This window comes from Centrocercus urophasianus, unplaced genomic scaffold, assembly GCF_019232065.1.
Source record: "Centrocercus urophasianus isolate 14NV4802_14NV808 unplaced genomic scaffold, USGS_Curo_1.0 seq_17, whole genome shotgun sequence".
In the NCBI taxonomy this organism is placed as follows: domain Eukaryota; kingdom Metazoa; phylum Chordata; class Aves; order Galliformes; family Phasianidae; genus Centrocercus; species Centrocercus urophasianus.
Genome location: NW_024884722.1, coordinates 22,264,489 through 22,408,667, shown reverse-complemented (window position 1 = coordinate 22,408,667; position 144,179 = coordinate 22,264,489). Strand labels below are relative to the sequence as shown.

The 144,179-nt window shown below is 38.3% G+C and overlaps 3 protein-coding genes across 5 annotated transcripts in view; 2 read left to right on the top strand and 1 right to left on the bottom strand.

Moving 5' to 3' along the window:
• Positions 1-82,337: 82,337 nt before the first annotated feature.
• RPS24 (ribosomal protein S24) lies at positions 82,338-96,317 on the bottom strand. 2 transcript variants are annotated; one of them, XM_042818916.1, is made up of 6 exons: positions 96,274-96,317; positions 86,957-87,022; positions 86,417-86,626; positions 85,796-85,906; positions 83,223-83,260; positions 82,338-82,429 (listed from the first exon to the last, which is right to left on the bottom strand). In XM_042818916.1, exons 1-5 carry the CDS (start codon positions 96,274-96,276, stop codon positions 83,258-83,260), a joined length of 393 nt encoding a protein of 130 aa, XP_042674850.1. In that variant the 5' UTR covers positions 96,277-96,317; the 3' UTR covers positions 82,338-82,429; positions 83,223-83,257. The 2 variants fall into 2 exon arrangements, with proteins under 2 accessions (XP_042674850.1, XP_042674852.1); XM_042818918.1 differs by lacking the exon at positions 96,274-96,317 and adding an exon at positions 91,063-91,115.
• Positions 96,318-96,640: 323 nt separating this feature from the next.
• Positions 96,641-129,806, top strand: POLR3A (RNA polymerase III subunit A). Of its 2 annotated transcripts, XM_042818914.1 has the most exons (31): positions 96,643-96,785; positions 96,927-97,062; positions 98,062-98,199; positions 98,785-98,956; positions 99,784-99,938; positions 100,899-101,138; positions 102,058-102,220; positions 102,398-102,534; positions 102,969-103,072; positions 103,809-103,950; positions 104,418-104,558; positions 105,501-105,570; positions 106,516-106,643; positions 107,318-107,456; positions 107,617-107,781; positions 108,066-108,238; positions 109,421-109,532; positions 110,183-110,301; positions 111,585-111,722; positions 112,683-112,853; positions 113,592-113,705; positions 118,154-118,240; positions 118,326-118,408; positions 120,887-121,057; positions 121,639-121,732; positions 121,835-121,927; positions 122,441-122,605; positions 122,921-123,085; positions 123,393-123,524; positions 124,853-124,985; positions 127,465-129,806. In XM_042818914.1, the coding sequence occupies exons 1-31, from the start codon at positions 96,742-96,744 to the stop codon at positions 127,611-127,613; spliced, it is 4,173 nt and encodes a 1,390-aa protein (XP_042674848.1). In that variant the 5' UTR covers positions 96,643-96,741; the 3' UTR covers positions 127,614-129,806. The 2 variants fall into 2 exon arrangements, with proteins under 2 accessions (XP_042674849.1, XP_042674848.1); XM_042818915.1 differs by lacking the exons at positions 122,921-123,085; positions 123,393-123,524; positions 124,853-124,985; positions 127,465-129,806 and having other exon boundaries at positions 96,641-96,785; positions 121,869-121,927; positions 122,441-122,527.
• A 13,382-nt stretch (positions 129,807-143,188) lies between these two features.
• Positions 143,189-144,179, top strand: part of DLG5 (discs large MAGUK scaffold protein 5) — a 99,160-nt gene continuing 98,169 nt past the window's right edge. The window contains exon 1 of the mRNA XM_042817957.1: positions 143,189-143,492. Coding sequence (XP_042673891.1) covers positions 143,189-143,492 — 304 coding nt within the window. The remainder of the gene's footprint in view (positions 143,493-144,179) is intronic.

Sequence of the window (144,179 nt, the reverse complement as noted above, 5' to 3'; positions counted from 1 at the left end):
GCATCCCTCTTGTGGGCTACTGCAACTATTTTTCCCACGTTATTGCTCTATAGTTATCTCAGTACCTAATGCATAGCCCCTTAAGTGTTCGCTCTTAAGCCTGAACAGCTCCAAAATCTCATGTTTACCACTAGCAACTCCTCTTTACTTCTCAAAGCAAACTTTACTGCAATTTACAATTTACTTAATATTCAACCTTATTATGCTTAAAGGAGCTCATATCTGTGTATCCATAATTTTCATGTGGAAATTAAAAACAGATGATTATTAGGAAAAGATGCAACCAGAGCATCATCCCAGAAACCATACTGAGAAAGTCTCTACCAAGAAATTTCTCCTCCTCAGCTAACTTTATCAAAATCATAGAATCATAATATCTTTAAGGTTGGAAAAACCTCTTAGATCATCTAGTTCAACTGTCAATCCATTCCTATCATGCTTACAAATCCATGTTCTTCTGCCACATCTCCATGTTTCTTGACCACCTCCAGAGGCAGTTACACCACCACCTCCCTGGGCAGTCTGTTCTAATTCATTACTACCATTTCTGAGAATAAGTTTTTCCTAACATGCAAATTGAACCTCCCTTAGTTCAAATTGAGGCCATTATCTCTCATGCTAAAAAGTGTAAATAAATGTTTTACCACAGATATTTCTTCGTGGTTAAATATGTGTCTTTATACATCTTTAAATCTTATTTAAAATAAAAAGTAGTAAGTTCAATACAGCAAAAAATGAAAATGCATCACATAAATGACACTAATAGTATCAATTTTATACAAATTAAATATACAATATAATTAACAGTTTAAAAAACACTGCTTTGGCCTCTGAATCTCTAATACTGCAGAAAACAAACAAAACATTACTTGTAAGGTGTCAGTAAAGTTTTGATTTAACAGGAAAAGGAGCAATGCAATTTTGTACAACCCTTGCTATTTCAAACTACTGAAACCCTATAAAAGCAACTCAGTTACAATTCTGTCCCATCTCCACCTACTTTTAGGGCTTCAAAACAGTGAATAACAAAAAATATTTTTGTAGCTCTCTGTAACTCTCCATTTAAAGCCATAGGTGATACTATTAGCTTGTAAATGAACATACAGTTATGGAGTCAAAGACAGAAAGATCATGCATCTGTTGGCATGATGGGCAAAACAGATGGCTTATGGAAAACTAATTTAATTATTACCAATTGAAATATGAATACTGTCAAACAGTGACAAAGGCAAACAAACTAAAACAAAACAGCTTTCCCTCACCCTACCCGTCCTTCTCCCCAGGCTCCACTTTGCTCCTGACTCTTCACTCCTTTCCAAACAGGGAGTGGATGGATAATTTGAATAACATTGTTTCACCTTCATCTTTAATTATTTTGTCATTGCTCAGGATTTAAAAAATAAAAACTAAAAAAAAAATAAAAAAAATAAAAAAAATAAAAAATAATAAAAAAATAAAGAAAAAGGGAAAAAAAAAGGAGAAAAATTGATGCATCGTATTGCTACTCAATTCTATTCACAATCACTGCATCTGCTGGAGGCCAACTAACAGGCTAATGTGATAGTCAGTAGTGTGTCTCTTTGAAGTAAATCAAGCCAATACCTACACCCTTAGAAATCATGGTTTGGACTTCAAAAGATTGCAGACAGAATCAAGAGGTCCTGAGGGGAAAGAATGATGGATGACAAAGAGTTACCCGTTTAGATAATTATGTAAATGGTCACAAAACGAAATCTGTGACACTTCAAGACAGTAAAGGGAGAGGAGTTCATAGGAATGAATTAGATTGATCTGAAATAGAAAAAAAAAAAAAAAAAAAAAAAAAAAAAGTCATGAAATTCGTACAGAGACCACATCTATCATAATTTTATCAAAAGTTTCCTTTCTGAGTATAACAGTATTTAAAACCTAGCCAGAACATCTATAAGTTAGTGTTACCCTTAGTTGTTATTTTACCTTTGCTTACATACTAAATGACAGTTGGTGTTACTACAGTTAGTGTTAAAATAGTAAAAAGATAAATATTCAGGCTATCACCAGGGCATTTGCCAGAAAGCTCACTTGATAAAAGCTGTAGCAGCTCATCACAGAAAAATGAAAAGTGACTAAGGATAAGGAAAGCTGTAACAGATCTTTAGATCCTTTTCATCCTTGGTTACCTGAGCTAGGAAATAACATAATTCTCCAATAGTAACTTTTCAAAGTCCCTGACTTTGAAAAACCTAAAGAGTTTAGAACACAGTCCCATCTGCATTTGGACTGGCTGTTGGCCCAGGCACATTTCACGTTCACACAGCATTCCTCTGTATCAGTCCTCATTTCTACTTACCATGAAGATTACAGGGGAGATGGAAGAGATACTACTATTTCTTCAGCTTTTTGTTGTTGTTGTTAATACTGTTCCTAGGGTAATAAAGCTCTGGTTTTATTTTTACTATTTGCAAGCCTCAAGGCAATGAGTATCCTCTAAATATTTTATTACAGTAGGCATTATCATATCCACATTATCTTGCATTTTTCTTGTCTCACATTTACCTATGGCCTCAGTGTGTAATGGAATACGAGAGTTACTCTTTCCTTAAAGATGCACAGTGCCTAGCACAACAGTGCTAACACATGCACACAAGTTATAAGCTGTTACAAGGCAAATTGAAAGTTTAGCGTTATTAATCATCTAGGCTCTATGTGTTTCCAGTGCACAGCTTGCTCCACGGTGCAAAACTAGGGGGGAAAACTATGAGTTATAAGAAAGCTATTTGAGTTGTAAGAAAGCAATGCTATACCTTGTCAAAAAGCCCTCTCAAAAAGTCTCACATACAAAATAAAAACCTTTGAAACAAAGCTAAGTTGCCAGAGCAAGGTCAGTGACAGGATAAATCACAGCTCAGTGACTAATCCTTCTTTTCTGTAAACCGTAAATCAGGAAGAGAGATGAGCAGGTTCTCAGGTTGGTCATAGCACAAATGGTAAATCACAGTTTTTCACCAGCTAATAGAAAAGAAAATAATAAATAGTAGGTGTTGAATATACTTTGTAATGAATATTAATGAAATTACTTTAAAGGAATTTTAGTTTATACACTTTCTTTTCAGAAATAACTGAAATCAGTTCAGGCTTCAGAAACTGTTCATTATTTGCACAGCTTAGAAAATTGTAATAGTTCAAGTGAAACCACCAACTACATAGAGAAGTCACAGAGCAGGAGCTTGTCAACATCCCAGTTCTCTAATGGGATTCAAGATCAGACCAATTAGAACTTCAGCCATCTTATTCTTCTCTCTCTTTCTGTAAGTAGGACCCACATAGGTACAGATTTGACTCTCCAACAGGTTCAGTAATATTGTATTCATTGACAACTTAAGGCGTTATAGACAAGATGTTCAACACAGGGAAAAAGCAGCACATCACTGTCTTTCGTGTGGAACCACCTAGGGCAGATTCACTAATTCCTCTTTGGACTGGGAAGGAAAAGTTTTTGTCACCACTTTGCAAGATGCTTCTCAGTATCTTCAGTTTCCTCATCAGAACCCTTCCCATTCTCCATCTTCTTCCCTTACTCCACTGCAACATTCTTAAAGGAGAGTAGCACAGACTAGCTTGTGGTTTGGCCTTATGGTGAGATGATCCTTCCTTCTCATTGTTGCACTCAACAATTATATTTTTCTTAAAAAGTAGCATAGCAACATACCTTCATTGAGTCTGAACTGAAACATCAAGGAGAACATTTTATCACTGACTTCAAAGTATGCAGAATCAAGCTTTTATAACTCTTACTCCATCCATTTACTCTACATGTACTGAAAACTGAGCTCCTTCAGTGACAGCAGTTTAGCTAGTTGCACTTGCTTACAGGGTCAGGAATATAGTTATAGGGACCATATTCATGCCGTTCAGTTTGATACCTCAACTAACTGGCAAAGCGTCAGACATTACCAAACCAACATGTGGTTTGAAATGATCCAAAGATCAAAACTGAGAGCAGCCAGGGAATTCATATGGCCACCTAAATTCATTAACTCATTACAACTTTTTGTATCGTAGTACTTCTCTCACTCACACCACACTGTTGTCTTCACAATTTTCACCTAAATGCAACAGTGAGCTGCAGGGATTTGTGAAGACATACAATCTCTGCAAATTCTGCAGGAAAGACTTCAGCATATTGAAAGAAGTTGTAGAATCTGGGATGCTTTGTGATTTTGCTACTGGTTAACTTAGGGCTTTTCCTGTTAAGATCATTTTGTAACTGCATCTTCTGTCACGAATTCGAGCTTCAGTCCCTGCACTTGTGAGATTTTTCCCAAGAAGCCTTTACAATTCCTTCTTACTATTGATTTTCATCGCATCTTGGAACTGTAAGATGACTTTCTGTGCTACGCTTTACCTCCTACTACACACTATTTTGTTTTGGATTTCACTGCATAATGTTTTACAAACAAATCTACAGAAATAATTTGGTTATTGTAACGTAAAGCATGGCATAAGAAACTGAAAGAAGATGTTACTAGTAGAAAATAGGAGTGAGATTTTCAGGAAGCAGAAAGCAAGTGAGGTGCTGTTTAAGAATGCATAATTTCCAGGAACTGTGAGACCAGAAGAGGAAAGTTGAACACCAGTGAAATGCAGGAGCAAAACATGCAGTGCCAAAGAGGCTGAAAATTCAGGTTTATCTAAATAATAGAACAGCAACAACAGCATTCTAGAGGAGGCCACCTTAGAAGTTTAATATTTAGTATTACTTTTCAGAAAGGGTGGTCAGGCACTGGAATGGACTGCCCAGGGAGGTGGTGGAATCACCGACCCTGGGGGTGTTCAAGGAACGGCTGGATGTTGTGTTGAGGGACATGGTTTAGTAAGAGCTATTGGGAATAGGTGAACGGTTGGTGATTCTATGATTCTATGAATATGGGAGAAAACAGAGAAAATAGTTGGTGAACACACGAGTCACGAAAGGAAGCAGCTATGTATGACTACACAGCTTTACGCAGGTTTAGGTATTTAGCAACTGTTGTTTTTTGTTTTTTTAAGTCTTAATCTGCGATTTAGAATGCAAAAAGATGACAAAAAAAAAATTATATCTAAAGGATACAAAGATCTAGCTCAGAATGAAGTATTTTCCACCATTTTGTCTAGCTCTGCTGATAAACAGAGACTACTGCCATTGATGACACGTACACTTCCAAGGCTTGAAAACTGCTGTCCTACTATAGCTATCGCATAACAGACCCACAAAAAAAATAAAATAAAATAAAATAAAAAAATCATAAAAGTTCAAAGAGACCCTTAAAAGTCATCTGGTTCAACTCCCCAACTCCCCTGCAATGAACAGTGATGTGTAGTTAGATCAGGTTACTCAAACCTGGTCCAGTCTGACCTTGAGTGTCTCCAGAGACAGGATAATCAGGAAGTACACATTAACACAACGTGCTTTCATCACACATTTAGCCATCCCACAGAAGGTAATAGTTTTATGCTGCGCTGTTACACTTTTACATAGTACTTTTACATGAAACCTGCTTCAAACAGTGCTTGCTGGTCCATGGAATTAAAGTTAATTGCCAGTAGTACCAGAGAGTCCAGGATAACACAATACAGCTCTAACCAGCCTAGTAACTATAAGACACTAAATGCCAAGCCAAAAGATGTGTCAGAGAGCAAAGAGACAGCATGCACATTTACCTTACCAAGATTGTTAGAAGTGTATTAAAAGAAAAATTGCAAGAGATAAACCATCACTAAGACTTCCAAACAACTTCAAGTCTTACTGAAGTGCAGCGAGAATTAGGTATCCAAAATCCTTAGTATCCTTTTAAATAATCAGAGTAAAGTTGAAATTATATAAATCTTGAATATTGGGATCAGCAATGCAGTACAATGTTTCAAAGAGAAACATCCATTCCATGGATATGCTAGTGCCTGAAAGTGTCACTGTTTCCTCTTACAGTACTTGTCTCCATTGTTGTTTGGAGCTTTAGTTCTTTTGGATCTTCCAGCTTCATTTTATTATTTTGATAGTGTTATGAATTCAAAGTCAGGCATGACAGTGATGCAAATGATATTGAGTTGAAGTATCTCCTATTCATTTTGTTAGATAGATGCTGTATTTTTTTTCAACATTTATCTTGATAGTAAATACTTTCACTTAGGTGTTGCAAGCACTTTCCAACTCTACTAAGGATCACTTTTTCACATTTCAAAAATAGAAATATGAATAACACGGTTCAGAATCCACACAACCTCAGAACAATTTTTTTCACGGGGCTAAAGCTAAGTAAAGACATTCACATGCTTTAAAACATAGATGGTTCATCAGAGAATTTTAAAAACACAAGTACACAGTTTTGAAAATCCTCTACAATACATATTCGTATTTAGATTGGCAAATCTCTAGAAGTCAGACATAATGATTTACATTTAAAAAAAAAAAAAGCATATAGATGTGATTAGGAATTTTACCCAGTCTTTAGAACTACAATACAGCTTGCTGCTCTCAATTAACTGGGATTGTAGACTTTTTCAGATAATAAAATATGGCCAAAGGAATTGAAAAGTAAAATTATTTTCTTTTGAAGAACTTGTCTAGCTTATGAGGGAAGGTGAGTGACTAAATGTCTTCAAAGTACTGTATAATGCTAAGCCACCTATCCACATAGAACAGAACAACTCCCATTTTCTGTAGCTAACTGGCTAAGATCATGTTTTATATGCTTAGGTAGGCTAAAGACACTAAATGAATCCAGAAAATAATAACTGAGAGGCCTCATCAGTCTCTGAAGCAATAATGGAGATAAAACAGTCAGAGAAAGCCAGCATGGCCTTGGGCTTAGTCCCCCACACACCACTTAAAGCCGTGTACATGTATGCTTAGAAAGACCCAAAACTTAAATAAATTAGTAAGGAAGAATGGAAGTATTCAGTAAATACTTCAAATTATCTCCCTGGCTGATTTCTTCAGCACGCTTAATCCCATTCTCGGATATTTTGCTTACACTTGGCGTGCAAAGCGACACAAGGTTACTGCTAACAGAGCAGCAAAAGCTTCTCTGAAGATTTGAGTAAATGCTCTGACACAGAGAACTGCACTGATTTCCAGACAACGATTTGACATCCGCTCCATCATGTAAAAATGAGTCTTTACGAAGACCGTCAATTCATTTTAAAGACTCAATTCAAGATCCCATTCCAGGCCTTCTTGCTGTAGATTTCACTTCCCCAACTGCTTAGCATGCACATTGGAGCCTCCAACACTGAGCCATATAGATTTGTCTTTGTCTTTTGTGTTAATTATTAGCTGCTGCAGAGCTGTCTCTGTGGGTGAACACACACAGAAACAAAGGCGGCAAGGTTGTAAAACCTTTTATCTCTATCAGGGCACATTATTTGATAAGGTGCTAAGCTAATAGCAACGCATGTCAAATTGTGTTTAGACAGATCAGTGTGCTGGGAATTGGAGGTTATATTTGTCTCTGTAAACTAGCACCTGCAGAAGCAGAGAGAGATTCATACCAATATTCGCAACACTATGTAAACTGTAAATCGTCTCACAGTGGTTATTTTACAAATGACTCTAAGAAAATGAACCTCTCATTTCATTTGCCTCATGCCTATCCTTCCGAGTATCATCCTTATTCTCATGAAAGAAGTGGAAATAGAAAACAGAACACCAGACAATGAGCAATGACATATTATGCCAAAATTACATAGCCTGCACTTTTAAAAGGTCTTACAGGCACTCAAATGGAGATACTGGCTTTGTGGAAAGTCCTAAATACTTCCCCACAAGATACAGGGAAAGGTATTTAAAGCATTCAAAAGCTAATAAAATAAAAAGCTGAGGAAAAAAAATAGATACATACAAGTGTGTGATAAATCATTCTGTACAGAAAATCATTTATGATTTGAAGGTTTTGGAGAATTTTGTACTCCTACACAGATGTTTCTCTTCTGTTTTTCAGATGCTTATCTGTACCATGGGTAAAGTGGTCTGAATAGGACTAATTAATGGAAAGACAACAAAAATACTGCTTGTCCATTAATGTTAACAGCTGATAATGGCTCAGTGTCAACCTGCAAAATGTTCTGCTGTCCATCCTACTGAAGTCTTCAGGTCTTCAGACAGCCTTGTCCACTTCCACATTCAAAATCATTCTTGCTCCTAAATACTATATATGCTGATTGCCACTGTTTCTATCAACACCTTGAACAATTTCTGTGGTGAAGACCTCAAGATGTCACAAGGAATTAGTCCAAATGTTAAGTGTCTAATTTCCATGAACATTATAAATTGATAACCATAAAGTCATTGGGATCAATGAACATATTTAGATAATCAGGATTTCTGGTAAGCAGGGGTGGTTTCAACATTGCTAATAGGTTTGGCTTTGTAAATTAAGCTCAGGATAATGGAGGCTCAAATAATCTGAATTATCCTGTACACAAAAAGTTTAAAATTATTCCCCTTTTCTCTACAGCCTCTGTGGTAATACTAAACTTAAACACTAATGCTTCTATACTAAAAGTTATGTTTGCAGATATGTAACAGACTTCATACAGCTATACGAGACTTTATATGTGGTAGAATACATACTCATTTTAATATTTGCATCAGTTAACAAACTAGACACCAAAAATGCTACATAAGCTAAAATGTCAATAAAATAGATATTTCTTCTTGATTCCTTTTGAAGGAAAAGAACTGTTTATAATACATCTTTTACATACGTGGTGGTTCCTAACACTCCTGCTATACAACTGACAAAAACCCAGCACATGCAAAACCAGGGCACTTCATCTGTTGTTGCAGTAATGGGGTCAGACATGAACAAAGGTTACAGAGGTATGCCATACCTTCCATTTCTATTTCCCATTACCTTCCCATTCTTTTCTAGAGTGATGTTTTTCACAGCTAAGAATCTTCTGAGATGGAGGGGACCCATAAAAGCCATATAGTCCAATTCCCCTGCGATGACCAGGGATACCTACAGCTCAAAGCCCAATTCAGATTTAACTTGAACGTCTCCAGAAACGGAGCATCCACATCTCAGGACATCCTGTTCCAGTCAATCATTATGCTCATTGTAAAAAAAAAAACAAAAAACAAAAAACAAAAACAACAAAAAGACACAACCACCCACACACCTCATATCTAATCTAGATTTCTCTTTTTAGTTTGAAACCATTTCCCCTTTTCCTATTGCTACAGACCCAGATAAAGTGTCTGTACCCTTCTTTCTTATAACTGCTCTCCAGATATTGAAAGGCTGCTCTCAGGTCTCCCCAGAACCTTGTCTTCTCCTGGATGAATGGCCCCAGCTCTCCCAGCCTGCCCTCATAAGGAAGGTGTTCCATCCCTTGGGTTGTTTTTGTGGCCCTCCTCTGGACACATTCCCCATAAATCCATCTTTCTCCTGAGTACTGAGGACTCCACACCTGGATGCAGTACTCCAGGTGAGGTCTCACTAGTGCAGCATAGAGGGTCAGGATCACCTCCCTCCCCCTGCTGGCCACTCCTTTGTTGCAGCCTAGAATACAGTTGGCTTTCAGAGCTGTGAAGACATTGGTGGCTCATGTTCAGCTTGCCATCCACCAGTTCTATCCCTTAATTCTCCAGCTTGTACCTGTAATGGGGTTTGCTACAGTCCACACACAAGAACATTTCACTTGTCTTTGCTGAACTTCATAAGGAACTCTTTATCCCTCTGTTTGTATCTGTCTTGGTCTTTCTGGATGACATTCTGTCACTCAGACACAATCATCGCATCACACAGCTTGATGTTATCCATAATCATACTGAGGGTACATCTGATCCTACTGCTGATGTCACTGATGAAAATTATTAAAGAGTAACAATTTCAGTATAGACCCCTGAGGGAGCACCAGTCATCACTGGCCTCCATCCAAACACTGGGCTGTTGGTCAACATCCTCTGCACATCATCTTGCTACCAGTTCCTGATCTATTGAACAGTCTACTCATCAAACCTGTGTTTTTCCAATTTAGAGAGAAGGATGTTACATACAACCATGTAATGTTGAGGGAAGCAATAACGCTTGCAACAAGTCAAGTTATCCCTTTCTGGCTAAAAGAACAGGGGAGCTGAAGATTGCTGTACACACACAAAAAAAGTAGTTTTTCTTCTCAATTATCCATCATATGACTAGTGAAACATAGCCTTCCTTGTGCTCTCCCTCTTCAAACCAAAGTGATGTGTACTTCTCAGAGACACTACTTGCTTAAATATCAAGTTATCCAACTGCCAATTATTTGTGCATCACCCATACTCTCCATTTTGAGTACATCAAAGAGAAAAGGAAAACACTTCAGGGTGTAGCATGATTCCTTTCCTTAGAGTAAGTGGGCCAGCAAACGGGCAGATGGCAGAAGCAAAACATGTGAGATTTACTACACCATTAGGAAATGCTTTTCATCCAAAGGTATTTAAGTGCTTGAACAAGAAATTCAGAATCACTATGTTCATTTCAAAGGCTAAGAGGAGCAACGCATAAATCCAAAGACTCGTCCCATGTAGCAGGACTAAGGATAGGGGAAGCCAAAAAATACAAACTGCAGGTCCCCCTCCCCAGTCCTACCTGGAAGCATGTTAGTCATCCTTTAAAACAACTAAGAAGTACTTGTTTATTCCCTGCTCCTGCAAAATACTGCTTTTACTTTAAGATTGATAAAAACAAAGTACAAATACTGAATCAAAATATTAGCAATCATTTCTTCTAAAAATTGATTATAACAACAACACTAGTGTGTGTTAGATCATTTGAATATATTTTCCAGTCATGTAGTGATATGCTTGGATAGGGTTTCTAAGCCACAAAACACATCTGTAATTCAAAGGAGCAGAGTACTCAGCGGTAGGATGCAAATGAAACCACGCAAAGCAACCCTGACAGAGAAACCTCATCCACCCACAAAGATGGGTTATGCATGTCGCATTTTCCAGTCTATTTCTCTTAAACATGTTTTGCACTTTCTACTGCTAAAAATAACTCTGTGGTACTTTAAAAAAGGAACAGTGGCAGAAACCAGTGCATGCTGGCTAACCACTTACTCTCTCCACATCACTGCTTTTTTTCTCTCTCTTTTTTTTTTTTTTTTTTTAAAAAAAAAAGAAGTATACCATTCATCTGTAGAATTTCAGACATTTTTAGGTTTACTACAGTTGTTGAACTGCCACAGCAAGCATAAAATTAGCTGAGAGTAATATATGGTGGATTATATATTTTATTTTGTATAAGTATTTACCAATACTGTCTGGACTGCCTCAGAGAATTCTCCCCACTACAGAAGTACTGTTAGAACATAATATGACATAAGAGCACTTGTACTTCTGTGCATGCTTCTAGACATGTTTGCTCATCATTGTTCAGTGGAATGTATTTAGCATACAAGTTAGTATGCTGAAAAAGCAACGTGACAAGTCTTCCCGTCATGAGCAGAGGCATAATCTAAGGAGGACCAGATTTGGCTTTGCCTTTTGTGACATGGTAACAGAATAAAGAGGGCATTAAAAGAAAGCTGTATGTTTAAAGACAATCTTCTTGGTCTAGGCCACCTTTAAGTCACTTGAAAATAACTGCTATATGGCAGTTAAACACTATTACTCCTCCAGAATGTCCCACAGAAGTCAGTCATGCCTATTATAAGTGCCACTCAAAATAATTAGCAAGATCTAATTTTTATTTTTATTTTTTACTAACTACACAACATAGAACAGCTTAGCAAAGTACAATGTAGTTATTAATCATTACAAGGGAGGACACACGTATATATACCACTACATATTATGTACCTTATTTAATGCTTCCTTTAAAAGCCAGAAGAATCATGAATTTATCAATATATTCATATATAATGAGATAATAAACGCTGCTCTAAGCAAAAGTCACCAAATAGTGCCACCTGGTGTGCACTGTTTAGCACTGTCAGCCAACCACCATTCCCTGCTCTGCATTACCTGCAATTCACAGAATAAAATATTACACAGCCAACCCCTTCATTCAGATTAGAGACTGAAGAGCTATACAGAGAAGAAAGGAACAAAGGAACAAACAAACATCAGGCATTCCTGCAGGAGTTGATGGAGATATAAACAGCACATCGCTCCAGTGTGTCTTCTCTCGGTGCCTCCGTGATCTGGAAACAGTGTATCTGCATAAGAAAATCATCATACAAATACTGGGGCATGCATGCTGGCGTGAATATCTTTGAAAATGCCATTTATGACCGACTCACCAACAAAGGTGAAACATTATTACTTGATCTCTAGCAAGAACATCTCCTGTTTCCAAATCAAATATTTTACTATTGAAGAATAGGAATAAATTGCACAACCACAAACCTCAAAACCTAAATTTTCAAGATGCTTCTATAGGATTCCAAAACTGGTAAGATAAAATACCACTGCAAACTCTAAAGTAGGCAGGTTGATATAGAGCCTTGACGTGAGTGCTCACACTTTGTGGTGATGAGTAAGACAAATAATTAGTTGAAGCATTTTAAGATACATACACAGTACATTCAACATCAGTGCTTCGCTACTTGAAGCAGCCACAGCTCAGATGATAGCAAAATATTTTCAGAGCAGCTGCGATGTTTAAAATTGCAAATTTTAAAATTTTTTCTGGTATTTTGTATTTCATGCTTCTTTCATATTGCAACAAACAAAACTGTCCATTTGCCAAAATGTGATCCAAAGTTTTTTTTTTTGTTTGTTTATTTATTTATTTTTTTTTTTGGTCACACACCATCCCAAAGACAAAGAAATGTTTCTTCACTCTCTATGGTATAATTCATTTTACCATAATGACATAACTGAAATTAGCTAAACATATTGAAATTATGCATTGATCTCCCACCTGAATAGAATTTCCATAATTCACTTAACTCTCACAGGCTGACCAAACAGATAAGGCTGAAATCCTCCCTGTTCACAACAGCAGAACCCTCGGCACTATTTTGTTCTACAGATCCTTCTGCCAGGGACAGAAGTTTTACCACTGTGAAACTTTGCACTGTGTGCTGCACACCATTTTATCACATGTATCTCAGACATAATCATAACCTCATAGAATTATGTCAGTCTGGTAGCTAACAGCATGCCTTGTGAATGAAACAACTGAAAAATGTGATATGTGTGTGCATGTAAATTATTGTTATTAACAGGATTGATTCTATTTTTATGGTACTTCAACAATAAATTCTTCAATTTTGATTTTGTATAAACAGTTTAATTGCTGATTGATTTGTCTTTACTGAATTATGAAACTACAGGTTAAAGTGTTATGTCAAACTTTAAATTGTATAAAGCTGTGGAAGAAAACCAGTAATAAAGAAGTACCTGTATTAATTACTTGCTTGTTTATTACATAGCATTTTAAGAAAAATATTTAAACCAAGTCACTGCTCTTCTTTACTGAAGACAACATACAGATGAACATTCTGGAAGGCAAGATTCTCATATAAGCCAAAGGATCTCTTTTTCTGCACCAAGCCAAACCTCAACTAAATACTCAATTGAAGGCTGTTTTAACCTGCCCTGCATAGATCTTCATATTCTGAATAGCTAATCTCTAAGATCTTACATAAAATCCAATAGATGAGATTTAAGCCTTCAATCTTTCCATGTCTTTTGAATCTTTCAATGACTCTTTCAAACTTTCCTCCTATGACCAAGCATAAAACATAACGTTGTTATGTAAAAGGCTTGCTTTTATTCAGAACTTAAGTTTTCCACCAACAATCAAAATCCCAAATCGCTGTAATTCCCTCCATGAATATCCCTGGAAATCCACGTGAAGAGCAGGCAGAACTGCTCATGCTCAGAGGCATACCAGGCAGAGCCTCAGAGCACTCATGGGCTTTGGAGTTCAGTAGCTGACTAAAGTCTCTAAATCCACTCTTAGGATTTAAAGCATTTGAATATTCTGTTAGAGACCTCAACAGAAAATAAATACAAGGGCTGCTCTGAAAGTAATGCGTTCTACTTTATATTAGTCAAAACCATCAAAAGGTGTACACTGGTGATCTGGCAGTAGAGTTTTAAGATTTCTGCCAACATTATTATATTTTGTTGTAACCAAATTTCCCCATGTGGAAAAAATTGCACCCACTAACATTCATCAACACTCTCTGAACATTTATGGAGGTCAAACAGTAGATGCAAGCAGAGCTAGATGGTAGTTGGTACATTTCAGAGGTAGCTACATTGGTCACCTCTGCTGGTGCAGACTGTCACTAGTAATGGCATGCAGACCCTTGCTCACTACTGGCAAAAATGAACAGCTAATGGTGGTGATTATGCTGAAAAGTAGCATTTGGTAGCTAAGAATTTCCCCTACCTACTAAACAGTGTTATTTGTGCTCATTATTGTAGATCCCATGAGAATAAATAAGAGGCACTATTTCTGAAGCAACCTACATAGACACAGCCACACAGCTCCAAAACTTTAGCTTCACGACCATCTTGTAAAGGCAGAGACTGCAAGTTGTTTTTACTTTTGAATTCATTGGTGAGCCATTAATCACAGCATCTCTGGAGCCAAAGGGTCCTCTCTTGACAGTTATCACTGCCTGTCACAGTCTAAAGAATGCTAAAGGATAATATAACAGTTAATAAAAAAAAAAGGCTCAAGATAAAACACTTGCTGTATACAAGTATACATATATATATTTGTGTGCGTGTATAAAATCATGTACACACAGGGTTGACAAAAGTGCTTAACCCTTTCTCAATGCTATGAACCCAGAAGCATGCACCTTAAAGCTCTGTTCAGTTTCTCACTCCCTGGCCTGCAACACTTTGGTACCCTCAGTTTGACAATGAGGTCACTCTTTGTCCACCCACCTTGGAAGCTGCAGTAATAAAATTGAGTATTTACAGACAAGAAGGCTTTCTGCAGCACGTATGATGGAGTGAAATTGTATGGGCTTATTAAACAGTGCTACTTAGATGGAAAAGCTAAGTGAGCAGAATCAGCAGGTTGCACTGAATCTAAACATGCTTTCACTGTGCTGGGCAATTGGACTTCAGAGAAGCATCTCCATATGAGAGTAAACGTGGCAAATTCCATTCAAACAAAATGTTATTAACTGAAGTAAATCAGCAGGGGTCTCTCCTCACTATTACATGCCCCCAAAGACATTCTCACTATAGAGTGATCCAGAAAAATTGACACTAACCCCCCTTTATAAAAGCATGTCAAATATCTCAGAGCCAGAATAGGACTTTGTCTGCTAAAATTCGTTCATGTTTTCACTAATTCACCATCCATCATAGCATAAATTCTTAAATTAATCAGCAGAGATAACAGAAGACTGGAAGTCCTACAGCTGCATGTTATCCATATTGCCACTTCTAAGAATATACATTCACTCTCAAAAAGCAGATGCAGACTAATGGATGCTGCCCAGTGAAAACTTTAGGAAAACTCTCCTTTTATTTGCAGCATAACAATAAGGTTGGTTGAGATAACCAAGTAGAAATAAGACTTTAGACTCTATCAAATGAGGTGTATTTAGCTGATACAGAAAAGTCCAAGCATTAATTCACAAGTCTTAAGTGAAGTGTCATTTAGAATACTATATACAGTTCTGGTCTTGTGTGCGCAAGAACTATGAATTTAAATTAGAATTAATTTGTAGAGGACCTATTGCAGCGATTAGAGAACTTGAGTGTCTGCAGAGATATTAAGAGGACAGCTTATTCTGGTAGAAAATAAATGCTGAGAGAGAATATCTGACTTCAGAAATATGTTTAGGAATAAATATATCAAGGAGGGATAAAAACTGCTAAAGACAGATTAAGGATCAAACAGCTATGCTTTAGTCATGAATATTATTCTGACTAATCCTGTAAAAGGACACTTTCAGAGTAACTGGTATAAGGAACCTGAGGTTGATTTGAGCTCAAGCTCAATAAACACATTAAAAAGACTGAAAGGCAGCTCAGGAGAGCTTAAAAAGACAAAAATCATCTTGATATTTGAATCCATGTGTCCAGTGTGGTCTTTTGTACAGAGAACTATGAGAGATTGTGGGTTTTTTTCATTATATTTGCATTCAGATCCTGTTCTCCAGGACTTTCTTCACTGGCTACCTACAGAAACCTGGTAAGGATGGACTTTTCCCATCAATGCATAATTTTATTTCTGATTAAAATTATCAAAACAGGAAGAAAGCATCTTTTTCCTATCAACAAATGGACATTCTGCGCATTTAGAGAAAGAATTCGTGTGTTCTTTTTTTTTTTTTTTGACATTAGCATTCTGAAGATATATATTCCTCTTCTGTTCACAGTTGAGTGGATCAACACTTTTTGGCCAAAATACTCTTCTTCGTGTCTGATACTCACTGACTCCTGCAGAGCTGGTTTGTGAGAGGTTTTTGCTTGCTTATTTTTATCTTCTTTCATAATGCTATCTTCCAGAGAATCATTTAAAAGCTTAGCAAATCCACTTACACCACAGGTCACTGCTATAATCTGCTGTCCTATATTGAGAGAAATATGGAGCACCTCCCCCATGAAGACAGGCTGACGGAGCTGGGCTTGTTCAGCCTGGAGAAGAGAAGGCTGCAGTGTGACCTCACTGCATACCTAAAGGGAGCCTACAAACAGGAGGGGAATCAACTCTTTGAAACAGTAGATAACAGCAGGGCAAGGGGAAACGGTTTTAAGTTGAGGGAGGGGAGATTAAGGTTGGATGTCAGGGGGAAATTATTTACAGAGAGAGTGGTGAGGTGCTGGAACAGGCTGCCCAGAGGGATTTTGGATGCCCTGTCCCTGAAGGTGTTCAAGGCCAGGTTGAATGGGGCCTTGGGCAACCTGGCCCGGTATCAAACGGAGAGGTTGATGGCCCTGCCTGTTGCATGGGAGTTGGAGATTCGTTTAAACCCTGGCCATTCTGTTGTTCTGCATGATTTTGTATTAAAGTTTACAAATACTTGAAATACTTACTTTCAGAGCAACCAACCAACATACCTGAATGCAAAAAACTCTTCCGTGGAGTCCTCTCAACTAATAGTCCACTGCATTGAAACTAATAGGCAGTTGGTGGGGCAATCAGATAAGCCTTCCCCATACAGTGCTCTTACTCACTGTTTATGGAATCACAACATAGCCATAATGGAGCATGTGCTCCTTCTTGGAGTGCTCACTGCTATAAGGTATACAAAGTCAACTAAGGAAATCACTCAGCTTGTAACAAAAGAAACTGGCATTGAATTTCAGTGATTCTGAAGGCTTCAGGATCATGGAAACCTCCAATTAGTCAGCTGCCTCTAAGTTTCCCACAGCAGAAAACTCCAGGTCTGTGTCCCAAGTTCCACCCCTCTGATTTGTTTGTGCTAAGCTTCTTTCTCTCTCAGACAAGTTGCTACATGAGACTTAGTTTTGAAATCCTGTAAATCTACAGTTAGTAACTGACAGAAGAAATGCACAATCAACTGCAGTAAGTTAACCATTTAAGCCATAAATCACATTTATGATTTACACTGTAAATGTAATTCTTACAAACGTTTATCTTAATAGTAAACAGCAATTCAAAGAAATTGATTTAGTGACAGATTTTTTCCAGATAGAAAGAGTGCCAGAAGAGTTGATTATAATAGCAAACTCCTGTTCAATTACTATACATACATATCCCAGTAAAATAAGATTTGTTTTCACTTTTCCAAAGGCAATGTATACAACTGATTTGTATATGGCTACGTATGTAAAAAGAGCTTTGTTCTGATTCCTGAAACTTTAGAAAGCAGCTTGATAAGCTACACTCAGAACCACTGCTTCTCTGAAAAGTCAAAATATGATGAGAAAGAACGATGTAGAAGTCAGTTTTCTTAAAAAAAAAATAAATGCTATAAACATGAAGAACTGTGAATGGTTTGCACAGCTTTGTGCTTCTCAAAACAGTGAAACAAGCATTCTGACAGACATATATAAACAAGTGAGTCAGAAGCTGGGTATCCTCTTGAGCTCCTCTAGAATTCAGTATTATTAAAACATCTAAACATTCAAATGTATTCCTATATCCAAAACTCTAAACTGCAAGGAATTCCTATCCTCAGACAAGGCTTCACAGCCCATATTCCCAAAGACAAGTAGTATTTTTTGTTTTTAAATCATTCCTCTCCTCCCCCCCACAATCTTTACTAGAAGCATTAGTAGAGACAGATCGATCCAAGGACTTTGTTTAACATAGTAATGTGAAGTTAAACAGCCAAGCAAGCATAACTAGTATCCACTAGTATCTTTGGCAGCTATGCAGCCAAATTTATCTCCGCTGTCTTGAAACATGAACAACCTAAAACTTTACAGGAAGCTGGAATCGGTCCTTCAGCCTCATGAAGAGGCTGTTTTAGTAAAAAGCCAGAACTACTCAAGATACTATAAACAGAAATCCATCTAATCAGTAGTTATTATTTGAGATAGTGTAATGCTATAATGCCACAGAACATACAGCGACAATAGTAGGGTGGCAATGTCTTTGGCTGCAGCAAATGAGGACAAGTCCAAATGCAGCAGCTGTAGATGTAGAAATGAAGGAAATAAAACTGCCTAACCTTTAGAAGGCCTCAGGTAAGCACAGATCTCCAACAAGGTACCCTCCTCCCCACTGCCAACACTTATGTGAGCTCTGACAAGGAGAGATCCTGGCTCTACCCCTCCCAGTTCTCTCAGGAATATTGCATGCACCTGAGCTCCCTGGATTGGCCCTGCCTTCTCACCAGGTGCTCAGTCACTGGTTCAAGCCATGACTTAGCATTTCCACTATACAGAGATACTAAACTGGGGCTTGCTTGCTGCAGTAAAACTAGTAGTCTTTTTCAATTTTACCTCCTCTCTTCAGAAAATACTGACAACTGGCTGCCTGTAGCTACAATTAGAGAAGACACGCTGTATGAATAAATCTAAATTATCAAATGGGGAGGAAGCGTGTGGGGTTGTTTGGTTGGTTTTGAGAGGTGTAGGCTTCTTTGCCATTCTCTTTTTAAAATGTGCAGCAGTAACTTAAACAGTATCTGGGAAAATATACTTATAAAAATAATTCCCACCAAAATCCAAGGACATATTTTTCAACTTCTAAGAAATGAATATTCAGAAAGCATGTTCATTTATTTTGATGCCATCTTTCACATATGTATGTTTGATTCATTCCTAGAAGAAGAAGGCCGTGGATTCAAGGTATTACTAGTTTGCTTACTACCTCCTCCCCATCTTGAGACTAAGACATCCAACTGGATAATGCTAATAGGAAATTAAGTACACAGAGAAACGTATGGTTCCAGACATTAGAAGAACTTTAGAAGAGAAGGAGTAATGATTAAAACAATAACCATACAATATATAGATTTCTGTTCAAGAAAGGCATAGCTGTAAGGAGACTACCACTAGAAATCACATGACTTGACAGCTTGGACATTTCCCCCTTTTTCAGTCAGCAGGTTTGTCAAGGCCCTTAATGGGAACGCATGCCTCATCTCCTCTGGAGTATCTGGCAGCAATGCAGTGTGCCTTCTTCAGAAGCAAGTGATACATCAGCTAGACTGCTCCAAACCTTCTACACAGCTTGCATTGCTGGACACACCAAATGGATTCCCAGTGGGCTACAGTGCACAAATTCACAGCTAAACTTTCAATGAGGTTTAAATCGCTTCCATAGGAACATGCAAAATAATGCATTCAATAATTCACTTGTGATGGAGCTACATCTTGACTGTGAAACCTTCACTACCCATTCAATGAGTAGTTTCAGGAGAACATTCTCACCAGTACTTTATACAGAGAAATTTCAGGGAAACACACACACACACACACACACAAAAAAAAAAAAAAAAAAAAAAAAAAAAAAGGACTTTTGACAGCTCAGCACAGTTTCATCTCCCAGAACAACAGTTCAGGTTTCTTTGCCCATGGTATTTTGCCTTATAGAAACCAAAATCACAACATCTAAGCATATTACTTTCCCAGACGACATTTCTTAAGCTAATGTTTTAGATATTACAGGACCCTCCTCATTCCATATGGATATTTAAGTGCTAGGTCTGATCCATAAAGCTTAGACATATTTTAACACAGACTTCATTTTAATATCCTTCAAGGTCCCCTTTATTACAGTAATCCTAATTACTGTCAGTTTGAGGCGCAGAATGCTGACTAAAGAAGTGGCACCTTTTGGCAAGAACTTTGTGAATTGTAAGTATAAAATTCTATCTACTTTTATCATGTTTTCTTTGGTTTATAATACCTCCTCAGAAAAAGATTGAATGTTTCATCTTCCAGCACAAAAATTACAACCTCACTAATAACCCTTGTATTTTATTTCATAAAATGTTAATAGAGATAAAAACAGGCATCTAGCAAAAGATCTGTCTCTTCAGGATAATGTGTTCACGTAAAACAGCACATGAACGAAACACGGGAAGAGTATACAGTCCCCAGATAAGCACTGAGAAATGAAGGATTAGAATATATTATAATACGATTACTACTAATTTTTTACAAAAAGCATAAAGCATAGCTGAACAAGAACATTTTGGAGATGCTCTAACTCACTTTTGGACTATGTAGCAATTGGGCAGATGAATACAATGGGATGATCAGCACAATAGAAAGGTGCTATGAAGGAAGGGAAGAAGATTGCTCACCTGTATCAGAAGATTCCAAGTTTGCAGGAGAAAGCTCCACCAAGGAGGGATCTCCAGAAAGAGATCCTTTCCTCGTGGCAGTCAGCCCTTAAATCAGGTGCAGCCAGGCTCCACCCCTTACGGTCACACAGCTGAATTGCCTTCACATGTGCTCCCAGGGCTGACCCAGTCCTTTCCCCGGGTGTTCAGTCAGTGGTTCAGGCCATGACTCAACAGTTCCCACACAGACTGTCTTCCACTTCTTAATACACGAGGACATCAGTAAGCCCTAGCAGGAAGGACTTGGCTCACCACAGTTTGAAGTTGTATATACCGAGCTACCCCAAAGACACAAGACTTTCATTTTAACAGCCCAGGTATGCATGAATGCCTTGGCTTCCAGGTTAACAATTGAAACATCCCATAGCAACAGCAAGATGACTAAAGCAGTGTCTGCTTGTTAAAATTACACTACAGGCCTAGTACTGGAGCAAAAATACTGGGGACTGGTTGTGACTACACAGGTTTTTCACTTCATAATATTTTCCTGATTCCATTCCAAAATCGCATACTAGTTATATAGTTTTAAAAGATTTTTGAGAGATTACTAATTCCATCTGTAGATACTCAGAATGTTTTCTTTTCCATAGAACATCTCTAGTTTAAGACAGGAGAATAGAAATATTTGAGTAGTGGGACAAGATTCCACATGTGGATGGATATATGAAATATCAATCCTGACAGCGTTCTGAAATTAAAAGAGCCTAATGCATGGGGAGTGATATGCTTTACAAGAAGGGAAATGTCAAGCCTTGGAAAAAATATTCCAGAAAGCAGCTACGAGTTAAGTACAGAGTTCACTTGTCACTTGATTCTCTGCTTAGAATAAGGACTGAAACACGTAGTGTAGCAGCTATAAAAACCCAGTACAAGATCACCCATACAAGGATATTTTCTGCCTTTATACAAGTTTAAGAGGTCCAAGAAAATTGAATATCCCCTGCTGAGTCACTTGTATGAAATGCATGCTGTGGAATGGTATAGGTGTCCTTGCTCTTCACGGCTATTGAGACAGGACAAAAAAAGAATGGGGCAATAGGACAGAAGACTAGCTCAATGTTGATTCTTGGTGGGCCTCAGTAATGGGGACAAATATTAATTTCTGAACAAAAAAAACAAGTATTTCTTGCTTTTATGAGAAACTAACTGTGCTCAAAGATCTTTTCAATTTCACCCACAAGATTAATTAAGAAAATCAGGATAAACCAGATAACAATATGTTGCTTACTACTCAGCCCAATATTTCAGAAAAGAAAAGGATATTTGCATTCATGAAATTGGGAATATAGACACTTGCACATCTCCAAATACCCTTTAATGAAAATAAAATAAAAGAGCTAGTTCTTGGCATTCGCAGAGTGACAGATACAACACTCTCCGCCCCAACTATTTATTACTGCTTCTCCATTTCCAGAGGTGAAGACTGCCTTCCCAGGATGCAGCCAGTATACCACTATACCACTATACCAATTTCCTGGCAAGAGGCAAGCTAATGATTCAGAGTAGGAACATTCACTCACATTTGAATGTGAGATTGGACTGAACACCTTCCAACCTACTCAGCATGCAGTGTTCTTGTTTAGGAGATTAACAGCAGTTACTCTAAACCAGATTTTATATTCTGTAACTACTATTGTAAGAAAAAATATCTTACATTTGGAATACATTAAGCAAAGACCTATCATTGCATCAATGACATCCCAGTGTAAAGCAGCATTTTGATTAATTGATTCCATTTTAAAAGTACCCTCTTACCTCCCTGCAGTGCATTTGTATCAGGGCTTGGTGCTGTAAGGAAAAGAACTATTGAATTACGTTCACATACATTTCCCTACTACACAGTCTCCTGTATTTTAAAGGCAGCCGCCTCCTGGTCTTTCCTTTAGAAAAAGGTTTATATGCCACCACTGAAAACTATCTTTGTGGTGAAGTATCAGCCCCCTTGAATGTTTACAAAACACAAGTGTATGAGTACTGGTTTCCAGAACAGAGATCAACTCCAACATGTAGGTGTTATCAAGTTATCAAATTCCCACAGCTCCACACTACATAGGGTATGCTGTTACTTGTCACTGGCCCATGAATTTTCTGCAGTTATTTTTACTTTCAGTATTTATTTGGCATAAAACTTTGGACCATACAGCTCATCCCTCATCTATACAGGAGATCACAATAACTAATCACAATTGCATTTCACATTTAGTGGGGAAAAAAAAAAAAAAAGTCTGCTTGTGTAGGATTGCTGTAAGATCCATGCCACGTTTTTTCTGCACATATTCTATTAAAAACCTAGTAAGAATCAGGTAATTAAACAGTCCTTGATGGCATTCCATCAGTGTTTGCAACAACAACAAAAATACTTCATAGCAATATTAAAAAAGAAAAAAAAAAAGTTGCTCTGGAAGTAATGCCTCCTATTTTATTAGGTTGGCCCACAGCATCAGAGGCAGATGTTGATGTTATGGCAGTAGAGACTGAAACTTCCTAACAATATTTAATTACATGTTGTTGCCATGTGACAGATAGCAGCAGAGGGGTAGTCTGACAGAATGAAGCAAAGGTGAGGAATTGAATACTTCTATGAAGAAAAAATGGTACCACTCACATTCATCAATGGTTACTGAATGTTTATGGAGACTAAACAGTGGCTGTGAGCACAATGACGTAGTAGGTGGTGAATTTCAGCAATGACACCTTCATAGCAGATATGAAACAGTGAGTTATTGTTCATGGCTGGTGAAAACGTATTGCTAATCATGGTGGCTACGTTGAAAAAAAAGTTTTGTAGCTGAGAACTTGCTTTATCAAATAACATTATTGAGCTCTTATTATCAGTTGTAGTTTCCATGGAAATAAATAGGAGGCATCATTTTTGAAGTCCGATATGTAGAAAGGTTTGATCATCCATAGGGTGAAAATGATTAGGTTTTTCTGTTACTAGTCGAGGTCAATGACCCCTGAAACATGAAACCCCTGAAATTAGACAAAGAAGACGCACACAGATCTTCCCCAGAAAACAAAGCAAAGTTAGTAACAAAGATTTTAAGGCATCTGAATCAAAACACTGTAGAAGAGGGACTCATATAAGCCGAGAATAAAGAAACAGCAGAGTGAGTGGAGAATTCTTCTAGTGGAGTATGCAGCATTATTAGCAATAATTATAGCACTATAGAATCTAAGAATGGCTGTTTCCAGGCAGCAAAGATCATTATTGCCTTTAATAGCAAACTGTAATGTGTTATTTTAAAATTGCATAATAGTGTCACGTAATGCCTAGAGGAAACCTTTAAGACAATCTGTAGAAAACTGTATTATCAGTAAAGTTAAGAACCCATGTCCCTGCCTTCAGATTTAGATCAGTTTGTGAGGGCACTGCAACACAGTGTTGCTCTTTTAAGTTGTTGCTGGAGCACACCATTTTTCCACTTGTTGCGTGGAAGTCTGGGGCTGGAGTTCACTCTGAGGTTACAAGCTTTTTTCAGCCTGGTTGGAGACAGGTAATTACATGGGCTGCAAGCACATGCCTGCTAAGACAATGAGTCACATTTCATTTATCTTTTGCTGCCATGTACACCCATTGTACGGGCAAAATTTAGACTGCACACTGTATAGATGTGGGCACACTGCACTGGTTATATATATGTTTAGACCATGCTTGTAACAGTGCAGAAAGACAACCCAGTATAGTGACTCACAGGGTTTCTGCTATGAGTGATTACACAATCTATATCCAGTTTATAAGATGTTTAAAGCCATATTTGTAATTAAGTAACTGCTGCCTGGAGAGGCAAGAAGTAAAAAAATTAAAAAAAAAAAAAAAAAAAAAAATCCAGATCCAAGAACCACACTAAAGCTGAAATGGTTCTAGTAATTCTACCTCTGAGCAAGCTTTTAAAATTAAAATTAAATGAATTTACATCGTGTCATTATTCCTAGAACTTATGTAGTGCATACTTTATTGCCTATGGAGACAGCTTCAATCATGCTCAAGCATTAAGTTGAATTAGAGTCCCAGAGTGCCTACCCCCCTCCTCCTTTTAGCGGGTCTCTGTTTAGGCACAAGGTCACAAATGGAGATGAGCTGCATGCTACCTGCAAGTCCCTCATCTGCCTATTAAGGGTGGATCACAAGTTTTATGGCTGCAAGGCTTATGTCAGCAAAACCATCATTAATTTAATTTATTAGGGGGAACAGTGAATGATATGAAATAATGTATAGCCAAGCTACTCTGACAATACACTATCTGCTTATTACAGGCAAACCTGTTCTATTCTGTACCTCCTTACTGAAGCAAGTCTTCCCCTCTGGAATCACTTAAGATGTGATTTTTTTTATTTTATTTTTTTTTTTTTTAAATCTGTTTGATACCTACCCTGTGATCAAAACTTGCCATTCTCTTCTCCTAGAAAATCTCCTTCTGCATTGCGTTCCAAAGCGCTTCCCCTCAATCTTTTCTTTTCTTTTCTTTTCCTCTCTGCATCCTTAGGGGAATTCTGTACTTTTCCAGTCTTTAAGTTTATTTCATTTGCTTGCATGAGATCTGGAAGAACATTGGGGAGGACTTGAAAAAAGAAAGAATGTGACCCTAATGCAAGATCTGAATTAGAGGGTGTCTTCTCCTACACTACAGAGGGTGGTACTGCAACAGCTGTTTTTCTGTCTATATCATGCAACTGATTTTAAGAATTAGTTTTATCAATAGTCAACTTGAATACTATTTTTGGAGCTTTTCAAGACAGTTCATCAACATGGACAATGCACTTTTTGTAGTATTGTTACCTTGCTCATTTTAAGATGTTTTAACTCGATTATGTTTATCGGAGAATCAGCAATTCAGCCTATGCATTACAAATGTGTTCTTGAAGTAATTCACACTCTAGTTACACATTTCCAACATAAAGGAATCAGAAGAGCAGACCTCTCCCAAACAATATCAAGCAAACCACAAAAAAAACTAATATTCATCACCTCTCCAGTTACCTACGTCAGTGCTTCCCTTTAAGTCTTGCATTGAGTCTAGTTGGTTTGGACTCTGAATTTATGACGCAAAAGTATCTGAAACAGGCTACTGGAATGAAAATGCTAAACAAACTTAGGACTAAATACTAACTGGTGACCATAGGCACTTACAAGTATACAGTGTTTCCTCATTAGCTATAATGTTCTTTCACTCCAAGTTTGTTTTCCAGTCGTCCTATCCAGCTACTTCAAATAGTTCGTAATTTCAGACATCTTCGTTAAAGGGCTCTGGAATGAGAATTCAGTAATTACTTTTCTGATCTAGATGCCTCTCTGAATCTAAAGTCATTCACCATCAAGTTGCAATCAACACTAAGAAGAAAGAGGTTTTTTTTGTTTGGTGGGTTTTTTTTTAATACAGAATAAGTATTTCAGTACGTGGATATTACCTATGTACTCATTTTGATGGTTCTCCAGAGCACAGATGTCATTAACTTAGATAGTTGCTGGATTTAAGTCGTTATTTATTCCAGACAACTTTAGAGTTTTATTGATATGGTTGATTTTTAGAGTAGCATGTAGTTACATCTCTTCTAGAGTTGGCTTAGTTTAATATTCTGCGTAGAAAATCTCAAGAATTTGAGGTAAATTTCTACTACTGGTAACAAACAAGTAGCTAACAAGTATATTCTTTAAAACTATATTGTATATAAGTATTTAGAGCAAAGGAATGCTGAAAAATGAAATGACTTTTACAGCTTGAACAGGCATTCAAAAATCCTCTCATACAACCTTTTGCATGTGCATGGACAACACGTGGAAGATGTTTTAATTTTCTTTAAGTTGTTGGTTCCTAGGAGAATCCAAGTATCTTCTATATTCATTAGATTAGCATTAATCACAATAACAACAGCAAATTCCCCTGCAGGATAAACTTCAAAAAACATCATTCACTGTAACCTACATGAAACCACACATGCTCAACCTCTGTATTTTTTAATAGAAAAACTTCCTGTGTCTGTACTAGGTTTATGAACTTTCCAGATACAGCAATTAGGTAACGCACATTAGCAAAGAGAATTCCAGTGCCATACTGAAACTTGAAGATAAATATCTGAAACACAGTAGTGTAAGAAACCAAAGCAAAACTTCAGCAGCTACTGCTCTGTTCAAGTTGTCACCCTGATCCAATCACCAGCAGAGCTATTGCAATTGTAACAGATATTCTTAACATTTTCAACATTAGCTTGACCTCATGGTGTCAATCCTTCTGATACATACACACAAGTAAAAATGGAATCACCTGTCCAAATCATGTTCTATCAGACAGCAAGTTATATGCTTTCCACTGTGCACTCATTTTAGTGGAACACTTAAAGTCTGCATTCTTTGCACCAAACAAAAAATCACCAGAATATAAACCATCGATCTGGTATTGCTATGGTTCAGTAATGATTCCTCAGCGATCAAGTACATTTTTCTCCCCACTGAGAATCATTTGACGTCTTTATTTCTAAACCACAGTTTTACATTTCTGAATTGCAAAACACCAATGCTTAGATAGCATTAAGAGCTGAATTCCTAAAAAGAGCCTAGGAGCACTGAAGATTTATAGTTAAGTGCTGAATAGATATTTTTTAATGATGGGAAGACCTTGATGTCATTTCTATCCATTTGTCATTAAAGATTATTCTCACCTCTATCCTGAACCTTTATTCTTGGAAATAAATTGCAAGAGCAAAAACATTTTAATAATAATTTAATTTTTAAACTGCACTCTGCTTTTCAAGTCTGGGAAGACTTACTGTAAAATAACACATAGGAGGTGAAAGCAAAGAGATTATATTTCTGCCACTAATAGTTAAAGACTGTCACTTTCATCTCCCCAGAAAACAACTGCTATGCTCACCCTCTTGTCACAACATCCCTGAAGACCAGTAACAGATCAGTCAGTGACTGCTGTGTGGTTGGATCAGCCAGATTTCACCCTGGCTTCATCTTTCCTTGGTATCCCTGGCCAGCTGGACTCTCAAATAATGTTTAAGTGGCAACAGTAATATTGCTGGAATCTGAGTGAATGGGGTCTTTGTCTCATTTCAACAGTTGAATGCAGACAAGTGAGTTAAACAAATTTTACTAGCATAGCAGCTTTGCCATTAAATGTTATGATTTTCCTGTAGTAATTGGACTGCAGATATATAGGAAAACAGTCATTTATCAGTGAAGCAAAAATATATAGCTCATTAACTAGAACATAGGAAAACTTCTTGCCTGAGCAGGAGCCTCTGCTAAGCATGCATTCCAAAGTCTTGTTGTGTTAATTGAAAAAAATCTCTTAGAAGACATTTTGTACCCCATCCCTTATTGTTCTGTCTGCTCATTACTTCTGTATGTTTTTTGCTGGTGGTGGGTTGTTTTTGTTTTTGTTTTTGTTTTTTTTTTGAGTAGTGAGATTGTGTGGACCTGAGAATCATGAGGGGTTCTCATATGATTTAGCAGAAAGAGCAAAGCATGCTCAACATAAAGGGGTGTGAAACAGCAAGTTGCTCCAAGCTGTGGAACCTATAGTGTGCTGAATCAGACTTGTAAGTCACCGGTCACAGCAGACTGGAGGAGTTTCTGCAGATTCACTTTCTCCCTGAAGTCTTCTTTCTCCAAGCTACTCTCTTTTCTGGCAAATCTTTCAGTTCTTCTCTGTTTCCTCATTATATGTATTAGCAAATGACCAAAAAGCAAAAAGGAAATCTTTAAATAAGGCTGTGGCAAATCTATTAGATTATTATATGCTTTTAAGTCAATTAAGTCAACTGAATTGTGGATGGGACAACTAGCTTCATTGGCAAATTTTCTCATCTATTTTGAGAATTAACACAACTCATTAAGACTTAAGATCTCAGTATTATCACAGGCACACTAAAGCTCTATGCATTACAAACCACGCACTTAAGTTTACCTCCTAGTCTCACCAGCCTAAAACACAAATACGGCTTTTAAAACCACTTCTTTGTGATGTGCTTACTTGGACAGCTGATTAATGACATCAGCTCCAGGAGCTGGAAGCCTAGTTACCAAAGCTAGAAAATTCATTCTTCCTTATGCAGAGAAAAAGGGGGATAATTGAACAGAACCATTAATAAAACCCATGAAAATGTGGGTTTTCTTAGCATCATAATTAGATTCTGTGCATATTTTAATTCCTCCACTGTTCATCTTTTCCAAAATTATTTTCAAATGTAAGAGAATATACAAGGTATCTCTGATTCTCCATCTGGTAGTGGCAGAAGGTACTCTTGTGCTCTAAGCGAACAATGAAAACAAATATAATTCAGACGTAAAAAGATATGAGGTTACACAGTGCATTGGAAATCAATAAGAAAGCAACTTACACGCTGCTGAAAATCTTCCTGAAATACTTCAATTGAAGGAAAGCGTATTTTGAAAAGAATAATATTTTTCTCTAAACAAAGAGAAATGGAAAGAAGCCATTCAAAAGACAGAAAAACTCTATCCCAGATTTCATGAGGAATTAATAGCTATTAAAAAGAGGAGAACAGTCAAAGCTGTGAGACATTTCTCCTTCTAGCATAGAAGTGCTTCTCAAATTTATACAGCTTTTTATTTTGAATTCCTCAGTATCCCATAACCTTCCAACAACGAACAAAGACTCTACTCAGTTTTTGCTAGCATTTCTGTCAGACACAGCAACTGGGGAGAAGGAGACAGCAGATAAATAAGGACTTGAACACACTGAGGCATTTAAACTATTTTCCAACTTTCAGAAGGATCTGAAATGTAATAGGTTTATCCTGTTGTCTGTACACACACAATAGTGTTATTTCTTAATAAAGAGCAAAAAAGTGTCAGACACATTGCCTTTGTGGCTGGATTTCAGTCATAAGTTTTGCTCTCAGACTTTTCCATTACTGAAGATGTGTACTTTAGAAACTCATAAATAATATATATAAATGTATTTTTATATATTTAGATGTACACAAGTATATACCATAAACGTTGCAAGTGTGAAGAACACAACACACATGTATTAATTTGAATGTTATGACTCTGCTCTATTTGATCTGACTGTTCCTTCAGAGCCTCAGTTATCCCAACCAGGACTTTGCACTATTTCTCAGCAAGTTGTTAGCATTTAGGCCCAGCACCTAGTCACTATCCCAACCAGCCAGTGAGTAACCTCACCAAGAGAAACACCTACACTATTATAATTTAGCTCCAGAGCTGTTTTTGAGAGCTCCAACAGTCTTCCTCTTGGAAGAAAGGCACCTTGGGAATCACGAGGCGAGCTACGGGCATAGATCCCACCCTGTGCATACAATTGAAAACACACCCTGGGAAGGCATATGACAGCAGGAAACCATCCATGTCATTGCATTCCTGGGAATGAGAGCCCTACGTGCCTCTGGAGAGCTGCAATTGCTGGCCACAGCACAGAAGGGAGTGTGCTGCAAACCCTGAGCACACAGAGACAGCACATGCATAGCTCAGAAGGCCATACTGTTTGTGACAGCCCTGACACTGTGTGTGCACTTGACTCCATCAGGATCAATGTGAATGGACAAGAAATGGCAGTATAAATACATTCTTCTCTCATCTCTGTTTGCAGTTTTCTCCAAGTCAGATTCCACAACTTAATTCAGCTTCAGTTTTGAAGAGACTCTCCATATTCTATGCTTCGCATGGAAATGGCTCTAACTTCTAGAAGAAAAAACAAAAGCATGGAACAGAGCAGCTTATAGTGAGCATAAACTGCAGTTTCTGTTAACTAGCAATAAATTCAGCCCAAATCATGTGTCAACACTGTTTTGGTGAGGACAGTATTGTGAAGAAATCCAACAAAAAGCTGTGAAAGGAAGGTAAAAGATGGAATTTTAAGTATGAGAAAAACAGTTCAAAAACCTGCTCATTCTTGCAAGTGGCTGAAATACGCTTAATCCAAGGCTGCATGATATATAGTTCATGGTGCAACACAAAAAGGAATGAAAATGAATGATTCAAGGAAAAGATAGCAGCTGCAAACAAAGAACTCAAAAGCAAAGATATACAAAAATATTATGTAGCAGTTGGAAGAGATTGCTCTGTGCTGCCAAATAACCTCATCGTTAATGTTTAGAGGAGTTTCAGAAGGAGAGGGTTAAACTAAATGATCACTATTAGGTTATCACTTCTGTTAAATTTGTTACAGAAATAAACTCAGAATTCAGAAAATTCAAGAATATCAAGATTCAAAATACTGAGAGTTTTCATAGATATTGCTTGACTGCATGACTTCAATTGCTTTTAAAATTTCACCTTGGATTATTAATGAATAAGCATCTTGAAAAAAAACAAACAAACAAACAAGTACTTCCAATGTGTTTCCTCTCCTTAAGATTAAAAAAAAAAAAAAAAAAAAAAGTCAGATTTGGTACAGCCAAATGGTACAGGCTTATTTCTTTATAAATGAAAGTGTCTTCTGTCACAAATTTTCTATGCAGCCAGTAAGATCTAAAAGTCCAAAGCAAGAACGAAGGCTACATGCACATATAAAGAGAAAACATCTTCTTGAAAATTACTACAGAAATAAGACCTACACAATTCAACAAAAAGTACATTAATTATTCCTTATTGTTGCATATACAAGAGACACTCAATTAGCATGCTGATTTCCCATAGAAAACTGGGAAGCTGTTCTAACTTTCCTTTCCCAAAGGGAACACTGTGCCTTCTTTAAGCACACAAGTTTATTCTTATTTCTAATTCTGAAGTACAGAATCTTTTAGCAAACTGAACAAAAACGATCAATTGACTTCATTTGGCCCCGCATGCAACAGGGGAGTTGGGGTTTGATGTTCTTTGAGGTCTCTTCCAACCCAAGCCATCCTATGTTTCTATGATTTGCCTTTCATTTTATCTGTGTGCATTCTTCGTGTATGCAATTCATTTCCCTAGGACAAAATTTGTTTTGCAGACCTTTCATATTAGCAAATACTGGGAACTAAGACAGTTTTGCATGTTGAGCCTCTCATTTCTCCTTGCTCTTCTTCCAAGCAGACAAGTTGCACATAATTGAAAATTATTTTGCAACTGGAAACATAATGGTCGTTAATTTTTGAATTCTTGCTATTTACCCGTCAATCAAAAAGTGAGAATTAAAGGCATTTTGCTATGTAAGTTATCTAAGAAGACATTTCATGCATTGCCTAGTTATATAACCTCCAGTAACTGCAATTTTTAATAATCTTTAATAAAACAAACTTTTTCCTGAAAGACTCTAGAGGAGAGCCTCAAAGACGGAGCCTCTTACCTCTTATGAGTGACCAGGGTCTGTTCAGCCTTGAGAAAAGATAACTCAGAAGGGATCTGATCAGTGTCTATAAATAAATACCTAAGGTGTGGGAGGCAAAGGGATGAGGCCAGACTTTTTTCAGAGGCAATAGGACAAGGAGAAATGGCCACAAACTGAAGCATAGGAAGTTCCACACAAATGTGCATAAGAACTTCTTCATGATAAGGGCAATGGAGCACTGGAACAGATTGTCCAGAGAATTTGTGCAACCTCCTTCTCTGGAGACGTTCAAGACCCATCTGGCCTCCTACACACACAGCCTAGTCTAGGGAGCCTTCTTTGGCAGGGAGGTTGGACTAGATGACCTTTAGTGGTCCCCTCCAACCCATACAATTCTGTGTTTCTGTAATGTACTAACATACACAATTAAATTTTGCAAATAACAGTACCACATTGTAATAGGAAGAATACTATGCTCAAAAATCTGTCTCCAGCACTAGTAGGGTACAGTACAGATTCCTGAAAGAGTAGTGTTTTATTCTTCCTTGAATATGTGGTTAGTTAGAACATGAAGGATTTTTCTTACTATAGAAATTTCATTTATATGCAATATCCTTAATTACATGAATGGTGTTAATAAGCATATATATGCTGGCAGGTTAAAGAAAACAATTACTCCTGATTTCTCATCAGTTGTCTGCACATTAAGTCTATTGATAACAACTCTACCAGTAGCAACATGATGCCAAGGTACTCCAGCAGCATACTTGCCTCCTTCCTGAAGTCAGAAAATACTAACGTGGACTTGCACTTTCCAGCCAATAAATATTTATGCTTATCTTATGAGACCTGAAAAGGTAACATCATTAATATTGAATATGAAGTTGCATCTAATGAGCTTGTGACTGGATGCTAGGAAATACTCATTTCTCATGACAGTGGTCAAACACTGGAACAGATTTTCCAGAGTGGTGGCTAATGTCACATGCCTATAAGTATTCAAGTGCCGTTTCAATAATAACCATACTAGTGCATTTTTATTAGCTCCAATATGGACAGAAAGCTGGACTTCAACATCTGATGACCTCTTTTGACTGTTTTATTCCATATGGTTAATATTTCACATGCATTAGATTAATGAATGCAAAAAATTTTATTTATAAATGGCTGAAAGAAAGGCAAAGAGACAATCAGTCTCTTACACCAAATTCTACTTGCTATGGCTTCAAGAAGTCATTCTTATCTAATATGTTAAATGGGGCTCTTTCTTACTGAGGTACATCGTTTTGATTTATATACTTACTCCAAGTAATATACAATTTACATTGCCCATGGAAGTCTGCTCCAATTATTTATACCCCATGGTTAAAAATTTATGTCTAATCCATGGTTTGAACTTCCTGGACTTCTAATGTCTCCCTACAAACAATTTAAGTCTTTCTGCATGTTCAGCATCCCATCTTTTCTTGCTGTGCAGACAGTTACAGAGTTATTCGTTGCTAAACCTTCCTTCTGCTATGCTTCTCAGAAGCTGTATCATTTCTCATTGCTAGAACATGTCTCCATTCCTCAAGCTATTTCTGCAACTCCCCCCCAATACACATCAGATTTCTCAGCATTCTCTTTCTGAATCAGGCAGCATTATTACATTTGTTTTGACATTAAACTGAGCTATTAATTTCCAGTATTTCAAGATCCATTTGTTACTTCTACATATGGATAGAAGTATAGGCACTCAGATGTATTAATGTAAGTTAGTACTTTTAGTATTAAATATGAGTGATCTACTTTTGTCATTAGTCCCCAGTTACCAGTTTGACATAGGTTCAGTATTAAGTCTTTGCCTTATCTTTGGACCAGGCACTTAAATTTCAGTTGGCTTAGTCATATGTTTGTGCAACTTAATAACTTAGAGTTTTTGTTGTTGTTTTTAAAGAAAAAAGCGCTGCTAAAAAACATTGTTAGTCATTACAAATGGCATACCAGATGAAAATTAATAAGGGAAAGAGCAAGCATTAATAACATTCATGTCAAACTGTCTAGGTCCACTTTTGAGAAGAGCATTTTCTACTAAAATATATCCCTCATACTTGGAAACAAGATAGTTTCAAATATGCAGTAAGATCCTGTTTAACACACAGAAATTAAAAGCATCTCCTTCCATCTGAATGTGGTTTTTCCCTTTCATAACTCTGAGGGCTATTAATTTCTCTTTTCCCTGCTGCATTGTAAATTAACATTTTACTCCAAAAGCTTCACTTTGTTTTATCCTGTACTTTCTCACTGAGAATGTGATAAGAGAAGTCCTGGAGCTCCAAATACCTCATCTAAGTGGGATTCGGAAAGAAATATATAATTCAGCAAGGAATCAGAAGTTAACAAAGGATAGTTCACAGAATGGATGAGACTGCAATAGAGAGCTCACTGCAATACAGTGCACTTTCAACAGTGAAAAAGGTGCAGGAATAGTTTTAATTCTGTTCAAAAGAGCATTAGAAAGTTCAGATTTTCTCCCAATTATTCAAAATACAGCATGAATAATAATTGGAAAAGTTCAAAAATATAACCAGCATGGTCTGACAGAACCTGTACTCAAAGCCCAATCTGCAACTGAATGCTTTCAGTCTTACGTGGAATTTGGAATGTACATTTTTTTTTCATGTGGAAATCCATATACTATGCAGCTCTACAAAACACGCAGTCTTTCAAGAGTCTTACAAAAACTTTTTCCAATAGCCTTTCAGTGTGCTCATTTCTACTCAAACTCTCAAGCAAATTAAAATGCAGTAGTATCAAACAGAAAACACTAAGTTCAGAACTCAGAGGTCTGTTTGGCATCACGTTGGCTAGCACTAACTGCTCATGGGGTGACACACACTGCTCAATTCTAAACGCAGCATTCAAATGTTCTGTTGAGTGCGCATAGCCAAGAAAGCCAGGGCAGAGAGTGCAAGTGAAAATGATGGAAATATATGTGGAAATTAGAGGTAGAAGCAATTTATGACCTTTTAATGCCAGGCGTGGTAGCCACTAAGCAACAAAGAACCTATTTATGTCCCACTTGTCTTAATATTCACAGCACACTTTTTTTTCCCCATCACTTTTGCATGTTAGTTTCTTTTAGGTACCAAGTTGTCTTCATTCCAGAAAAAAAAAAAATCAAGAATTTTTGTTGGGCTTTTCTCCTGCTAACTCCTAAAAATGTATGTATATATATCCGATATGTATGTATATATAAACCGATATGTATATATCGGTTTATCGGTTTTGGTAATCAGATTCAGATTAGACTGGTATTGTATAATGTGCTATTTAAACAATCTGCAAGTAGTACTGATCAAGGACTGCTCTTTTGAAAGCAGATTACACAGATTTGTGATAAACAGACAAGTCAAGACATTGTGTCTCAGCCAGTTAACAGAGCACCTAAAAAGTCATAAGCACGATCCTGAAATTTTATGAAGTGAGATAGCTACATTGTCAGGAAACAGAAAAATCAAAACAAAACAAAACAACAGAAAGGCGAATCATGATATATCATGCTGGAATCCATCACTTGGACCACTGTAGCCTTGGAACCACACAAATTTATCTCAGCTTCCGAACTAATTTTGTCTAAAGAAAACAATTGCAGTTTCAGAACTGAAGCCTTGTATCATCTTTGTTCTACATGGCCTAAACACATTTGCTAAAGCATCTTCTGGACAAGTGGGAAATATATCAAAAACAGCACGATCATACTGACTGATCAGATTTCTCTAAATGGTTTCTTTGTATCCTTGAAGAACTTTTCTGCATGGCTGGGTGGGCTTCTGTTTTCATCACAGACGACTGTCAGACAGCAGTAGTACACATTGGTATGCCAGTCACATCCAGCCCCTCCATCCATCCAGAGACTGCAATCAGGTACCTGATAATAATGCAAGTCACAGCAGCTGGACTGCTGCCGCAGTGAACTGATTCATGCTGGTGTCTTGATGCAAATAACAAGGACACCAGGGCCGGAAGATGTAGGATCTTGTCTTTATAATACAGATGCTATTTTTGAGACGGAACATTCTAGTCTCTTGCCTCTCTTACAGGCATGCAGTGTACCTACATTCCCTCTTAGCCTTTGGCTGAAAAACAGCATTGGGAAATTCATAAAAAAAAAAATCAACTGCCATGTAGAGGAGGTTGGGAAGACAAATGTAATTTAATCAGAAAACAGCTACTGTCTTTTCAGCACTCTGGCCCTATTTCTTACTGCAAGTGATATGTTCTCCCATCACCTTTGGCACTGGGTGAAAACTTGTCTAATATCCTTGACGCATAGAATGTAAGGAAAAGATTAGTCAAACACTGTTGACATGACTACTGATCAAAGGTAGCTTTTTATTATGTGAGCAGAAACATTTTCTCCTCTTCATCTCATTCTTACTGCATGATTTCATGGAGATGTATAAATATTTGCAACTTGCAAATATAATAGTTGCTAAGTTAATGTACGATTTTTTTTCCTCTCCAGTAATTTTCCTGATACTTCTACAACAGTTTTAGTGTCAAACCATCCAACAGAACAATCCTCAAGTGATGTGCACCTCTAATACAGCCTGCAGAACAAATGATAAGTTGTAGTAGCAGCAACCTAAGGTATTGTCAAGCTGCACTTAGATACTAAGTAGGAGAAAGTAATTTATTTCCTTATTCCACTTAATTTTTGTTCAGCTTTCTCCCTTGGACAATTCAACATGAAGTATACATACTGGCAACAGATGAAAGAGACCCAAAATGAGTAGGCTTATTATTTTTCAAATACACTGGGGATTAAATCACTTAGAAGTCTTCTGTTTGCATTGCCCAATTGCATTAAGTAAACTGGTGCCAGAAGTGAAACCTCTGCTTTTAAAAGGCAGTTCATAACCTACATTCAAAGACAAGCTTTGTTTGATGCTTTTGAGGATTAAAAGGGAACAAATGCACCAGTAATAGAGTTGTATCAAAAAGAAAAATATCAGCAAAACTCCATTTAAGTGTTATAGTAACAAGTCTCTCATCCAAAAGCACTGGTGCACATAGAAGCACTGTTGTTAGCTATGTGAAAACTGAAACAAGTCAGATGAGGGACAAAAACAGCTAATTAGAATCATTTCCACATTTTGATAATATCAAATAACACGCGTAGCTCAATATACTACCACAAGGCATGTGGAAAACAGAATTAGTAATCAGAAGTCAGGAGACATTCTTCTAAAGGCTTCAGTGAGGCAAGAATGAGTTTATCATTTTCATATTACTCTGAGTAGTATGCACCGAACTACTATACAACAATAAATGGATTAAATTACTCATCCAAATTTCTTTCAAGCTGAAGTCTCTACAATTTCAATACAACAGAAGTTACTAAATTATTGTTTAAAATTGAGAGCTATGCCTTTATACCATAGCAGATTTCTGAAACTGCTGTGCTCTCTGGTTCAACTTGTCCATCTGTGAAATAAACACAATTTCACATTCCTCAAAATTCTTAAGGAATTTAATCAAGAATCACATAATATGTGGCAGAAAAACAGGTGGTAGTAGTTAATCAAAATTTGTTGTTGCCTTTTTTTTTTTTTTTTTTTTTTAAATTTCCACACATGGACTACCCTGCATATTATATCCAAACCACTGAAGAATGCTGCCAAGTAAAAATAATAAAATAAAAAAGAAGTGAAGTATCTCAGAAGTCACTATGATACACAAGTGTAGAAACATAACTTTGTATCAGAGCCTACAGGGCAGAGAATGACCCTGCTCTCCCGCTTCTAACTCCTGGAATCTTCTCCAATCTCACCTGTACTCAATAGAAGTACTCTCCTGACCAGAAAGAGGTTAAAGACTGTTTCACACTCCCTTGAATTAATCCAGCTATCAAAAGAGCTCAGTAGTACTGTAGATTTGTATCAAGAATCTTCTAGTATTCTCACTGTTCATTCTTTTCCACACGATCTTCCCTGCTATGCCAAAATACTCAATTTTTGTACTTCCAGGCTTCCTAGAGCTTGCATTTACAAGTGACTAGCTGGAATTGTCTTAAACCAGGAAAATCTAAATTCACTCCATCCAAACTGACACCAATTGCACAAGTGCTTCTACCTCTCATACCTCCATCCTCTGCAGTGAGGAGTCTTGCAGCCAGCAGCAGTATATGGAGGTGGTCCTGCCCCAAGGAGCCCAAGACCTCCATTGTGTCCGCGAGAAGCAATTCTGATCAGGACAATCTGCTCTCTGATTTGCAAAGGCACCTCGTACACTGAGCTAGAACTCTCCTTTGACAGCCAACAGGGCAATCGGATAGCCTTAGAGTTGTGGCCTCACTGTGCTGTAGCCAGGAACAGTGTTAAACATATATGGCCTGCAGGCAAAATGGAATTCTGCTTATTCATACTCACAAGGCATTTCTCTTTGACCAAATGAAACCTTGGACCATTTGCTGGTTACCACAGAGCATTTTGTCCTACAGAAAGATTTAACTCCTTTCACATCTCACAAGACAAAAGTTAACATGTATTGTAAGGTGCTTGGCTTAATTTATTTCTTTGGGAACAAAAACTAAATTTTCATACCCATCCTGAATAGTAATGCATGTCAAGAGGCAATAATAAAGTGGATGCTTAGTGCTCTTGACAGTAGCACGCACAGCGAGGAAAGCAGACACAAACTGAAGGCAAACAGATGTTTTAATACCTTCAGCTCCTTTCTCAAATGAATGTGTGTAATATCTTTAGTATCTTTTCAGTTCAAAGTATGATAAACAGACACCGCAACTCAGATTTTTTTCGTCAGTTCAGGTAGCACCTTTAGATAACAACAATATATGTTCTTTTGCTTATAAAATGTAAAAATCTTTCAATCCTACACATGAGAAAGCTCCTGAAGCTAAATTAATTTAGCAACCTGAGTACCAAATTTTCTCCTAGAAAATGTCTATGATCATTAGTTTTCTCATGAATCACTGTCTATACAAACATATGCAATTACTCTGTTTGGAGCTTCTTTGTGTACAAGCAGGGCTTCAAAGCAGGTACATGCATAAGCCATAATCCAGCAAGACTCACTGCTCCACATCTGGAATATAAGTTTATTTGGCCCAAACCTTTCCCAGGTCCCAGAAACTTTGTTTCTCATACTGCAGTGGAAGAACTTGTGCAGTGGTGTTACCCACTCCACTGAGGACTCACTACAGGATATTACTACAGCTCATGTCTGTCAAACACCAGAGTTGGCTAACCTGAAGCTGACATATTCCTCCCTTATGAGCAAATCTTAGTAAAATTATACATCATCCTCTCAGTAAAGTGGCAATCAAAGCATCTCTTAGATACACAAGTCAAGATCCCAGGTGACTAAAAGAGAGAGAAGTGACACTATGAAGCCACAAGCCATCAGCTGTAAAACACGAAACCCAATAAGTGTTGAAAGCCCTTGAGAGTCTGCACTTAAACCTCACTGAGAACAATGGACACCAGGGGCCACTGCAGACAGTTTCAGAAGGAAGAAGGTGAGGCCAAGTATAGACCTCACAGTGGAAAATATAACAGCCCCACCACAGTCCTAGCTGGACAGCAGAATGCCTGCTGCTTCCCCCTGAGACAGTCACCATTCTGCCCTGAGGGGAGAAGCAGGGAGATGCATCAATTTCTTCCCTTCAGGCAGTACAGATAATCATTATCAAATTTCCATTTAGATAGAAAATCCTTTGGAAAAGCTTGTTCTACTCCAGAAAATATCAACTGTCAGGCCCCCAGGCACCAACAGCCTTTGTCTGATCTGATCCACCTCATCCAAGGCTCATGATAACCCCAGATCCTATTTCAGGCCAGGTTCAAGCCTGCCCAAGTTACCCTGCAGGGCAGCATCCTCCAGATGGGAGTTCACTGGATGGCTCTTCATCCATCCTCTGCAGCTCATTTCAAATCCAGCTCCGGCATACTGCCACCCTCCTCCTTGGAGTCCCCTGTAGCTGGCTCAACTGGTCTGAATATCTCAATGAAAACCAGCATCAGCACCAAGATCTGCCTGCTGCACTCAGGGCCCATGGATCACCCTTTACCCTGACCATAGCAAAGCACCGCTCAGGGATTTGCCAGCAAATGCCCTAAAGAGTTAAGCAACATGCACTATTACACTTTATTTTACATAGACACTGCTGATCTGAAACTACTACAAAATTCAGTGAGTTAGAGGAGTTTCTTTTAGGTTTTTGATGGGTGTTTCTACTGTTGCTTTTCATTTGTCGTCTTCACTTTTAAAATCCCAGCCATTAACAACTTCCAGGACCTTACAGAGCACATGAAATTTCCAAAAACATTCTGTAACAATTGACAGATCAATATGATGTGAAAGGCATTGTAATAGAGGCGCGATGACGGAAGGACCGGCAGGATAGAAAGGTGCTATGAAGGAAGGGAAGAAGATTGCTTACCCATATCAGAAGATTCCTGGTTTGCAGGGGGAAGTTTCACAAAGGAGGGATCTCCAGAAAACGAACATTCCCCAGTGGCAGTCAGCCCTTAAATGAGGTCTAAGAGATGTGCAGCCAGGCTCCACCCCTTTCAGTCACACAGCTGAATTAATTGCCTTCACCTGTGCTCCCAGGACTGACCAGGTCTTTTCCCCAGATGTTCAATCAGAGATTCAGGCCATGACTCAGCATTTTCCATACATAGTCTTTCAACTGATTTCAGATCTGGTTTAGTGAGACTTGGAGCAACTGAAATTTCACTCTTATTTTGGATCTTGTTTCACTGAAAATCAAGCCCCCACCCACCCCTGTTTCAGCTGTTCTACACTTTTAGATCAAGTTTTAACAACCTTGAAGCCTAGGGCAGCGTACAAAAATTATCCAGTGATCTGGTATTTCCCAGTGCCCTCTGAAAGAGATGCTAGGATCCCCAAATTATCATAGTTTGATATTTCACTGAAAATTTCCAAAATAGGGTTTTAAAAGAAAGGCCAAGGAGCTTGAAAGTTTCATTGAAAATATTGCATATATATGTAGTTTCCACTTAAGTTAATAAAAACTAACCATTGTCAGAGCAGCACAGCAAAACATATGTTTTGCTTTTGTTTTTCTTTAAGAGTAACATACATTTTACACAAGAATCTTTTTAGTAGTGAAATTTTCAAACTGACTAACAGAATGAAATTCAACTTAAATCTGGTACGTAGCCAATATCTAACTAAGCACAGAGTTGAAAGGAGAGTTGTCCAAAGTCTTATGCTGAAGTTCAAATGCAGTTCCAGATGTAAATGGTGTCATTTTTTTTTCAGGCATACGAGGCCATGAAAGTTGTCTATGGCTATAGGATTGTTAGGGAGTATTTGGGGTTTTTTCTTCTGTTGTTTGTTTTGGCCTGCCCTGGTTTGTTGGTTTTATTTATTTATTTTTGGAAGGTAGCTCTTTTTCAACTTCTGCTGACAAAATGTCACTGTTAACCATTAGAATAGGGATGCTAGTTGGAAACCAAACAAAAACATTCCTGAAAGCAGCAATGGCACAGAACATATCACACGCAAGTACTTTACTAATTGCATGGTTTCAGAGTGTCAGAGCGAAAAAACACCTCTATGGCCAACATTTGGCAAAACATTTACAAAACTATGCACTAAAGAGAGGGCTTAAGGAAGCAACTTCTAATAATGAGCAGACGTTATCTAGGAGTTGCATGATGAAAGCATGAAAGAAGCTCCTAGTACTCTAGCCAGACAGCATGAACAGAGCTCCCCAGTCTGTGAAGATACTGCCAAGACTAATTCTCCTCATAAAGGGATACTTGAGCTGCCAGGCCCCCCCTGCTGCCAGATAATTGTCTGCACTGCTGTGGATTTCAGATTATTTTTGTCTTACAAGAAGAATAGGAAGACACAGAGGAAATATAACTTACCAGAATGCAGTGAAAATGCTGAGTGGCTGACAAGATTCTGGCTTATTTTATAAGCATCCCTTGGGAATATTCTACTCACAGATGTATTTCAAAAGAACAGCAGTAGATGGTAAACAAACACCATACACCTTTCTCTAAGGATCTCCAGTCCTCTCTTCCTGATCTTGAGCTATCAAATATGCAACAATTCGCCACCACAGCACAGCTTCTTGAGATGCATTTTCAAAATAAGCAGCAAGTTCACACAGAAGACGCTTTTTACTGACATTAATTTTCAATTAATAGGAATGTCTTTGTATAAATAAATTCAGTCTCTTTAAGAAAAATAAGATTTTTTTTTTCTCTAGGCTAATCTCTAATGAAATTTTTTCAGTAGCATAGAAAACTGTTGTCCCCCCCTTCTTCTCCCTCTCCCTCCCCCCCTCCAAAATTGATCAGATATATTAAAAATAAAGAATGTGTTACAGGGTAATATAGCTTCCTACTCGAGATAACACTTAAAATTTTGCTAATTACCTACATTTGTAAGGCCAAAATTTCTTGTGATCAAATTATACTTTGTAGTCATTTTCTGAGGGAATTAATAGAAAGACACTTCACAGCTCTCTTGACACTCCCGTCAAACAGCTAACCAACTTCATCTAGTTAAACTTTGTTTTATATTTAACTTGAGTTTACAAGCTTCAGCTTGTTGACAGCTGTGTTTATTATGTTTTTCCCATAAGAAGAAACAGATACTTAATATTCTAGAACTTTCTCAAAGTAAAGGTACCGATGTAACCACCAAGATGCTAGTTAATCCTGCTGACAAGCTAAACATGCTATTCTTAAACCCATTATTGAGTAACAGACCTCAGACAGGTTGTGGTTCTGTTCTACTTTCCTTTTTTATTCCAGTGTCTTGTTGGAAGTGTGGAACAAGCACAGGGTAACCTAGTACTGGCCTGGAATTCTGCATCAACTTGTGCACAAAGGCATAATATCATCCCTAACTGCTATTTCTTTGTTCAGCTCTGCCATTCCATCCTGCCTTTTTCCATTGCAGTGCACTTGTAGCTCACACCAAGTCACTAATCTGCTGCAGTGACCAGGAGTCACTGATGTCTAAGATACAGTTGCTAATTAGGAAACTATGGGTTTGTCTGCCCTAGATGTCTATCCTTGCCTTGGGCAACGTGAAAAGTATTTATTTGAATAGACTCAGGTCACCAAATGATGTAAATTGCTCTAAAGTCCTGTCTTTTCTTCTGCACTGCTTATCACACTGCTTGCCCCTCATGCACTTGAACATGTATTTGAGGATTAGTCTAAACTACCGACTGCCTAGAGTGTGGAAATACCTGACCTTGTATTTGAAATGCTACGCACTAGTTTATTTCCAGAAACAAGGTTGGTCTCAGCAGGTCAGACGATGTTCTGTACTTCTATACCTCAATTGCTTCTAACACCTGAGCTATCTCATTCAAAGCTGGCAGGTTACCTCTGCTCTGCTCTCTGCAGCCAGCAGCAATTGACTATAATGAGGCTTAAACTGAAGTGCTTTCCTGCATAAGGAGTACCACTGATCTTGGCATTAAGGAGTCCAGCTGAGGATTACAGCTGAGGAATGCAACTCTCTTCCCCTTTCCCCAGTCATTTTCCATCTGCCTATGGGGAAAACCTGACAGCTTTTCCCACACTTCTGTATATCTTAGACTCTTACAGCTGTTTCATGTGTTGTCTCAACTCCCGTTTACTTGTTAACATATAGCTCCCTTACAGATCTATAAGAATTTGGAAAGATTTGAGAAAGTATTTCCAAAATCTCCCTGTTACCAGGGAAAAAAGTTTATTGGAAATCATAGAATCATGGATTCTATGTAAATAATTTTTTTTAAGAGAGAAAGCACACAAAAGAAGAGTAACAGTGAGCCAGGGATACTCTTGAAAAATGGTTGGATGTAACCTATAGGTAACTCAATTTCATCTCCTCACTTGTTTACTGAACAAAGTCAGAAAGGGACACACTAAATGGTACAGACTGAGCCAGCTGAACAGGCAGGAATAAGAAAAAACTGCTGGAGGATGTACGGGCACTGATGTTGTTAAACAAAGTAATTTAAAAATGTATATACTTTACATAAAACATTGCAATTGGCAGAACGTAACACTACATCACAGTAAGAGCCAGTTGCTATTGACAAACACCACTGTAGCCCTACCAACCCAGTTAGCTCAGCACTGCATCATGAGCTCCTGTTGTAATCAGGCCACACAAGACTAGAGGGTGTTGTTGCCTGGGGTACAAATACACCCACTTCTTATCCTGTTCTGCAAGTGATCTGCAAGTGTTGTAAGGAGTATGGATGTATTTTCATATACAGTCTTGACCTTTTCAAGTCTATTCCTCAATTCCTCAAGATAAAAGGTACCATCACTGTAGGGTTATGTTCATGCATACCCACATTCACCTTTCTAAGGAAACAGCAGCTACATATTACCTAAGCTCACACCCTTACCCTGAGAATCTTCTTTATTTTCTTCAGTGGAAAATGTGAAAGTATTCCACCAAAAAACACCAAAATGCTGCAAGGAAAGAGGGTACTACTTTTTATTGTGATACACCAGCAAGTAAGCATATATACAGAACATCTAGTCCAGAAGAAACTAGCTATACACAAGTCCTGTCTGCCTCAGCTCTGTAGTTGGAAAAGAATAACCTAAAAACAAACTAGTTTACTCAGAGTAACAAGGAAGCCCTGTAAGCCTTTTCATCCCTAGACCCAAGGAACGACTTGAAGTAAAACACACACAAAAAACCCACAAAAAATTAATCTATACCATTTTCTCCACCCCCACCCCAGTCTTAACTCTCTATAAAATCTAAAATATGTTATTTTATGTATCAGAAACTGGAAAGAAAGTCATGAGTACTACTGAAGAGTTAATCAACCCTCTGCCACTTAAAATTTACTCAGTTGAACAAATAGAGAACTAATCGCTACTTAATTTTTCCTACTTTCATATAAGTAAAGCTCTTGCATCTACATGAGGTTTTGCAAGAACTGGTTTAACAAATGAGGAATAAAGTTAAAAAAAATGCATTTGACTCCAAGTAAATAAAACAACCTCCGGAAGTAAAAAGTGTTAAAGCTTTTATTTCTTGAGTCAGAGGGGATGTAGATTTAAAACAGCCTGGGATTTGACACCTGTGTGGTGCCTTCCACCAGTGTTTGTACCATCATAATCAATTCAGCTGCACTGACCAAATTCATCTAGTTAACACACACTGACATTCCAGCTGAAGCAGAGAAACTTTGGAAGGCAAGATTCCACCATCTGTGGTCCACCTCATTAAGGTGAGGCATTTTCAGTTTAAGGCACAATCTCTCAGGACAAAACTACTAAATAAGTGTGCACAGAATAAGCATGGGCAATATAATTACAAGCAGCTACAATCAAACAGTAGGAATTGCAGTGAAGGGGTGACAAAGCAATTAATTCAAATGCTAGCATTCACAAGCATGAGAAAGAATTCCACAATATTTGTTACAGATAGCATACAAATGAAATACATATGAAACAATGTTTTCTATCAGATAACTAGAACAGGCAAGTGCAGTATAGTTTGAACAGTCTTATTCAGCCAGAAATCCCACCACCACTGTTCCAGATCCCAATCTCTCCTACTCCTCCCCTCCTGTTTCATATCCCCAATTGCCAATGAACCTCATTAGCCTTTCTGCATGAGGCACCTGCTAATCCACCCATCCTTGTTAGCGCACTGAAGAGCATCTGGTAGTATAGAGTTAAACCCCTTAACTCTATGCCTGCCAGATCCACTCGCTACTAGGTATTCGGGTCATAACATTGCCAAATTGAAGAGAACTGCACAGAATAACATCCCAAGCATCATCTAAATCACACATACAAATGAAGAGTGTTGAAAGGTGTCTGAACCTGGAGCAGCCTATACCAAATACCTGGCCGTCTCTCAGGATCTTCAAAAGGGCAAAGAAATTGCACATCCAGATTTTAGAGTTGGAAAAAGAAAATGCAGGGAGATGACAGGCTTTCCCTGAACAGGAACATTTGGATTTCCTATTTTAAATTTTGGGAATAGATTCATTTGTTCACATCCTCCACAGCCTACGCTTAAAATCCTATGGTCTGGTAGCTATTACACTTTTCAAAAAGCAAAAAGAATTACACATCCTCAGTTTAAAAAGATTGAAGAAACTGAATCATCTCAATAGGACCACTGTGACAGAATCTATGTGACATTATTTCACTCTCTTTCAGCTGCAGATGTAATGAGAAATCCATTGTAGAATTATGCAAAAGTGACCTCCTGAGAAGCTGCAATCAAAACAGAAGAAAAATGTAGTGGTGTTTTTACTACTAGAGAACAGAGAGGGTTCTACTGAGGAACAGTCCTAAGAACAAGCAGGAGATTTGTAGCACAGCCAGGAAGTAAAGTAGATAAGTTCCATTCTGGAACTCGTATTGAAGGGTTCAACCATGAATATTAAAAAAATTGATAAAACCATTTTATCAACATAGCTTGTCAAAAAGTTGATGATGTTGCTTTGGTCTTGATTTACAAGAAAGGACTAGTGAGTTTAATCTCTAGCACTTAACAGATATTATAATTAACTTGTTTTTATAGATTTCTAGATGAAATTCTGATTTTCCAGTAGTACGTACATAGCCTTACAGCAGAACATCAGCAACACAAATTTAATTCAAAGCAGTTTCAACCACTCATCACAGGGAGGTGGTAGTTTATTCCTGAGCAAAAAAGTCTTGTTCTTGTTATGGTTTAACCAGCCTTTTGTACTAGTGAGACCCTGTGGATTCACCATCCAGTCTTTTGTAACTCCAGCTATCCAGACAACAGGTTCTGGTGCCTGAGGGGTGGGGAAGAAGTAGTGGGGTTTGGTTTTCAGCACCTGGTATAGTTTTGCCACTTAAAAAAAAAAAAAAAAAAAAACAAAAAAAAAAACTTTTCAAAAATATTTTTGTAGAAATCAAAAAACTTTGAAAAGCTGACTGGGTAAATGTGAGTCCAGCCACATGCAGACCTGATCACAGGTAAATCATCAGCTTTTATAGTACAGATTTATTCCCACCACTTCTTAGCACAGCTGTCCTGGTTTATACTGTGCATCAATTTTTCATATTGAAATTATATTAAGCATCTCAGAACTGCTTCAAGGCTGTTGGAGAACAGTTTACAAGTACTTCAGCAGTCCTGCCACAAGGCACACTATGATGAAGGGAAAAATAACCCTATGAAGATACTCTTACACTGAACTAGAAAACAAAAGCATAATGTTTCTACTCAGCCTTTATATCTTGATTCATTTCACAGCTAACATTGCTGAGTTAAACCTTATGCTTCTTGTCTTAAGTTGTAGGCAGATTAAGAAAAAAAACAAGTGTATTTAAAAAAAAAAAAAATATCTTGAAAGTATGAAGCTTCTCCTACATTCAAATTTGTCAGCCAGCCTGATATGTTCTTATAGACAAATTATTGTGCCAAAAGGCACAAATCATTGTTTTTTTTAGAACAGAAGATCTATAGTATAAAAAGATACATGAAGAAGAAAATAAAAGTGAGGGCATAGCAAAACCCTCTGCATCTATTTAAGAGAAGAAAACTCTCTCAGCTTCAAGAATTGTACGCACCCAGCATCAACAAATAAGTGGCTTTTTCCCTTCTGAAGTGATTTCTTCCTGTCCCAACTAGACAGTTCAGCTGGCTGCTTGGTCAGATAACTTAGATAATTACGTAATGCTGGAATGATTAACTTAGCAACATGCCCCATAGCTGTGACCAATTATGACCTATGAAGAGCAGCAAAACACTGGAAAATATATTGCACATTAGAGGAAAAAACAATACTTTTCTGAAGTAGAAAAGCAATATCAATAGAATGTGAGTATAACGTACACAAAGATCAACCCTAGTCTTACATTTCACTTACAAAACAAGAAGCCTAATGGTGAAGGAGAATGGCTTCACAGAGTTAGTGTCCAGCTACTGGGATCAGCCTATGGAAAGGACTAAATTACCAATATGGAAAAGGTCTGGCTACACGCTCTAAGAGCAATGGCACATCCGAGGAAGCAGTAATTTTCTTTATACAGATATTAAAAATGCAAGTTTTTAGATACCTTGGATTTCTTTTTTTGTTAGAGAGAACACAGCATTTTAACTAAGAAAACCAGTAATATGGTGGGAAAAGTCATTAATAACTTAGCTTCTTTGCAATGCCAGTTCTTCTAGTTTTTATTCATTGATAGTTCACAGTGACTTTGACTTATACAGGAAGTCTGAATAGCAAATGTGACATTTTTTAACAAGAAACATTGTTTTAATAAAAAATAAAGACAAAAAAGACTAAAGGCCACATATCTTGGCCACACACAATATTTAAGAGCTATCTGTTTCTGACATAAAGTTTTAAATAACAACTTCCATGTAAAAATATTACTGGTTTAGTTCTTAAAATTTTTTTAAAAAATCTTCTGAAACAGGCATTTATTTTGTCTACATAGTGTCTAGTGCACTGAAGACAAAAAAATAATGTAATCAGTATTTTTCCCAAAATGGACCATGTTTATTTGGGTTGGCAGCAGGGAGAGATTTTTTTGTTAGTTGCATTCATGCCCTGCCACCTGTGGTAAGGAGCTTGTTTTGTAACAGAACAGCACTGAATTGTGGATGAGTACTGGAAAATTTAATTAAAAGTCACTTCAAAACCAACATATCCTGCAAGCATCTCAGGAAATCTATACATTTGTCATTAAACTCATTAGCAAGTTTATAAAATCCAAAAACAAAATTTCTGTTCAAATATGCATGAACACACACAAAAAGCAACCGCCCCCAATAATGCAAATTCTCTTGGACTTCGTGTATGGTGGCAAGGCCCCCAGAGTAAGGCAAACATGAACGACCATCTGTTATTTTTGTCTGCAAAGCAGCAACTTCCCCCCTGATGAATCTTTGATAGCAGCCAAGCAATGGCAGCAACTGCTGCGGCAGGAACTGACAGCCAGCAGCCCCAGCCTCCATCTCTCTCCTCACTCATCCTGCATGTTAAATGGCTGCTTCAAACCCAAGAGTAGCTCTTTACATATTAAAACCAAATATGCCTTTTTTGTGCTTTCATTTAAATTGCAGCAAATGAAGGAAGTGTCAGGGAGCAAGTGGAGGGAAGAAGAAAGTAAAAGAGTCGAAGAATGAAGAACCCCTCAGGGAGTATTCACAGTGCCAAACAGATACTCATTTTCAAGCACCATCTGTCAAGATCTACTCGGAGATTTTCCTTTCTCTGTATTTATTCCCTCCCCCAGGTTTTACCATCCCACTGCTTCAATGGCTTGAGCAACAAAATGTTATCTTGAGACTGAGTAAACCAGAGTGAGAGTCAACTGCAATAGGCATAGTTTGGATGCTGAAGACATTTGTCTGCAATGATAGACTTACAGCTTTCTTTCATTGCTACTGTGGTACAAGTTGCAAGAAAGCAAAGAAAAATAAAAACTCTGAGACTTGCCCCGAAGGTCTGGGTGTGTCTGCCAGTTGAGATAACTTCCTTCCCCAAATCAGCTGTGAAACAGCAGCATCAACTCAGCCTCCATGTAAGCAGTTGCTGAATGGAGACAAAGAATTTCAGAAGTGAGTTATGAAACCTTTTTCCATTTTATTTAAATCTGATCATCATCTGATTTGTCAAAGTAATTTATTGAGATGTAGCAACTTCATCAGGCAGTAAGACCTTCTCGTCTTCCTAGTAGAAGTGTGTATTAGACAACCCTTAGGTAACATAAAATGCAAGTGTTAGATTTATCATTTACTAATATTTACATGCCCTTTCCAAGCCATCTGTGAAAACTCCATAGAGAAAGCAATGATTGCAAGAGATCACAGGTTGTCAGTCCTAAGGAACAACATATTTATCAGGAGTGATGGGGGCAGCAAGTCCAATGTTTCTGAACCATGAAATCTAGTATTGCCAGAATGGTTGGCACGAAAATATGCTGTTCTGTTTTACTGGGTTCCCTACATCATTTGTGGATTCTTTAGTCAAATCCAGAAACTTTTCAAGTTCTCACACAAGTGGAATAGAAATAGGGCTGGACAAAGCTACTTAACAATAATCACTAGAGAAGCAGCTACAGATTCCATTGGATATAGTACACAGACAAATTTTGAAGTCAAATTTGAGTTCCTCTTCCTCTATGGCAGCCCGGATATTAACCAGAGGACTACAGTCTATCAACTTTTCATAAACACAATTAAAGCAGTTCCTAACAAAGGAGATCTTTCTTGAAACTATCAATATTTGGATCCATAAGCAAAGCAGAGGTTGAGGAGGACACCCTTACGCAGACATATTTATGGTGAGATGTCAAGAATGACCATTTATTTACTATCTCACTCAGAATCTAGTTTAGATCCTACCAGTAAACATTTCTGAGGATGCATCAACAAACTCAGTTCCCCAAAAAGGTTCTGTTTTGGTCAGTAAAAAACAGATGCATAAAAAGGTTTCTCTGTCAGCTTTAGTTGGAGGATCCCATAGTTCAAAACCATATATTCAGGTCAAAATAAACATTTCTGAAAAAGACTGTAAAAACAATGCATCACAATTCAATTTAATGGCTTTTAATATTTTAGGATTCACATTTTTGAGCTTTTATGCTTAAGCATTGCAATTTAAAAGTCTATACCCACCTAAAAAGAGTAGATGCTCAGCCTTTTACTCCAAGTTGAAAAAAAAAAAACACACAACCATAATTTTTACCACAACAAAGCCAGAACAGTTGGGATGAATAAGCGCAAGCCTGACCTTCCAGAAGCAAGTGAAATTCAGTCATCTTGTCCCTGCTTATTTAACAAATTCATTTTCTCACATATTACATTATTGTCCCTTTATCAATGCTACTATTCTTTTTGTAGCAAAATTATTGCTCTCATAGTAATATCATATAAAGGCTACTTCTAAAATATGAGACATCTACATACATTGCCCTAATGTTCACCTAATTATTTTGTTTGTTGAGTGACCCCAGAACAACTCAAGGGAATATATCAGGATGCCAGTTCAACATGTTACTCAACAAGGTTCTCAAGCACTCAGTTTTAAGCATCCAAAGAGTGCATCATCAAGTACAGTGAGACCATTCAAGTCTGTGGAGACATTTTTGATCTATGCTGGGACCTACAGAGGATTTCCAAAGCACTGCTAGATGCAGACAATTGTTCTCTAGAGCTTATCATGAGTAAGTGGGAAAATTATTATTCCAACAGAAATATTTCCAAACAATTATGAAAATAAATAACAGTCAACACTTACATCTAATAGGAAATCTTAAAAACTTCTAGCAGCAGCAAATGACCCTACCAAGGAGCCTGATGCATCGTGGAGAAAAAAAAAATCTGACATCATATCCATTTCAGAGCTTAGAAACACAGAATCTTTGTAGTTGGAGGGACCCTTGTAGTAAAGGTCATCCAATCCAACTCCCTTGCAATGACCAAGGACACCTAGATCAGGTTGCTCAGAGTCCAGACCAGACTTAACTTGAATGTCTCCAGGAATGGGGCGTCACCATATCTCAGGACATCCTGTTCCAGTCAGTCATCACCCTCATTGTAAAAGAAGACTTCTTCCTAGGGAGTATAGATACCTCCTCATTTTGAAATCATTTCCCCTTGCCCTATCCACAGTAAACATGGCTAAGGAGTCTGTATACTTCTTTCTTACCTTAGATATTGAAAGGCTGCTCTCAGGTCTCCCCAGAACCTTCTCTTCTCCTGAATGAATGGCCCCAGCTCTCCCAGCCTGCCCTCATAGGGAATGTGTTCCATCCCTTGGGTTGTTTTTGTGGCCCTCCTCTGGATACATTCCCCATAAATCCATCTTTCTCCTGAGTACTGAGGACTCCACACCTGGATGCAGTACTCCGGGTGAGGTCTCACTAGTGCAGCATAGAGGGTCAGGATCACTTCCCTCCCCATGCTGGCCACTCCTCTGTTGCAGCCTAGAATACAGTTGGCTTTCTGAGCTGTGAAGACATTTGTGGCTCATGTTCAGCTTGCCATCCACCAGTTCTCCCAAGCCTTTTCCAGCAGGGCTGTGTTCTGTCCCTTCACTACAGCTTGCACCTATAATGCTGTTTGCTACAGTCCATGTGCAAGAACATTGCACTTGGCTTTGTCAAACCTCATGAGGTTTTCAGATGACCCCACTGCTAATCCTGTCTTGGTCTCTCTGATTGGCATCCTGTCCCTAGCATGGGCATCCCTAACCAATCCTAGTTACTGGTTACTTCCTTATGTAATTTTTTTTCCAGGTATACAACTAGCTCCTTCCTTTTTTATTCAAAATAAAACCCCTAGAACTAGGACATGGAAAAGTAAAAGAAATCATCACCACTAGCACATATTGGAACCTTCTCTCGTAGTTCAGTCAATATTTCCATTGTTATCACGTCTGTAGAAGCAAAAAGTCAAGCAAGAAAGAGGGTTTGGAAGTAAATTGAAGCTGTTGAAAACATAAGTAGACATCACTGGAGTCTGATCTGCTGAATAAAATTCATAATACCATTCTTTGTATGCAAATACAAATTTAGGGCACTTACCTATGTTTTTACATACATATCAATCACATCTGTGATTTCAGCAGCTCTAAAACTATTAAGTTGAACACATTATTGATAATTGCAAATCAGAGCCAGACTATTATCATTTATTACTACAGCAGATTCTTCTCCCAACATATTTTACCTCTAAGCACAGAGTCCTAATCATGAGAGGGATATCTTCATTGTCACTGTGTCATTCTAAAATAAAGCTTCAGTGTTATTTGCATAAGATTTGAATTTATGGTCTAGGTCACTGGAGATTATCTCAATTCTGTCATTTTGGAATTAAAAGCAGAATATCAATTTGTCCATGCCCACCTTCTTAAATATTACATCTTCTTTCAAGAGGAAGATCATCTGAATTAGTTCACTGTTGTGTGTTCATAATCAGTAGCTCAAGAGCATGTCATGACTCATTACTAGAAAAAAATAATTGCAAAGATTATTCAGCAACAAATTTCTGAAGCACTTAAAATACTAACAGAAGAATGTATTAAGATTATCATAAATAACTGTAATACTGTTATTATACCTGAAAACCGGCCATACCTTTGCAAAGAGTTTGATAGTAATCTGTAAAATCCCTTTGCAGGTTTCACTTCATTTACAAAATGCTATTTAAAGCAAACAGTAATTCAGAAAGGAGTTAAGACATGTTCTTACACAACTATCACATCAGGTTTTGCAAGAATTTCTAGGTAACAAATCTCACACAGCATATATTAACTATCTTTTACAATATTTCTCATGAACCATGAGACCACACAGCTTGTACGGCTTTTTAAGTATAAATTTGTTTGTACTATGAAGTCTTTAAGTGACAGCATTTGTTAAGAGACCTGGAGTACAATTTGATGTGCTTTACCTCTTCTCTCATTTTATTAAATCATTTTTTCTCCTTCCAAAGGTACACATGCTGCAGCATAAGGAGCAAACTGTTAGCAGATGGCATTAAAACACCACAGTCCCATAATTGAGTCTTATATTCATACATCTCTGCCAGTTTGGAATCTAACTGCCAATAAAATAATGCCATGATATTGCCACATCCAATACAATTGTATGTTGCTGAAGTTACACTAGAATCCACTAGTAAATTCTGTTCTCCCAGAGCAAAACATTTTCTCTATTCCATTTAGAAACAGGACTATAAATTCATGTTCAGTAGTTCCATTTTCAATGAAAACTGAACTCTCCTCCCCAAAGAGCTCTTACACACTTATCAACAGTGCCAGTATGAATGTGCTAGGTTTTGTTTATTCCATTGCAGCACTAGTTTTAGATTGCTCTTACTAGAATGCAGAATGACACAACCAACATAGTAAACGCTTTTGAAAGCCTGCGGTGCCAGGAGTAAAATGCACAAGCTTTGCTATATTGACTGTCTGAAGTCTACAAATTCAGAAGATTTGGACAGCTACAGCATCTGCTTCTGAATCAGCAGAGGCAATAATCATAATCTGAGGTGAAGCAGTTAGGACTACTACTCATTCTTTCCGTGACTGCTCTGAGGTAGAGGTATGCAGATATAATGAGTAAAAACCTCCTTCCAAGTATACCAGAGACTATAACCTGTTGTGACATCTATTACTATAGTTGACTGACTTCCCATTGTTCTGTACCCTTAAAATTCCATTTTCTTTGCATTTCAAACAAATTCATGGACTCATTTTAAAAAACCTCAGTTTTCAAGATGGAGAGAGAAGGTGAGAGGGAAGTAATACTTTAACTTACCAGTGAAAATTAAGTTCTATTTAATCATGTCCAGATATGCTGATATTTATACAGGTGTTTATTGCCTAAGTGTGTGCACACACACTAACATTCAAACCTACTGCAAATATCCAGCATGCAAACAAGTGCATTTATAAATATATATATTTTTTTTTATTATTTTTTTTTTTAAAACCTACTGCTCAAGCACTGTCCTCTTACTGCTGGAGTGCAGTAGTTATTTTAAGGAGCACAGAAAACACCATCACTTGAGCAATCCAGAAAGAAGATTAAACAATGTACAACTGCTGGAGGACAACTACAGTGTTTCGCAGAAGTGGTCAAGTAATTGTGAGCAGTTATTGAACAGAGGTACTTTCGGCTTCTCAGCATATTCCAAGGTCTGCTAATAAGAATTTGTTGAATAATTTAGATCCACACTAACAAACAGGATTGCCAAAGTTTTCCTGGAATAGACAAATGAAGATTACCTTGATACTTACTGCTTTCATTTAAGTTCTCAAGTAGATGATTTGAAGACAAAAATGTTTCCTCTGGTTATGTTCTGACAGATTTCAGTTTGTGTCTGAAAGACTGACACAAATCAGATCTGATAAGAGTGTGGAAGATAAAGAAATTTCCAGTTTTAAATAATCTTTTAAAATATTGAAACCAGGATGAACACACCTGGACAAATATATAGGAGTGGTTATGTAGTAAGCAAGCCTGTGTCACTAGATGAGCACCAATTGTGTCTCCAAGTCTCAGTCTCACCCTCACAGCCTGCAAGCCTGATTTTTTAAAAGGTGAATTCATACACTTCTCATAGTCCAGGCTTGCAATACTAACCTCAGACACCTCAGAAGTTTGCCTTCAAAAGCCCATGGAACAGAACCTTGCACATAGCAGTGGTGAACTCCTAGATCTGAAGGTGAGCTTTTAGCATCTGGGAGGAGTGGCACAGGCTGATCAGCAAGGAGCAGAGCACAGAAAGCTAATGGTCCTCTTGAGGCTATGGCATCCTGGGACACCCAAAAGATAGTTACAAGCTGTTTTGCTGAGTCCACTCACTGCTGACAATGATGATCAGAAAAGTTAGAGAAAAGGAAAACAGAAGAAGTCCAAGGTAACGAAAGAACTTGTACTTGGATACTGCTGAAACTAATGACATACCCCTTGAAAACCTGACATATTTACTCAGAAAACATATTGCTGAATTCAGTTATTTCCTATAAGGGATGGGGAGAATGAAATTACAGTGAAAGCTAATGACAGTTCAAAGGAGGGAAGAAGCTTCAAAATGTCAAACGGTAGGTGATGGAGCAAGAAGGCCAACTGAGAATGGCATCAAAGACAAGAGGACTTAGTCAAACTCACACAAAATGAATAACAGTATAGCTGAATACCTGTTAATAACTCGATATATTCTGCTGCCTTCTTAATGTATATCAAAGTGCATATGTAGAAAGGATGCCTAAAAAAAAAAAAAGGAGGAAGATGGCATTCTTAATGCAATGAAACAAATGAACAAGAGATTCAGGAAAGAAATCTAGTTTCTAAAACTGAAGAAAGACAAGGGTTTGTCCACATATTTCCACGTTCCTGTGAAAACAAACTTCCAGGACATTCTTAACATGTGCTGCAATAAGAGAACACATTCTAAAGTTCCATGCAGTGTGAGACATGGCCTTGCAAGTTAAGTTCTTCCGATTTACCACTGTGCCAGAATTGCCAAGTCTTATTAGCTCCATGAAGTATTAAACCAGTAAAAAAGCATCTATGACAAGAACACCTATGACAAGTACTAGGGAATGAAGTCAGAACATCCAGCCTAAAACTGATGCGTTAACAATCCCAGATGAGACAAAAGAATTATCACAAGACAGGGTATACCTACACTGTACTTGCTAGGAGGCTTTCACTTTTGAGCACTTAACATGGACTGGCATAGGTAAGTAGTCCTTCTCAGATCTCATTTGGGTTTTTAACTGCAGTTTGTCCTATTCCTTTCTACAAGTAAGAAACTTCATCTGTCTTTTCTTTGTCAAGGCAATATTCTCTGAATTTGTTCTGGTGTAAAGTAACACAGTTAATTTATGTCACAAACAGCTAATCAACCAGCTTAACTATTCTTCGCTGAGTTGTGCATTATGTAATCTTGCAATAATTACATGTGTTCAAATCAGTTATCCTTTCTCATTCATATTTCACAATTCTTATTCCATTACCTCAGGTAAGACTGTCAGTTCTAATGAACAGAATATAACTCTTCTGCAAGACAGAAAACAATGAAGAAAAACATACTGAGTGCTAGATGTCATCAGCCTGTCCTGACCTAAACAACATCATCTGCGTAGATACTTACAATTACACTCCAGTCACATGAGAGGTGTTTGACTGAATGCTTCAGTAAACCTTTAAAGCAGAAGGGTTCATAGGGGTTCTCTGTGCTTTGTAGGCTTGAACAATGCAGTTCTTGCACTGAGCACAAGCAAGTTTTTTGTAATTACTTAATGTGCACATATCAGCAACAACTTTAAAGTGTATATAGATGTTAAAATGTGACAAGAAACGTGGTTCTCATTGCATGCAAACCATATATAACTAGGAATTAAAACCATCAAGAGTTAATCTGCTGCCCAAGTGGGCTAAACATTTATTAAACCTCATAATCCAAAAGAGAATTTCTGTCTTTTACAAATTTGTGTTCTTCCTTATACTGTGAAATACATCACTCTAAATTCTAAATGTTTTCACTCCATGGTCCATGCTGAAGTAAGCTACAAATAACCCATAAGTAACCCACTGAAACCTAGCAAGTTGTTCTGATAATGATTCTTTCATAGACTATGCCTAAATTCTTGTGATCCTGTTCCTCTGCCCCCACTTACCTTCTTGAACAATTTATTAGTAAGTTCTTTAGTAGGCTACTCTGCTTAACTGAGTCAGATTCAAAGAGAAACAGTATTTAAATGCACCGCTTGAAGTATGCACAACTATGAAAGCTGTAAATCACATCATCTCCTGATAACACTTGGCTGGCTTCTGTCATCTTCCCTCTGAAAGAGGCTAAGATATTTTATCTTGGTAATAGAAGTTATATTCTGTCTCACATAATTTCATTTCTTTCACGCCTAAAGTAATTTAAAGAAAAAGTAATAAAGCACTCACTATTAATTTTAGTGTTCTTATTATAAGAACAGAAAAATAGAAACTTTGCCAGTCAGCTTAATTTTCATTTTGACTTTTTTTTTTTTTTTTTTTTTTTATTTTTTTTAAAGTAACACAAAGGTGAAACCATTTAACCCAGAAAATAACAAAATCAAGTGAATAATTTTGGCAGGGGTGTTTCTAGGGATACTTTTGGAGCAGTCCACCTCCACTGGGCAGAATTTTTTATTTTTTATTTATTTATTTTACAAGCACAGCATGTTTGCACTTGTTAATCATCGGTGAAAATGCATAGCTAATGGTGTCGACTATGTTGAAAAATAGTGTTTTATAGTTGAGGATTTGCTCTAACAAACAGTTTTATTGTATTCTTTGTCATAGTTTCCATATCAATAAGGCATTACTTTTAGAGTAACCTATGTACAAGTAGAGAAAAGTTCGAAAAGTACAGGATAGTCAAGTGGACATTATTGTTTTAGGCGTTATTTATCTAGACTGGAACACAGAATTTTAATATGAACAGGTGCCATTCATCCTATAACATGCCTCTACAATACAGCAAGAGATTTTTTTCTTTACATTCTGCTTCCACTGATTTCAGTGTGAAGAAGGAGGTGCCACCTCTTCTGAACTGATTTTGGCACAGCCCTGTCTTTAACATCAAAAAACATCAATGAGTTTGAACATGACCCCACATGCAGTTTATGCTGCATATTACTTTCTTGCAATGCAGTTTGTATATCACAACAAGCAGTGCCTGAACATCGGTAAAATCATTTTACCGTGCGTGGGAAGAATTAGAATGATCTCACTGTCAAGAAGATTCATTCTTTGTTAGCAAGTGCCTTCTCGTTAAGGGAATGGCTGCTACAACAAACAGCCAGGTCACCATCAGTGGGTGTCACTGAAGATTGTGGCAGCAAGAAATGAATGCAAATGAAGAGAGATGAGCAGAAATTAAGAGAATCAGGTAGTCCTGCAGCCACCACAAGAGCTCCTACAGCTCTATCTTAGCATTAATTGTCATTCAATTCCCCACAGCATTCTAAAACCTAGATGATCAGATAATAAGAGGTTGAGTGGTATGCATAACATCAAGCTGATTAAATTTGTTTACTGATAATTCTTCCAGGTTCCCGTGAATATCATGTAATTTTCAAGGTTTATTTCAAACAGATTTTATGTAATGTATTATTGACAACATCCTCATGGACCATTTCTACAATGTCATTCAGGATAATTATTTCACAACAGATTTTCAGAGTCTCTGATTCCTGTTGGGATTCATTTTTGCATAAATTACAGAGCAGAATATTTAATCAGTGTCCCCATTAGAACCCTATGGCTTATTTTTAGGAATAAGGAATGAGAGAATGGATAGATTTCAGGACAAGTGAGAGGAAAAAGAAATATCTGTACAATTGCTGCATGAATATTTTCAGCTATATTTTCTAAAGCACAACAGGGCTAGATGCTGTCCTGCAGCATCTTTGCCTTTTTTAGAAATAAACATGGGCATTAATCTTTTAATCGCATTAAATTAAATATTCATCCTAATGAACCACATAATGTGGAGTTTAAAACAATTAACATTTAAAGCACATTCTTCCTATGTCTGTTAAAAAAAAAAAAAAAAAAAAGAGTTAGCCCCTCTTTAATAATGCCAAAGCAATAATAAATTGAAGGATTATGAGCATGGAAAATGAACAGGTTTTTTTAATGTACACATACAGATGAAGACTGGGCAATCCCTCATATGCTAAAGCTGATAAATCCTTATGCTTCAAAATATTAGTGTACACTTACTTAAATAACATGCTGTATAGTTCAGAGTCAGAGCTGCATACCTTAGAAAAGATAATTCAACAAGGAGACCAATACAGTCCTGGGATTTGGCAATATACCAAGAGTAAAAGAAAAAAAAAAAAAGAATGTTTCTCCGAAAGACTGCAAGTTGCCCACTAATAGAGCATTTAAAAAGAAATTAAAACAAGCACTCAGCCTGATCAATCGGAATCCATTTCCCTGAATAGGACAAAAACAAACATTTGCAATATTCTATATGGGAGCATCCAGCTATTTTGTCAGAGTAAGGCAGTGTTTTAAGCCACTGGAAGACACTGAGCAGAAGCTAGAGTGAATTTTGTATTTTAATGACTCTGCAGTGGACAAGGCCTCAAGTACTGCATGAAACAAGAAATGAAATAGCAGCTTGAAGTGAAATGGAGGTTGCAATCCCAACCATGAAACATCTAACAAAGAAATTATGGGTAGCACTTTGAGACACAGCAGCAGAACAGGACTGGCTTCATCCCACCATTCAAGTTTGCATGGCGCCCAAACTACACCTGTTATTGCAACAAACAGGGAGCAAACATATTTAGCAGTTAAGATGTGAACTTCCAAGAGTACTAAGAAGTCAGCAGCAGAATGATGGAGCACTTTTCTGATGTTTCTCAATGAAAAGTTTAGATATGAGGATCTCTGGAATCTCTACATGGTAACTTCAGCATATGCAACTTCTTCCAAGGTCTCTTTGTACCCAATGAACAAGATGAAATTTTATATGTTAACCAAATAATTTGCATCTTTGGAAAGTACATCAAGAGAACTAGGTTCAAAGTTAAATTGACGTCTGCATTCTTCTTACTTCTACCCATCTTACAGCTGATGTGTGTTCAAGAAACTTCTCAGAATATCAGTATTGCATAAACTAAGAACAAGTCAGCTGCAATGATTTGAACCTGTTTCTAGATAGTCATGAAGATATGAAAGTTACTGACTGATAATGCTTAATGTTGATGAAAAAAACACCAGATCCATATTTCCTGGAGGCTCAAATGCCAGTTTTTTGTGGTGTCTCTGCAGAACACATATGTACTTCTTCACTAATGCATGATTTCTGTTGAGCCAATGGCATCACAATGCTGGCATGGCTAAGATTGGCTATAGCATGCAGTCTGAATCACAGGATCACCAAGGTTGAAAAAGACCTTCAAGATCATTGGGTCCAATCCAATCTGCAAGGCAACAGTAATGCACTGTGTGCTAAACCCTTGTTTTATAATTCTCCTTTAAGGAAGATACAAGCTAATATACTCTGTATAACCAAATCCCTGCATAAGATAATGTGCATTCAAACATAGCCCAATTCTACTGTATGTTGGCTTGTAAAATTACTCTATTGCATATATCTAACACAAAAAAAGTATAAAAAATGCTCTGTATAGGGCCTTGTGGGACCATAGCAATGTATCGATTTCCATCACCATATACAGACTCAAAGCGGTGAATCTATTCACATTAAACCTACACTTCAGTCGTCTTTCATTTTTCAGGAGCTCAACCTTTCTGATGCTCCTTTCTTTCTCTAAACAAACTTTTTATGATTAGAAGTCAACTAGACAATTGGTATAAACAAAGGCAACTGCACACTTCTATGATGTAACAAGGACCAAGGGAATATTGCCAACAGCAGCAGCTTTGTGTTTATATAGCACAGCAGTTCATGACCCAGTTTGCAGAAAAACCTCCTCTAAGCCTATGGGTATGAACAGATATGGATACAAGCAGCCAAGCGTGGAAAATAATTGCTAACAAGGAAGCTCATCTCTCTTTCCTGCTCCACTCTTCCACTAATTTGCCACCCAAACGTGTTGCGTGTAGGTCTAGGCAAGAACAAGGCTATGGCTTGACTAATTCAAAATTAATAGAAAATTTCATTAAAAAGAATTTGAAAATATATTTTGTCAAAACAATTATACGATACTACCCAAAACAGTGGAAACCATTTGCCATCACAACACACACACAGGTCTGTATCATCATCTCTGTTAGAGGAGCCAAGTTCAAGGAAAGCCGCAAAAGGCAGGGAAACCAGCTGTGCTGCCATGGCTTTCCCTCCCACTCTTCGTGGAAACCCTTCAAAGCAAAGCCAGTGCACAGCAGCGGAGACCCAGTGGCCAGTAAACAGCGCCTTCTACCTGCCGGCACAGCAAAGGACACAGCAGCAGTTCCACAATAATCATAGCTCCAGGCAATTATGCGTTCTCCCTCCACCACCTTAGTTCCACCTAGGATGAGCCGAGTACTCACCAAAGGGGTCTAGATATTATCCTGCGCACTGAGCATCTCTGGTCAAAAACAAAGCACGTACAGCAGTATGTCCCTTCTGTTACAACCCAGACAAATCTTTGTATTCTAGAAGGGTGGCTGTACGCACACCTCTACAACTCAGGAGGACTGTAATGCCATCGCTATAGGGTTTGCCATATAACTATTTCTTGTGTATGTAGGTTTGGGGTGGTTTTTTTTAAAAGCCTTTTTTTTCTTTACTAAACAAACTTAAATAGAAATATGCTGGTGCACAAACAGGAATTATGACCTAAAAACATTGCCTGACAAACCAACTTTTTGACATGCAGAAGACCACGGCGGAGTCTGTAAACGTGTGATAAAACTCATGACAAACAAAAGTCATGAACAAAATAAATGGGAAGTAAATGTCAGTGGACAAAAGCTGCAATCAATCTCCATCGCTGCTTCCCAAAGATGCAAGGCTTCGCAAATCAGAGCCTTATGAAACATGCAGACCATCCCGCCTCAGTTGATATATGTATCATTACCAAGGATTACAGCTTATTATTCCATGTTTTCTCCACCCCAGCCAGTGACTAGGGCAACATCTGCTAACAGCAATGCCAACTGGTTCATCCTGCATTTTCAACAGCAGAGAGTAGCATCTCCCGCTATAAAAAGTAACAGGAGGAGAAAAAGATCCAGTTAGAGGTCAGAGCTATTCAAAGGTCTGTCTGAAGACAGAGACACTGCAGACTCAGCTGCAGGTCAACAAGGTCCTCTTGAAATGTCTGGGTACCATGCACAGCAAGTAGCTGAACACCAGTGGCACTGGAGTAGCAGAGATACCGCTGTTTCTCACTGGTCTCTGAGCTAAAAATCATAATAAGGAATATTTACAATATACTACAGGAAGTTAAATCGGTCAGTTTTATATCAGTGTAAACAGGTCACTGAAGAAACAAGAAAGACAAAGTTCTCATCACGAAGTTGTGCCATTGTATCCCATGAAGGACGACATCCTGACAGTAAGAAAAAAAAATAACCATCACAATGCTCCCAGAGGCCTAACTGATTGCTAAAAACCTCTCATGTATGCAACCTTACCACTCTTTTTTGGTATGTATAGATCCAAAATAAACCAAAATCTGCTTTAATCTCTCAGTGCTTTGAAGGAAATTTTATATCTGCCCTTCCAGCTGAGTGTAGCACTGTTCTGGATGTTCTTTGTATCAGACAGAAGCACAGCCTGTGCAACATAGGTTTCACAGTCCATGGCATTAACTCCTTATGCAATAGCAGTTTGCACCACTAAGTATTTTGCATAATTATGTTTTAGGTAAATGCAGACAGCACTTAAGTTTCTGCAAGAAACAAATTAGTATCGACTGAAGTGCTGATTCAAAACTTAATTAAGCCTGAAAGATCTAAAACCTTCCTTTGTTTTTTGTGTTTTTTTGTTTGTTTGTTTGTTTGTTGTGTTTTTGTTTTTGTTTTTTTTTAATTCAACTTCATGACAACTACCAGATTGAAGTCACTCCGGGTCCTGTCTTACAACCCCATCCATTTCTGGGCACAGCAGGGCCTCGCTTCCCTGCCCCAGACAGGGGCAAACCCAACAGTGCACACCTCTAAGGGGACGAGGACAGGCTCACATCAGCTCAGCTGATGCTGGACACATCCACAGCTGCCACAGCACTGGCAGAGCAGCAGCAGGCCTCAGCTGCCTCAAGTGAAGGAGCTGGTGAGCACAGAAGTTTCTTCCCTGTGAGTGTATGTACACATAGACACACACAACAGTCTGTAAGACTGACTCAATTTGAGCCACACACAACAAAATAAATTTGTGGAAACAAATGACAGGCACTAGTGTTTAGGGAAGTCTTATGGAAGGTGACTTACTAGACTCCCCAAGAAAATAATATCATGGAACTGCCTGCAGTGATCCAATATGTATCCTGAAGGTCACTGTTTGAATGGAGACAGAAAAAAAAAAGGTAAAAAACAAGAAAAAAACCATCATTTTTCCTACATTCACAGATCTATTTGATGTTTTTAAATGCATTTTATACATCTCCACCATTTTCTATTATTCTACATGGTGATAGACTAAAAATATATTGTAGAAGATAATTGAAGAGACCTATACACACATAGAAAAGGGAATTATGCAAGCTTCAATAAACAGAGAGAAGATGAAAGAAAAAAAAATCAGTGTTAACAATCTAGAAATAACATGGGTTTAAACAAGGTTGCTTTATCCCTTGTTAGTTCAGAAAGTACCACACAAGGTTGTTAGTTATGTTTTTTCCTTCAAAGTACACATGTAAATTTTGACTAAAGTAATGTTTAAAACCAGATAGTACATGTCTGAACAGGACAGAGATTGAAGTTACTCATTCTGTCAGATACATGAATCTGAAAGGCAACTTCTACTCAAATTCTTTAGTAGACTTTTTCATATGTATTATACAACAGCAGATTCTCCAACATAACATTTTGAAAAGCACATATATATATAAAACCCTATTTCCATTACCTGTTTTAAGAGCCAGACAGCCTTCATAAAGGTATTCTAGCACAGCTGCATACATGAGCACACAGTGACAGAATTTCTGGCTAAAAACCCTTGAATTTCAGGCTACCATGCCAGGCTTTGCAGCAGTGCAGGTCTCACAGAACTTACCCAGCCACCAGCCAATGGGCAGCTCCACTCTAAACCCAGCATGACACAGCTGATGACCACAGATTTTGTGGCCACAACCTGAGCAGGCACTGAGGCTGCCCAAAGGGCTGGCACTCAGGTTTGGGAGGGACAAATGGAGAGAGGCAGGGCAGAAGGAGAACTTTCCTCCTGCAGCAGTGCCCTGAACCAACAGGAGCTATCTGCAGAAAGCATTTCCGCACCCTCATTTGTGCTCCACATCAATCCACAAACAGAAGAATCAGGACTAGAAGGTTAAACAAGAATAACTCATCCAGACAAAGGCAATTCAGCAGGTTTTGGCCTTTCAACATGATCCCTGTTGGAGGGAATATGATAGATAAATCCGGTAAGATAACAGCTGAGAAGCTGTCTTTCCACTCATGGCCAGCAACAGTGGCAGTGTGAATAATCTGAGCATCCTCAGGACAGCAAGCATCGCTGCAGCTCCTCATCCCAAAACTCCTGTTTGAACTCCTGTATTTATTTATTCAATTTCTTGTCCTGAGTGTCGTTTTGTTGTTCGTTTGTTTTTTTTCCTCCATAGAATAAAACTCTGAAAACAATTTATCTTCCCAGGCTCCCCTAAGCCCTGTTTTCCACCAGCTTTTTTTTTTTTTAACGTACTTGAATTCCAGTGGGTTCACTGTAACATGTCCACAGTTAATAACCTGGGAGGAAAGCAGTTGTTTTGAAGTGAGCAATCTTAAAACAAAGAGGAAAAGAACTAAATTAAAATGTTGTACCAGGTACCAACTGTTCCCGTGGCCCTCTGCAAGCCATGGCATCTTTCTGTCCCTGCTCACTATTGGTGATACCATTAGCTGAATAAACGGTAGTTAAAAATCCATTAACAAAAGTCAGACTGACCAGGCTTGATCAATTAGGTTCTCCCAGTGTAGCAAGATCCTAACTTACAAGACTTAAGGAGCAAGCTCCTTCTGTTGAGTGTATCAAGTCATTTATTATTCTCTTCCTTCTCAAACTCCTTCCCAGTAGTTCCTTTAAAATAGTTTGAGTAAAGATAGGGGCAATAAGTTATACTTTCTGATATTCACAACAAGGGGCGTTCCCCATTTTTTAGTTGAAATTAATTTTATTTCATTTACTTTCCTGATTTCCAACTCAGAGCAGGGAATGAAAGGCAGAAAGGATCCTGCAGGATGAGCACGGCTGGGTTTCATGCTGCTGACTGGGCTCTTTCTCCCAGAGTTCATCCCAAGGCTGCGGCAGCACTGCCGGCTGTAACCATTCAAGCTCCACAGCCCAGTGGGACTAATTACTGCATTTACAGTAAAACACGCAAGGAAATGCATCTCCCTATCTACATATAGCCAAGTTTACTGAAGGATAACCTACTACATTACACAGATTAATACTCTAGTGAGTAAATTAATCCTCAAAATTTCACTCACTACTTGTGGCTTATAAATTTTAATTGGCTTTAAACTGCCAGATGAATTTATGCGAATGTATACTGATGAAGTAGAAGGGATCAGAAATTACTCTATCAACACTCGGAGTCTAGAGATAAGATAACAGGATATGTTGGGACCAATTTATAAACATACATAAATGTTTGCAAAGCAGCATTCAAGCTTGTTTCAGAGGTGCACCATCATAGATTAGATACAACACCACTGAGGAGGAAAGCAGCAGCACTAGATGAAACAGGAAGGCTTTTTCAGAATGCAAAATATTCCCATTTTGCTAGAAGTCAGATGCAAAACTTAAGTGCTTATGCTGTTTTTGACTGCACTGTTACTGATCAGTCAATCAGTATTACAGGTATAGCAATCGAAGCAGCTTCCTGATGTGCTGACACAATGGTACACCATACAAGTTGATATTTCTACAACCATTAACTGTGGCACCAAACTCTTGAAGGTATTGAAGTGCTTACCAATGCAGACAAATGTTTAGGAAGCCATGCACCTTCAGAAAGTTTTGTCATGGCACAAAACCTTCTGGCTGACTGAAGACTTTTTACAAAGATCCAGCTCACTCATTTAAGCTTTCCACAGGGAAAAATCAAGATAGAATCAGCTTCCCAACACACTCCAAAGATGGTCTGAGCCATTTACCATCATCTGTTTGCTAGTACTGAATCAGAGCAATGATTGTTTGGATATCAGTACCAGTGAACATTCTACTACAGCCCATGACAGCAGGGGCAATCAGCGCACATTACCACCCACTGTCAAAAAGTATGTTAACTAGTAAGACAGGAAATCAGAGAACTGACTTGCCCTAAGATAATGGTCAAGACTTCTTGAAGCCCAGAGATATGAAAGGCAAAGTCTATCTCCTATCTCCTGCCCAGATGTAAATATCTCCCTGAAAGTCAGGAAGCAGAATTGCCTCTTAAAGAACCCCTTTCTTTCTTGTGGTTTTACATTCTTCATGTGGACATCACCCATGGCATGCAACAATAATATTGATGCTACTTGAATCAATTGAGTTTGGTATGAATAAACCATATGAAATTGTGAGAAGCTGTTCTTCTCATATTTACTTCTATAAAGATCTTAATCAATAATCTGCTAGAAGCATCCACTGAAGTTTTAAGATGCTTCACAAATGACTTCAGCCACCAAAACTCATTTCAGAAGTCCCACGCAACATTGTTAAAAGAGGTGGTATGCTAGGGGGAAGAGGAGAGAGCCCTGTATGGGAACTGCTGAGTCACGGCCTGAACCTCTGATTGATCACCTGAGGCGAGCCCTGAGTCAGCCAGAGGAGCACAGGTGAAGGCAATTCACCTGTGCTGCCGGAAGTGCAGACCTATTTAAACTGCCTATTTTTAAGACCTGGCTACCAGTGGAGAAGGATCTCTTCTGGTGCTTTCTGTAGGTAAGCCTTCCATTTATTCTCCTTATTGTCCTAGTCTATTTTGCCTAACTCTTGTGTGATTATAACATCTTAATATCCATTGATTATATAGAGTCCTAAGTCTAAAATAGCTCCTTCGGTCCTTTCCATCTTAATGATGGATCACTAAATTGCAGATGTTGTTCTTAGGACTGAGGCATAACTTGGGCCTCTCCAGTTAAGGAAAGAATGCTGTAGTTTAACATATCAGCAGGTAAGCACCACACAGCAGTTTGTTTGCTCTCCTCAGGTGGAATGAGGAACAGAGTTGGAAACTAAATAGAACTTGTGTTTAAATGTAAACTATTTACTGAGACAGAAATAAAATATAGCTATCTATCCATCTCCACAATACAATACTCTCCACCAGCATGATGCCCAGCTAACAATACAACTGCTCACTGACAGATACAGCAGCTGCCCACTAGCCAACTCTCCACAGCTTTATGGCCTTCCACATGATGCACAGAATATATTTATGCTATAAAATAACTGTTGGTCTATTTGAGACTGGTGGTCCTGGATCCATCTCCCCCCACTGCTGCTGTGCCGTAAAGGCCATGGCTCTCCCCTGCTGACAACCCTAGACTGGACCTAGATGGTGTCTATTCCCATCAGTAAAGAACAACCAAAACACAAATGCTACTAACACTTTCTCAGCTGAAATTGTAAAATAATAATAATAATAATCCAAGACCCATGCATGGAAACTTACAACACCTATTTACTTGATTAAAGTGGTATTAGAAGGCAACCTAAATTTCCTCTGAGGCCAATTCCTTACTGGTAGAAATATGGGTATCTTGTAGAAAATAACAGGAATGCCTTACAATCCAGCACATTAAGGGGTACAGCCAATAAAGTCACAGTCACATAACAGCCTATGTAAGCCTTCATTTTATGCTTTACATATCTACATGATGGCACGAAATTATTCAAGGTAAATAAATGGATATTATAAAAGACACAATCTAAAATATATAAAGCTACAGAGCCTACAGTCTGTGGGACATGCTATTTGGTTTCTGAGTAAAGAAGAATATGCGAACAAAACTTTTTCTGATTTTAGTTTTAAGGCTAGTTGCTGATATTTAACTCAAGAATATCTTTTCCACAACCTTTTGACTCAAAAGGTAAGGAAATAATGAATAAAAGCAGTAAGGATAAATAATTACAGGCATTTCTTTCTACATCCTTTTCTTGATCCTTTCAGCAGCACTACCTTTTTACTCCTCTGTTCTCTTCCTGATGTTTTTGACAACAAAGGAGAACTCCTTTAAGTTCAGAAGCAGATAATGATTTTTTACTTTAAAAGAAAATACAAAGAATAAATTAGACAGTAACGTACTTAACTATTAAACACTTCTATCTTTCTTACAAAAATTTCCCATTACGAAATAGAAATACTAAAATTCTACTGGTCTTAAACAGAAAATCTACAAGTTTCCTCCCTTAATCTGACCTGAAAAACTCTTGAATGTGCTCTCCTCAAATACCTAGCAAAGCAGATGATCCCTCAAACATCCAGACATATTTCAAATAAGCAGTTATTCTTCTACTTTCTTATCCAAAGAAAATCAGTCTTTGAATGTTCAGCCATCACTCTTTCATCAAATTTTCTGAGTTATAAATACAATCCTCAAACCAGGCACAGTAACTAACTAACTAACTAAATAATTAAACCCTTCCTCACCTGGCTGTGACTGTTACACTACTGGCTTGCTGACTGGGGCACAGAAAATGAGCATCAGCTGTGCCTTCTATACCATTAGTAGGTACAGCTGGGGTTAGACAGCAGCCTCCATGTTAGGGCTAATAATGGTCACTGTCCAAACTTAAAAAAATAAATAAATATATTGAGAAAAAGTATGATTAAATTTGGTTTTCTGCTTTTTAAGAGAATTTTGAACTACATCAGCTATTTATAGCATTGTTTGTTCTAATTATTTCTACTAATGCTGTATATATATATGTTTTGATCTGAGCTCTTCATTGAAATAGCACTTTTAATGTGCTTAATAAGTAATATAACTAACATCTGTTACGCGTTTATTCTTTTATTCCCTGTAGAGAGAGAAAAGTAGATAGTAAAGCCCTTCATAATCCTTGCTACAAATTTTTCAATGTAGCCATTTTTTTTTTAATCATTCAATCTAGATGTAAACTAGAAATCAAAAGATGGTGGAACATTTGCTTTCTCTGATTCTATTCAAATTTCCTCGGACAGAAGAGATTCAGACTTCTCTGGCTAGAAGTTTAGTAGGGCAGAAACATCAGCTTTACAGGAATCTTTATTGTTCTCTCAGTCTCTAGGAGGGCATGCACAGAAATCAGTCTGCTCTTTCTGCCTCAGAAAGCACAGGGCCACATTTATGTAGATCATTCCAAAAGTAATGCCTCCTACTTATTTTTATGGAAGGTACAACAGATACGAAGAGCACGATAATATTATCGTTATATATTGACAGGGATCTCTTGGAAAGAGTCCAGCGGAGGGCCACAAAGATGGTGAAGGGCCTCGAGCATCTCCCCTGTGAAGAAAGGCTGAGTGAACTGGGTCTGCTTAGCCTTGAGAAGAGAAGACTAAGAGGGGACCTGAGCCAGGTCTATAAATATCTAAGGTGTGGGGGGCATAGTGGTGAGGCCAGACTCTTTTCAGCAGCGTTTGGAGACAGGACAAGGGGAAACGGCCGGAAACTGCAGCATAGGAAGTTCTGCACAAATGTGCACAAGAACTTCTTTACAGTGAGGTGATGGAGCACTGGAACAGGCTGCCCAGGAAGGCTGTGGAGTCTCCTTCTCTGGAGATGTTCAAGACCTGCCTGGATGCCTACCTGTGCGACCTGCTGTAGGGAACCTGCTTTGGCAGGGGGGTTGGACTCAACAATCTCTGGAGGTCCCTTCCATTCCCTACGATTCTGTGATTCTGTGATTATTTGATAGAACGAATTCTCACCTACAAAACACTATTTTCCAGTATTTCCACCATTAGCTATGTATTTTCACCAGTAAAGAACAAAAGCCTGCATGCTGTGCTCATAAAAATCTGCATAGCTGTCTGGAAGATGGTTTGTCTTTCACATCGCTGTTGCTATTTCTGAAATGTACCAACCACTGCCTTGCTGTGCTCACATCCACTGTTCACTCTCCATCAACTTTCAGCAAGCATCAGTGAATGTTGTTGGGTGCAATTTTTTTCACGTGGAGGAATTCAATAGCATGCATTTGCCTCATCTTCACTTACATGTCAGATGTCGTTCTGTCAGAACACCTCTCTGCTGCCATCTGTCACATGGCAACAAATTATAATGGAATATTGGCAGAAAGGTTCAACCTCTACTGCCATTCCACAAATACCTGACTTTGATGTCATGAGTCAAGGTAATAATATATGAGGCATTATTTTCAGAGTAGCCCTCATACATAAAAATAGACCACAGTTGCACAGTTCTGGCGGAAAGCATTACATAGTTTGACTTAGCACATTCCATGTGGGCCAAAGAACTAATTAGATAGTAAATATTAAAAGGCCTACTCATTCATTAAACTAATTGAGCTAATGCTGTCCACACATTTAAATAGAAGGAGTGAAAGCTATATACAAACAAAACAGCTGTAATGACTTCCTGATGAATGCTTCCAGTCTGAATAAGGCTAGAGGATATTACTCAAGGGTAGCAGAAGGATTTCCGTTGTACGGCAGCAATAATCTATATGACCACAGAGAATTTGAATAAATGATTGAGATCAGGCAGCTTACTATGGGTCGTGCTAGTGCAGAGGTAATACTGAAGCTAAATCTCTACTAGAACTTTCCCACTTTCAAAACCAGCAGCTTACTTCTTCAGGATGAAACTTTATGCGGTTTCAGGAGAACTGGACAAAAGGTTCTTGAACTAAAGGGGTAGTGTCAAGAAAAGAAAGAAGCAGCCAACAGAATTCAGCCTAATTCATATCTTCCCAACAAAACATAATCCAAAGACAAGGAAGAAAATGAAATCTAGAGATCTTATATATATAGTTCAATGTACTCCTGTTTTTAAATCTTGAGATTTTAAATAGACATCAAATCAGTTTATTAGCTCTGAACTGAAATTGTTTGCTGAAGACCAAAGCTTGCTTTTTTATAATTATTTTTGTCATTGAAAAATAAAGCACTAAGGCACTTCATTCACACTATCAGAAAGGAATATTGCTGACAATAGCTTTTGACAATCGCTGTAAATGAACAGGTTTCTGAGTACTCTCTTGTTCCTTAAACTGATTTTTTCTTCAGTGGCTTACAGCAAAGAACAGAGGGGGAATTCCTACATCCTTTTTTTCTCATGGGATTTTGGAAAATATGCAATTTTTTCTTTGCTGTTCAAACAACAGCAGAAACATGGGAATATGCTTGTGTACTTGTCTCTTTGTATATGTGCATACTGTCATATAATGAATACACAAATGATAGTAAGGCTAAACTAAAAAAAAACAACAACAGAAGATCTAAAAATGAGTTTTTTCCCCCACAGTAGCATCCTTGTTTGATACAGCAAGATTGAAGATAGTTGTTTTTACCTTGACTGGATGTATGCACTTGCATGCAGACACATGAGATGTTAACATGTTCCTACTTCATTCTTTCCCCAGATTCTTCCCAATGACACGCTTTTCCTTGACTGCTTCCTACATGGCATTAACTGGATGGAAAGCCTTAGCAAGAGTGAAGGAAGTTAGGAGGAAAGCATCTTATGCATAAAAATAAGAACAGTACTTATTCAGAGCGGGGTGAGTTAGGAAGGCCTAAGAAGAGAGCAATGATGGGTTCTGGAGCCAGTCTGGAGAGACAACTGGGTTCTGCAAAGCTGGAACTCTTTACTTCACCATTGCTCTCTAACCCAATCAAAGGAATGCAGTTTCCTAGTTCACTGAGTCATCCTGGAGACTATTTGACTGTTGTATTTAAATTTAATTCAGCTCACTCAAACTAGCACTAAGAATCCATGTTCTGTCTGGAATAACTCAAATGGAATCCATATATCACAGTGCTTCTTCCTCTGGGTAGTTATAGAAAATAGTATTTATATCAGTGTCTTCAAACATCTCAATGATTATTAAAGACTTCAGGCTTTAATAAAAAGGAAAAAGCAATTCTGAGAGTTATTTCCAAGGGAACTATCCTAAAGATGTGCCTTCCTTATGGTGCTGGTTGCTTGTCCTTTTCCACCAGTATGAATTATGAGACATTCACCCAAGTGATAGAAATCTCATCACTTACCCTTATCTAAGAGATATCCTCTAATTTGATATGAAGGTGTAAAAATGTTTCGAGATATAGATCTCAGCAGAATTTACTGCAGATGCCCTTCAAGCCTCTTCCAGTGGAATCATTTATCAAATATGTGAGAATATGTCAGAGTGAGGATTTCTGAGCCTTGTTCTAAATTGCATTTTATATATGGATTAATGAATGAAGTAATAAATCAAGAAAGACTGCTGTGCTCCGATTACTCTCAGTTCCTCGTATACAACTTCCTTTAATGTCTTACCTGCAAGTCAGTGGGGAAGTAAGGGGAGGGAGGAGCACAGAAGAAGATGGAACTGGATAGAATCAGCTTTCCTCCTTGCAGTGATTCTACCCATTGCTGCCTACTGTTTTGTTTTGATTACGTTCTCATTGTGCTGCCTAAAAGCTGGGCTGAAAACAGAATTTCTCCCTTCTCAGAAACACCCGTGTGAGCTCTGGGAATAGATTTCTTCACATATAGGGCAATTACTGGCTATCTTATAGAAAAATTTACATCTTGCAGCATATCAGTTCTTCATCAAAAATAAAGTGTGGAAATACATCCAAAATGTAAGCTTTATACCTCATATTCCCTCAGATTTGTCAGCTGCAGCCTTACTACTAACTTCAGTACTTAGGCATCATTGTAAAGGTCTCGTTGATAAAGAGCACTGGTTCAACTGTCTAATCAATCTAAGAAAACTCAGTGGAAGACCAACTGAAACTGAGTGAGAAAATCTACATGAAGGGATTGTACCTCAACTGTTTTATCAAATATTATTGATGTGAATTTACCCTATCTATGAAACTAGAACTTCACAGAACTGCACCGACTTTCACAGCACACGCTAAGATAACTCCCAGCAGGCAGTAAGCAAGTAGAGTCCAAGAGGCTTTTCTAAGATTCATGAAGTAAATCTTCCTTCTGTACTTTGTGGAATCTGTCTAGATTTGCTTTCTTTCAGGCATTACAACATCCTTGGAAAGGAGTGTAAATGATAGAGAGACATTTCTGGCTCCCACAATGGAGAAATGTATGACTCGCAGTTACAAGCACTCTGACAGTGTTTGCTACTGTGTTGCAGGAAAATCCCTCTTGCCCATCCTGAAGCTTTTCTTTTTTCCTTATCCCTCATTTGCATTCTCCCTTCAATGGAAATAACAACACGAGCTCAGCACTTGGACAGGTTGCCATCGGTATCATTTCTATCCTGAGGGCTAGATCCATAACGTACAATTGTTCTCCACAGTCTCTTTCATCTTTACTGTAGAATGTTAAGCAAGATGCAAAAACATTTCGATGTTTTAACATGCACAACTGTAGAAAAGGAGAATAGCACATTTTAGATTTCAAAAGGGTGGATTCCAGATTAGTAAAACAAACGTGGAAGAAGGTGGATAGACAGCCAGAAAGAGATGACATAAGGTGCAGAATGGATTTTAAATTGGTGCTGAAACAAGCCATGTTAGCACTGATGGCGTGAATTCATAGTGTGTTTGCATACTGCAGCAAGTGTTTGTTTTCTCCTTGGGGACAATTTGTGTTTGTTATATCTGACAAGAAGAAAGGTGAGGAAGGAAATGCTGGTATGTTTTAAAACATGATAGGGAAAAAAAAGTCTTTTATATTTTCCTTGTGTTTGGAGAGCAGTTTGCTGTCTGCAATTTAAACAGGTTCTAAGTGGCAAAGGGTGGGAATCCCTCAGAAGAAGAGACAGGAAAACAAAAGCATACTTGTGGGCTACAGTCAGAATGCTGAACCTAACTAACTAGTGATTTGCCCCTGCCACATCTCATAATGCATTACCTGGTGTTTCCAACACATTAAAAAGGGAATTCAAGAAGTCTGTAAGTTACCCAGATTGCATTTACCATATAGCACAATCCAGCACCAGGACATATATTCACTTGCAGTGTAATTTTGTTCCAAAACATCCCAACAATTAGGGTGTTTTTTTTTTTGCTGCTGGCCCTGTGCACACAGATGGTTTAAAAAACTTGATAATGGCAACAACTGAGAGATCCCACTGATCACAAACAGCAAGGGACTTTACTATTTTCCCTCATTGTCTGGGATGGCTCCTTATAAATAATGAATGCTAAAATCAGGAAGAGCTGTCTCAGTACCCTGAGCAGATAAACTCACTGAATGTACATGAACATATACGGAAGACTGCCTTGGAAATTAATCTAAAATAAGTCACATTTTCATACATAATAGAAGTTATTTTACTTTTAAAAATCTTTTAAAATCTTCCTTATTCATTAAAAAATAGAAAAAGAAAATAAAAAGTGTTTTTTTTATGTGTTTTTTTTGAGAAAAAAATTGAGATGGGAAAAAAAAAAAAATTAGTCCTTTGGCATGGAACTGTCTCTTACTGCTTGTTCCATGGTAGCCAGAACAGTGCCGTCTCCCTCTGACATACAAGGAGAACTTCAAGTTCAGTTCATTCCAGAATCTCACATTGCAGAAAGGTAATGGTATTGCTAACTTCATTATTTCTGTTTAATCTTGTAGATATCTCTTTTCCTAACTGGAGATAATATGTTTTAAAAGAGACAGAAAAATGGTGAATTTTTATGCCTACAGAAGTGCCCAGAACAGGTTAACTACTCACAGGTGACACCTGGTTCAGCAGGCAATTTTTTACCCCATTCTTGCACTAATGGGTGCTTAACAACCTGGCTAAGGAGAGACTGGAATCACTGAGGCAAGGAAAGCTTTAGCAAACAACAGAATTTGCAAGAATTTAAGAGTTTGTATATTTTCTTTTCTCATTTAGAAGTCTTGGCCTCCATTTGGATTTACAGCATTAGGGAATGCTTTTAAGTATTTTATCCATGTATCAATTATTCTCTGAAGAGTGCTTCACTGTATATCTACAATATTGCACTTGTGCAGTAAAAACAAGCATCTGAAGAACCCTCATGAAAACACGTAAAAGCCAATTATTGTGATTTGTGTTTACATTCCAGCTGTCTTCTAATGAGATTTTTTTTCCCATGCCATTATAAGTACATGAATAAATAAATAAATAGAGGATGATGCTGTCACTTCTGGACTTGGAGATAAAGTTCAAAGGAGCATTTCAGTATAGTCTTAGAGTTGTGAGATTTTTCTGAAAATTTATCATCTAAACATATACTGGAGTGCTTTCATGAGTTAAAAAATTGATGTAAAATACATAAGTAGATGCACAGTGAATCTGAATTCAATCATTTGTCCACAGCAGAGTGCTTTTTCCTAACTCAATGTAACCTCAGCACAGTTACTGATCTTTGATGATGAACGCATAACACATTCCAGGTTTAAATGGTCTAGACTCTTCAAAAGAACAGTCAATAGGACAGATCCAGCTTCCAGAGCATTTCTTCCAGCCCGATAACATAACTGTTTGATTCTGAGCTAGGGATTGATAACAAAAGGATCTCACAGCCCTCAGGCCCACACCAGTAGAAAGATCTATGGCCTATAGACCATTGTGGATGTATGTCTATGTACACATGCCTCTAGAAGCAGCTTCCTGAGGCAGCCCTACTACACAGGCATCTTGCCCATATGTACTGAAAAGGCTAAATTCTCTCCTATAGGAGACAGGGAGTGAATGTGCTGCTGTAATGCAGCCAATCTGCTGCAACAGCACAGAGATTGTTCCTGTTTCTTAAAGGGCATCATGCATATCGAACACTTCTCAGTCTTAATTACAAAACAACAAATAATATGATCTTCTTACTGTATGTCTTTATTTACCATCTCATCTGCTCAAGCATTTTAATACCCAAGTTTTAGTTAGAAACAGATGCCTTGGTTTTAGCACCTTCTTGTAATGGCTTAATATTCTAGGTAGGATTGAAGGCAGAGGAAAAACACTATGCTGAGCACAACTTTTGAGCAAATGGGCTTGAATATTCATTAAACAACATTTAATTTAAACACCCAAACTCTTAAAGCAGCAACATATGGGCCTGTTTTATTTTACATAAACTGAATAGGAGGTTGTGCCATTAGTTTCTGCAGACATAATGTTCATTACAAAAGAAGTATGTTTTCCTTTAGGGAACGTGCCACCATCTCTGTGTCAGCGCAGCGCTGTGATTCCCCCAAAAGGTTCAGCATTCAGCACATAGGAAGTACCCTTCTTGGCAATGAGCTTTCAAGTGTAAACAAAATTCCCATAGATCTTCATCAACAAAGGGAACCCGAGGCAAATTAAATTCTTTAATGAGAAATAAACAAAGAATAGAGCCCACACTTTTCAGTATTTTACCACATTTAAGAGACTGCCTTTTCTACATAGCTTGCTACATGGGTTTGCCCTTTATTCTTTGTGATTGAAAATTTTTGCATCATTAACTGTATGATATGTGGTTCTACAGTCCTCTGCTGGCTAAATGACTACTTTGCACAACTCCTTGCTAATCTAAGTACTTCCTTTCATGCACCTCCAGTGAAAAATAGAATATGTTTTTCATATGAGTAGTTAGTTAAGATATTTTTGATCACTCTGCAAATTCTATAAAAGATCTTTTATACATGCTCCTGCACTGTCCCTTCCAAGACAGCTACTGAAGGGATAAGACAAATAAGAAAAGAGACTTTGAATACTGAGCTAAAAAATAGGGGAAGCACAGGAGCTTCTGAGGTTGGAGGGCCTGTTTTGTGTAGTATTACTGTCAACTGCCAATAGTTACCAAGAAAAATTGAATAAGAGAATTACAAGTACAATTCAGTATTTATGTGAGAGGCGTCTGCTGTAGCATTCTTTTTCCAGTTCGAGTGCAGAAAGAAGAGCACTACCAGCAGACCAAGGGACCTGATCCTCTCCCTTCACTCTGATGAAGCCACAGCTGTAGTACTATCCAGTTCTGGGCTTCTCAGTTCAAGAAAGACAAGAAATTCCTAGGGAGTCCAACAGGAGACCACAAAGATGTTGAGAGTCCTGGAGCATCCCCCTCATGAGGAAAGGCAGAGAGACCACCTGAGGCTGTTCAGCCTAGAGAAGAATGAGGGGCAGGAGAGTTCTTAGCAATGTTTATAAACATTGAAAATGTAGGTGTCAAATGGATGAGGCCAAGCTCTTTCCAGTGGCTTGCAGCAGCAGAACAAGGGGCAACAGGAGAAAACTGCAATACAGGAAGTTTCATACAAGCATGCAAAAGAACTTCACTGTGTGGGGGACAGAGCACTGGAACAGGCTGCCCAGAGACATTGTGGAGTCTTCTCTAAAAATATTCAAAACATACACAGATAAGCCATGCAATAAATAAAATACCGCCTGTAGCCAAGAAATTCTGTTGACCTAAAATTATTTTCTCTAAAGCAAATAGGAAATGCAACTAACAAACATTCACACCTCTTAATAACAGGGAAGAATGGGCAGGGACAGATTTTTATTTACTTTATACTCAAGGCTAGATGTTTAGTTTTTAGCAATTCAAATCTGAGCAACTCAATTTCACAAAGCTTTCTCAGGTTTATGCATTAGCACAGTGCTTCAGTATTGGTTTAAACAAATGCTACAGAGTTGAGTGCTAGACAAAAATATACTCCTCAAAAAAAAAAAAAAGTTGTGTATGAAGCAACTTCTCAGAATCTTGTCACATTTTTAGTTGTTAATACCGTAAAATCCAGGAGCATGACCTTCAATAAACTTTTCTTCAATAACCAGATCTGATCAGTTAAATACTTAAGAGTTCAGACAGCACCCAGGTTTTACAGTAGCCCTCCGTATTCTCCTTTAAAAAAGGCTTCATCTTGTTTCTGCCCTGCAACAGGATCCATCAAACAATATGAGAAACAAACAGTGTAAGAGCTACCATCATTTTGAAATCAACCTTTTCCCCCTTGAAATTTAACCATACTAAGCTACTTTCATTATGATTTTTTTTTTTTTTTTTTTAAGTTGGTTATTAAAGCAAACAGAAAAGATTAGAAAAGTCAGACCCAATTTTCTACTAACTGCCAATGCTGTGCAGAAGATACAGATCTGAGGTCATTTGCTGCAGAAGTTTTATTATCAGTGATTGAAACCCGTTATCAAATCAACACAAATGATGTCTGGCTCAGTAAACAGGCTAGTAAGAATTGACATGAAGTGGTAGCAGGGTAGTAACTCAGAACTATTAAATCAGATCATCAGGAAAGGCAGTGAAGCATATTTCTCTTAACACAGGTATTTCCAGTCTGGCCAGTTCATTACATATCAAGCAGGATTTGAACCCAAGGAATACAATTATGAACCATTATCTGTAACAAAGCGCTGCACTAGCACTTTTCTTTTGCTGAGCATATGTCATCTAGTGTGATAAGTCACAGATGCTTTGAATATACTTCTGCCTCAATTCACTACTTACACAGGAGCTCTATGAATGAGTAGCAGCAACTGACAAAGACGAGAGAGGTTTTTCCCCATCATTATTTGCAGCATTGGCCAAAAAAAAATAAAAACCCACAACACAATAGTTTCCTAGTGCACAGGATGCTTTTTAGACGCTTTTGCAGCTGTTTCGTTAACCACAGCATTTTATAGAGAGCCAAGATAAATCAGGAAAAAGCTTATTGAATTCCAGATGGATAGAATTCCACAGGTGTTTTGTCATCATTGCCCAGGTTTTTAAAGACAGAACACTGTAGAGTTAACAAATTACCAACATACGATTTAGGACTACATTTCCATTTCATCTCTTCAAAGAGAAGAAAAACAAAATACATTAGAATACTAGAGAATGTCTAGTTCTGATTTTGACCTGTCAAAGCTTTCTATCTTTTCTATCTTTCTATCTTTCTTTCTATCTATTAGAAGCATTGCAACCAATGCATTCACAAACATGATTTAGGTTTATTGCCATGATGTTTTGAATGAATAAATGAACACTGCATTATCACTGAACAAAAATATTCACATCCATATTGGAAACTTGTGTTCACATTCACAACTGGAGCAAAAGAACTACCACAAAGCTCACTTTGTGGTTCTTGTCAAATACAGACACATGAGCAGAAAACATTTTGAACTAGACGTTCAAACTTATCTTATGAATCAAACGCCAGCAGATGCTACAGGACCATGTTCTATTTCTTCCATGTACAAAAACTAGAGACTAAAAAGTGAAATTTGTAGAACAAACCACAAATAAGTGCAAGTTAATTTCTTCTGATTCTTGAATACAACTGGTTGAACTGTGTATCTTATTACTTTGTTCCCACATTGTTCCCAAGACAACTTCTCTGTTCAGCTAAAGCCAAATTTTATCATCTTTCATTTGTGGTATGGTTGTTGTCCTTAGCTGACCTCACGACACCCTTCTCCTAAGATTTACGTGGGAAGCTGAATTTGACATGCTATAGCTTTCTTTTATGCTTTCTAGACTACACTCCCTCAGATAAGAACTGCCTTATAAGACATCACATCTCAGTGAGCCTGGAGGTGGAACCTCACTAACAAGTTGGGCTACTTGAGCCAGCTTAATTTAAGTCACCCCCTAAGGCTTCTGTGTAATTTTTAACATATATCAGAGGAAGAACTCATTTTAACTCACTAGTCAAGCAATAGGATTGAGTCCCTGCGATCACAAGAAAAATCCCTCCATGATTTGAGAAAATTCCTTATGTTCTAAAAATAGAAAAATTCAAACAAGTCCTATCCATGAATGTGGTGGAGTTAATAAAAGTCTTCCCATGCACATTAATCTACAATTAGATCTAAAAATCTTCTACAAAAACCCTGTTGTCTAACTTAGGCTCCAGACTGCTCATTAAATAGATAGAAAACATAAAAGCAGTCTTTGAAATCTGCATTTTTAGAAATTGATATTCTAATATTAAGACCAGGCTGATGTCCAAAAGGAGCTAACTGTGACAAAGAACTATCACTTATAGATGATGGGATGTGCTGAGATCAGCAGGAAATAGAAGGATACCTTCAGCACACAGTAGGGAAAGAAGTGAAGATTCCTGCTCATCATTGCTTCCCACTTAATTGTTTTACCTCCCACAGGAAAGGGGATTAACCTGGAGTCTCTCCACAGCATGATACGTGCATTTAACTTCTGAATTACAGAACATCTGCTATGCATTGCTTAGACAGTAGCATACAAAGGCAAAATGGTGGCAGAATAGAAACTTGCATGAGGAGCCACTTCTCCCTCCAGACTGTAGAAGAACAGTTCTGACAACACTCCTTGGTTGTCCACTATTTTTGAAGTTGAATGATAGCACAGCCACATAGAAAATGTTGCAGAACAGTGCAAAGATGGATGACCTGATTTGACCAATTAATTTCAATCATTCAAACATTTCCTTCCCCCTCCGCTATTTTTAATGCTTGATGCCTTCCACTGCAAGAGCAGAACTTCTCAGTAAGTGGCTATAACCTACTCATATAACAAGGAAAGTCTATTGTTTGGCTGAATCACCAGGTAAATACTTTTTGCTGTCAATCTTAAATTAACATAATGGAGCACCATAGTACCAGGCAATTACACAGCCTATTTTAAACCATTTGCTACTGTATTGAGTGAACCTGTAATGAAAACACTTCAAATATTACAATATTGAGGAGGGAACCTTCAATTCCAAAACCAAATTATGCTTCAGGAATCACATGTACTTCAAAACACGTATTTTTAAAACATCAAAACTCTGCAAAACCTGTTTGTGCAGGTATTTATTCAGGCTGTTGATTGCTTAGAATTAAGGTAAGAAAGATTCTGAAGAGCAACTTAAATTTGAATAAGATTACTATACAGCTTTGAAGTAATCAACATGCTTGAAAGTTGTGTGGTCCTGACTGAAATTAAGTTTCCATTCAATTAAAAACAAACAGTAGAACCAATATATCACAACTTCATATCCTCAACATCTATTTTAAATGCTTACTTTCAAAGCAGTTGACCTCTTGGGCAGGACAATTCTGCTTCCTTCCAGCTTTTTTTTTTTTTTTTAAATGAAAAATTGTTGTAGGAATCTTCCTTATATTTGTATCCCTGTGTTCACACCACCCCCTAGTGAGTACTGAATTACATTTAACATGGCTTCTCCAGTTTCCAACAGGTAAGGAGAACTGTTGTTCCAGTTAATACCTTCAAGCTATTTAGGTTGAACTCCACCCCTTATATGAATAATACTTGCTGCATATCTTTGCGAATCCGTTTGGGAGTCAGAAATTTACTCTCACTTGCTTAAAACACTTCAATGGACTGGAGAGTTCATCATACATATACTATGTAGCAACACAAACCTTATTTTTAATAAGCTTACAACAAATCTTCAGATTTTAATTTGCATGTATCTTTTTGAAGAACTTCTAAAAATAATCCCACTGGTTCAACTAAAGGCATTAGAATAGATTGTTTCATCCATACCTACCAGATCTCATATGGAATTTACTGGAACATTAGTATTCCCTTCCAATCACTCTGACTCAAGGACTGCTTCCCCTCCTTGGCCACCAAACACGATTCATCTTGCATGTATTACAATCTTCTACCTCAGTACATGCAGTATAATTTTTTTTTTTAAATGCACTTAAACTAAGATTGGATTAGAGGGTTCTTAAACAACTCCTTTAACACTACCAGAGAAATTAAAGGTGCACTTCACAGTTCACAGAGCAGAGACCCCACAGTCTGCCCTGAAAACCCAGGAATGAAGAGCTAGTTGTACTGGACTCTCATATTAGTTAAAATCTCAACTGTAAAGTATTCAGCTTTGAATGTCTCTGCTGATATGATTGTCTTCTGTCCACTCCACAGGTAGAACATATATGGGCCATCAAACGAGCATATTTTGAAAGGGCTCTTGAAACCAGACTGAGCACCACAAGACAAAAAAGTATGCCTACCTCCACTGAACAGATACTGCCTGTTCAAACTTTTAAACTATTCACCATAGAAAGCTTTGATTCATATTTCAGGTTGATACTCAAAACAAAAAGATGTTTAATTACGAAACGACTTTAATATAGTGCAAATAGCACACCAATATTAAAGTTTCCAAGCTTTACAAGATTGTAATTATTAAATCAAAACTAAAGGGCAAACCAGGATTTGACTGACATAGTTTATTTAATGTTAAAGCCAGATGAGCAGCTTCTTTCCAGAGCAGTTCTTCCCATACTTCTTGATGGAATTATGTAGCCTGTAAAGAAAGAGAAAGGTCAGCTCCAGAAGATTACAACAGATCATACTCACACATTTATGGGGTCTGAATAACTTCTTTCCAAATATTACCCTCCTTAGAAAAAACATAAGGTTCAAAGCTTCACAATATAGTCATGGGAATGAGCCTAGATAACAGCACTTCTCTAGAGGAGCTCAATCTGGAATTGCTTTGCCAACCTCCTGCTCAAGACATTATATTCACTGTATCAGCCCCCAGGCAGTTACTTTAAAAATGAGCCATTTATAGCATCTGTAATAAAACCACACTTAGATCTGCAGTGGTTACTGCCCACAGCATATCTATTTTACTTGTTCCTGCAGCAAAAACACAAAAACAAAGTCTAGCACTTGTCTGAAGTAATATCAGGCATCTACTTAAGTATCACTAAGACAGAATTGTTTCCAAAGCTGAAGTTACATAAATCCAAACAGCCTCAGAAAATACAAAGCTATCCTATCCTTATCATATTTTAAGTTAGTTTCACTGCAAGTTCAATGAACAGTAAATCAGAACTTGGCCCAAGCTATAAAACTTCAGATTATCTATTAGCCAGGTATTTCATGCAAGTTCAAGAAACAAATAATCAACTAGTAGTAAGCAGAATAGTGATCTGTAAACATTTTAGTCTCCCTCATACTGATATAGAACAACATGCAAATACCAGTCTTCACATTAAACTTCATTAAACTTCACCAACATTAAACTTACATCATGGTATAGCTACAGGCTACCTAATGTCTACTTTTAGAAAGTATCCCCGAAGTCATACCTGTTATCCATTTTCCACACCTGAAGTACATCCAGTTACTGAAAAACATTTGATGAGAATAGTTTTATTAATGTTCCACTACTGTAAATGACACAGACTTGAAAACACAATTTGCTTTTTCCAGTTACCACAATAACAAGTGATAGGAAAACCTCTGAATTTTTATTACCATAAAAGCTAAACAGTTGGATTTCATGCATTCCCTCAAGCTTAAAATGGAATCTAACAAAGACTGTACAGAGCTTAAGTAACTCTCAGGATGCAATTATGTATTCACTTATAGCTGAAGGCTACATTGGTTTTAAGTGCTCATCCATCCACATTACTGTTTGATCATGTTTAAAAAAAAAAACACAAACATTTCTGTTAAAAAATCCACATGCCAACACCTGTCAAAATGGCTTGGCGTTAGAAGTCATGGGGTTTTATCCTTAAAAAAATGTTACTTTCCTGAAGAGGTCTAATCAAGTGCCTAAAAACTTCTGATTTAAACAATTCTCACAGACCACATAGGTGGACACTAAAATTTCATGATTCCTAATGAAAATGCAGACAGCTGTGAATAAGGATGTTACGGCACAATTATGTATAAGCATGCATTTTACAAGACAAAGCTTTAAGGCAGGAGTGTATTCTGCAATTCCTTTCTGTGATACAACAATTTTCCCCAAACAGATTTTCCAGAAGGCATGTTAATTAATTTGTCCTTAGTTATTAACACATGGACAAGGATCAACAAAGATGGCCAAACAAAGAACAAGATCTTAACTACGCATACCCAAATGATACCCAAAGATAATTTTAAAGGACATCAAAAAACTCTTACACCAAAATGCTGTCCCCTTACTACTAAGAAAGCATGCTAGTCTGACAAGCATTTGATAAATATGGCACATTTGCTGCATAATTATCACAGCACACATCCCTACTCCTGATCTCAAAAATGCTCATAGAGTTAAGGAGATTTTAAATGAACTGGAAAATTTTAACTCAAATAACAGTTAACAAGTGTAAAAATACAAGACTGTTTACAGCTATCTTCAAGTGCCAAAACTTCTCAAGGGAATTTCCCATACCAGGTATCAGTGCAGCACTGACTCCCCTCAGCATTCACAATAGATGCATGCTAATGTTACAACTGCAGTAAAGGATATTTTGTACCTTCCTACTTTAAACAACGTATGACTTCACTATTCAACCAGCATTGAAATGAAAAGATGAAAAACATTCCAGATCACAGCTAATAGCATCCTCATCTATCCAGCGACTGCAAGAACTTCATTTATACAAAACAAAATTCCAGAGCAGCTTAGAATAGTTAGAAGTCTAATGCTGACAACAGAAGCAGTTTACAACTACTGGCCCACCTCCACTAAGCTGTTTTGTGACTTAAGACTTCATAAAGATGCACAGGTATTTTTGTCTTAAGGTCAAGTTACACATGCAATTACACTACACTACTCCAAACCAGAATTGCAGTATTTTGAACAAATGTATCAAAAGCAATGAGTTGTCCTGCCTTCTTCTTACTGGAAACTCCACATTTTCCATGTCATTTCACTAGCTCAGAACAAACTTACTATATAGTCATCTGAACCTGTACAAGATAGAAGTTCAAAGCTAGCATATAAGCATGCAAGGGAGTACAGTGCTTCAATGTGACATGATTAAAAAAAAAGTGTTTCAGTGATGTATAGTTCAGTCACATCCATGCTCATTTTCAGTACCTGCTAGATACTTCATTTCTGATGGAGAATCCCAAGAAAGTAGGAAAAAAAGCAGAAGTGAAGATTACTGAAGTTCAAGATGTTAAAGCAATTTAACAGTTACAGATCTATGCAATAAACCCAACAACCTCTTCTTATTCAAATGCAGTTGCAAAACCCACTTAGCAGCACAAGCCCACTCAGTGTTATCTAAAGTGCAAGAAGCTGCCAGGCAAAGTGACCATCTTCATACTGTTTTCTCCTCAGTTTTGATGATTTTGCTTCATCATAAAGGAACTCTGTCTCTTCTCAAGCTGCATGCTTTCTAGATTTGTACTGACTTGCAGCCCACAGCATAGAAAGCTCCCAGCAGCAAGAAAACCCAGTTGTTAATCAGCCCCTTAGAACCAATATAAAGCAATTATTGTTTCTTATTTCTACTTACAGCCTTCACCACCTACAACAAATCCTTAAAACTTAAAAGAATACTAACTTAATAGAATACATGTTAGATATTTAGGTAGTCTGAGTAACTAGCATTAAGTAGAGTAATTTGTACACAGTATTACTGAGTTATGAGATTAGAGCATTACTGTTAGGTTTAAGAAAGCTTAACTTTAGTTCAAGTGACATGTAAGAAACAATCATTTAAGAAGCACTGCCTCATGTTTTATCAGCTGCAGCAGTGAGGAGCAGAACTAAGCTATGGAGCTAACAAGCTATACATGACCACACAGATTACCTTCCGTGATCCAGTAGAACAGGTAAAAGAAATGGAAGAAAGACAAGGTTATTCTATTGAATAACTTCTTATCAACATTTCAATAATAACATGCCAACTCTAGCCTACAGATAATCTCATCATACCTTCTTGCCAGCACCAACATTTGCCTTAGCTGTACCCCTGACTTTCTTCATTCTGTTCTTACGTTCCTTCCGCTGCTTCCTAGAAGTCTTCTTCTTCTCATACAAACCATGCTAATAAAAAAACAGTGGTATTCAATATCTGTTCAGTGGTAGTAACCAAAGTTTTCATTCTAAGAAATACAATTGTTTTAGTATTGCTAGACTTTCCAAGTACTGTTTCAATGAAATAACAGCTAAAGAGCAAGACAATTTCATTAACAGATAATAAAATAAAGGAAACTAAGATCTTGCAAGGACCAGCCCCATTGTTTATGGATACAGAGTTTTAGCAATGGATAAGGAATCCTTCTTTGCAGAAGATCACAAGTAATATCAGTTTTGCCATCCCAATTCTACCTTATTATTATACCTAATTATACCAGAAGCAATTTATTTTTCCAATGCAAAAGCTAATCCATACTATGTTAAGACCTCTTACATAACACTAAATTCCCTATGCACAGCAATACCCCCACAAGACTACAGGTATGTTGCTTGTTTTTTTTCCACATGAAAATGAACTACTAAACACTTGAAAGTCATCCAAATTGTTTTCTAGTTACTGTGGAACAAATAACTTACTCTGGCAAGTCTGTGTTTTGGTTCATTTTTCTTTGCATAGTCCAAGGAATCGTAGATCATGCCAAAGCCTGTTGTCTTGCCACCACCAAAGTGAGTTCTGAAGCCAAATACGAATATTACATCAGGGGTTGTCTTGTACATTTTCGCCAGCTTTTCCCTGATTTCTGTTTTGGGGACTGTGGCCTTCCCAGGATGAAGAACATCAATCACCTAAAAAAATTTTTTAAAAGTCATATAAAAGCCAAAGACAGTCAATACCCAATAAAACAACTGGACTCCCACCCTAAACTCAAAACCTGAACTAGGCCACCCTAGCCATACAAAGCATCATTTATCTAATCCTAACAGTTTCCTGCTTCAAATCACAGGTCAGCTTGCTATCCCATCACGACGATTTACCTTCAGCATGCAGGAATGTGTATAAACCTCTACACACCTGATAATGTTAACACTTCTAAGGCCCCTTGCTTATAATGATCTAAAATACATGCAGTCAAGAACCAATAAACAACTGAAGATAGTATTGAGTGTTTTTCTTACCATCTGCTTGCGCTGAAGCAGTCTGTTTGTCATGAACTTCCTAGTTCTTATGGTCACTGTGTCATTCTGCAAAACAGAGTACATAGAAGTGATACAAAACCATAGTTTACAAAGCCTAATGTGTATATAATGCATGACACCACTGCAGTCAGCACTCTACTTGAAGTCAGCTGCATCCCAATTAAACACATTTGTCTCATGCTATAGGATTCACCCTACAGAACTAAAGTACACTGAAGAACAGTCACTCCCAGCCCATGAGCCAGACAGAAGCATATATATCCCCTTTATTTTAACATGGGGAAATAGTTTTATTCAAACACATAGACTACAAAAAAGAAGCTCTAACAAACTCACAGAATTATCAGGGTTGGAAGGGACCTCAAAGATCACTGAGCCCAACTCTCTGTGAAAGTAGGTTCCCTACAGCAGATCACACAGGTAGACTTCCAGATAGGTCTTGATATCTCCAGATGTGGAGACTCCACAACTTCTCTGAGCAGCCTGTTCCAGCGCCTGCCACTCTGATAATACAGGAATTCTTCTTTGCATTAGTACAGAATCTCCTATGCTCCAGTTGCTGCCCATTACCTCTTATCCTATGTATGGGAACTGCTGAGTCACGGCCTGAACCTCTGATTAATCACCTGAGGTGAGCCTTGAGTCAGCCAGAGGAGCACAGGTGAAGGCAATTCACCTGTGCTGCCGGAAGGGGTGGAGCCTGGCTCCACCCCTCCTGGACCTATTTAAGAGCTGGCTACCAGAGGGGAAGGATCTCTTCTGGAGATCCCCTCTTTTGGTATCTTCTGGTGAGCTCAACCCAAGGGTAAGCTCTTCCATTTATTCTCTTTTGTGATCATTGTCTGCTTTGCTTTACTCTCTTGATTATATTGCAATTATAACATCTTGGTTATACAAATTATAACATCTTGGTTATACATTATAACATCTTGGTTATACACCCTACTACTGCTCATCACTGAAAAAAACCTACCCCCCCATCAACTCAACACTTTAGATATCTATAAACAGCGATGCATTGCCCTCTCAGCTTTCTCTCCTCCAGGAAGAAGATCTCAAGCCTCTCAGCCTTTCCTCATGCAGGAAATGCTCCACACCTTTAATTACTTCCAGGCACTATAACAAGAATCCTTATGAAAGCTACACAATTTGTCCTGATAGGACTTTTCAGATAGGAAGCACTAAAGAACTAAGATGCGAGTACGACCGGTTATAGATAAAATGATGGACCAGAAGTTTAAGGAGTCAATTGTTGAATTTATTAATTATAATGAGTAAAGAACAAAAAGGCAATGCAGCGCTGGGCGACAGGGGACTCTGCGTCCCGCCAACTGTCGCAACGTTCGAACCAATACCCGATCCTTTTATACAGTTCGTCTTCCGTATTCGTGTCCTTCCGTATTCTCATTGTGGTGTACTCTGCGCATGATCCGACTGTCGCTAGGAGGTCTTCTTCTGCCTCCTGGTGGTCGTGTGGGCTGAAGTAAGTAGTCTTCCTCCATATTCGTTTCTTGACCCCTTCTGGTGATTCCCATTTATGGTCTGTTGCTTGTATGAGCGAGTCTCATTGGTCGATTACACAATCGCTAACCTTTGACCATATCTGGGCAAGTTCCCTGTTTGCACAAGCTTCCAGTAATGCAGATTTGTGTTTTTGCATGCTAAGCTTATTAACTCTGGACAAACATTCCTGCCTCTTTGACAATTTCCCCCCTTTTTTCTTTTATCGTTGAATGTTTGTCCTCCAATCTTCATAATCATAATTCTCCTTTCCTAATTGTGATCATGGGATGGAATATTACGCTTTCTCTATTTACAATTTCTCTATTTCCCTCTGCGGAGTCATTTGCGTTAAGATTAGCAATTTCGTGGTGTCAAATCGCTTCTTTACCAGTTGTAATAAACATTTAATTATACATGGTCCAAATATTAATCCCAGAATGATCGTGATCAAGGGTCCAGCCAGAGCAGACAGCAAAGTAGTGAGCCATGGTGATACGTTAAACTAACCCTCATACCAGGATCTTCCTATTTCCCTATCCCTTTTTCGTTGTTCCAATCTCTTACGAAGTTCAACCATGGAGTCCTTAACTATCCCGGTGTGATCAACAAATGAACAACATTCTTCTTGGAGTGCTACGCATAGTCCCCCTTCCTTTAGGAATAGGAGGTCTAATCCTCTTCGATTTTGTAGTACCACCTCTGAATACGATTTGACTGAAGTTGCCAATTTATCGATTGATTGTTCTATTCTGTCTAGATCTTCATCTACAGCTTGTTGTAAGTTTTGTATCTCGTTACTTTTGACGAGTGAGGTTATGCCGGTTCTGGCACCCACACCTCCGGCAATCAAGAGGGTTGCTAAAGTAATTGCTGTTATAGGCTCTCTTTTCTGTCTGATGAGGCTCCCTTCAAGTTGATACATAACCTCTTCATCAGAGCGATACATTAATCGCGGGATAATTACTACTTGTACACAAAATTCAGATCTATTAAATACCTCTAATGATATACATGGTGTCATTCCGACATCTGAACACACCCACTTTGCACCTGCTGTGGGGATTAGCCATTTAAATTTTGCGTTTGTCTTGTTCACTATTCTACCTCCAGATATTGTGCTATTACAAAGATTCTTATATTGTTCTGGTATGGTCCCAACACACTTTCCTTTCCCTGTGACATGTTGTATAGTTAACCCCTGGGTGTGATTACTATTCCATGGGCATGCAGCAGGATTCGTCCCATTATTCCATGTGACCTTGCTTGGCTCTCCTACTGCCTCGTAATAAGGTGGTCTAACACTATAGCACAACCAGCACTCGTTAGTTAAGTTTGGTTGTGTTTTATTCAGGGCGGCATATGCAGCTTGCATAATGCCCCATAGGGGATCACTGAGTGTAGGTGGTGGTGTCCTATACCTTTGACCTGTACTGTTTGTGGTAACTGTCAGTGCAGGAACAACAGATGGCGGGGTTCTTTTGGTAGAAGGGGGCGGTGCCAAAACTATATTTGGGCCTATAGATAATGGGGGATCATGTGGCATACTTCTTTTTGCTATTCTAAATATACCACCCCTATCTGGACCTGGTTCCCAAAATCTAATTCCCCACATTCTTCCAACCAACCAACTATGATTCGTAGGCTTCTGAACCTTTATATTAATTTCCTTACAGTATTCACCAGCCTCACAATGTCCGTAAACGTGCCCATCTCTTCCTATGGCGGGTCGCTTGCAATCAGGAGGGAACCATTCCACCTGTATATCTGGGTCTCTAATAGTTGTGGACCATTCAGATGCCCATGTCTCACATCCCCAATAACCACAGTAGTAATGATTTGGCAAATTACAATAATTTTTCCCTCTATTTGAAGCGGGACAAATATAAAATCCCATACAGTTATCTGCCCTATCTCTTCGGTGTCCCGTAATTAACTCCCTTAAAGAAACAGTAAAATTTACGTGGGTTTGATTTCTACAGCTTTTCAAGGGTTGGTCAGGTTGTTGCATGTTGAATAATTCCCATATCATGGGCTCGTGTGGATTATTGGCCCGTACCCCCGGGAGTAAAATAGATGCACAGACCAAAATGATTGTCTTTGGGGTCAAGTACCGTCCCTCCACCCGAGGCCCTTCTCTGCCTCGCCTGTCAACTGGGTTGCAGCCAGCTATAGGGGTTTTTATCTTCTCGGCAGCAGAAGACCCACTCGAAGGTGAACTTTTCCCCATCACAGTCTGTTATAATCCCTGGGGGTAAACTGGGCACTTGTCCACAGAGTGTCTCAAGAGTTTGTTTCTGGAGCCTTTTTCAACAATCGGCCAACCCTTACAGCCGTATACCAGTTGTATTCAGGGCAGACTTGGTAGGTTGACCTCACTTAATGTTCTATTAAAGCATTTAACCAGTTCGTCCTTCAAGTTCCTAAGAAATGATTCTCGTTCTCCTCTATACATAAACACAAACCCCTTTCCCACACTTAACGACTTTCCATAAGAAATACAAAATTAGTGACAAGATTAATGCTATTACAAAACCTATTAAGCACTGTACAGCAAAAGGCAGGTGTTCAAACCATGCCCCAACCATTTAGCTTCTTCAGGTGGGTTGAGGTTTCTTCACCAGAGGGACTATATTGGTTTCTTCGGTTGTTCACAGAAGTCCCTGTGGCAAAATAAATTCCCCCTCAGTTTAAGTTTTGTTTATCGCGATTTTCTGGACAGCTTCATCTTCAAATCCCCCGCTGGACTAGTAACTTCCCATTCATTGTTGTCTACTGGTCCTTTAATACGGCTGGCGTGCGTCCATCCTTTTTCTGCGGTTCGAACCGCCATATTAGTAGTTAAGAGTACCAAATACGGTCCCTCCCAACGGGGTTGTAGAGTGGCTTCTTTCCACGATCTTATAAGAACCCAATCTCCTGGCTTAATCTGGTGTAATCTAATATCAAGAGGGGGTCTTTGGGTTATTTGACCTCTCTCCCACAACTCCTGTCTATATTTCATTAGTTCACTGATATAGATATTAATGGTCTTATCTGTGATATTTGGATGATCAATGGGAACTCCTGCATCGTAGGGCATTCCACATAACATTTAGAAAGGAGATATTCCCATATCGGCCCTAGGTTGTGCCCTAATATTTAACAATGCTAAAGGGATACATTTTATCCATGAGAGTTTGGTTTCTAGTGTCAGTTTTGCCAATTGCTTTTTCAACTCTCCATTCATCCGTTCCACACGTCCCGAGCTTTGGGGATGCCAAGGAGTGTGTTCTTCCCACTTTATTCCCAAGGCTTCCGTCAAGTTCTTTATAATTTTAGATGTAAAATGGGGACCTTAATCAGAGTCAATAACCTCAGTGACTCCATATCTAGGGATTATCTGCTCTAAAAGGATCTTCGCCACAGTTTGAGCAGTCGCTCTAGAGGTAGGGAAGGCCTCAATAAAATGAGTGAGGTGGTCTACAATAACTAAAACATATTTGTAACGTCCTACTTTGGGAAGTTCTGTAAAGTCAATTTGGACTCGGGAAAATGGTCTTACTGCTAGGGGTCTTCCACCCACAGGTACCCGTCTTTGTACAGCTCTATCGATCTTCAGGCATGTGGGGCATCCTTGGGTAATTTTCTTTGCTAAGTTGTGGAGACCTATAGCCATATATTTGGTGGCGAAGTGGTCTACCAGACCCTGGCTTCCCCAATGAGTTTGTTTATGTAAGTTAGTTAAGATATTAAAGGCTATCGATTTTGGTAGAACTTCTCTTCCATCTGACAGATACCATTTCCCTTCCTCACTCTTAGTTACTTCCATTTGAGTAAGTTTCTGTTCTTCCTTAGGAGTGAACACGAGAGGTGCTATTCTCGATTCTGTATGTTGCGGTTTATCTTTTGTCAGTACTAATACGCGTAACGCAGCTTGTTTAGCCTCTTGGTCTGCCATGTTATTTCCCCGCGTCTTATAGTCAATTCCTTTTTGATGCCCCCTTAAACGTACTACAGCTATTTTAAGCGATCCTCTTAAAGCTTGCAAAACTTCCCTTATTAGTTCCTGGTGTACTAAGTCCTTTCCCTGGGAGTTAATTAGTCCCCTTTCTTCCCAGATATTTCCAAAAGTATGTACTACTCCATAACTATATTTAGAATCAGTGTATACTGTTCCTGATTTTCCCTCCAGTCTTCTTAAGGCCTGTAGGACTGCATATAGTTCACAGGCCTGCGCTGACCAAGAGGGGCTCAATGGTCCAGATTCTAGTACTCTTAACGTTTTCCCGTCTATTAGTGCATATCCTGATTTCCTTTTTCTGTCAATCACCCTAGAAGACCCATCTACAAAGATTCTTTCTCCTTCATCTAATTCTTCCTCTTCTAGGTCTGGCCTAATCTTTGTCTGGTTCTCAATAGTTTGAAGGCAATTATGTAATAATTGCGATTCCTCGGGTTTGCCATATAGAAATTGTGCAGGATTTTGCAGACTAGTAGTTTCTAGGGTTAAATTTGGCGCTTGTAGCAAAATACCCTCATATTTCAGCAAACGAGAATCTGAGATCCATTTTTCAGCTTTCTGTTGTAAAACACTCCGAATATTATGGGGAGACAACACCCTTATGTCGCTGTTAAAGGTAATTTTTCTAGCCTCTTCCACTAGTAAAGCGCATCCTACTATTGCCTGTAGACAAGTGGGCCATCCCCTACTCACTGGATCCAGTAATTTTGAAAAGTACCCTATAGGCTTTTTCTTTCCAGCCCACTCCTGAGTCAGGACTCCATATGCTGTACCTTCGTCTATATTGACAAACAAATAGAAAGGTCTCTTAAGATCAGGGAGGCTTAAAACTGGGGCATTGACTAGATCTTCTTGTAATGCCTGCCACTTCCTCTCGTCATCTTCACCCCAAGTTATCCATCCCTCGGGGGTTAATTTTTGATATAAAAATTTTACTTTCTTACTATAATTCTCAATCCATTGCCTACGATATCCCACTAGCCCTAAAATTTGCCTTATTTGTCTTTTACTCTGGGGGGGTGGCAGAGACAATATCCCTCTTATTCTTTCTGGATCTATCTTCTTTTCCCCCTTAGTAATATAGTGACCTAAATACCTGACTTCTTCCACAAACTGTAATTTTGTCTTTGAGACTTTGAGGCCTTTTAACCCTAGAAAATTAAGGAGTTTAACGCTTTCTTCCCTAACCTGTTCCTCCTCTTTTCCCGCGATTAACAGATCATCAACATACTGGATAAGGGTGATTTCTGGAGCTGGTTGATATTCTTGCAAAATCTGTTCTAGGGCCTGCCCAAACAGATTTGGGGATTCGGTAAAGCCCTGTGGTAGTACTGTCCACCTCAGCTGTTGTTTTCTCCCTGTGTCCGGGTCTTCCCATTCAAAGGCGAAATAATCTCGGCAAGACTCATCTAGAGGGCAAGCCCAAAATGCATCTTTTAAATCAATTACACTATACCATAAGTTTTCAGGGCCTAATTTGCTCAACAAGGTGTAAGGATTAGCAACTACAGGAAAGCGAGATATTGTCCTCTTATTTATTTCCCGTAAATCATGTACCAAACGATAGGTACCATTAGGTTTTTTTTACCAGCAATATGGGAGTATTGAATGGGGACATGCAGGGTTCCAGTAACCCCTGCTTTATAAGTCTCTCTATTTCTGGCTTTAGGCCTCTCCTTCCCTCCAATGAAATGGGGTACTGTTTTATTTTTATAGGAATTTCAGGGTCTTTAAGTTTAACTGAGAAAGGAGGTATTTCCAGACGCCCCACACTTTCGATTGTATATCATACTTCAGGGTTAATCCTTTCTTCATCTTCCACCCTTAAAGGGCAAAGTTTAATCCTTATTTCCCTGTTCTTTACTTCCAAGCTTATTCCCAGTTCTATAATTAAATCTCGTCCCAACAAATTGAATTCAGCTTCTGGTACAATTAAGAAATCTCCCAATCCTAGCTTAGATTCTGTTTCTATTTTTACATTTTTAACGACCCCTACCATAAAGGGTTCTCCCTTAGCTCCTACTACTAGGGCTGTTTCTCTGGACAATTCACATCCAGAGGGTAGTTGTTGTATGGTGGATCTCTCAGCCCCCGAGTCCACCAAAAATTCTATTTCTTCTTGTTGGGGACCTATCTTTAATTTTATCAAGGGCTCACGGTGTTTCTGAGTCCCCAAAAGGTAAAGCCCCTGACCTCCCTAGTCTTCTTTAAACACCTTTTCATCTTGTATCCTACTTCTACTATTTTTCTTTAGGTGACCTTTCTTCCCGCAGTAGAAGCAAGTCCGTTCTTCCTTTCTTTCCCTTGCTCCTTCGCTCCTCCCCTGACTGAAGGGTGGTTTCTGTAATGGCCGCCTTTCCTGCTTGTCTAGTTCTCGACTCTCTCTAACCGCGGCCACCATCATCCTAACTTGCCTCTTCTGGTTCTCATCGTCCCTGCAAACATAAACCTTCTGAGCTTCCCTTAATAACTCATCCATTCCCCTGTCCTGCCAATTCTCAATCTTTTCGAGCTTCTTTCGTATATCGTCCCAGGCCTTGGCTACAAATTGTGTTTTTAACAAAGCCTGTCCTAACGGGGTTTCAGTATCCAACCCTGAATACACTTGTAGATTCTTTTGTAACCGCTCCAGCCAGTCATTAGGGGATTCCTCTTTTCTTCTGCCTTTCGTTAAATGCTTTATTGATATTCTGGCCTCTAGGGACTGCTTCTCTGATCCCTTGGATAACTATACTTCGTAAATCCTGCATATGTATCTGGTGATTTGGGTCTTGGTGGTCCCATTGGGGCCTTTGTAGGGGCCATTTTACATCTGCCTGGGGTCCCTGGGCATGCTGGGCATCCCAGACTCTCATTCCTGCAGTCCTAATCATATGTTTCTCTTCAGTTGTAAATAAGATGCCTAGAATGGACTGTAACTCATCCCACGTATATATATTGGGCCCTAGAAATTGGTCTACCCTTTCCGCAACTCCTAATGGGTCTTCCAAAAGCTTACCCATCTCTTTCTTAAATTCCCTAACATCCCCTGAACTTAAAGGTACCGAAATAAACCCCATCTGTGGATTGGGACCCCCCCATAGGTACCTCTCGCAGTGGATATAGATTTTGTTGACGTGTCCGTCTCCTGGTTTGAGGGCCCAAATTAGGGTCCATTCCCTGATTATCTGGGTTATCCTGATTATCTACCTCGGGTTGTGGAGGAGGAGGAGCTATCGGCTGTGGTGGGACATATGGTGGAGGTCCCATGGGGATATCCTCCTCTTTCCGAGGCTTCTGTTTCTCAGTCTTTTTATCTACTTCAGACAATTTGAACAAAAAGGCAATGCAGCGCTGGGTGACAGTTGGCTGAACGCAGAGTCCCCTGTCGCCCAGCGCTGCATTGCCTTTTTGTTCTTTACTCATTATAATTAATAAATTCAACAATTGACTCCTTAAACTTCTGGTCCATCATTTTATCTATAACACAACCCACATCACTCCACCCAGAACGCAGAGACACAGCACTTCGGTACCTCAGTGCCACCTGCGCCTACGGCCGCTCCCCCCGGCAGCACGGAGGCAGCCCAGCAGGCCCAACACACGCCTCGCTCCCCACAGCTCCTAGCGGCATCAACCAGGCCGCAGGAATCCCGATTGTAAGCAGCACCGTCCCCCATCCGCCGCACGCCATACCCGCGCAGCCCCCTGCAGGCAAGCCAGCCCAGCAGGACGCTGCTTCCCAGGAGGCTCTCAGAGCACGGATGGCAGCATAACAGGACGGATAGCACAACCTCAACAGCCCCACACTCACCATCTTGTCAGCTCCCTCCGCGCCAGCGAACGAGAAAAGGAAGTGACGCCGCCGCGCAGCCAATCATAAGGCGGCGCTGGGGGCCTTCAGCTGGGGGCGGGCCCATGAGCGAGTCTGGCTGTTCCAGTGCCGGAGCTGGGTAGAAAATGTACGACCGTATTGGCGGGGCTTCACGTGAGGGTTCTGTAGCTAAGTGGGGTACCTCAGTAGGCTCGCACTGTGATCCGGTTCTGCTCGTTTGCCGATTTGTTCTGTCCTGCACCCGGTGAGGAAGACTGGGGAATACGGGACTGGCGCGGAGCCTCGCCGCCCGCACCTGCGGGAGGCCGTGCGCTCTCTCCGACAGGGGGCGCTGCAGGAGGGCGCTGCGTCGCTCTCTCTATCCCTCTCTCCATCGCGTTCCCATCGATCTATGGTAGGCGGTCTGCTGCTGCTGTCGCCGCATGCAATCTCCGTGCCGCCGGCGCCATGGTGAAGGAGCAGTTCCGCGAGAGCGATGTGGCCAAGAAAATGTGAGCGGGACCGTGGCGCGGGAGGCAACTGAGACCGGGTGGCTGGAGGGGCCGTTGGGAAAAGCGGTGGTGTGGGCGGGGGGGGGGGCCGCGTGTGCGCAGTCAGCCCTGAATGACCCTATGTGAACTCTCGCCTCCCAGAAGCCACATCTGCTTCGGGATGAAATCCCCAGAGGAGATGCGGCAGCAGGCCCACATCCAGGTGGTCAGCAAGAACCTGTACAGCCAGGACAACCACCACGCCCCGCTGCAGTACGGCGTGCTCGACCACCGCATGGTGAGGAGCCTCGGTTTCCTACAACGTCACTTTTAGGGATTGGCATGAAATAGTTACAAATGAGATATCTGAAGTTTACTATTCAAAGTATACACAAGTATATTTCTACTTCCACAATATAGGCTGTTAGTTGCAATGGCATCTGCAGCTTGACAATTTGGATGGCTCAGCAAAGTACTCTTGGGAGTTAGCAGACGAGTTTTCTCTGCCTGATTCTTAGAGACCCAGAAACATTCATCCACAAAACATGGAGCTGAGGTCTGTGGGCTGCAGATCAGGTGCCACATGGTTCAGTGGCACCTGCTGCATGGTTCAGCGTCTCTGCTGTTAGGAGGTGCTGCGTGGAAAACTTTCCTCCTCTTCTACTCTGCTCCAGTGGGACCACATCTGGAATACTGTGTCCCGTTCTGGGCCCAGTTCAAGAAAGATAGGGAACTTCTAGGGAGGGTCCAACAGGAAGCCACAGAAATGTTGAGGGTCCTGGAGCATCTCCCTCCTGAGGACAGGCTGAGAGACATGAAACTGTTCAGCCTGGAAGAGAAGGGTGAGAGGGGATCTAATCAATATGCAGCACTAGGATAAGGGGCAATGAGAACAAACTGCAACACAGGAAGTTACATACAAATATGTAAAATAAATTCTTTACTGTATGAGTGACAGTGCTCTGAAACAAGCTGCTTAGAGAGGTTGTGGAGTCTCCTTCTCTAGAGATATTCAATATCTATCAGGACTGCTGTCTACTAGACCGGCTGTAGAGAATCTGCTTTAGCAGGGAGTTGGACTCACTGATCTCCAGAGTTCCCTTCCAACCCTTGGGATTTTATGATGTGTATTTCATGAAGTGCCACTGACATGCTTCTGTTACTGGGAAAAAAAGAGTGAGGGCTGTGGGTCTGCTATCAAGATAGTTGCCTAGCCTAAGGACTGTTCTGTCTTTTACATATTTAGCTGATTACAGCTAAAGCTTTATTCTGTGCATGTGTTCCTTTCCTTTCAAAGGGAACAAGTGAAAAAGATCGTTCCTGTGAAACCTGTGGAAAAAACCTGGCTGACTGTTTGGGACATTATGGGTACATTGACTTGGAACTGCCGTGTTTTCACGTTGGATACTTCAAAGCTGTGATTGGCATCTTGCAGGTAAACTTAATTTTCATTTGCTATCAATATCTAGGCTGATAAAAGGAAATGATTAAAGAGAAATGAGATACTGAGATGATACAAGAGGTACTGCTTGAAAAACAGTCATTCAGATGACAAATGTAAGATTGTGTTAAATATTTCATGTAATTTCTGTTTTGTAAATAAGTATGTTTAATTATCAGTTCTAGTAGTGTAAATGCATCAGTGTTATTCTTTTTGATCCAAACAGATTAGAATCAAATCGTAGAATCATTAATCTGATACCTTTCTCTAGTTGTTTGAAGTAAATGTGTTTGGCATAACTTGCCTTTTGAGCCATTCCAGTGAATCACAGCTCTGTTTGCTTTGTATTTTTTTTAAGTTCCGCAGAACTTAGACAATTTTTTTTTCTGTATTTTTTTTTCCCATGAACCTGGTTGTTTTTGTTGTTGTTGTTATGATATATGAATTCATCTTTCATCCAAGTCTACAGTATTTTTGTTAAAAAAAAATCCTGTGTGCTAGTGAAGAGCTCAGGTTGTGGTAGAAGTTACAACTCTGCATGTTGTGTTAAATGACTGTGCTTACGTGTTCACATTAAAGATGATCTGCAAAACCTGTTGCTGTATCATGCTGTCAGTAGAAGAAAAAAAACAGTTTTTGGACTACTTGAAGCGGCCAGGCCTTACATATCTTCAGAAGAGGGGGCTGAAAAAGAAGGTGTCTGAAAAGTGCCGGAAGAAAAACACTTGTCCTTACTGCGGTGCCTTTAATGGTGAGCACTGACATCAGCAGTTTTTCATAGTTCTTTACTGGTTTTTATCCTTGTTTTTTCCACAGTTAATGGATATTTTCTCTGTCTACTCTTAAGAAACAGGTTGTTGCATTCTTTATACTAAGCAAAGTCTTATTGATATTTCACGTATGTGGAAGTAGACATTGACCGAGTAACTTATTTTTTATGCATCTCTTCATTACAATGACCAATACTTAATACTTGAATAAGGTGTGTATTGAAAATGCTTAGTCAAGGCCTGAAGCAGTGATTGAACACCTGGTGGGAAGGCAGTGCCAACTCAGGGGAACTCAGGTGCATGCAATGCAGATAAGTGACCAAAAGGGGTGGAAACAGGATCCACACCTTCCCAGACCTCATTTAAGGGTTGGCAGCAGAGGTAAGTCTATCTCTCTGGAAATCTTTGTGTATTTGAGGCCTTTTGAAGATGAGTAGTATTTTTTTTTGTTTGTTTTTGTGCCTACAGCTGTTGTATTCAAGCAAGTTCTTGCTGCGGTCTGGGATTTTGCTGTTCTACTGCCTTTGCTATGTTTTCTATTGTGCTGCAAGGGCCAAAAATAGAAAGCCCTGTTTAACCATTTGCTTAAAATGTGGCAAGCTATTGCTGATGATTGGTACTTTATTTTGGAAGCATTTGTAAACTGTAATTCTGATCTTCGTTTTTCATAATCTCATTAAATTGTTCTTTATAGTGTTAGATATGCTTGCTGTTTTCTGGAAGGGTGACTTGATTTTTGAAGCAATTCTTTGTTTTTTTTTTTTGTTGCTGTTAAGTTTTTCTTTAAAACAACAACATTTTCTTGCAGGAACTGTGAAGAAGTGTGGTTTACTGAAAATAATACATGAAAAGTACAAAACCAATAAGAAAGTTGTGGATCCAATAGTATCCACTTTCTTGCAGTCCTTTGAAACTGCCATAGAACATAACAAAGAAGTAGAGCCCTTACTGGGAAGAGCTCAGGTGAGCTTTGTTATTACTTGAACTTTTTGCTGTTTTTTGTGCATGAAATAAAGCTTTTGAAAGGTTCTCAATGTAGCAGTTTATTGTAGACCAGTATTTTAAAAATGCTAAGACCCGTGAAGAATGTTTACTGTATTGTGACCATTACTTTGTTTGTCAGTGTCTTCTGGTATGTATTTTTCTGCCTGTAGGTGAGGGGGTTGCTCTTCATATGTGAGAATTCAAGAAGCTTAAGAAAAAAAAAAATGTGGGGGGGATGGAGGAGGTAGGACATGTAGATCCAAAGAAATGCTGTGTACCTCTAGATTTACTGTAGCTCTGAGTGGACTGTAATACGTAGAAATTTGTTTTCTTTAGAAGAATGTAATAATGATGAGGAGAGAAGAGACTTAATCAGCTGTTATTGTTTCATACAGCTTTGCATTGTGTGCAGTTGTTTCTTTTTGTTCTTGCTGAACTGGGAAGGTATCAGGGTAGATATATGCACAGCAAAAGTAATGAGCATCTGGAGTTTTTCATACTGCAGAAGTAGGTGTACTGGAAGAGAAACGAAATGTGTATCTTGTCTTTTTTTTTTTTTTTTTTTTAAAGAAAAACTAGGAAGTACTGTAGTTCATCTCAGTTTCTGCTAATTAAGTAAGAAAAGTATTTTAAGTTTGTTGTAATGCCTCTATTACAATGCTTTAAGAAGTAACTACGCAATACTGTTAAAAAAAATACTGTTAAAAATGACTTAAATTATTGCTAATGAACAAAGCCAACAAAAAATAGCAAGTATAAGAAACTATAAAGGTTGGTTCAGAATTAATAAACTAATTGTTGATAGTGTTTTTCTTGTGTGTTGATAATGGTTTTCTATTTATTCTTTTTAAATACTAATTGTTCAACAATAGAGTAGATGAAGGGAGTTGCAAATTGTTACATGATGGCTTGATTTTACCATTTTGTTTGATTTTGTAGGAAAATTTGAATCCATTAGTAGTATTGAACCTCTTTAAAAGAATCCCAGCAGAAGATATCCCTCTGCTTCTAATGAACCCAGAAGCAGGTAAGCCTTCAGATTTGATCCTCACAAGGCTTCTAGTGCCTCCACTGTGTATCAGACCCTCTGTCGTGAGTGACTTGAAGTCTGGCACCAACGAAGATGACCTGACAATGAAACTGACAGAGATCATTTTCCTCAATGATGTAATAAAAAAGGTGAGTCATCCTTCAAGCTCTCTGAGACTGTTACTTTCAAAATGTTTAGTGCTGACTATAGCAAGTGGTTTTATATGTACTGCTACTCCCAGTCCTGCAAACAGTCTGTGTTGTACCACTGTGGTGTTTGGAATTCTATTGAAAGAAATCAAGTTGCTTCAAATAGAGCTAGCTCTCTGGTTGCTTCTGGTATTGAACGTGCTAAAAATGTGCTGGAGACCTGGGACAAGATTTTTCATTTTTGGGTTTTGGCCTGTGAATTCATTTTTTATGTTTGCTTGTGGGTTTTTCCTGCCCCCTTCTCATTATTGTAACATTTTTTTAATGGTTGCCTAAAGTGAAAACTCTTTTTTGTGGAAACCTTTCTAGTTCTTGACCTTTTTCTATTCTATCTGTTATTAAGAAATCAATTTTCAGTTAGCGCATTTATCGAGCTGAATAGAAGCATATCTGATGGTTTACCATTTATTTAGAAGAACTGTTCTACCAGACTAATTTTTTTCAATATTTTCAAAACTGATCTTTTGTCAGAAAAACAAGGCTAAGTTAGCAAATTCTCCTGTGATCGAAGAATGAGTAACTACTGATTGTTTTCCTAGTTGTGAAATTATATTATTTTCAGCAGATTGGAAAAATGTACAATTTAAAGGAATTCATAGTTTATGCATTTGTCAAAAGCTGACAAAAACATTTCTTTTTTTTTTTTTTTTTTTTTTTTGTGGAAAGGCTTATACTCCAGCAATAGAAAGCTGCCTTGCCTTTTTCATTCTAATGAGTGTGAAGTTTTTTGATGTTATTTTCCAAAAAAGAGTTGTGCTCATTGTCAGAATTAAACTCTTTACTAGTTTAATTTGTTGCTTTGTTTATTTTCTGAAATGGATTACTTTTTTTTTTTTTTTTTTTTTTTTTTTTTTTTTAGCACAGGATATCAGGAGCTAAAACACAGATGATTATGGAAGATTGGGACTTCCTTCAATTGCAGTGTGCCCTTTACATCAACAGTGAGCTTTCTGGAATTCCTCTGAACATGGCACCTAAAAAATGGACCAGAGGCTTTGTCCAGAGACTTAAGGGAAAGCAAGGTTTGTATAGGAAGTTGGTTTTAGTTAAGTCAAAACTATTTTCTATTCCAAAGCATCTCTTTGTTACCATTGTGTTGTGCTACTGTTAAGTACCTTCAAAAATATTCTAACGTGTTATCATAACAGGCAGCATTTTGAAATTAACTTTCTCTGAAGGAATTCTTGTTTGTTTGTTAGGTCGGTTTAGGGGGAATCTGTCTGGAAAGCGAGTGGATTTCTCTGGCAGAACGGTTATTTCCCCCGATCCTAACTTAAGAATAGATGAAGTAGCAGTGCCTATTCATGTTGCTAAAATACTGACTTTTCCTGAAAAGGTAGGTAGCATAGAACCAAACCTTTTCTCTGCCTTTTTGTGGTGTGGTTTTTTTTTTGTTTTTTTTTTTTGGAGGGGGGGAGGTTGTTTTGTTGTTAGCTTAGCGTGTGATTTGGCTGCTGCTGGTAAACAAAACTTGTACTATCAGGTGTATACAAGTACTGTGGAAGCATATGGGGTAAGGAGTGACAGACCAGGATAGAATGGTTTACCTTGATGTTTTCTGACTTTAAATATAGCTTCATATTTTCATTGATTTATCTGCTTAATGAGTGATTGTCTTATTTCTGAATTTCCTTCCCAGACTTTTCACGTTACTGTGCTCTAAATTTTTCTCTTCTTACTTCACTGCTGAAGGCTGTGAGGGGGATAATCAGTTGTGCTGAAAAATTGTGGATGTTTCATTTCTTCCTGTTTGAAATGTTTATGCAATAGGTAAATAAAGCAAATATTAATTTTATGAGGAAACTTGTCCGAAATGGTCCTGATATTCATCCTGGAGCCAATTTCATTCAGCAAAGGCACACACAGATGAAAAGGTACCATGTTTATCTGTAATTATTCACTTTTCATCTCTTCTCATGAGCTTGTTCTTACTGCTGTGTGGAATCAATTATATCTAAAGGGATTGGCATCATTTTTTCTCTAGCATCTTTCATACAAGACAGTAGAAAAAAATATATATATATATATATATGAAAAAGAGTCATACTAAACCTGGAGAGATTATATTCACTATATATATATGCATATACTTAAAATTCACATATTAATGATAGTGAACTGCAATTAGATTACTTTAGGGCAGTCTCTATTTGGTATTGAGGCCTAGATACCATAGGTAGTATAGAAACTTGAATGAGATGAATGTTTTGGGTCTTACTGAGAGGTGATAAGTGAAAGGAGACAATATTGGTCACTTTGTGCTGTCTGTTTTCACCCAAGGGCTATCAGTTTATGGATACTAAAAAGTAATTGTATGAGATTGAAACTCCCCGTTCTCCCTGATACAACAAAAATAATTGGTTTGTCTTTGTAGGCTTTCCTAGTTTTTGTGGTAATAACTGTCATTTTTACTAATACCACAATTTTGTTACTTAAAATAGTAACTGATCTAATGTTTAGTGATGCAGTCCCTACATTTTGTCATCTAGTCATTGCAGTACAAATACTTCAACATTTAATGGAGAAGCTTGCATTGTGAACGCAGAATTTATTCGAAGTTCTCTAAGTCTTTGTCTTTTTTTTTTTTTTTTAATGACACATTGTTGTAAGATTCTTGAAATATGGAAACCGAGAAAAGATGGCACAGGAGCTGAAATTTGGTGATATTGTGGAACGGCATCTTATAGATGGTGATATTGTCCTGTTCAACCGACAGCCCTCTCTTCATAAGCTGAGCATTATGGCTCACATTGTGAGTGCACAGTCTAATAGTAAGGTGGTAGTACATCATGTGATTAAGAGGCCTTCACTTGCAGCTATTTATCTCTTGCATGTACAGAAATAGCTGCTTTTCTAACCGTGCAGTTGTGCTTTTTGCATGGGAATTGATGTGTAACTGGACAGTATGCTGCCAGACAGTTCTTTTAACAGCTCTATTTGACTTCAGAATATGTTTTTGAGTAAGCATTTCGCTATTGTAAAGTTCCTGTGGCCTCTAGAAAGCATTCTGTATAAATACTTCATAATAGAAGTTAGATGTATTTGTGTAACCAATAATGTATTTAGTTTCTGTTTCATGGCTGTGATGAGTCCCACAGTCAGAAATTTTGATGCATATCTGCAACAGAATGTATAATGCCTACAGAGAAGCAGTTGAGCTTAGTCTTTCATCTCTCCACATGCTTCGCTGCATGCAAAACACTTTTTTTCTGTTTGCAGGCTAGAGTAAAACCCCATAGGACATTCAGATTTAATGAATGTGTCTGTACACCATATAATGCAGACTTTGATGGAGATGAGATGAACCTTCACCTTCCTCAGACAGAAGAAGCAAAAGCAGAAGCACTTGTTTTAATGGGGGTATGTATGTAGATCATGTATTGGGACTTTGCTAGTGATGGCCATGCCTTGTAATACTTATCTTACATGTGAGATCTAAAGTTACCATCAGGTTCAATGAGTATGGATAGTATGCAGCTATGAAACTCCTTAGAAGCAAAATGGAAAAGGGAATTGAGAATAAAACAGAGCTGTTAGTCTGACAGTAGACTGGGTGATAGTCTAATACATGTGCATTTAGTATTCCTGGCAAATTCTGGATTTTTATATAAATACATGTTGTCAACATGATTCTGCTTGACTACCATTATCAGTTGCTGCCAAAATAGTGGGTTTGTGCTGAACTAATAGTTACTAGAGGAGACAGATGAGTAGGTTTTTATTTAGGAGGGTGGAAAAAATGGGGGGAAAAAAAAATGGTAAATAGAGGAATATGGTGGTTGCAGTGCTTTATCTGTAGCATGAAAGTGGAGTCAGTAGCAGTAATTTGAGGATTTTCCAGGACACTGGTCCTCTCGGGTGACTAGTTCTGCTGTGCAAAGACAGCTGTTGTTTGCAGCATGTATTGACTTGCTGAGGTGATTTGGGAGCTTAAAAAGAAAGCTTCAACAATTTAAAAAAAAAAAAAGTATAATCTAGGTTTTTGTTGTCCTGTGAATAGTTCAGGCAAATCTGAGGCAGCCAGGTACTGTATAGATGGGGTTATAGAGATGACTAACTGGAGCAGGAAATAGTGTGAGTGGGAGCTCCTTACCCTAAACTCAATTTGTTTGCTGTAGTATGATGTTTGAGGAGATGTATGTGATACATGTTAAATCATAGTTTTTAATGTTTAGTGCATGGAAGTGATGTATTTTAAAAATATTTGAGTGAAGTATCAGGATGCAGGAATTGTTATCTAAATCTACCTAAATGGAATATCAGTGTTTTGCAGTGTGTAACTTTTAATTTTACATCAAATAGACTAAAGCAAACTTGGTAACACCAAGGAATGGAGAACCTCTAATTGCTGCTATTCAAGATTTCTTAACAGGTGTGTACTTAGTCTTATTTTAGAGCTGTGTAATGTAATAATTCTTTGAGAATCCTTTTTTAGTAATTTTTTCCTATATCAACATAAATTCTGTCTTTTACAAGTGAAAGTGACTGTATGAGAGTAAGGCCATTTTTTTTTTTTTTTTTAGTCTGAAATAGGATGTTCTTCAGATTGCTTCTGATACTGTCAACTGTAGCTGGTGCTATTTTTAGTAGCTTTTTGTGGCTTGTGGTCTTTTCAACATCAAAAGTGAATGTTTAGGATCTTCACATGTTATGTAGTGTAGATTAATTATGATTATGATAGAGGAGTTAAACTTATTAGCCTAAAATGAGTTTTAACCTACAGTAAGTATCTTCAGTTTGCATTATTTCTTCAAGAGAAGTAATGAATATATGAAAGTGTACAAAGTCAGTGCTGAAGCTTTTTTTTTTTTTTTTTTTACTTATGGCACAGTGTATGAAAAAGAACAGAGGGTAGCAAAGGAGGGTTGTTATGAGGAGGGGTTTGGCCTCTTCTCCCAGGCAGCAAACAGGACCTGAGGACGTGGCCACAAGTTGTGTCAGGGGAGGTTCAGATGAGACATAAGGAAAAACTTTTTCTCTCAGAGAGTGGTCAGGCACTGAAATGGCTGCACAGGGAGGTGGTGGAGTCGCTGTCCCTGGCAGTGTTCAAGAGGTGTCTGGATGAGGAGCTGTGAGATGTGGTTCAGTGCTTGTAGCAGTGGTGATGAGAGGACGGTTGGACTAGATGATCTTGTAGGTCGTTTCCAACCTTGTGATTCTATGATTCTGTGACTCTATGAAATGTGAATGTCATAGAATTGAATTTATCTGAAAAGCTGTGTAAACTATTATTTCGTGCAGTGCATAGTTACTTAGTATCAGAATGAGGTCATTAATACCGAATATGCAATAACCTCTACATGTAATCACTTTTCAGGTGCCTATCTTCTTACACTAAAAGATACTTTCTTTGATCGAGCAAAAGCCTGTCAAATCATTGCTTCTATTCTGGTTGGCAAGGATGAAAAAATTAAAGTTCGTCTTCCTCCCCCAGCAATTCTGAAGGTGTGTCACACTGTTATTTAATATTATAAACACTTTCTCTAATGTTCTTTACCTATGGGGATGCTTTCAGTGAAGAGACCATTCTTATGTTTTCTGCCGTTTGTTTTGTATTAGATACTGTAAGAAATAAAGTGCATTCATTTTGAGTCTACATGAACCTTTTTAACAAGGAGCAGTGTTTCTTTGACTGCTTTTCTTATTCAAAATGAGAAGATATAGCTGCTTTTAGCAGTGATGTCTTTACTTATGTTTAACTACAAGTGAGTGAAGTACATAATTACATAAATCTTTAATCTCTGATAGCTTCAGACAGCATTACATAAGTAACTATAAATGTGATACCTAGCTTGTGAAATGAAATTCACGTAGCATCATATTCTTTTCCTTTCCTAATCAGGGGAACGTGACAATGAGAGGGAGCAATGGAGCGTGTCTCAGTAAATGCATGCACATACCCTTACATAAAGAACAGACATTTGGGAATCAGCATTTTTATTTATGTAGAAGTGCATATTGGTTTTCTATTCAAAGGAATAGCATTATGTGGCTTCCTATATAGTATGGAAAGATTAAGAATTAAAAACAGAATTTTACAATTAGACTCTTACTTGCTGCTTCTAGTAGTTGTATCATAAAATCTGTAACCCTAATTCCTGTCATTTTATTTTCCTAAGCCTGTAACACTCTGGACGGGAAAGCAGGTTTTCAGCCTCATTCTCAAGCCCAGTGATGACTGTCCTGTAAAAGCCAATCTGCGAACCAAGGGCAAGCAGTATTGTGGCAAAGGGGAAGATCTGTGTTACAATGATTCTTGTGAGTAATACTTCTAAAGTTGCGTTTTGTAAGCTTTCAATAACATTGTAGATGTTCAAATTCAGACTGCTTCTGGATGTGTTTTAGAGGTGAACTGAGTATGAGAATCTTTTGAGTCATGCTTTAGAATTCTGAATTGTTTTTGCTTTTCTATTTCTAGATGTCACAATTCAGAACAGTGAGTTAATGAGTGGCAGTATGGACAAAGGAACCCTAGGTTCTGGATCAAAAAATAATATCTTCTACATTTTGCTGAGAGACTGGGGACAAGTGGAAGCTGCAGATGCCATGTCAAGGCTAGCCAGACTTGCTCCTGTCTATCTTTGTAAGTTTCCTTGTAAAACAATATCTTAAAGCGGAAATCCAGAACAATCAAGCAAAATTTGTTTCATATACAATGTATCCTGTTCAAAACAAAGAAAAAACAAAAAGATAGTCATTAAACTGTCAAGTAGTGAAACAATTGGTATGTTTACAAAGTGCTTATGTCTGTCACATGGTGGGAGGAAATAACAAAGTGACAAAGTTCCAAATGACAAAATGTCCTGATTTTCATTTCTATTTTTACATATGAGATTGAGCTGGCATTATAATCTTATTTTGTGACAGCTAATCGTGGCTTTTCAATTGGAATTGGTGACGTTACCCCAGGTCAAGGCCTGTTAAAAGCTAAGTATGAGCTGCTGCATGCTGGTTATAAGAAATGTGATGAATATATTGAAGCACTGAACACTGGCAAGCTACAGCAGCAGCCTGGTTGTACTGCAGAAGAGACGCTAGAGGTAAGCTTTTTAAATTAAGTCAATATGTATTTAGAATAGAAACTTTATGAATGTATTCACAGAGTTTGTGAAGCTAAACGTTGTCTCCTGATGCTTAAAAATATAAGAAGTATCTTATATTTGACAATATCTTAGACTTATATATCTTATAGTCTGTGTGCCTGCAACTTTTGTTGTCTGAATATCTAATTCTTTAGATGCATATAGCCAGCTAAACGTTAAAATGTTAGTTAAATGCTTAATAACCAGGATCCTCCCACCCCACTGGAAGTGTTGAGGTGACACAGAATAAGAAAATGAAAACAAGATTCATTGCATTTACCAATATTTACTGAATTAATAAACAACAGTAACAACAATTAATTTAGTCCAAGAAACAAAACTCTTTTAATTAGAATTCTGTCTACAAGCACTATGTTTTCTTGTATCCTATTAGAACAGCTGTCAAGTGGACTTCAGTTACACTTTTTTCTTTTGACTCTTTCTGTTTAAAAGAAAAAAAGAAATTAAGATCAGCTAACATTATCCAAAAGCTTAGGGATAGTATATTAATGATATCTGAATAATACTATGTTAATAAGCTGAAGAATACTATGTTAATTAACTAATAGTTTTATATGTCTGTTCTCTTGGCTATCAGTGTATTTTCTTTTAGTTTCTTAATAGTAGAAGGGGGTGTAGGGGAGGAAGTGTACGAGGAAAAACAGACAGGAAAACCCACCCTGTGAAGTACTTCCACATTTGTCTAGTTATGTTTTGCCTGAAAGAAGTCTTCACATGCTTCATGCTTTTCCTCTTCTCAGAGACCCTGGTTTTTGGTATAGTCTATAAAATATCAGAGATATTAACACTGTACATTGTGAGAGCATTCCAAAATTACTTCTTTGCAGTAATCTTTCACATAGTACAGCTTAGCTTAGTTCAGTACTTGGTGTAAGTAGCTTGAGAGGTTGTAATGTGCCCAGATACTGCTGCCTTAACCCAACAAAGAATTACTTTGCTGCAAACTGGAAAGTTACCCAAGTTAAAAGTTGCAACTTTACCAAAATAAATTCCAGGCTTATTTCTCTTAATTCTATTTTTAGTACTTATTCACTGCTGAAGGTACTGCTGGAAAATGGTAATATATTGTTTGCGTATGGCTTTCTTTATTAATACCAAATCTCTGTTCTTGGATTTCAGGCTTTAATACTTAAAGAACTCTCTGTTATCAGAGATCATGCTGGCAGTGCCTGTCTCAGAGAACTGGACAAGAGCAACAGTCCCCTTATTATGGCTCTTTGTGGTTCTAAAGGTAGGGATAGCTGAGTTCCAGCGTTAGTTTGCTAATTCCATCTGTGTTCTTAAAATTACTTGTTCTGTTAAATAGCTTATTTGATGCAGGCAGTTGTGCAATTACGCAATTCACATCCTGCAAAGTTGAAGTGACTCCTTTCAGTAATTGCTAGTTGGCTCTCATTTAAATAGTTCACCAGCTCATTTTCAGTTATTGTCTTTAATTTTTTTGTACTACTTGAAAAGCATCCTACTAGGACTTGTTCTGAAGACTTTTGTTGTACCTCCCATTTGAAGAATCTGTCACGTGGAAAAATCAGCCAGAAATGATTCGTTGAGAATTAGAAATAGTAAAAAGCCATTTTCACTGCAAATAAAGCTTTTTCATTATCTGAGGTTTATTTTGTTGTAGAAATCATGGTAAACACTTAACCCTTCTTTTAAAATGTTGAAATATGCTTATTGGAGAAACTGTGAATCAAAATACTGAAACTACAATCGTGTTTTATAAACCAGAATCCATAACACAAGACAGGATAGTATTTAGCTGTAATGAAAGTCCATGGCTCCAAGAAAAATATAGAATTGTTAACTGTCTTCAAAGAAATGAAGGCAGCTCTGTCAGAGTGTTGATATTACTCATTTGTAAGATTTTTCCTTTCTTTTTAGGCTCCTTCATTAATATATCCCAGATGATTGCATGTGTAGGTCAGCAGGCTATCAGTGGGTCCAGAGTTCCTGATGGATTTGAGAATAGGTCTTTGCCTCATTTTGAGAAGCATTCTAAGGTAATTCTGTATGTTAAAACACTGTAAAGAAAAGTGAAACAAGGTAACTTAGAACATTTTAAGAAAGGTGCATGATAAAGAAACAGGAACACATACATTTAATTTAAAATGTTTTGAATGTAATGTGGAGCTTAGTAGTAGTATTGTGAATTGTTGTGGGACATTTCATTAGCCTAAATATTTACAGCTGGAATTTGCTGTTTTCCATGATAGAATTCTAATTTAGAAATTTAAAGTAAGCTTGATGCATTTTTGGTTCTAAAATTATTTGCTAATTTGTCTTGCTGTCTCTCACTGCATTGCGAGTTTTCAGTACACCTTTTGGGTTTATTATCAGTCAGTGAAACACATCAGAAAAATCATTCTGGGCTATGTTTTTTTTTTTTCTTTCTGTACTAGGATATATATCATTGGATGCTTTGTACATAGCAATGAGGAATCATGCACTTGTTAATGCAAATCAATGAGATTTGTGGCTTATTGGTTTGTTTTTCCTTAACTGCTCGTCTGAAACTTAATGATCACCAGAGAAAGTTCTTTACACCAGTCATCAATCTTGTTAACAGATTTAACTCATGTCAGATGACAACCGTGACATTTAGATCTGTTACTAACGTCCAAATTTCAATTTATGAATTCTGCAACATAAAATCTTATATTTTGAGTAAATTAAAGGAGGAAAAAACTTCTTTGGTTATGTAAAAATAAAAGTTCAAGTTCTAACTCTGGCTTTTTTATTGATTTAGAAAGCACTTCCTATTTACATAGTGGCATATGGTAGTCTTCAAGCATGAACCTTTTTGTAGCTTATATGTGATTCTGTGTCGTCATGGAGACAGCTTGATGTTTTTTTGACTTCGTAATGCTTGCATAAAGTTCATTTTCAAGAGCTGTTCTCAGACATCATAGGAAAACAAGAATTAGTTATGTACATATCTCCATATTTTTTTCTGGATTCCTTGGTCTTTGGCATGAACGTTTGTATTATCCTTTCAATTCTCTTATCGTTAAGTGAAGTTGACTTGTTGGAAGTTGGTGTAGTGTTTGCAGGAGTGGCTAGAGGCATGGCTGGATTTAAAAGTGAGCTAAAATCTGATTTAGTAGTTTGGGAAAAACTAGTTGAGGATACTGAAGCCTGTGTCAGATTTAAAATACATTATGTTTCAGGGCTAAACACAACTGAGACAAATTTTTCTGTGCTTGTATATTACCTATCTTTTCTTCCTGTTATATATGTAAGGGATGTTAATTGTATTTCAACTTCTTTCCACTCTTCCCTGTAGCTTCCAGCAGCGAAAGGCTTTGTTGCTAACAGCTTCTATTCTGGATTGACTCCCACTGAATTTTTTTTTCACACTATGGCTGGTCGAGAAGGTCTGGTTGATACTGCTGTAAAAACAGCTGAAACTGGATACATGCAGGTAACTATCAGTGGATTGGGAGCTTCATCAGTTTTTCCAAATGAGACTATTTACTTAATGCTTGATAGGACAGGGGGCAGTGCATGCGTTTTGTGTAGGTTTCTATTGTTGTATGTTTTTAATATAAGAATAGTTTATATTGGGAAGTAGATTTTGCTCTGTTCTCTGGTAGGTATGAGGCTTGTGAGAGATGTCAAGCAATAGTGCAGTAATATGCTTGTGTTAAGCTGTTTTGTTTTGAGTGTAGGTGATAAAAAAGCCCTCATTCTAGGTAAATATTGAAGACTGTTTTCAAGGTGCTTTCATTTTTGTGCAGGTATGATATAACATAGGTTTGAGCTGAATGCCTTTTCAGTTTTGATATGTTGATGAGAAACAGAAAATAAGATGTTCGGGTGATATAAATATGTCTAATCCTTTCTTTTAGTATCTGTCCTCTTTAGGTGGCAGTCTGTAGAGACTTGGATTTCCCAGAAAATGAATCTATGTAAGAGACAATAGCTAGCTAACACTGATGGAAGAATGGCAACTATTGGCTTTGGATGGATGAGCTAATTGTTTTTTTTTTTGTCAGTGAAAGCAATTGTTGTCTGGTTTTGTTGCTGCATGCAAAATTAATATAACTTGAGAAACAAACCTGACTAGAATACAAAAGAATACAAGACTTGAGGTTTTTTGTCATGAATAACCACAAATAGTCTTTAGATTGTAATAGGTTATTGCAATCTGGCATTCAGGAACTCTGTAGTATTGGAAACAATAACAAAATTGTATTATGGCCTTAAATCTTGTTATTGCTGTCTCTCACATTATGGGGAAGGTCTAGGGAATGTGTAGCTTAAAATAGGCTTTTGTGCCTGCTCTGTCAAATGTACTTTCTGACTCTATTTTCTTTAATTTTAATGGTTCCAACCAATAAAGCAATCACACTTTATCTTCCCTGCATCTTTTTTCCTTCAGAGGCGGCTGGTAAAGTCCCTTGAAGATCTCTGTTCACAGTATGATTTGACAGTCAGAAGTTCTACTGGTGACATTATTCAGTTTATTTATGGAGGAGATGGCTTGGATCCTGCAGCAATGGAAGGGAAGGATGAACCACTGGAATTTAAGCGAGTTCTAGACAATATCAGAGTAAGGATTAATGACATTTTGTTCCAAGTGAAAAGACTATTATGCATGTGGGAAGGAGAAAAAATTATGCAGAGCACTGATTCAGTTTTTGATTCAGAATTTAAGTCACATTTTTGGCAGTCTTGATATCAGGTTTTGTTTTGTTTTTTTTTTTTTTAACATGTCTGCTAAGAGTTATAGGTACCTTTCACATCAGAATAGAACAATTGGAACTTAAGTGTATGAGCAGTGGAAAGCTGTGTTCTTACATATATAGGCATATATAACACCATATGGTAGCGAAGTTACTACTGATTCAGTCAGATGTTACGTTGAATTTAAATTACACAAAGCAGTTCTTATTTAATTCAAAACTTTTTTATGCTGAAGTATTGCTTAGGTCATCCTAACATTCTGTTGAATAACTCTTGAAATATTGTGACTTTTTTTAAAAAAAAAAAAAAACAATATTTATTTTTGGTTTTGCTTTCTTTTTCACAACATAAAGCCTTTTGCTGAAATGACTGTCCAGGTTTCTGTAATCTGAGTGTAATATGTTGGCAGAATTGGAAATCTGGATGCGTACACCTTCAGATTTATTTGAACACAAATGTATATGGACTGCCTTTTCACAGTCATCAAACATGGAGTTTAAAAATAATACTTAAGTATACTGTTAATCATTTGCATATATCTCCATTCTATGTCTATACTGAAATTTCATTTTCATGTTAATCATTTGTTTTTTTTTCTCTTAAGGCTGTATATCCATGCCGAAGTGAACCAGCCCTTAGTAAAAATGAACTGGTGTTAACATCTGAATCTATCATGAAGAAGAATGAATTTCTTTGCTGCCGAGACAGCTTTCTGCAGGTAATATCATTATGTCACTTTCTTATCATACTGTGAGTAACCTTACCTTATAATTCAAGGAAATGTTTCTATTGATCTGTAGGAGCAATAGTTGCATTTGTTGCATTAGTAACAGGGATAGCAGTTTGCTCAGTAATATATTTCTGTACACTTTAGAGATGGGGAAGTAGGGCAAGTTGTTCTTCATGTTGTAGGTGTTCACACCACAGTGACATAAGTTAGTGATTTTTGGGTATAAGTTATCATTGATCTCATTAGAGTTAGTTAGCTGGAATTTCTGTTTATAGCACAACAGTGCAGTTATGTGCTGTCTCTGGGATGTCAGAAATTAAATAATCCTCACTGATTTTTCATTAGAAACTATTATTTGATCTATCTCCTGTGTGTGTTCTGATATAATTGACCTTCTGAAGAACTGCTTCTAGGTATTTGCTTGTTTTCTTCCAGTAAACTATATTCTTACACCTTGTTATGTTGCTTTCCTTAAGTACTAATCCAGCTAAAAAACTTCAGCCATATGAAGTACTTCGCTCAATATGGCTTCATCTTTTGGGAAATATTAGTATATCTCTCAAGGAAGAGTAAATGTTCACATGACTGTGCTTGAAATTGTAGAAAACTATTTGTTTAGAAGAGCATTAAGTAATGGAGTATTTAGGAGAGTATCCTAGTTGAGACTACAGTAGGAGACAGATTAAAAGCTGCAGAAATAAGCTGACCGTGGATATGTGAAATCTTGATGAAGCTTCTGATTTTTGGCAGTGATGACAGCAACATGAATTTGGTAACCTAGTTTTGGAGGTTTTTTAATAGATCAGAGTACTTTAGAGCTCTAAGGTAGCAAAACTGGTGAGTAATCTGATGTGCATTGCTAGAGCAGAGCAGAAAAATCATTTGTATCTATGGTTGAAATACACTGTGAATCTCAACTGCACCTGTAAGGGGGGGGGAAAAAAAAAAATGAAAAATGCCAGTGTTTTTTGAAGTGTTATTCACTTTTAATCACATCAGTAAAAGTTAACTATATTTATCCTTTTGAAGTGTTATATTTATGTAGCATTAATGATAACGAATTTCACTTTTGATTTTTAAGTTTCAAATACTGTTACTTTTTCTTTCCCTTTTTTCTGTTCTACCTTGAAGACATTAACTGAAACAGGTTATGAAAAATATAATGAGGTAACTGTAGCATGTGTGTGCACTGTCTGAGCATTAATGTTAGTGCTTTTTTAGCTACAGATGTGTATAGTGCTGAAAGAACTGAGTAGCATATATACATTACTGCTTGTTAAATTCTAATCTAGGTATCAATCAAAGTAATTTATCCAAGTCCTTTTTTTAATTATGAAAACAATGTGACACATGAATTCATCACTGCAGTTCCTTAGTAATCTGAGGATTTGAGATAACTTTCTTTTTGCTACATAACTTTCCTTTCTAGAATTCATTCTTGCAACTTCCATTAATGTTAACATGGGTTTTCGTATTGTTCCTTCTCTTCCTCTACTTTCTCTTCTGTTTTATGAGGAGGTTATTATAATGGCTTACCCATTCTAGTCTAGAAAGCAGAATATCTAAATGACCTGTTTCAAGCAGGCTGTACTCATTCTCCTTGCACTGTTTCCTCACTAGAGGGAGATCAGCTGATGAAAAAAGTGCATTGTTGGCTGGATCAGCTTCCAATACGGCTTAATACTTGATTTCAAATGTTTAAATATATTAAAATACAGCAGTAGAAAAATTTTCTTCATATGGAAATGAGGAAGCCTTGATTTTTTTTTTTATTTTTTTATTTTTTTGTCAAAATTATTTTCCTATTTTCTGGAGATGACAAAAGATAAACACTGGGAGGTGTGGTACAAATACAGGAAAGACCTAGAGGGTGGAACATGCAGAGCTTACCTAATGGGTGTGACTGGATTTGAATGGCTTCCTGCTGAGTCACTTTGTATTTCAGTGGGCTTCCTAACTGAGAATTCTTATATTAGCTGTGCTTAACATACATAAATACTCCTGCTAACTTAGTGTTGGGGAAAATCGTTTAAATACCTGAATGACCAGGCTTTGCAGATTGCTATTTTAATATAGAAACTTACCAAGTCAATTTAGTGCCTTTTTGTTAAACATGTCGTGACTAAAAGACTTGATAGGTTTGGACTGTGTGGAAAAAGATGACTTGGGAGCTGCATTATGTGTGTTTATGGAGCATCGTGTTCCAAATGATAATTCCATAAACAGGGACAGACTTGAAAGGAATCATCTACTTCTTCTTTTTATTTGTAGCCTGAACTAACCCATAGTTGAAATAAACTACTAAAAGATCATAAAAAGTTGAGGGTCAAAGGTCACTTTTCTCTGTTGCTTCCACATGAATAAAATGTGTTGATAAGATAAAACTCTGAAGAGTTTTTTTCATTAATTCTCACCATTCTTTCTTTGTTCCTAGTAGGTGGAAGTAAAAGGTACTCAAATGATGCTTTATAATGCAGAACTGTATAGGAGAACATAATGGTTTATAATACTAGACACTTAAATGTATATATTTTACTTCTTAGGGACTGTAAAAGAGTAAAAGTTAGCAATAAAATTGTCCACAATGCCATTTGCTGCCCTATACTGCTTTGGTGTTATGTATTTTCCTGTTGCAGACTTGCTCCATATGACCACATGACTAATTCTTCAGTCAGTATGATAGCCTCCCTTGAATTACTGTGGTTGTTGCTGTTATTGTTCCTGTCCCTCAGTTTTCAGAGTGTAAATAAAAACAAAAGTGCTCATCCTATGGTGTTCTAGAGGGAGAGGTTGGTATCACATTTTGTCATTCTCCCTTTCCACCATTCCACAAATGAAGTGTATTTCAAGGTGGAATTACTTTTAAAGCATCTCTTGTATTTTTTTTTTTTCCTACTGATCAAGTGTTACCAACTTCTCTAAGTCCCGCAGTATTCTTTTTAGTCATCCAATAGGAAGATTAATCTTTCTAATGCTGCATTAGTACTTTAAACTAAAAAATAATTAAATTTGTCAATTTTATGCAAAGATCTAATGATTAAAACTATTCAGAATGGCACAGTATTTCATTTGTGAGTTATGACTGCAAAAGGGGCAGAAATGTATGAATGCAACCTATTTCACCTAAATGAGAAACAACATAAAGCATCCATTTCAGCAGCACGCTTCTGTTGTCAGTTCCTTCATTTGATCTTAGATCTAATAGTCACAGAACATAACTGTTTGCAAGTACTTGGAACGTCAGTAAGAATGTTCTATTTTGAGAATCTGAGGATTCTGTTAAGTTATAAAAGAAGTATTTTGATAGTGATTTATGAATGGAATCATAAAAAAAAGGGCAGTTGCTCAAATATTTACTTAACTTCACAAGTTATTTTCAATGCTCAGCTACTGCAGGAGTTAGGAGTGTAACAGTGGCTGAGGAGTGATACTGTATGATCATTCTGGTTGGCAGGCAGGATTGTTAGGGTTAAAGGGGTTTAAAATGGACTCTAAAAATCAAACTTTTTGCTCTTCTGTAGAGATTTGCTTACAAGAATTTCCTCTTGATTTTTAATTTTTTTCATTTATACTTTGGTTTTCATTAGCTGTTATGGTAATGACTTGCCCAGAGTCCACTTCAATGAAAAAGTGCTGTTATGAACCTCTTGTTTCATATCTATATCCTAAGCATAATGCCTGGATGATGTTCCATAGAAGTATTGGATATTTTTGTAACAGTATTATTTCAGTTGGCATTCCAGTAAAGACTATCACAACTACCTCTGGGTAAACCTAATAAGAAAGTGACTGGTTTATGTATTAATTCTCTTGTTTGCAAAGCCCCTCAGCAATATAGAGAAATCATTTGAACTAAGCAATGTAGACTGACATATTTCTATCAGTTTTAAGGGGTTATTTTTTTTTGTATTTGACTTTTTTTTTTTTTTTTCTGATTCAATCCCTCTCACCCCAGATAAAGTATGTTTCTGAAACTATGAACAGTTTTCACTGGGAATCCTTTACATACTTCTCTTGTTGTGGTCTTTCAATTTTGATTTATTTTAAATACTGAGAAATGAGTGAGAATTATTTTGTTAGTATAGTAAGAAAATAAAATTTCTTACTATAAAATGACATTTTTGACTGAAGAAGAATTTCAGTGAGTGGTGAGTAGGAAGAAAGAACTGACCACTGTCAAATCTTTGTTTTCAGTATGTGCTCAGGAAGGATGCTTTTATTCAGTGTGGACCATACTCCTCTGTGTTGCTACTAATTCACAAAAGTGAATTTGATTTGCTGAATTTTAGTGTGTTTAGTTTTAATGTTTCCCTCTTTGTATTGTGCAGTTAATATATTGTTGTAAACATTTCATCTGGATCCCTAACCAAGTAATTGCTGAAGATTTCAATATAAAGAATGTATCTTTGCTTACTTTTGTTTCTGTGTAATTTCAGGAAATAAAAAAATTCATCAAAGGTGTTTCTGAGAAGATTAAAAAAACTAGGGACAAGTATGGTATCAATGACAATGGCACGACTGAGGTAAATAGTTTCAGTTGGTTATTTATGTTGTTATTTTAAGTCTTCATAAGCTATTTCTTTTTCAACTGTTCTATTCTCTTTATAGCCACGGGTTTTATATCAGTTGGATAGGATTACTCCAACGCAACTGGAGAAGTTTCTAGAGACCTGTAGGGACAAATACATGAGGTAAATGTTTGGCTTGTTATTTTCTCTCTATTTATTTAACCAGCTTAGTATTTTTGCTATCTTTGCCATCTAGGAGTAACTCAAATGCTAAAAACTACATTTTGCTCTTTTACTCTATGGATTCTGTTGTAAGTGCAACACAAGTAGTTAACTTCAATGACCTCAACAAAAATTGGAAGACCAAAGTAGGGTGTGAATAAAAAGAAGGCAGAGTTGTGTCTTGTGAGTCAGTTCTTGAGATTTGACTGATACAGTTTTCATTTTTTCTGCTGTTGAGTTTTAATCAGATTATTTTGTTAGATGACTCTCATTACTTGCTTATTTCCTTTTACACTGCAGGAAAAAATAGTTTGTATTTCATATTATATTTCTTCTTACATCAAGACACTTGACAATATGAATCTAGCTGCTTGTACTCAGGTATATTTCTTCTGAGATAATAGGAGTCATACTGCTGTAGCAGGGAGGCTACAGAGATAATTGGGGGGGGGGAAGCACCTCCCTTACGATGAAAGGTTGAGAGACCTGGGATTGTTCAGCCTAGGGAGGACTGAGAGGGGATCTTGTTAACACTTCTAAATATCTAAAGGATGAGTGTCAACTGGCTGGGGGGGGCTTTTTTTTCAGTGGTGCTGAGCGACATGGCAAGGAGCACTGAGCACAAACAGGAACATAAGGTTCTATCTGTACATGAGAAGAAACTTACTTTGAGTGTGATAGAGCACTGGAACAACCTGCCCAGAGAGGTGGTGGGGTCTCCCTCTCTGGTGACAATCAAAATTGCCAAGATGCCTTCCTGTGCAAACTACTGAGCTTCAACGGGGGAGATTAGACTTGATAGGTTTCCAGAGGTCCCTTCCAATCACTATGATTGTGGGATATCTGCAGAGGCCATAGTTTTCTTTCATAGGTAATTACCAGTTATGTCCACAGATCCTGTTTTGATAGCAGATTCTGGTAAAAGCCAAAAGCAGTGTGTTCAGAGTGGGAGAAGATATTATGTAACATCAAGCATTTTTACATCCATTGGTAGAGATGTTCTCTTCCTCCTCTGATTGCAAGAGACTGCCTCCAAAGGCTCTGTGAGAAGTAATAGATGAATGTTTCAGTCCATAACAATGTTAATAGTTTATCTTGATCTAAGCTGTCCATGGAGACCTATGTCACATTTTGGACTAACACGTTCTCAAATCTGTTATGGACTGTTCAGAAGCATTTTTATTTATTACAGTGAAGTAGTAGTAAGAGATGTGAACATCTATACTACCTGCAAGAGTTATTTACTTAAAGGTCTCCAGTCTCCTGGAGACCTCACTGGTATACAGTTGTTGGTGGCATCTATGTTGTTTGATTTTGTTCTAATTTGATTACTCACATAACCTTAAGATACTTGTCTTGTAAACATGAAGAGTTAGTAACATTGCATACTTTGTGAGCTTAAGAACATTAACTGCAGGGTCTGAAGAAAACTGTAGGGGAGAATGTAAACCATTTTGAAATTGCATGGTGTACTGTGGTCAGCTTCATTTTCTGTCTTGTAAGGACAACCAGTACCCCAAGTAAATTAATAATAAATAAATTAATACATTTTAGAAGGGGACAAATATGGGATGCTCCCATTAAATGTGTAAGTGAAGGGGAAGCAAGTCGTCAGTTTAAGTTTTATTCTTAAGGTGAAAGTAAGGAGGGATTAATGTCTGGATTTTGCTCTAATTAGAAGTAGTCTGCCTAGTAATTTATTGAAGACTTAATAAAGATCTCTCCTGTTTAAAAATATAAAGGGGCATTTTGAAAATATTGGTAGGGGAGTTCCCTGAATGGGGAAACTAGAATTGCTGTCTGTTTTGGGATAGTTTTCTATTCCAGATGTCATTGTGAGGCCGTGGAATGTCTATATGGTAAAGCATCCTCTTGCCTTGAATTAGGTCATTGCCTTTGTGCATTAGTTACCCTTTAACCTCTTCTATTGCTTTTTTATTTAAAAGCAAAACAAACAATCCTCCTTTCCCCCCCCACTGAAGCCTTCGAGGACCAGCCTCCGGCTTCATCCAGGTGTTCGCAATCGTTAGGGACTCAACGGTCTGTCCATCTACCTCGGTGCACACCAATGTGATGTATGGTAAAATGGCGTTAATTGCAAGGAGCACATCCTTCTTAAAACTTTCCCCATGCCTTAGGGCTACTACCTGACCAATGAACATGTGGCATGCCTTGTTTCTTCCTTATTTGGTCTATCTTGTTCTTCTCCCTTATCTTCAGGCCATTTGTTGCCATGGTTTCCCAGGGGCCGAGGGGCCCCTGTCGACCCTGTTCGACTACACCCCACCCCCCAAAAAAAAAAAAAAAAAAAAAAAAAGAACCTCGCAATTAATAAAATCCTATTAAATCTACCAGAATAGTCTCTATCTTTGCTTGCATAGGATAGCCTTGAGTTCCATGTTTCTTGTGTTTTTATGAGACTATTTCTTTCTTTGTCAGGGCGCAGATGGAGCCTGGTTCTGCAGTAGGAGCTCTTTGTGCACAGAGCATCGGTGAGCCTGGCACACAGATGACTCTGAAGACTTTCCATTTTGCTGGGGTTGCTTCAATGAACATTACTCTGGGTGTGCCAAGAATCAAGGAAATTATTAATGCTTCAAAAGCAATAAGGTGCTAACATTTACTTGTTTATTTTTAATTCCCCCTCTAAGTGAAATCTGATAGAAAAATGTAGTGATAGCATTTTCCTATTGCCAGTAACATACTAAGCAATACTGAATCTATGCCATACCCAAAGAAGAAGAATCTAATGTCTTTGCAACTAAGTGATTTAAAGCCAGAAAAACAAAACTGTTTTGTGTTTGTTTTGCTTTTTGTTTTGAAAATTGAGACAAATTTTTTAATCAAGTTTTTACTATTCTGCTGGTATCTGTCATATTGTGAAGCTTTCTAGTGTTTAGTGATAGTTAAATCTACCTGCATATCCTTGAAGTTATTCTTTAAATAATACCAGAGTAGTGTAGGCCATCAAAATAGTGACTGTTGTGTTGTTATAATCTTTTGCGAATTTGCTTAATTTTTACCAACCTAAAGTACGAGAATATTCTTTGTGTCTGAGAAGACTCAAAGTCTTTCAATGTTCTTAAATGCCACTCTTAGAGCTCATAAGGTGAGCTGTAATTCGCGTTGCCATCTCTGATCTAGTATAGCAATTTTCTACCTCTGTTTTCTTGTGTGCTTGTTCTTTGTAGCACACCTATTATAACAGCACAGTTGGACACAGATGATGATCCTGATTTTGCCCGCCTGGTTAAAGGAAGAATTGAGAAGACTTTGTTAGGAGAGGTAGGAAAAACTGTATTATTGGTAATGTCTTAAATATAAATACTAGTCAATTACAATAAAGCGTTTTGACCATCCTTATATGCTAACTATTTCATCTTCAAGATATCAGAATATATTGAAGAAGTGTTTCTTCCAGATGACTGTTTCATCCTAGTGAAGCTGTCTTTGGAGCGCATTAGACTACTGAGATTAGAGGTGGGTTTTTCAGCTCTTAATCAGAACATGCTTTTGGAAGGTTTCAGAGGGTGTCCTAATCCTTTCACAGAAATAAAAATGAAAGAAAAGAATGAAAAGTCTATGAAAGGGGAAATAGAAAGGATGTTCTGTGGCTCTATTACATCTGTATCTTTTACCTTTTTATCACTAGTGAAGTGGATAATTTTTCATGTATTTGGAAATGAGAATGTAAATTCATTTCTTGGTGTCATTTTCAGTGCAAGAGTATTTTTTTCCCATCTTTAAGAACATACAGGCCTATATGTACATTCAGCATAGGTTGGTGTATCATGTAACTTAACAGTAATTTTAGGGGCTTTTTTGTTTTGGTTTTTTTTTTTTTTTTTTTTTTGAATTTATTTTTTTTTTTTTTTTTTTTTTTTATTTTTTTTTTTTTCTTTTGGGAGGGCTGAAATATTGTCTACTACATGTCTTTGAGCAGATTTACATATACTGAGATATTCAGATGTTGCTGACTGATGCTTGTCACAGGTGAATGCAGAGACTGTGCGCTACTCAATTTGCGTATCTAAACTCAGAGTGAAGCCTGGAGATGTTGCTGTCCATGGAGAAGCAGTCGTATGTGTGACGCCTCGTGAAAATAGCAAGAGTTCAATGTATTATGTGTTGCAGTCCCTGAAAGAAGAACTACCAAAGGTTAAAGCAAAGCCTTTGTTTTGTGTTCTTTTGGGAGATATTCAGTAATAATAATTCAGAGATATGGGTCTGTATGTGAGGATGTGTGATAGCATAAAATAGAAAATATAGGTAGTGTGTAAGGTTACTGGTACAGTATGAATGTCATTGCAGTACTGTGGATAAGAGCCCAAAATCTGATTTCATATATTTTTAAATTTAGTATTTGCTCCAAAGAGTGAAGTTTCAAAATCGGTTTAAATTCTGATTAGGGCTTCTGTTTTATACTGCACTACTGTAGACATTGAAATAACTCCTGTTTTTTGTTTTGTGCAGGTTGTAGTGCAGGGTATACCAGAGGTTTCCCGTGCTGTCATCCATATTGATGAACAAAGTGGTAAGGAAAAGTACAAACTTCTAGTTGAAGGTGATAACCTGCGAGCTGTTATGGCTACTCATGGAGTGAAAGGAACAAAAACATCCTCTAACAACACTTACGAGGTAAGGTGCAGTTGGTATAGTTGTGTTTTGGTTTTCTTTTTCCAGTAGCATCCTTATTACAAGTGCTTTTTTGTGTTCAGATGCTGCAATTTATTTATAATGAAGACTGACTTCATTAATAGTTATCACGTTATATTAACACGAGAATAATTTGACTGGCATCACAATTCAGAGTTTTTAATAAATATTTTTAAAGCAAAGGTGTACAAAATGCTATTAATGTCAGTGTTATCTGACATTGGATGGTATTTGTTCAGGCACACGTTGTCTAAGGTTATTCATTAATTCTACGTAATCTTTCTTGTAGGTAGAGAAAACACTTGGAATTGAAGCTGCTCGAACCACCATTATCAATGAGATTCAATATACAATGGTGAACCATGGTATGAGCATTGACAGGAGGCATGTTATGTTGCTGTCTGATCTTATGACTTACAAGGTTTGTACTGTGCATTATTTTTTTCAGTCTAACATTGGTCTGCTTATACATATTAATTTTACCATCATTGATAATCTTGAGTCAGATAGGGAGATAGGAATCAGTTAAAAGTTCAAAGAACTGTAATTTGTACCAACTAAATATTGTTGATTGTGTATCAAACAAAAATGGCTGATGAATTATGGGGAGTGGGTGAAAGTTATTTTAATTGAAGACATGTTGATACAATGAACAGAGAATCATAATTTCATACTAGAAATCAAGCTTAAAAATAGCAGAATGAAAATCAGCTGGGTAATTCTGCGTGCAATTTAAGGCTTGCTTTGCAAAACACTACATGGGGTTCAAAGCAGCTGTACTGTGCATAGAAGTCAAAGAATACAGACCTTGCAAATAGAATCAGATTGCATTTAGAGTATCAAGAAACTTCCTGAACTTTTTATTAAAAGAATTATCTGTTTGTTATTGATTTCACTTTTTTTTTTTTTTTTTTTTGACTTCACATCCAAAATGTTTTTTCAGATGTATTTGGGACCACTTAGTGAAGTCAGATTTTCCACTATTGCCTGCCAGAGCACAAGGGTTTGATCTGAGGGAAATGCATAAAGAAGTTCAGACCTCTCTCAAAACTGTAGGGCTTTGTTGTACTGAGCAGAAGCAGTCCCTGGGGCTGGCTGTGCAGAGCTGCCACACAATGGGAAAAAGGGCATCAGAGTGCAGCACTTTACACTTCTTGGGCTCCTACCATGCATTCTTTCACCACAAAATTGCATTGAGTCTGTTATAATTGGGATGTTTGTTACAAACAGAGGCAGAAATACATCAAGATAGTTTTAAAAAGAGAAGTGTTTTTATCGGGAGATTTTACAAATGAAGACTTAATATGTTCTGTAGTTCTCTGGCAGCTGAAATCAGATTTATTGTTAGACAATAGGCAGTAGTTTCAGTATAGTGCTTTCATAGCTGTAGTCTGAGACACCACAGAATTTTGTAGCACAGCAACTAGCTTATTTGTGTTTTTTCTCATGTCCATGTTTGTTTCACTCTTGTCTTGATACTCTTGTGTCACAAAATACTTTATTTAGAGTTTGTTTCTGTAGTGCATGCATATCTTTTGAAGTACTTGTTACTATAGAGCTACTGACTTCAAGATGCTTAGCTGTGAAGCAGCATATTATGAAAATGCTATATAGGAGCTAGTGCTTTATCTGTTACATGTCTTATGTACTTGTCAGAATAAAAAAGTACATTTTTGTTGTTCACTTTATTTTTCTTTTTAAGCATAACTGACCTTGAGCTTCTTTCTTTGGTTTTCTCCATCAATCAAGGGTGAAGTACTGGGTATTACCAGGTTTGGACTGGCAAAAATGAAGGAAAGTGTGTTAATGCTGGCTTCTTTTGAAAAGACTGCAGACCATCTCTTTGATGCTGCCTACTTTGGACAGAAGGACTCTGTTTGTGGTAGGTATTGCAAATCCTGTTGTAGTTTGGGTCCTTACCCTATAGCCTTAAACCTCTTCAAAGTATATTAGATTTTTTTGGTATTTTTAAGCTTTCTGTTCAACTTAGGTGTCAGAAATGTCAGGTCTGAGACTGATCTGTATTTCTTGATTCTAGAAGTGTGGTATATGTTTCTGTACTAATCGCAGTTGGACATCTGTTTAATGTTGCTTAAGCAAGTTTACTTATGTGGATTTGCTGTTAAACTAAACTGAGAAAAGGAGAGGCCTAAGATTTTATGCTCTTCATCATGTCTTTAAGGCTTATCATCCAGGAGCTGTAACTCCTCATTATACTTCATTAGCACCAAGAAACTCTAATAAAACAACTGTGATACACTAAGATTTACTGGCTCATGTGTATTTGACGATCTTAAAGCGTAGTCAGTCTTACTCAGTGTTTTGTAGACAGAATCTTTTCAGAATTCATGATATCTATTAGAAATCTTTATATAACCTGTCTGCATTTTAAGAATTCTGACAATTTCTGACTGTCCAGCATTTCACATGAGTGGGATTTCAGTAATGTTTTTAAAAATTCTGTCCAAAGCTAAAGCAAAAATACTGTGCAGAACTGATTCCACTCTGTACAGTAGTGAAAAGAAAGTATTTTCTCAGAATTCCCACTGAGATAGTAAAATCTTGTTTTGAATGGTGTGGAAACTAAAGATCTTTTCATGTTGCCTTTTAGGAAAAATATTTTGATTCCAATATGTAAACAGAATGGACAGAACAGAAAATTGTTGCTTGTCTCCTCAGACTGAAGTGATCTTGCTTTTAGGAAGTGATCTTTCTTGTAAGAAAACTAGCTGTGTAACTGCCTGACCTGGTCATCACGAGTTACCTTTGAATTGCTATGAGAACACTTACTCACACTTTTCCTTCTCTGGAACAGGAGAACTTAAACATTGCCAAGAAAAATGAGTAGGTGCTCAGTATCAACTATAGGGGCTGAACTGAATGGCATTTCAAATCTGTGCTTCTACAGAATGTGTGGATGTAATTTTGGGCAATGTGGCTTCTGAAGTTCTTGTGTTTTTCAACTGAGAAAATGAGAAACAGCTAATTTTATGCTTTACATACCTAAAAGACAGGCATTTTTTGTGTGTTGCTGATGCCAGCTTTTAGTGGGCAGAGCAAAATCCTAGTATATGCTAAAATGCACGTGTATATAACAGGCTTGTTTGATACAGCAACGTTTTCTGTTCAAATGTTTCCTGCTGTATGTGACTAATGCCAGATAGTACAAAAGGATATGGGGAGAAAAGGGCTCCTGGTTGTTTAAATTGAAATATTGCTGGGGAGAATGATTCTCAAAATCCAAATGTTTTTTCCATGGTTCAGGAGTTGGATCTGCTTGAAAAGTTATTATGTGAAACCAGGAAAGCTTTATTTCATTAGGTTTTAGAAAGGTATTTCCTTCATACATTCTAACAAGTATGCTGCAAAGGCAGTTCAAAGAAGGAGGCCTAAATGTACAGTAAGTAACCTAAGATTTCTGTTATGCATAAGGTTTTTAAGTATATAATGCTTAGTAGCATTATAGTAGAATGCAGCGGTCAGCTAAGAGCAAAAATACTGAATCTTCATTTGTAGACATAAAAGATCAGTAAAATTTTGCTAGAATTTTAAGGAAATGAATCTTCAACCTTCAGTCTTCAATGTTTGTTCAAATGCACTGTTTTTTACTGCTCATAGGATTACCTGTTTTTGTTGTTGCTTGTAGTTAATGCATACGAGAAGGATCATATTCTCGTATTCCTGAGAGTGTGTGTGTTATTTTGGATTAGAAGTCTGAAGAGATTAAAAAAAAAAAAACCTGATTTCTGATAGTTTACTTTTAATATGGCATGCTCATTAGAAAAATTGAGTACATCATAGTGTCTGATATGTCAGTACATTGCTGTGGAAACTTAGTAGCAAAGAAAAATAAAGCAGACAGACTGAATCTTTAAGTTCAAACCAAGCAGTTTTTGAATTAAGAAATTGCAATAAATAAAAAACAACAAACTAAAGTAGTGAATACACCTCTTTCACTGGAAAATTGCAGATGTTTGAAGGGCCAGATTTGACTGAATTGTTTTCTCCAACTCAGAAAATGGATATAAAGTGAATTTGCTGTGCACCTTCTGGTGTTGTCACCAAGTGAAATGCATCTTTAAAATCTAACCTTCTGGTGCTGTTACTGGCAGAGATGATGTTGAAGTTAGGTTGAATTTTTACCATTTAGAATGTAAGTAACACCCATTGAATAACATACTGATCAAACATTCTGATAAGCATAACATTTAATCTAGTAAAGAGAGATTGGTTTTCACATGTGAGATTCAAGGAGATTGATAGGTGATATGTTCAGAATGGGCATGTTAAAGCAATTACAGTTTATCTGAACTTTTGTTCTTCATGTGTTCAGTGTGTTGGTTTGCTTTTTTCCCCTCTAGGTGTTTCTGAGTGCATCATCATGGGAATCCCAATGAATATTGGAACAGGACTTTTTAAGCTTTTGCACAAAGCAGACAAAGAATCAACCCCTCCTAGGAGGCCTCTGGTATTTGATAATAATGAGTTTCATATCCCCATTGTTACATAACATTTAGGCATAATAGAAGGTAGAGGGGGGAAAAAAAAGAGGAATCTTAAGGAATGTGTATTATCAGTTCTGTGTGTTTCAATAACTGAATTGGTAAGTGAAATACTAGCAGAAGAATTGCCTAATTATTTAACATCTGTTACTTGTACGGTCTCTTAAAAGGAGAAATTTCTCTGTACCAGAGAGTGGAAATAGATGTAAAGTGTACTTCAGCTGATGGTTTTCTTCGTGTGCTAGCATTTTCCATGGTACAAATAATAAAAATAGAAACATGCTTTGGAATGATTCGAAGTTATTAGTACCTTCTGGGAATTACTTCCCAGGCTAGTTGCTCCTATACAAACCAGCATCAAAGTTTTTCTTCACTGTCACAAGAAAAGTTCTGAGTTTTTGGCATGCAGTTCTTGCTGCCTATGAAGTAAAAATAGTGCTTAGAATATAATATACATGTTGCAATATCTGAGGCAGTGGTTTTTTTTTTTTTGGTTTGGGTTTTTTTAAGAAATGATTTGTATCTAGATAACTGAAACTGATGAGAAATAATTCCCTTTGGGTGCTCTTGCGGCAGGACTGAACAAACATTGAAAAGCATGTCAAAACATGGTGTTGGAGGAAAGGAAGTGCTGTACTTGGAAGTATGTGCTCTGTGTGGGTGGATCTCAAGTGTCAAAGCTACTGTTGCCTTGCTTTGTGGTTCTGTAGGCAGTACAAACTTCTTGTAAGCGAATAGTATAGCTAAAACCTCATAGTAAAGCGACGTGTGTTTGGGAAAATAGCTCCACAACTTGCTCATTATTTCCTGAGAGCTAGGTTATTCTGGAGGCTGAAGGAAATTGTGAGCAACTGATGACTATGAGAAAAGTATACTTTATGAAACTGTAATATTGGCTACAAACGGAAGTGAAGAGTAATTATATTTAAGTATTTGTTAAAATTTGTGCAATATAATAGCTTGCTTTATATATAGATATTTTCATTACTGTTAACAAGTTGAAGTTGTTCTTAACTCAGTACTGGACAGATATATTCAGACTTGATTAAAAAAATACCTGCTGAAGTATTCTGGAAGCTTGCACACTGCATATTTGGAAATGTCATCTTAACAGAAGCAGCAGAGATCATTCTATAGTTCCTAAGGAGTGAGACTTGAAGAAAACTAGAATCGTGTTGCTGATTTCCCTTATTCTGTGTTAACTTAAGAAGTGGTGTCAAAAGCATCTGAAATATTTGTTCTTAGCTTGTTGTTTTTTCTTTCTCTATTTTTCCTTTATCCAAAATTGTTATCCAGGAAATGGTGTTTTCCTCCCCAGGATTGTGCTTTAGGACATAGCTATAAGAAGTGGCAGATTATAAAACAGTTACTAAATTCTGCAAAGATGATTATAAGAACATGATGAACCAAAAATAGTCTTTCATAATATAGCACTTGTTGTTACACTGCTAGAATCTGCAACTTAAAGCAGCCTTTGTTTTGGAAGTTTTATAAGTGAGTGGGGTTGTCTGAACAACTCAATCCCATTTTGATACGTAGAGCAGAAATAGAAGCGAAGCTGCTTTCAAGTGTGGACACGAAGTCATTTGAAAGTGTTTTAATCTTTAGCTTATTAGACTAGTTTTCAGAGTGAATACACATTGTAAGTTATTTCAGTTGTAGCATGTTTAAACTTCATTTCTGTGGACAGAAACTGTCTTGGTTCTTTTTCTTGTCGGCAGTACTTGGATGAGGAGTGCACTTATAACATCAGTCAAGAAAAGCAAAGTAGAGAGAGGAACTCAAGTTGTACACTCTTAAAGTAAGACAAGGTGGCTAAATGATCTAGCATTTAAAAAGCATTTAAAAGGAATGAGTCTGTGCTGCAGACATGGCACCAAAAGAGAAGTGTAATGCTACTTAACCAGAATGTAAAACCTGTTGTTTTAAATTGTTGTTTAAATTGTTTTAAATTCCTCTGTTCTTAGGGGTTTTTTTTTTTTAATTCATCAAACTGCAGAGAAGACCCAATGTGAAATTCAGTGTTGCTGTTCTCAAATGTTTTTGTACTTTTTATGTAGTACTGAAATATTCCTCTGTATAGATTTTGGCAGGGTAAAGATTTGGAATGTAATGCATTTGGTACCTGCTCTGAAAGCCATGTGTATTTTGCTGTTTTAACAGCTAAGAATTCAGAATAAATAAAATTCTTTGATATCAGATGAGATTGCCTTTTAACAATTTGTCTGTGTAGATTCTATTTCTTTTTTTTTTTTTTTTTTGTGAGTGTAGGAGAATAGGACAGGTAGGGACCAAAAGGAGAGCAAGCCAGTAAAGCTTTCCTGTGGATGAGTACCTAATTTTGTCATGGGAAACTGTCATGAAAGAGCTTGGCATTTTTATGAGTACCTTCTGAAGATTCTTCTGCAATTTTAATTGTGTGAAATTTGTATTGGTATGAGTGGCCACCTAGTTTTCTTCTGTAAATATGATGAAAAGAAGCTATTGAAATGGTGGCTTTACTCTTTTGTATGTCTTAAGTATTCAGTAAATTACATTTGTTATCATGGCCTATAGTATGACAATAAAAAGAGGCAGAGATTATAATGTAAACCTTGTGTTTGTTTATTGATGCATTATAACTTGTGCATAATAGATTTATGGGTGACCTGACCCTCTCTCTCCTCCTCATCTGCTTAGTTAAGACAGCTGACAATCACTGAGTTTTCCAAAAAAGAAGTTTCTGGTAGCTGGAAAGAGAGATCAGTAAGGGCTTAATATACTACTGCTGTCCTTCTGAAGTGATGACAGTTTGGGATCTAACTGTGCTTCTTAAAGGAAGAAAAACAGTGGCTCAAAGAACCATTGCAGTAGGCAGTTCCTCAGTAGCATTGGTTATCACTGTGCTTGCAGACAGGAATGCCTTTAGAAACTCAGCAAATGACAAAGATTTCAGTAGTATCTACTTATGTGCTTAAATTCTTCTAGAAAGAATATAACTCATGAATATTGCATTTTGAAAAGGATTAGCTGAAACTATGTATTTAGACCTGGAAAAATCTGTCAGTAATCAAAATGTGGAAGGGGAAGAAATATTGTAGTGAAAATTTGCCTGGGATTTTCTGTTGCATAAGATGAGAAAAATTAAAAGGGATCAAATCAGGAAAAAAAAAATATTAATGCTTTAGTGAAGAAATACTTTTATGGGTCACTGAGACGTGGTTACAGCATGGATGTAATTGCAGAGCAAATTTATCTTGACTATTTGAATAAAGATCCAAATCTCACAGGACAATCTTAAAAGAACAAAATTAAACCAAACAGCCCTTGTACTTCAGTAATGCTAGTGCTTGTGAAAATTAAGGTTTCTAGTAGCTAACAAAGTGACAAAATTTGAAGCATTCCATGGAGTGTGACTAGATCACATTCTGTTGTTTCTGGAAAAGAAAGATGAGATGCAATTCTCTATTTTTAAGTAAGGTTGTTTTTTTTTGTTTTGTTTTTTTTTCTATGTTGGAGCTATGAGAAAGAAGGTAACCTGTCAAAACAGTATATGTGAAGAAGGAAGGTAGAGGAGAAAACAGTCCTGATGTGCTTCTTTCACGAATTGGGACAGGCTTGCTTTTTTTTCTATTTTTTTTTTTTTTTTTTTTGCCTCATCCTGCTTAAAAAATAACTTATAAAAATGCAGAATTGTTATCGTCTGCATGTGTTCTCTATAGTGAATGTTTAAATAATAGCTCCAAGATTTTCTCAGAAGCATGAAGTTCTGGCAGCTCACTGGGTATCATCTCACATTCTGCAGCTGCTGCAGAGCACTGAAGCAAAGCTGGCTTAACAATGCTTGAAGGTGATGCTGAGAGATGCAAGATACCAATGTCTAGGACTGAAAATAATATGGAACAGGTGGTCTTGTGTGTATTCACAATTGCAAACTGCAAAACATATGAAAGATGACTTCCTCTTCACTGCCTGAAAGCTATGAAGTCACTGTAGCTGTGTGAGTGCCTTTCTGCTGTGTAACTCAGTTCACAGGGGTCTTTTGTACGAGAACTTAGACTGTACTTCAGAATTCTGCTGACTGTGATATTCTTTGAATACAGCATTGTCCAAACCACTTCTGTTCTGATTATGGGGTATAGCTATATACATAAATTGCTCTGAAAGTACTGCTTCTTGTTTATTTCTGTGAAAACAACAACAGTTACAACATGCACAATGAAACTGTTTGGAAGAGCAAATTCTCAGTTACAAAGAGGGTTATTTTTCAACATTTTCACTACCGTTAGCCATTTGTGAACATGAGCTGGTTGAAATGCCATTCGTTTTGTGATGTGACAGCTGTGCATGGCCATCTGGAACACAACTTGTCTTTCATGTTGCTGTCACTACCGTACTACCCACCACCTTGCTGTGCTCACATCCACTGTTTGGTCTCCATGATCATTCAAGCAAGTCTTGATATATGTCCATGGGTGCAATTTTTTCTGCATGGAGGAACTCCTTCTACATTCTTGCTTTATCTACACATCCGTATCAGGGGCACCACTGTATCAGACTGTCCCCCTGCTGCCATCTCTCAGACTGCAGGGAAATGTAATGGGAGATTGTTGCAAAGGTTCAACCTCTTGCCATACTGCCACTATCCATCTGTGATATCATAGGCCAATGTAATTATCAGATACTGCTTTTGGTACAGCCCTAATATAAAGCATCTGTATTCATCAAATGCTTAAAGATGCTTCTTAATCCAAAGTGTCTGTTTTGTGAGTCTTATAAGCGTGCAACATTAGAGTGTTTGTTGCTTTTGGAAGAAATGATGGTACGTGTTATTGACATAGCATGGGAATAGAGTTGTTTCTCTAGTTGAAGATAGAAGGAAGAAAAGTGGAAGACAGCGCCAAAAAATAACAAAGGAGTATGGGAATAGACTGGAAGTTCATGTCTATTTGTGGAAAGATATGCCAACTAGGTGAAGTGGCACTTAGATGTTAGTAATCTCTAGAAGCCATCCTATTGAAGCAATGGAAATGACAGAAAAAGAACGTGTATTTCTCAGAATTCAGATTTCATCATCTTTACTGGAAATCAGACTAAGACAACTGATAGTTAAATCGTCATTTACTCACTAGGTGATTACTAATAATGAGTAATAACTGAATTTTCCTTCAGTTATCAGTACGGTCTGGTTATAGTAGTCATTCAATTAATGGTATGAAAATACAGCAGTTGAATTACAGTGACGTGCAGTTAAGTGTAAAAACTGCACATTGAATTCTAGTACAGTCCATGCAGAAGATGATATACAAATATATGAAAGTGGGGCAGTTAGGAATCTGGTGTTGATAACTCTGGTTAGATCACAAGTATTCCAGGAAAATGCTTATTTGAGGATTTTTAAATAGTTTGAAACTCCTGCTGCTAGGCCAAGAGATGGAAATGACATTAGTTAATTTGCTAGTGGTTTAGCCTCTCCCACTAGAAGACAAACTATGATGTCTGTGAAGATCTTTCGCAGAGCCTGTTGTGATAGGGCAAGGGGAAATGGTTTCAAAATACAAGAGAAGAGATTTGGATTGGATACAAGGAAGAAGTTTTTATAATAATGGTGGTGAGGCAACAGAACAATCATCCAGAGAGACAGTGGATGTCCTAACCTTGGAAACATTTGAGGTCAGGCTGGACAGGGCTCTGAGCAGCCTGATTGAGTTGTAGGTGTCCCTGTTCACTGTGGGGGAGTTGGACCAGATGGCCCTTAAGGATCTCTTCTGACCCAATACATTCTGTAATTCTATGATTCTGTGTTTGCAATGAATGCTTACCACCACTGAGGAGTGTTGGTGAGTCCTAGTACACAAGTAAAAGACTGGAGGGTGTGCAGCCTCTGTGAGTGGCTTCCTTTTTCTGCTGAAAGCTGGCAAGCACTGCTGAACCAGGTTCATTTCACCTCCATGTTGCCTGTGTTTTGTCAACTGGAGACACTGGCAATCAGAAATGAAGCTGTTGTGAAAGCAGCAGGTAGCTGAGTTGTTTACTGCAGATATTTTTTTCTCCTTCCTGGGAAAGTGGGTGTTGGTCAGCTAATATTCCCACGCATACAGTATTTTTATCTGCTTACACCCTTTTTTAACTGTTACATTGTGCAAGTTTTAAAAGTAAAATAAAGAAAGTTAATTGCCAAGAAATACAGAATAATGAGACTGCCCTGAGGTAAACTGTAATGGTCCCAGAAGGTGCTAGCATTAGGCATATGTGAAACTTCAAAATTCTTTGATTTGTTGTTTGGTGTTGTGCTCACATCTGAGCAGTACTGCTGGAAACTCTTGCTGGTCTTTGCTGTGGTGGGAATGGCCTTGATCATAGCTCTGCAGTGAGATCGTGAAAGGTACAGAAGGCAGAGAACCTTCTTCATGCTGCTTGCTACTTGACCCGTGCAATTTGCCAGTGCAGTGATATTAAAGTGTTTGCAGCATATACATAAAGGTACTTTGAAAAATCCACAAGTCTTTTTACCATAAGCAAATCTTCCAGGTTTCTAGCTCCTACGAATATTTTCCAGTTCCATCACGGACTTTCTTTATACTTCAATTTAAAGAAGATACTTAATTCTTCTGACTTAGGCCACTGCAGTGCATTTTCTAGTTTCCTTTTACATTTATTCGTTTTCTTCCTGTCCTTGTTTCTCCCTTCTGGGCCCTGGTGGCTGTCACTACTGGTGACACAGCTTCCCTGTAGCAGTGCTATGTCAACCATAGTGTGCCACTGGCTGGCTTCAGCTCAGCCATGCGAGGTTGCTGTGAACCCTTGCCCAGAGGATAATTAAACCACTCGAGGAAAAAACACTTCCTCAGCACATCTGGATGTGGAAATGTACTGCCATCAAAATTACCATTATGGTCAAATAACTTCTGAGCTGATGACTTTGTTATGTAAGGAAGTGTGTTTGTGCTCTGAACTGAAATAAAGGGCATCCCTGCTAGATGGGATTTTCTGTCATCACTGAAAACTCTTCATCTGCTTAATTTTCTGCTTTTCTCACTGGCCTGCATTTGTTCCTTCCTGTGTACCCAGCACAGATGTTTCACTTGCTGTGTTTGCATGTGTTCTGTTGAGAATAAGAAGAGATGCTCAGGGCAGAAGCGTGGTGACAGGCACGTGTAGGATCAGCTGCTCCTGCTGTACGCTTGTGTGATCTTGGGAAATCCATAGGCTCTCTGCACGTAGGTTGCTCTGAAAGGAATGCCTTCTATTTATTTCCGTGGAAACAACAACAGACAGAGCACAATGATGGTATTTGATAAAGCAAATTCTCAGCTACAAAACACCATCTTTCAACACAGCCACCTCCATTAGCGATGTGTATTCACCAGTGATGAGAAAAAGCCTGCATGCCGCACTTGTAGAAGACTGCAGTGGTGGTGGTGAGCTACTGTTGCTGTTGCCATTGCTGAGAACCACTACCCACCACCTGTGTCCCATTCACTGTTTGGTCTCCAGAAACGTTCAGCAAGTGTTGATGAATGTCTGTGGGTGCCTTTTTTCCACATGGAGGAATTCAGTTCCACACCTTTGGTTCATCTGCACTTCCATGTCAGACACCGTTGTGTCAGACTGCCCCTCTGCTGCAACAAAATGTAACAGAATATTGGCAGGAAGATTCAACCTCTATGGCCTGGGAGGTGCATGAAGGTTAGAAGTTCTATTAGTACAAATAGCCAGTGGTTAAAAGGATAATATTTGGCTTGCCTTGCTGGTGAGGTGTATTTATCCTTTGCAGAATATCCCTAGCAGAGTTGGAGGCTTTTCAATTCAGTTATTCTTTTGCACAGTATTTTCATTACCATGTTGGAGATTAATCCAAGTCCCCTGGAAACCAATTAAAGAGCTCTCTCTAGCTCAGCAGAACTGGGTAAGCTTTGATATATGCTTTATAAATGCATATCCATCAATCCCCCTCTGGTTAATGCACCTCTCTACATTTCAAACAGTCATACAACATTTTTCTAAACAGTGTTGCTGTGGACGTGATCTGGGAAGGAGCATTTTAATCCAAATCCTTCTTAAAGCTTCACATGCAGCTCAGGACTTTGTCTCAGATGCTTCTGCTTATTTTGGGACACTGTCTGTATGTTCCTTTCCATTTAGTATTCAGGTGTGTGATTTTTTTATTTTTATTTTTTTTAATGGAGTTATATAAAACAAGGATATTTTGCTGTTGTTGCATTTCACCAGCTCCCCAGTGACAAATCTGCAATGGCAGATGCTCTGCTTCCAGCTCAACACGTTGATTCCCCTCTGAAAATAGGGGATTGGACATAAATATTGTTCAAATTAGACACAACTTGGTATTTATAATAATTTAAGTTCTAAACTACTATTATGGCACTTTTCTTTGAAAAATATTTGTGAACCTGAAAAGTTCTATTTTTAATTTCTAAATTTGTCTTGGGTGGTGGAATACAGCTGTGCAGGAGATAGGTACCTCACTTTAAAGTGAATAACCAAACCTCATAAAGCTGGTAGTGGAGCTGCCGCTGTGCCAAGCAGACATGATTCCATTCTGGAAATGGCTGATAGCTTTCCTGTCCCTGCCGAGGCGTAGAGACTTCCTCAGGCTTTATTCCTTTTCCCCTCAAAAATGGGAGTGCAACACGGGAGTTACTTTGTTTCACAAGTTATTTCAGAAGTGTTCAGAAGTTATTTCACAAGTGTTTTCAGAACTGACCTTTCTTAAGACCAGCATTTTTGTAGTGTGGAATGATCTTTAGTATTCATCTGTGACCACAGCCTGCTTTGTCTGAGCAAGGATGACTGTAGGAAGTTGTACAACCTCAACTTGATTCTCAGTTCCACAAAGAATATCCTGCAATGTTAAAAGTAAAGATTTATTTTCAAATTGCAAGTCTGTAGAATTTCTACAGTGTTTACCTAGATAAATCCTGTGATAATTCAGCTGTTGCACAGAATCCAGAGAATCCCGGAGAACCAAAGTTGGAGGCATAGCTGTCTCCATTTCCACAGGTACCTCTTTGGGCTTGGGCTAGCAACATCTGGGACATCCTTGTGTCATCAGCAAGAACCTTTTCCTTCAAGCCTAGCTTTGACCCCAGCCAACCCACAACTGAAGCACTGCTCCACATTCCCCAGCATCATCCTGCTTCTCAGGCAATGCTTCCGATGTGGCTCTGCAAGCATTCTGCCTATAAGTCCTTCTAAATCTCTGCTTTGTCAATTCTGCCTGCTAGGCACAATGGTTTTTCTTTCTATACCCATCAGGCTAATGTCTGACAGCATTATATCCTATCACAACAATTTCTATTTCTCTCTTGCAGCTTTTTTTTTAACATATTACATTTTCCACTGATATAATGAAATTGTATATTTTAGTGGATAATGAGCTGGATAACTGAACCAAAGCCATTTAAAATCAATAGGAGGATCCCTTTTAGTTCCAGAACCACTTTGAAAATATTCATTGCTCTAATAGCCAAGAAAATTTGACAGAAGAACAATGAAGATCTTGAAACAGAGCAGACTTATGGATAGTCCTTGCCATTACAGCTGTCTACATTCAGCTGAATTTTTCTTATGAGTTCTCAGATTGTGTGTGACTTGTTTATAGATATTTCCCAGGGATGCTGAGGGCATGCATTTGCTTTTAACTCCTCCCCATTACTGTGAAAACAAACAAAAGTAAATGGTATAAATTGCCAGTATTGATTTTAGCTGAAAATTGACTTAGTAATGGAACTATCAGCAAATTACAAGCAATGGCCTTCAAAATGGACTGTTTAAGATCTGCTGGCTTACAGATGAAGTTAAGCATGTGAAAGCTAGCTCAGGCTCCTTTAGGAAATCCATTGTCTTCAGTTTTGTTCTGGACAGACTGGTATCTGAGAGGTGCAGCTTGGTGCATCCTTCCCAAAGCAAGATGAAATTCTTGCCCTGGAGGATTGTCATGTGGATCTGCAGTATTTCAGATTTTAAATGGGAAATTTTAGTTGCTGAAGTAAAACACAATTTTGATTTGCTTCTGCTTTTTCACTAGCCTCAGAAATATTAAAAGCCTTCAGTAGACAGAGTGGTTTGTTTCTATGGAATCTGTCTAAAGATGCTGTCTGATCTTCATTTTAATCTGAATTATCAGTTCAATCCCTACCCAGAGCTGGAACAGGCCGAAGAAAGCTGCCCCAGGCAGCACAGGGTGAAACCACTGATAGATTATTAAGGGTACAAAAAAAGCTACACCATACTTTGGTCTGGTTCCCCTCATGCTGTGCTCTGCAGCAGCTCTCTGAAGAAGAACCAAACCGTTTCCTGCAACCTGTGGTCACACATGTTTAGGAAGACAGATAAGCCCCTGTGGTCTGTGAGCCCCCAGCCACTCCCTGGGGCTGGAGCACAGTGTCTGTAGGCAGCACCGTGCCATCAGTGCCGCTGACATGCCCTGTGTCACTCATGCTACACCTCTACATCTATGTGCACCTCTACATCTTTGCCTTTTTTATGGATCAGTGAGACCTTCTGATCCGCTGCACCAGTAGACCTGCACCTTCCTATTCTGAGATCACTAATCTATTGTCTCTAAATTACATCAGTCCAAAACAATACAATTCCATTGAGATCTGCTCGGCTGCTATTGTTCCATATTGTTCTGTTCCATAGTACCTAAGACAAAATCTTTGTTTACTTTGCTTTATCTGCTTTAATCTCACCTTGATAACAGCTTGTATTTCTCCTGCTTGTGGAATATCTAATCATCTTCCTTCCTAAATTCCACACAATGTTGTCAGCTTCCATTAACAGACTGTAGCTCTCAATATTTTTCTCTAAGCCCTGGGAGCTTGAGTCACATGGCTATGTGAGAAGCTTAGCTTTCATTGCAAAACTATGCCTCTAGCTTATGTGGCTGCCAATGAAGCTTGAAGACCTGAATCCTAAGGGCTGTGAAGAATAAAATGAAGAAAAAGAAATAAAATGTTTCCTGAGTATTTAAATATTAAAAAAAAAATAAAAAAATCTAGGACTATCTCTCCTTTGAGGCATTAGACTTTCTGACAGTTCACACTGAAGCTACTGAGGAGGTGATTCATCAGTGAAATTATAGCAGCAGGGCTGCTGCTGGGATGCAGGCACCAGTAGCTGGTAGCTTCAAAGAAGGATAAAGTACCTGAGACTGAGTGACAAGTACTTTTTATCCTGAAGACTATCATAAGGCCTATTAAAATGAATATAAGAAATCTGTTTGAAAGCCCAGATGTTTCTAGCGGGTGTCTTATCAAAAAATCCCAAACTAAAATAGCACAATAGTGTCGCTCAGTATGTGGATCACTGACATAGAATATAAATCTCACTGCCTAATGGCTTTGGAAAGCAGAGAACTGGCAAGATAGAATGTTCACTGGTACAGTCTCTGCCACTGCAGGTGCGATGCTTTATATGATTACACTGAAATCCATCTTGAAAACAGGTAGGATTTTCTTTTCCGCCGTTTTATCTGTCTTGTCTGTTTCTGTTCTCCTCTATCTCTTTTCTATATAGCTGTCAGGATGCTCAGAACCACCTCAGTTTCAGTCTTCAGTTGTCTGATCTGTGTGGAGGATACACTTTTACATTGAAAGCTGTGCTATGCTGCAGGATCTTCAATCTCTTTTCAGATTCTAACTCAAATGTATAACACAACATTTCATTTCAGGAAACGAGGTGAGTTTGCATACACAGGCATGATAATGATTGCAGAATAACAAAGGTGTACAGGAAATTACAGGAACAAACTCTTCTTGTCCTAAAGGTTGAATACTGCTCCTGCTGTCCTTTACTCTGTGTTTAAAGTTTCTGAAGGCTTTATTTATACACATATATACATACATACACAATATACTTCCATTCATTTTGTGAAATTTAATGGGATTCCATACACTGCACAGAGTTTAATGGAATAAAAAGAAAAATTATCCTCAGTTGCATGATTGTGAATTGCTGGAACCTAATGCTTCTGTTGAGGATGATGCTGTCCTCCTGACAGAAAATTCTGCAAAAGAAGGGCTTAAAAGTGCTTTGCTGTCCTCAGCGTAAATCAGGGAAGTTTCTGAGGGGCAGATTTACCAAGTAGACACCCATTTTAGTTTTTCAAACTCTATGTTTGAGTACTTTGCTTCTGCAGGGCAACAATAGTGTTCTATTTCTTTCTCAAAAAAAGATAAATAAATTATAATATTAACCCAATTTCTGCTTTTTTATGATATCCTGTCCTCTAAATGTTTCTCAAATTGCACAGGCAACTCAAGAATAAACAAATGAGGGAAGTGTTGCACATGTGGCTGGTATGACTATTTGTTGGATCGCCTGTTACAAGACACTGTTTCCATACCTTATATTTTAGCTTAACTGAATGATTTCAAAATAGTAATTCTTCTAGTTCTGACTAAAAGTACTGCTACCTTAACAACATCTCTGAAGGTCACAGCATTTTTTTCTGATGTCCAAAGCACACATTCCCAGTAGTCTGGCTTCCAAAGATACAGCTTAGAAAATGTATTGATCTTTTCCTGTATCAAGTTGTTTGGAATCCTACTTTATATAAACACACAGGATATCTTCTGGCAGAGCTTTTTATTACAGAGTATATTTTAATGAATATATTTTTTAAAACTTTCATTTTTTCTTGTTTTAAACGAGAAAACAAGCAAACAAACAAACAAACAAAAAAAACCAACAAAAAACTGTTTTTGTGATACCAAATCTTAGAAAATTCTTGAATATTCGGTGCAAGTAATAGACTTTGAGTTTCAGTCAAAGATCTTTGGTTAACTTAAATCTAAGTTTGAAAATCTCTTCCATAGTTTATCCCAGAAAACATGGCAGGGAAACCAGGGAGAGTTTTTCCCTTTCTTCTTGAGGACTTTGGAGGAGGCTTCCTTGAAAATTGATTTAGCTTCTTTGTTATCTTGGCAGTAGAGTTGTACACTCTGGGGTACAGTAACGATCCAAATCTTGTTCAATTCACATTGGCACAATAATTTTGCATGTTCCATAGTTTAAGCTTTCAAATATAACACGTATATCTATTCCATTAGGGGACAGAACACCTCCCCTGTCAGGACAGGCTGAGAGCTGGAGCTACTGAGCCTGGAGAAGGCTTCAAGGAGACCTGACCTTCAAGGAGGCCTTTCAGTATCTGAAGGGAAGCTGTAAGAAAGAACAAAGACTCTTTAGCTGTATCTTTTGTGATAGGACAAAGGGAAATGCTTTTAATCTAAAAAAGGGGAGATTTAGAATGGAAAAATGGAACAAATTTTTTACAATAATCAGAATCATAGAATGCCTAGGGCTAGAAGGGACCTTAAAGATAATCTCATTCCAAGAACTGTGTGCCGCATGCACACAGTTGCATGAATACAAGACCTGTGCCTGTACTGGCCTCACCCGTACACTGCATTAACCTCCCTGGTGGCTCCGTTCTGTTTCTTTTTGCAGAGCTGAAAACAAGCCATGTACACCAGCATTAACCAGTATTTCTGGAATGTACTACTGCTTTCCTGACTAAAGTTTATCCAGTTTGTTGGAGAGAAATAGGCATATTTTCAGATAAAATCAAATGGCCTCAGAATAATGCAGTTTGCAGGTATTACAACATCAGCTGTTAGCCAGTGATGCAAAGCTCTGCATGTGTTGCCTGTAAAAGTCTCACTAAGAAAACCGTTGATGCAGATTTAGAAGAAAGGAATCCACAAAAGCATGAGCAACAAGGGATAAAACATGGAAAAAACTTGCTTCAAACCCATTGCATACTAGCAAATATTGAGCGATATTCCTTTGAATATTGACCTTCCAGACAGGAAAAAATGCCCAAGTGCTTTCATATTGTATTGCCACTAAGAATTGTGTAGTAGATTTGGTATCACGGTTATACACAGAAACCAAGGCTGTTTACACATAAGTGAGACATCATCCTCATCTGTTGAACTGTATAACACAACTTGATACACAGTGTGGAAGTTCAATGCTCCCAGTCAGCGAGCTCAGAGAAAACAGAATGAGCTCCCTGACTGCAGCATTATGGACATTATACACAGCACACAGGTGTTGGCCCAGGACACCTTCAGGTCACCCAACTGCTACTGGATGTGATGGAGATGATACAATCACTGGTTGCACTTCTGCTGTGCCGTGAGTGCCGCTGTTATCTTTGTGTGCCTACCCAGTGAGGGTTTTTCAGATAAAATGTGAACTTCAGATTTAAGTAGCCACAGTCGCTCTGCAGCCTGTGCCCTGGTTGTCTGGGGTTCAGTTGCTGTTCAGGACGGGAACGCAGACAGGCTGCTTGCCGTCAGCCACACGTTGTTACTCTTTTTATTTGCCAAACGATTACATTCTGCAGCTGCTGAGAACAAGGCCATTTGTGTTCTATTGGTAAGTTAACAGTTGTTTGTTGAACAGCCAAAATCCCATTTAGGAGAAGATGAGACAGCACCCGTTTCTAATATGTACACCTTTTATTTGAAACTTTCATTTCTGTAACTCCTAGTGGACAAAAATCCCAGCGGTCTGTACGCACTGTGGCGTTTCCGTCGGATCAGACGAGTTTCGGTGTATCTGTTAGACACCGTTCCCTCGGGACGATGCCAGCCCGGAGCCCGCCAGCCCTGCCCGATGCGGGCCGCGCCGCCTCCAGGCCCCACTCCCAGAGCCGCGCCTCCGGGAGATGGCGGTGCGCGCCCCGCCGCCGAGCAGCACCGCCCCGCGGGGCCTTTGTCTCGCCGCCGCCGCCGCCGCCGCCGCTTAGGGGCCCGGGCTCGGTGCGGGACAAGCGGAACTGGCGGGATGCCGGCCCCTTAAGTGATTCGATCTCCCCATCGCCTTGCACACCACCGACGGCCGGCCAGCCGGCCACCCCCACCATAGCTCTCCCGCCGCCGAGGCTCGGGTCTTTCTAGGGGCCGCCCCGCCCGCGCCCCGCCTCCTTGCAGCCCCCCCCTCGACGGCCGGCGGGAGCCGCTGAGTGACGGGCGGAGCGCGGCCGGGGCAGAGGCCGTCGTGTTTCGCCGCCGGCGGCGGGAGGCGCGGAGCGGGCGGGCCGGGCCATGCGCCGCCGCGGCACCGTCTGGGCGCAGGCAGCCGCCGTGTGCGACCAATATGGCTGCGCGCTGCCGCGAATGAAAGGAGGCGCCTGGAGCTGAGGCCATCTCCCCCCACCCCTCCTCGCCCCGCGGCCTGCAGTGAGCGCAGGAGAGAAGTTGGCTGAGCCGCCCCGCGGGGTGGGGGGCGCCGGCTGCCGGCGGAGGAGGCGGCGGTAGAGAGGAGGAGGAGGAGGAGGAGGAGGAGGGGGAGGAGAAGTTGTTTGGCCGCCGGGAAGGCGGAAAGGAGAGCGCGGCGCCGGCCGAGGAGGACGAGGAGCAGCTCCGCAGCCGGCTTTCCCCCCCCGAGCGCCCGAGGGGAGAGCGGCGGTCGGCAGCCCGCGGCGGGAGGAGGAGGCGCAGGGCGGCCCGGCCCCGGCTCGGAGTCGTGCGGCGGCCGGCGGCGGCGCCTCCCCCTCGACCCGCGCGTCCCCGGGGGCGGCGGCCGACCGGTGGGGCAGGGGGCCGAAGTTTGGCCGTCGGCGACCATGGAGCCGAAGCACAAGGAGCTGCTCGCGCAGTGCCGGCAGAGCCTGGCGCAGGCCATGACTGAGGTGGACAAGGTGGTGGAGCTGCTGGAGGCCGCCGGCGCTCTCAGTCCCCGCGACCTGCGCGACCTGGAGGCGGCGGGCGGCGGCAAGGCCGAATTGCTGATCGCCCTGCTGCTGGCCAAGGAGCGGGACCACTTCCAGGACCTGCGGGTGGCCCTGGAGAAGACGCAGCCCCACCTGCTCTCCATCCTCTACCTGAACGGCGTGGCGGGGGCGCCGGCGGCGGCGGAGGAGACGGCCGGTGAGCGGGGAGGGGGGCACGGGGCGGGGGGAGGGCGGAGGGGAGCGGCTGCACCCGCCCAACCCCGCCGGGCAGGGAGCGGCCGCGCGGCGCGGGCCCCCCGGGCCGCCTTCCTCGGAGCGGGGCGGAGCGGGACGAGCGCGGGGGTCCTGGCTCCGCCGCAGCCCGCCGGCTTTTCCGGGGGAAACGGAGCTGCCGCGCTTGCGTTCGGACTCTCGGTGTTTGTTTTTTGCTCCCTTCCTCCTTTCTCTTCTGGGCAGCGCGCTGCCGCTTGTTCCCCGAAGTACGGCGGATGCTATACTTCCAGGCACTTTATCCGAGCAGCGTCTCGGTCCCCGCCGGACCCCGGTAGGCTCCGCCGCTGGGACGGGCCGGAGCCGAGCCTCGGTACCTGTCCGGGCCGCCCGCTTTGCCGGCCCCGCTACCGCGCTCCTGGGGGAGAGCTCGGGGAGGCGCGTGCTCAGCCCTCAGATAAGTGTTGTAACTCCTTTTCTTCCCATGAATGTGGGCTTGTTTGGGGCCGTGCTGCTGTAGCACTCGGCTGCGATTAGAACAGAAAAGCAATTGATAGAGCTGCAAATCACGGTGAGAATTTGCAGTGCAGACCTTCTGAAGTTTGTCTTTGACCCAGAGAAGTTCCTTTCTCCCTCCTCTCCAAGTCAGAATCTACTTCAAAAAGAAAAAAAA

What these genes read in the sequence shown, in the direction of transcription:
- RPS24 (XM_042818916.1), bottom strand. An exon ending in TGCTTCAGCGCAAGCAGATG is followed by an intron (nt 86,627 to 86,956) that starts GTAAGAAAAACA and finishes AAATTTTTTTAG; the next exon opens with GTGATTGATGTTCTTCATCC. An exon ending in CAAAACACAGACTTGCCAGA is followed by an intron (nt 85,907 to 86,416) that starts GTAAGTTATTTG and finishes TTTTTTTATTAG; the next exon opens with CATGGTTTGTATGAGAAGAA.
- POLR3A (XM_042818914.1), top strand. Translation starts at nt 96,742, where the DNA reads ATGGTGAAGGAGCAGTTCCGCGAGAGCGATGTGGCCAAGAAAAT. An exon ending in TACTGACTTTTCCTGAAAAG is followed by an intron (nt 102,535 to 102,968) that starts GTAGGTAGCATA and finishes TTTATGCAATAG; the next exon opens with GTAAATAAAGCAAATATTAA. An exon ending in AAGCACTTGTTTTAATGGGG is followed by an intron (nt 104,559 to 105,500) that starts GTATGTATGTAG and finishes TACATCAAATAG; the next exon opens with ACTAAAGCAAACTTGGTAAC.